The sequence below is a fragment of the Gossypium hirsutum genome, chromosome D05 (assembly GCF_007990345.1).
Source record: "Gossypium hirsutum isolate 1008001.06 chromosome D05, Gossypium_hirsutum_v2.1, whole genome shotgun sequence".
In the NCBI taxonomy this organism is placed as follows: Eukaryota; Viridiplantae; Streptophyta; class Magnoliopsida; order Malvales; family Malvaceae; genus Gossypium; species Gossypium hirsutum.
Window position 1 is genome coordinate 3156791 of NC_053441.1, and position 112989 is coordinate 3269779.

The following is a 112989-nucleotide window of genomic DNA, read 5'->3' on the forward strand; positions in this document are numbered from 1 at the left end:
AGGGACTCCCAGGATTTAACTACTTTTATTTTATGCTATAAAGGGAAAAAAGAACTATTCATTTTTTTAAAATTCATTTATTATTCTTTTCTTTTCTATGATCTTCTTCTATTAAATCCCTAACCAGCATGTAATTGATGAAAACCAATAACATTTTACTCTGATCGAAGGGGTTCTGTTTTCAACAAATGTTAATTTTTTAATTAAGAATTTTTTATACATGTTATAATTTTTACAATTTTTTTTCAAAGTCATAATTATTTGCCCTAATAATAAATCAATATTCGAATCTGAATTCGAGCAAGGTGGCTGTTGCGTTTATTAAATATCAAACATGTGTCCAAAATTAAAGTTCACTCGGTGTATGATCTGCATTAATTTTAGAACTTAATAACATTTCTCAAAATTGTCTCTAAACTTGAATTTCATCAAAGTATATTGGTACAACACTTTAAATTTACGTCACATCTGAATTTAATAACTAATTTTTCATAATTTTATTGCATTTTTTAAATTCTATATGATATTTGAAAATTTATAAGTGATAAATTATTTAATCTTATAATGTCACATCATTATATTTTATAAAATCCAAGTTTAAAGATTAAATTTAAAAAATTATCTAAAATTTAAAATTAATTTAGATAAAACACGATTCAAATGGAAGCTAAAATTTGTTAGCAAAATTAGGGATCAAATGTTTATTATATAACCCATTTAGATGTTAATAAAATGATTTTGTCCCTATGTTTTTTAACTTCTAGTCATGTTTTTGAAGACTTGAATATTTATGAATCGAATGTAAATTAATTTTAAAATTTAAATTAAACCGAACTCTCATATTTAAATTCTAACCATATCACACAAATTCACTTAGAAGTAAAATATTAGTTATCGTAAAACTGTAAATTGAACAAAAAAAATTCATTTATAATTTTTTTATAGTATTATCACCGTATATGTGAAAACAATGGAAAATATAGATGCACATGCACGTAAGTGAAAGCTAAAATGGAAAATAATTAAAAGAAAATGGTCAGAACTTCGACGGCCGAGGGGTTTCTTTGAGTGATGGTTTGGGCTACCGTAGCCCAAAGATAGTCCTGATAGGTCAGGTTGGGTCGGGTCCTATCGTCGAAAGTTTCTTCTGTTTATCACCGAACCGACTAGTTGACCCGGAAGTAAAAAAGTGTAGGACAGAAGCTGGTGCCACGTTCAAACACCAAAATTTACAATTTACAGGGATTGTTGACTTCCCGTGCACAGCAAGAAAAGGTCAAATCTTTTGTTCCGTGCCACAAAAAAGTTAAAAAAAATTGCAGTTTTATTTGAAAAAGGTTAGCTACAAAACTCATTATAATCTTTATTTAATTTTTAAGGTATTTATTGAAATAAATTCAGTAATTAATATATCTCTATTTGTAAATCTATTAAAAATGTAAATATTAACCACGAGTTTTAAAATAACTTTATTCCTAGAACAAAAATTGAACCCTAAATAATTGATTAAGGTAAAAAAAACCATTATCATGTCATAATTTACATCTTTACAATTTTAACAACACTCATATTATTATTATTATTATTTTCAGTTGAAATATTTCAAAAATGTTTACAAAATTAACCGTCAAAACTAAAACGCACTGCAAAATGATGTATTGGACAAATGGCATTTTATAGATTAACTATGATATATTTGTGAAAATTTTACTTTAAAAAATTTATGTAGAAATCAAATTAATTATAAAAGTATAAAATTGAATATTATAATATTTTAAATTTAAGTTTTATCTTGTGTAATTTTTATTTATTTTATATAAAAATTAGAAATTTCTTATACATGTGAAAATTAAGTATTTAGAACATAATAAGATGTTTAAAAATAACACACAATAAATCATAGATGTATGGTTTGAAACTAATTAATAATAGCACATGCAATATGATATTAAAATAAAAAAATTAGATTAAACTATGATTAAAATATATAAATATATTAGATTAACAATATTAATTACGTTATTATGATATTGTCATTAATCTTGAGTTGATATCAAATTAACTTGGGACACTAGTTAAATCAATAATATTATTAATATATACAATTAATTGAGATAATAAAGTATATAATAAAATTAAAATATACAAAAATTTATAGTAAAATATTAATTTAAGGGTAACATTAAAAATAAATTGGTGTTTGATTGGATATTAATTTAATCCAAAATTTTAAGTAATACGTATGAGTCAATTAGTAATGTCACGTGCCATGCGTGGTTGCCTCATGCACTGCAAAGGCAAATTTGTCAATAAATTGTTTTTTAACTTTAAATTTGTCAATATTTGAAGTTGCTAAAGTTTTCGCATTTATCATTTTTATGTAAAGGCCGAAGGAAAAGTATAATTATAAAATAAAATAAAACATCTGAAAATAAATTGCTACAGAAAGAAAAATTATGTTTAGACTCATTATTTAAAAAATTAATGAAAAAAATAATTTAAAATGGCGAACACAAGGCGCCCTTTTAACCAATAACCAAAAAATGGAAAAAAAAGCTTTCTAGAAAAAGAAAAAGGAAAAAGCTTTCACGTTATTTAATATAAAATATTACTCTAAAGTCATAATTTCAAATAATGAGTTGTTAATGTTATATTTATTTATTTATTTTATAGAAAAAATAGTATACAAAATGGTTTAAGTAATATTAACCAATATTCTTTGACGAATAATTAAATATTATTTTTAACATAAATTATATATTTAATAAACTTTAAATATTCAAAGATCAAGAAATAAAAATGTTCTAAACCCAAGATTCACAAATATAATTTATAGAATATATATTTTAATATGTTGATAATTTAATTGTTTTAATTACATAAACAAAATTTTTTTAAAAATCTTCTTCTTTTTTTTTTATAAAAAAGAGATTAAAATAAGAATTATCATCACAAACAAAGATCAAGCGGGTTAACTAAAAAGAAAAGGACCGTTGTTTTTTGCGAAGAAAAGAAAAACAAGAAAGAACAGAAGAGAGAAAAAGCTAACAATCAAAACGAGAAGTCGAGAACGACACAACAAAAAGCACAGACTTCACAGGAAAACCAAATACACAAATAAATAAAGCGAAACGGGAAACCGAGGAAAAAAGAAGAAGAAAATAATAAGGTAGAATTCTTTCTTTTTATAAAAATAGTAGTAAAAAAAATATTGTTCTTCTTTTTTGGAAAATTCAATCGTGTATTTTTCTTTTGGTTTCATCACTGCCGCCAAATTTTCCACGAAGAAGTCTGGAGGTTAACGGCTTTTGATTTTTCTCTGTTTGGCAGTTCCAATTTGATTTTTATTTCTATACAAGTAGAAATTTAACGTGTTAATTTAGTTTTAATCAATTAAAGAGTAATTCAGTTTTCTTGATGAGATTTTCCATTGCTAGTAGATCCAAACGAACTTTTAATCTTATTGTTTTTTTCTTTCTTTTGTTAATCGATCTCTATGAGAATTATCTGATTGATTTAATCTTAGGGTTTCTATGGTATAAGTTATTAATTTTTCAATTTCGTGGTTTTATTGGATGGAGCAGTGAATTGAAGTTACAACTCTAACTGATGAAGAAGATATTGGAATTTGGGGCTTTTGGACAGTGGAACTTGAGGTGCTAGTATTCCAGGTAATTTTGGTTTTTGTATGACTTTCTTTTGAAAATGTTCATGTTATGCTTTTGATGTAATGTTAATTAGTTGCTCAAAGCCTTGAAAAAAAACCATTAGTAGTCAATTCCAATTCAAGTTTTCCCTCCACTTTCAATTAATAGTTTTCTGTTTGGATTCTTAAGATTCAGAGTAGTAGTTTTGTTGGAACTTAATTGTGTATTTATTTATTTGTTGTGGTTTTAATAATGGCTAGGGTACTGGGAGTAGTGGTTTTTGTAGTTGAGGTCGTGAGAGTGGCAAATGAATGAATCATGATGACTGGGATCAATTTGGATAATTGTCAATGGGCACGTCTGACGACAAACAATCTGACCATGTTGACACTAAGTCGTGGATCCCTAGGAGTGAGCTTCTGAATGTGTCAAGGGATTTTTGGATGCCCGATCAGAGTTGTAGGGTATGCTACGAGTGTGACTCCCAATTTACAGTATTTAATCGTAGGCATCATTGTAGACTTTGTGGCCGTGTTTTCTGTGCCAAGTGTACAGAAAACTCAGTTCCTGTCCCACCTGATGAGCCAAGAGCTGGTCGTGAAGATTCAGAAAGGATTAGGGTATGTAATTACTGCTTCAAGCAATGGGAGCAGGGAATAGCAGTTGACAATAATGGGACCAAAACACCTAGTCCTGATCTCAGTCCATCTCCATCAGCAGCAAGCTTGGCCAGTACCAAGTCCAGCTGCACCTATAATAGTGGTAGCAGCTTTGTTGGTTCTACTCCATATGCAACCGGACCTTACTATCGCGTGAATTATAATTCTGGTCTTAGCCATTGTGAATCTTCCCAAATGAATGGTGCTGAGCAAAACAGTGAGACATCTGGGATGAGTACAGATCAAAGTTCGGCCTTAGTAGATTCTTCTTCAAACCGTTTTGACTTTTGTAGTAACAGGTACTTTCCCCCTTGCTAATGTATTTTTGAGTGAGTAGAAAGTGTTTTTACCTGAATTTGGAATTTCACATGCCTTTGCATGCACACACACACGTGTGCGTGCGCACATATGTTTCAATGTTTGCTGAGAGCGGGGACCTATAATGGTTTAGCTATGCTTCCTTCATGACACCAATTGTGTCTGGATGAGCTTTTACTTCTTTGCTCAATGTTTTGTGTTACTCTGTCAATTCATATTTGAATTAGACAGCTTGCCCCGGCTGGAATACATGAGTTTTTGTGCTTTTATTTTATGATTTTGGGCTAGTGATCAATTACTTTCTTAACTGTTGGTTCCAGGAGTGATGACGAAGATGATGATTATGGTGCATATCGTTCAGATTCAGAATCAAAGCATTATGCTCATGCTGAAGAGTATTATGGTGCAATCAATATTGACGAATATGGCCGTGTTTATGGATCAGATAAAGTTCATCCTGATGCAGTAAACATTGATGCGAAATCTTTGAGTGGTTCACCATTAGCTAAGAATTTTGATACAAGTGTGGATGAAATCAAGAAATTTGAAGAAGAAAATGAGCAAGAGAATGCTGATGAGGGTGAAGCTCCTGCTTATGATGTGGATGGTACAGATGCTGAGCCTGTGGATTTTGAGAATAATTGGCTACTGTGGCTCCCTCCAGAGCCTGCGGATGGGGAGGATGAGAGGGAAGCTGCTCTATTTGATGATGATGACGACGATGAGGGTGCTACAGGAGAGTGGGGATATTTACATTCAAATAGTTTTGGCACCGGGGAGCGTAGCAGGGATAAGTCTGTTGAGGAGCACAGGCGAGCCATGAAAAATGTTGTAGAAGGGCATTTTCGAGCTTTGGTCTCTCAGCTTTTGCAGGTTGAAAACCTTCCTGTACGGGATGATGATGGCAGAGAGAATTGGTTGGATATAATCACGTCTTTGTCATGGGAGGCTGCAACACTTCTGAAGCCAGATACAAGCAAGGAGGAGGAATGGATCCTGGAGGATATGTGAAAGTTAAATGCATAGCTTCCGGGCGTCCAAGTGAAAGGTAATCTCACCGAACCCCATTTTGAAAATTTGTTGATTGTTATGTGAAGAGAATGCTACATCAGCTGTTTTTATTGAGCACCTTTTAATATCCTAAAGTTATTTATCCAATCGCATCCCTTCACATATCTCATCGGCTATCATTTGTGAAGATCCCTCATATTTGTATAGAGTATTCAGAATGCTTTTCCGGTGATTTTTTATGTTCATTTGAGGCAATTGGGAGAGAATAATATGGAAAGATAGTTACAATTAATGATAAAATCAAATTTGCTGCAAAAAGAAAGCTTCATAGGTTTTCTAGTTCTTCATTCTATTTACCATTTACTTTTGCTGATGAGATTCTGATTTCGTTTGTTAATATTTTCTCTAGTGCTGTGGTTAAAGGAGTTGTTTGTAAGAAAAATGTAGCTCATCGACGAATGACTTCGAAAATAGAAAAACCTCGTTTTCTAATTCTTGGAGGAGCTTTGGAATACCAGCGTATTTCTAACCACTTGTCCAGTTTTGATACATTGTTGCAGCAGGTTTGTATTTCTACCGTTCCCTTCTATTTTGGTTTGTTAATTAACCTAGGTTCATAATAAGAGTTAAAGCAAGGAACATTCCTTTGATTCCTACCTTCTAGAACATGAAGCAGTTAAGGCTAATAGTTGTTAGCTTACCCTCCTTTCCAGGAAATGGACCATTTGAAGATGGCAGTTGCTAAAATTGGTGCACATCATCCTAATGTTCTTTTGGTGGAGAAATCCGTGTCCCGGTATGCTCAAGATTACCTTCTTGCCAAAGATATTTCACTTGTTCTCAACATTAAGAGGCCACTCTTAGAGCGTATAGCCCGCTGCACTGGTGCCCAAATTGTTCCATCCATTGATCATCTAACATCGCCAAAGTTGGGTTATTGTGATGTGTTCCACGTGGAGAAATTTTTTGAGGAGCATGGAAGTGCCGGGCAAGGTGGAAAAAGATTGACAAAGACTCTAATGTTTTTTGAGGGTTGCCCGAAGCCTCTGGGTTATACAGTAAGTCCTTTCAGTATACATGGTACACATATCGATTTCCTAGTGCTGACATAATCTGTTTATAATTTGGAAAATTTTCCGGTATGCATTGCTGATCTTAATGACATTTCAGTTATTAAAACTTTTGCATGAAAAGTATGGTTATTTTTTGTATGTTTTGTTTAGGTTATCTTTTATCTTGTTTATGTTTTCCACGGTAACTGAAGATGCATTTGTTTCACAAAGATGAGAGTGATATAAACAGTCTTAAAGGCTCCACGCGCTCAGCAATATAAACGCCTAAAGAGAAACTCAGAAAAAGTCTAAAACAAGCTCCTGCTAAACCTGAAAATGGGTTAAACAGGTCAGGCTTTTAAGAAATTAATGAGCAATCATGGAAGCCTACCCAACATTCATTTGTCATCTCTGACCTGAGTCCAGTATTTTAACCCTGTCTCTAAAGCACGTGGTACAACCAGCAATTCTTTTCCTTAACATTTCAGAGCAATCAGTTTGCACTTTGTTTAACACCATTGTTCCTTTCCACCCATATTGTGTGCACAGCTGTAGTCAAAGTAGTTCATACAGTGGGGCTTTAAGATCATATTACTGTAAGATCCACCTATCCTATTAATTATCATCTACCTGGAGTAACCACAATATGGGGAAGGGCTAATTTACTGAGCTTCATCTGGCCATAACTTAATGGAACAATTTGTTTTTACTATAACCATTCTCAGATTCTGCTGATAGAGCAATTTCCTTTATTATCAGGTGACAAATAACTTTGTTAATATGAAAAAGGAAAACACCAGCCATCTAGCATCTTTTGGTTGTCCTATAACTTGCATGTGGAAGAAACCATCTGCCACCTTAACATTCTCCAAATCATCTTCTACACTCACATCTATTAGAGCACCTTGTGGCTGCAAAAACCCACTTAGGTTCTCTTTGTCATGCACAAGTTTTGGAATAAATTTGTAGTATAGTGTAGCAGTAACTATTGTGGCTGTTCACAGTCAAGTTGTTTGCCAACTTTTAGAATGGTGTGGTGCATGGAATGTGGCTGCATAAAAGCTTTTGTGGGTCATTTCATTCCACTTACAAATTACATTGTAATCATTCTAAAATAATTTTCCAAGTAAACATGTTTGGTGCTGAGATGGTCTAACTGTTAACTTTGTTTCAGATTTTACTCAAGGGTGCCAATGGAGATGAACTGAAAAAGGTGAAACATGTTGTCCAATATGGAGTTTTTGCAGCTTATCACTTGGCTCTTGAGACATCATTTCTAGCTGATGAAGGTGCCACGCTTCCAGAGCTCCCTTTAAAGTCTCCTATAACTGTTGCCTTACCCGATAAACCATCAAGTATTGACAGGTCTATTTCCATTGTACCTGGCTTTACCATCCCATCCTCCAGGAAGCCGATGGCTTCTCAATCTATTAATGAATTGCAGAAATCCAACAAAGGCGTTGTCTCAGATGGTCCATCATTTGCCAACAATATACAAGGGGACAAATCTACAGGGGCCAATTTATCTTGCTTGTCCATAGGTCCTCAGACTGTGTCAAACTCCAAGGAATCTGCTGTTGACTCTGTTGAAGATATTTCTTCCTTGAATCCACAGTCTGCTTCAAGGATGGAAACCTCTTCTTGTGACTATGTTCCCTCATCAAATCTTGCATTTTGCAAGGTTGGAGTTGACCCTAAAGAATCTGTACAGAGCAAAACAACTAGCAGTGGAGAAGCTTTAACAGGTAACCAGTTTATTTCTCTTTCTCAAAAATTATCAGGAGCACCACAGCAATGTGGTGGCAGTCATCATGCTGATCGCGCTTTGTTGGCTGCATATCATCTAGATGACCCAGGGATGGCGTCTTCAAAACAAGAGCCTATTAACAATAATGAAGAGGCAGGGTCCTCGAAGGATGAGTTTAGTCCATCACCTTCAGACCACCAGAGCATTTTGGTGTCGTTATCAACACGTTGTGTGTTGAAGGGCACTGTGTGTGAACGGTCTCATCTCTTCCGGATCAAATACTATGGGAGCTTTGATAAGCCTTTGGGGCGATTTTTACAAGATCATCTATTTGATCAGGTATTTTTATTGTTATTATTTCATGTAGAAAACTCATCTTCCTCTTTGCTTCTCATTACTAAAGATTCTTCTTATCAGAGCTCCCGTTGTCGTTCATGTGAGATGCCATCTGAGGCACATGTTCATTGTTATACTCATCGGCAAGGTAGCCTGACAATATCTGTTAAGAAACTACCAGATCCTCCCTTACCGGGAGAACGGGAAGGCAAGATTTGGATGTGGCATAGGTGCTTGCGATGCCCTCGGACCAATGGATTCCCTCCAGCCACAAGAAGAGTTGTAATGTCTGATGCTGCTTGGGGCTTATCCTTCGGGAAATTTTTGGAGCTTAGCTTTTCTAACCATGCAGCTGCTAGCAGAGTTGCAAGCTGTGGTCATTCCCTTCACAGAGATTGTCTTCGATTTTATGGGTAACGCTTTACATAAGAAATATGAAGTATTATGTTTATTAAAAATAAATCTTACAGTCATCCCTTCATAGATTGTATCTGGTGTGTGGTATTGACTTATGAGTTGCCTGGGTCTTCAATGCAAATACTTACACCAGTACATTGGTACAGTTTGTATTTACATATAATTAGTTGAGCAGTAATAAGGGATATACCTGTATAGACATATGTATGAGGTTTCCATGGTTAGGGACCACCTGAAGTTTACCAAATGGCTGTTGCTCCAAGATAAAGTGCCTAATTGCCTTGAATTCCTAGGACTTCCCAAGTCAGCTATTCCCTTCTGGATAAGGAGGGTTATTGGCCTCGAAGGGGATGGAAAGGGCAGGGTTAATTAGTTGTATGAGATATAGATTGTAAAAGAATTCAAAAGGTGTAAGAAATAATCAAATGAAAAATATCAGTTGCATGTTGGCCTCTGATTGTACTGTTTTACCACATGCAGATTCGGGAGAATGGTTGCTTGTTTTCGATATGCTTCCATTGATGTCCATTCTGTTTATCTTCCACCTTCCAAACTGGAATTTAATTATGATAATCAGGAGTGGATACAAAGTGAAGCAAATGAGGTTTGACTATCCAAAATTCTTGTTCCAGTTCAAAAAGCTAATCTTCAGTCAACTAACACCTTGAAGATCATTGACGCTGTTTTGCAGGTGAGTAACAGGGCAGAATTCCTTTTTAGTGAAGTGTACAATGCTCTTCAAAAGTTTTCAGAGAAATTATTAGGTTCAGGGTCCAATAATTGTGGCATAAAGGCACCTGAAAGAAGAAGCTGCATCGAAGAACTGGAAGCAATTTTCCAAAAAGATAGAAAAGAATTTCAGGTAGTTGGTTTGAAACTCGTCATGTGCACCCTCTTCTTGTCCCTTATGAGCAACAACTGCTATCTGGTTGCCATAATTAATGCATGAACCTAGTTGTTCAGAAGTTTTACCCATTCTTAAATTTTTTGTTTTTTTATGCATAAAACCACCCTCACATCCCGTCTTGTTTCTTATCTGTTTATTTTTTTTCTTAGGATTCTTTACAGGAAGTGCTTTGTAAGGAAGTGAAAGTTGGCCAACCTGTTATTGACATTCTTGAGGTCAATAAGTTGCGCAGGAAAATGCTCTTTCTTTCTTATATTTGGGACCAACGTCTGATTCATGCATATAGTCCATTTAACAATAATATCCAGGAAGTTATAAGCAGTCCCACCCCAAAGCTTGGACTGAAGCCTACGAGTTCTGTGGAGAAGCTTGTTGAGATGAATGTTAGTCCCAAGCCAACTAAAGTCATTAGTGGCTGCAGCTCTGCCCTAGTTGAGAACAAGCCTGATATAAACATGAATCAAGGAGGCAATACTGATGAAATTAGCAAGCCAGGTGGCGGTCAGAAGGAAAAAGACATGGACCAGGACTTCAATAACAGGAAGGACGCCGAATCATCTGTTTCTTCTAGTGCAAATAGCAGCCAGAAATCTGATTCTGTGGAGTCTGAAAGAGTTAAAAGAGGGGTCCTGTCAGAAGGGGAATTTCCAAGTATGGAAAATTTATCTGACACCCTTGAGGCAGCATGGACTGGTGAAACTCACCCAGTTAGCGTACTTCCTAAGGAGAATGGTTGCAGTGTTCCTGATTCAGCTGTGGCGGATATGTCAGCTGCAGTAAGTTCAGATCCAGGAAATCGTGCTAGTGGTCGTGGTGAAATGGAAGTGGCACGTTCTCCTCAGTCTGATCTGCCTACTAAAGGACTTGAAAGTATGGAGAAGTCTATGAGCTGGGAAAGCATGCCATTTCCAAATTTTCATGACTCATTTAATAAGAATTCTTCATTCAATGTTCAAAAACTCAATATCAGCGAGTATAATCCAGTCTATGTCTCATCATTTAGGGAGTTGGAAAAGCAAAGTGGTCCCAGGTTGCTACTTCCTATTGGTGTTAATGAGACAGTCGTGCCTGTTTATGATGATGAGCCTGCTAGTATTATAGCCTATGCACTTGTGTCATCAGATTACCATTCACAGATCTCTGAGCTGGAGAGACGAAAAGATGCTGTTGATTCAGCAGTTTCGTCATCACTTTTTGATTCAATAAACCTGCTCTCACTTAATTCTTTTAGTGACATATCTGATACTTACAGAAGCTTTGGTTCTGGTGATGATAATATATTGTCTTTGTCTGGGTCACAAATCTCCCTGGTTTCTGACCCTCTCTTGTACACAAAGGATTTGCATGCCAGAGTTTCTTTTACCGATGATGGTCCCCTTGGGAAGGTGAAGTACTCAGTAACTTGTTATTATGCAAAGCGGTTTGAGAGCTTGAGGAGGACTTGCTGCCCTTCTGAGCTGGATTTTATACGGTCTCTCAGTCGTTGTAAGAAGTGGGACGCCCAAGGTGGCAAGAGCAAAGTCTTCTTTGCAAAAACTTTAGATGACCGATTTATCATCAAACAGGTTACAAAGACAGAACTAGAATCATTCGTCAAGTTTGGACCAGCTTATTTCAAGTATTTGTCTGATTCAATCAATACAAGAAGCCCAACTTGCCTGGCAAAGATTTTGGGCATATACCAGGTATTCATTATAGTAGTTAAATTTCATGAGTGAACTTTTGACAATTATTCCTAGCAAAAAACTTGATTTTTAGTACCACAAAGCATTGGTTATCTATTGCTTTTCCTGTCTTGTCAATTATGCTTTCTGATTCATTTTCAAAACACTCTAGTTAAATCATCTGGCAGTTCTCCCTTTTTTCTCTTTCTGCTAAAAGCACATTTGACAATGTGATATCTTAGGGATATGTGATCTCCTTACTAATCTACTCCGCCTTTGGCATAGATGTGTCCAAATATGCTGTGATAACACTTGATATTCTAATGTTAAAAAGCCTGAGATATGAGCTGCCTAAGTGCATACCACTGAGAAGATTTTTCAAGTTTTATCTGCTTTGTTATGTTGTAGTTTCCCAACCAAAATTAGTTTTTTTCTTATTTTGTTATAATTATACCTCGAGTTTCTGTTTAATTTTCCTTCTGGTGTCATTATCTTGAAGGTTTCATCAAAGCACCTTAAAGGAGGGAAGGAATCAAAAATGGATGTTTTGGTGATGGAAAATCTTCTCTTCAGGCGTAAGGTTACAAGGCTTTATGACCTTAAAGGATCTTCACGATCAAGGTATAATCCTGATACAAGCGGCAGTAACAAAGTTCTTCTTGATCAAAATTTGATTGAAGCAATGCCGACTTCTCCAATTTTTGTTGGAAGCAAAGCAAAGCGGTTGTTGGAGAGGGCTGTCTGGAATGACACTTCCTTTCTTGCTGTAAGTTGGAATTTAACTTCTCATTTAAATGTCTTGGAGCTGCACATACCATTTTCAATATTTTCTTTATATTTTGCGATGGTGCTACGGCATATATTTTGGTAATTATCACTATGACATAAAAGAAACAATGGTGTCTAATGTAGTTGGGTGGGGGCTGTCTGTCATAGTGTAGGATTGGTTTCTTCTCATTAGCATTCTTCATTCTATACTATTAAATACGGATGGTCTTCATATTTCTGTTTTGCATATAAGCTAATTGAATTGATCCAACGGTCCAATTTGCCACTTAGTGTTCTTCTAATAATTATGTATACATTTTGCAACAGTTAGTTGATGTAATGGACTATTCATTACTAGTTGGGGTGGACGAGGAAAAACACGAGCTTGTTCTTGGAATAATTGATTTCATGAGGCAATACACATGGGACAAGCACCTTGAAACTTGGGTGAAGACGTCAGGCATTCTTGGCGGGCAAAACGCACCTCCGACAGTGATCTCTCCCCAACAGTACAAGAAAAGATTCAGAAAAGCTATGACTGCTTATTTTCTCATGGTGCCAGACCAGTGGTCTCCTCCGACAATTGCTCCTAGTGGGTCACAAACAGACCTTTGTGAAGAAAATACTCAAGGTGGTAACTCTGTTGAATGATAATGTGAATCCTTTTACTTGTATATGCCAAAATGTAAGTTCAATACTCCTCTCTCTCTTTATATCTCTTACCTTCTTTTTAACTTCATTTTTGCCCATCTTCTTCTTTTTTCTCTTATCCAATTGTAATTGTTAAATGGCTGCCACAATTTATGTATCATCATCATCATCAATGTATGCATCTGTTATTTATTGATGTCCATTGTAAGCTGCAAAAAAGCTATTTTTACTACCTTGAACTAGTGTATTTTCATACTTGTATAGTATTTGTGTATGATTACTGTTTTTTTTAATGATTTTAAAGCTTTTATATGGAACTGCGGTGGGAATGGTTCCCTTCGCCGGATGCCCTTTTGGCAACGGGACGGGGAACCGAATTTACTTGCGTCATTTGAATAGTTTACCACATCAATTAAACCGTGGTATAATTTTCTTTTCCCTTTTCTTTTCACCAATTAACAACCAAAATAAAAGCCGACAGTCTCACAACCACAACTTTTAGCATGAATTCTGAGATACTTTTATAACAATTAAAGAGAGTAGTAGTAATGGCTAGAAGTATCCATGCATCTGTTGAATTTTAATCAAATAATGTATTTCTAAATTAAAAAGCTCATTTCATTACAATTTTTCAATTTATAAATATAATTTTTAAAAGTAATTGTTTTTTAATGGAGAAATTCATTAATTCATTCCATGAATGGGATTATACAATTTGGTGAAAAAAATTAACACCCATTGTAGGTGGTGAATGATAAGCTTCACCAACATAACAAACATTTCAATTTTAGCCATAACTCAAATACGATATATTTAGAGTGATTGTAAACACTTAATACAATAATAAAATTAGCACTATATGGTCCAAAACGGTGGGTAAAAATCGATAAAAAAAATTGAGTGTCCATCAAATTGGAGATGATGATAACAAAATCATCCCTAAATTCACTTTCCAAGAGAAACCGATGAAATTTTAGTGACGATTGGCGATATCATTTGTCCATCACAACTTGTGGAGACAACAAAAATACCAACAAAATAAACTTGCAACCTGAAATGAGAGAAGACATAAGGAGTGAATGAGGAAGAAAAAAAAAAAGAAAAAGAGAATTGGTGGGAGAGAGAAAGGTAAACACCTTCATTATGCAAAACAAAGGAGAATAAGCAAATCACTTGGAAAAAAAATTGAAAATTTTAAGATATTTTATAATTAATTTTAAATAAACATGATTTTAATTATTTAAATAAGATAGAACTAATAAGCTATTCATATCTAGTGAGCGATAAATCAACATAAATTGATATTTAGTTTCGGTTCAAACTCTAAATTTATTTTATTTTATGTTTAGATAATTAATAATAAATAAATGAAAATAAAAATTGTTTGGTTAAAATGCGGACAATCTGCTTAAATAAATTTCCAATATAACTTTATTTAAATAGAATTTAATACTTAAATTTAAATTAAAAAAGAATTTCCTTAGCAAAACAATAATTAAAATTAGCCAAAAAAATTAGTAATTAATTTGATATAAATTTAAAAATTTATAATTAAAAAAATGTAAAATAATTTATTTTGATAGTTTATTAATAGGATAAATCTTAAAATTATATATAAACTTTGATTTAATGTGTATTTCAATACATGATTTTTCATTTGAAAAAAAAATAAAAAAACAATCCAATTTATTAGTAAGAAAAAGTGCAAAATAAAAAGTTAAATTGAAATAAACAAATGGACTTTTAAAAATATATTATTAAATCTATTTCCGTTACTTAACTTTCTCTTCTTTTATCCCAATCGAAAACCAACTACAATCTCAGGTGGCAGTAAATACTAACAGTTGAATATTTTTTTCATTCAATAGCTGCAAAATAGCGAATGAAGATTGATTTAGCATTTGCGATCTTAACCATAATTCATTTAGCTAGAAAAGAAAATCTTTACTCTGTTTGGGCTTTGTTCGCAAGTCCAGTACTTGCAACCAAGTAAATGGCCCATTTAAATGTCCAGTGGAGCTCCATAAATGCTCCAAATTTGGCGCTCCCTTCTTCACTCCTTTCAAAATCTTTTCCTTCCTCTCCACCACCATCTCCCTTTCTATTCCTTTCATTTTCTTTCCACCTTTGAGCCATCTCTTTTCCCAGGAGGCTTTTATCTTTAAGCAGTTATTTGGGGTGGTATAGTGAGCGACAAATGGAGCAGCTGAGAAACCAGAGGACGGTTCAACAACAACAACAACAAGAAGAGGAGCTTGAGGAGATGCACCATGGCCCGTTCCCTGTGGAACAACTCCAGGTGAAAAAAGAAAAAAAAATATACTTCAATTTTTTGTTTATTTTTTCTATTCTATTTAAAAATAAGATGCTTTCTATGTGGGTTTTTTTCCAAGTTGCCGAAAAGCTGTTTCTTTACTTGATTTGTCCATATTTTTAGAAGGGATAATTGATAATTCTTTTTTTCAAGATTCTGAAAATCGGAATGGGGTTTTGTCCCTTTCATTGCGGTTAATACTTTTCAGCGTGGGTTATTTTTCAATATGGTTTTTTACCCTTCTTTTTACCTAATGCTAGAACAAATGGGTTGTATTACTTCGACCGCCTATTAGGTGCGGTGATTTTCTGTAAAGTGTTTCTTGACAATTTTATATGTAATTGTATCTAAAGAAGGGCGCTATGATTCTATTAATGCTTAGCAGTTGTAAATACAATTCTTATTTATTGTCTTCACCTGAAGGAGTTGGGCATTGCATCCCTTGACGTAAAGAAGCTCAAGGATGCAGGTCTTTGTACGGTTGAATCTATTGCTTACGCCCCAAGGAAAGATCTTCTTCAGATCAAAGGAATCAGTGAAGCTAAAGTTGACAAGATCATGGAAGCTGGTATACTGTTTCCCTTTTTCACACTTTTTTTTTCATTTATCTATTATTTGTAAAAGGTTCTGATATTACTATGTTTGTCGTTGGTTCTTGGCAGCCTCCAAACTGGTCCCATTGGGTTTCACCAGTGCTAGCCAGCTCCATGCTCAGAGGCTGGAGATAATTCAGATAACATCTGGGTCAAGTGAACTTGATAAAATTTTGGAAGGTATATGTGCTTTGATGCCTCTGAAGTTTTGTTTGACTTTTGAAACAAAACTCTCCATGACGTTGACTACTTGTTCGACAAGTCAAGACCTAAGAATTGTAATTAATATTTCTGCTAGTTAAGTGATTTTCTGTATCATTACATGCTCATTTGATTTTTCCACAACAGGTGGAATTGAGACAGGATCCATTACTGAAATATATGGTGAGTTCCGTTCTGGAAAGACTCAGCTTTGTCACACTTTATGTGTCACATGCCAAGTAAGAGCTGTTCCTTTATCATTTTCCTGGCAACTACAGTTGTATTCTGCATTTGAAGTTCACTGCTACTCATGTATATTGCACTTGCACATACTGTGGTTTTACTTCCTAACATCAGCTCATTGCAAAGCAGAGCCCTTAACGGTTTATATTATTGCAAAATTGTTGTAATGTTACGCAGTAAGTCACTTTGGCAAGGCATTCTTCTAATTTTCTTTGATGTTTTAGCTTCCATTAGATCAAGGAGGTGGTGAGGGAAAAGCAATGTACATAGATGCTGAAGGGACATTCAGGCCACAAAGACTTTTGCAGATAGCGGAGAGGTGATACACGGCTACCTTGAAATGGCCATGCTGGTCCACTGGATGCAGAATCGATACTAAAACTGTTGAATGCTGCAGGTTTGGACTGAATGGTGCAGATGTCTTGGAAAACGTGGCCTATGCTAGAGCGTATAACACTGATCATCAGTCAAGGCTTTTGCTTGAAGCAGCTTCAATGATGGTAGAAACAAGGTATTGTCAATACATTTCCTTTGCTTGACATTCTAGTCACCTATCAAGAAGAAGGGTCTACCAGATTGATCATTTGATGGTTTCTTTGCAGGTTTGCTCTTATGATAGTAGATAGCGCTACTGCCCTCTACAGAACAGATTTTACTGGAAGGGGTGAACTCTCTGCCCGACAAATGCACCTTGCGAAATTCCTTAGGAGTCTTCAGAAGTTGGCAGACGAGGTAGGGTGTTTGTATATTTATTTTTGCAAGTATAATTAATGAATTGCTTTCCTGCTTGATTACTAATATCAGTTTATCATGTACTTGAAACTTTTTGTTATGAGCTGCTATAGGTATGGAATTGAGCCCTTTATATCACTTGTAATTATCATGTTTTTTCATTGTCTATGATTGTAGTTTGGTGTGGCTGTTGTAATTACAAACCAGGTAGTTGCTCAAGTGGATGGTTCAGCAATCTTTGCCGGTCCTCAAATCAAGCCTATTGGTGGGAACATCATGGCTCATGCTTCCACAACAAGGTTTGATATCAAAAGACCTAATATCCCACTTTCCTGACTCTTTTCTTTAAAATCCGCTAACTATAAGCTCTTACTGACAATAGATTGGCTCTCCGTAAGGGAAGAGCAGAGGAGCGTATTTGTAAAGTAATAAGTTCACCTTGCTTGGCTGAGGCTGAAGCCCGATTTCAGATTTCTCCAGGAGGTGTTTCTGATGTCAAGGACTAACCCATTTTAGCTCATTGTTTGTTTCCGAAACAAAAGTCAAAGCAAAGCAAACTTCTACTGATCAATATGTTTTTGTAGCATACCACAGCTCTGTAATTCTTGTCTGCTATGAAGCTTGCTGGATTTTGGAAGAAGCCATTTATATAAAACTCGTTGTACATTTCGTTGTATATAACATTGGCATCAGGTACTAAGTTTATTGTGATGGAGAGTCTAAGCCTAGTCAAAACCCGACAGTCTAAGCCTAATTCATGCAAGAGATCAATGGCTCAGTTTCGATCTCTACATTTTCCGATAATCGTAATTTGGTGATTCTTAGCTTAAGGGTTAAATCACATTTTGGGGTTTGAACTTGATAATTTTTTCCATATTGAGGCTTGAATTTTTTATTTAAGTTGGACCTTGAACTTGGCAATTGTTCTTATATTAGGGTTTAAGCTTTTTTTTTTTGTTCAAGTTAGGCTTTGAACTTGGCAAATGTTCCCACATTGGGATTTGATTTTTTTTTCAAGTTGGTTTTTGAAAATCTTAAAGCTCAAGCCTCAATATGAGAATAATTGTCAAGTTTAGGCCTCAATATGAGAACAATTGTCAATTTTTGAGCTTAACTTGGATAAAAAAAAATTCAAATCTCAATGCGGGAAAAATTTTCAAGTCTTAGTCTCAATGTGGGAAAAATTGTCAATGTTTAGGACCTAGTTTGGATAAAAGAAAAGTTCAAACCTCAATGTGAAGAAAGTTGTTAAGTTCAGGCTCAATTAGTGATTTAACCCCTAGTTTAATCATAATTTTGTAGGTGATTTTTAGCTTAGAAATGTCGTCTATGAACTTAAAAGTTAAAATGTAGTATTAACATCCATGAAAATTCAAATAACAAAAAAATAATTCATAAATTTTTTTTTGACATGATTTTATCTTCATCATTCTAAACTTGATTCATACACCATACTATCCTTTGGCAACCACTGGTTTCCCTGAATAAGAGACTCTACGGTAAATCTTCTTGCTTCTTCAGTGGTGACATTCGGCTTAACACCGGGCCAATTTATTCGTTCATTGATCCCTGATCCAGGCCCCAAATTTTCGTACTCCGCATAAAATATAGTATTAGGCGGATCAACACCCTGCGTCCATTGGGTCCAACCAGCTGGGTCCACAATATCTCCAATATGTGATTGCATGAACATTGTAGTTGCAAAATCCTTCCAAGGCCTACCAAGGTAGGTGGTAGCCGTCAGGTTGTCAAAAGGAGTAATGTGGCACCGTTGGATCGAAATACCGGTGTTCTGATTTGGGTCAGTCTTGCTTTGCGCAGTAATGGTGTTGAACTGGTCAGGCCCGGGCTGCCTGGGTTGAATGCTGCAATTTTGTAGAACCACAGCCGCATTCCCAAAGATGAAATCAACGGTTCCTGTGACATGACAATCACGGAAAAACTGGCGATTGGAATGCACGTAAAGAGTATCCTGGTATGCATCAAAATAACAGCGGTAGAACACAGATTGGTCCGAGGACGAACGCATTGCAACAGCTTGCTCTTTTTCTGGGCCTGCTGTGTTTATGAAACCCATGTCTCTTGCTATGAATCGCCTACCAGCAGCAACTGCATCATGTAAAGGGATGAAACCATTATTATTTTTAATCACAAAGAGGAACCCAACAAGCAATAACTAACTATATTTCACTTACTTAAAGTGCCTGACGAAAAGGTAGGGGTTCCATCGACCTTGTTCAAGCTGCCAGAGACGATAGTCTTGTACATTCCATCTCCATAAATCATTACATTCCAATAATCCTTATCGATACTCACGTTCTCTAAATATACCCCTTCTTTTACGTAGATAACGAACCTGGTTTTTTTCTTCTTTGGGATTAATTCAACTGCTTCACTTATTGTTCTAAAATCTCCACTACCATCTTTAGCCACGGTAATATTCGGTATAGGATTTTCCTCCTGAAGCAATCTCCTGTCCCCCCTACGAACCCAGAGAGGAAAACGGGGATCGAATTCAAGACCGTGGTGGTGGCGGTCGAATTTTAGCAACTTCCGATGAATCGGAACTTGGAAACTCTGTAGGATGGTCATTATGTGGGTTGCAATAGCTAAGCTGTTGCTGCTGAATTCAGTGGAGTTCCTCGTAGCATTTTCCATTTCTTGGGGTATAGCCGCATGGTTCGCGGCTTCCATTAGTCCATCTAAACATGTTTCCTGGTTCGTGATTGCGCTGCTGAGCCACGTCTTTATATCGTTAATCTTGGCCGTTGACAACACCATCTCGTCTCCCTGCCCTCCTTGCACGGCTGATATGGAGTCATTGATATACTCAACTGCGTCCTCGAAAAGATTTTCGCAAATTTCCAACTCTTCCCGCACCATGGGATCAATGTTCACATTAGAAGAAATGATCTTTTGGGGCAAAGACGAGAGCCTTATCAGTTCACCGGCCGCAACTTGCATGGACAGTGTGAAGACTTTTGAAGGACCAGGGTTTGGGTCAGTATCATTTGAGGAGCTCCTTATGGCCGCTATGCTTGAACCACAAGAAGCAGGATACCTGGTCACATCACATATTGCTTTGATGCTCTCTGCAGTATAAGTTGGTGGGTTCTCGTTGGATTTTGAGGATTTTACAGGGAAAAGCGTCCCAAAGACTGCACCAATGATGATGGCTATCAAGACGATTGTAGAGAGTCCGATGATGATTAAGCGCTTGCGGGTCCTTCTCCGATAAGCCTGTTCTTCGAGCTCGTCTGCCTTGCAATAACTCTGGAAGGATTTCATTGAATCCATAAGACTATTCTCCTTGTATTACAAATGTTACAAACAAGTGTGTAATGAATATATGAAAATCCATATCCATATGATTTTCACCCATTTTACATGGCTGGTGAGCCAACCATGGGCTTGTTTGAAATGGTCGAATGATACTGACGGTCAGCTAAACCAAGTCAACTTCCACTCGTTTTTGTTTTTCTTTTTAGGTCAATATCTTCAAAAAGTCCTTAAACTATTACACTTGATTTAAGCAAGCCCCTATATTGTTTTTGTATCCTAACTTATGATTTTTTAACCATGAAAGCTTTTGATATTAATATTAAAGTACAATATCTTTTAATTTTTAAACTAATTTAATGAGAATAATTTACTAAATAAATAATAAAATATATTTTTTAAAAAGTACTAAAATAAAATAATATTTTAAAATTTATTTAAAGTGTTTATATCCATAACACAATTACTCTTTTGAAAATTTTGATTACTATGTTAAAGTATATATAATTTCCACTGCATTAATAAAAAAAATTAGATAATACCTGCTTTAATATTAAAATCAAAGACTTTTATGAGTAAAAATCATGATTTAAGGACTTATTTAACTACAAAAATAATTTAAGAGCTCATTTAAATAAAGTCTAGTAATTTAAGGGTTTTTCAGCATATTAGCATTCTTTTTATTTGCATTGAAATTGTAAAGAAATTGTTTTATATGTGAAGAGTGTAGCAAGGAGCAATATCGTAGAAAAACAATATCTAGAGATGAAGTTGGCTGTTTTCACTTGTTGTTTTCAAACAAAACTAGTAGTCTTGAAAGGCAATTTATCTCTAGTTACAAGTAGTTTCCATTTGTCCCTACAACTCGGAAAACTACGTCTTCTTGAATGGGTCTAGACGGCATTGTCTTATTAATTATCTGAAACTAATGGCTGTCAACCACCACGCGGTTTACTGTATTTTTATTTCTTGAGCTATCAAATGTATCTTCATCAACTCTTCTTATCAATTAGGAATCAAACAATTAGGTTGGTCTCAGTTCATCTTGGTTAGAAAAATGTATCTTTTTCTTAGCAGAATCTTGCGTTTCTTAACTTGCTTCCATTGATATCCGATAAATCACGATTCAATTGAAACTATTATCTTCGTATTTTAATTAAAGTAAATTGAGATATTCATTATGTAGAATAGTTTTTTAGGAGAAACACAATGGTAAAGAAAACTGTATATATAATACATTGTATTGTAATTTTTCTATTTCGTTTCTTGGCAGTACTAAGCCTTTTGATATATATATATATCGTAGTATATATGTATTAATTTAGTTGAGGAGTATAAAAAAAATTCAATAAAATATCAATTACGCTCAAACTTTTTTTTGGTTTTTTTCTACTCAAGGAAACACTTGCTAGAGATGAGAGGAATCCAAAAACATCTATATTCATGGCATTAAATATATCTCTGTTTCACTAGTTCCGTTTCTTGAGATATAATCAATATACGAGAAACGAATTCTTAACTCCCCAGTCCCATACGAACAGGAGCGCCTGCTTCCTTTACCCATGTTCCCTTTAAGAATGTTTCTACTGTATATTTCTGGGCTTCTTCTCTGTTAATATCTCTTCGTCCTGCCCATTTCACCCTACCGTCAGTTCTTGCGCCAGGCCCTGTGTTGTTGAACTCTCCATAGAAAAGGGTACTTAGTGCAAAGTCGCCTTCCCATTCAAGCCATCCAGCAGGGTCAATGAAATCCTCGATCAGTGTTTCCATTATGATGGTCCTCGAGTATACCTTCCATGGCCTTCCTAGATAATTCTTGAATTGTTTTGCGAGCGGTTTGAATGGTTCCTCTGGTAATATTTTACTGTTTTGTATAACGATGCCTGTTGTTTCTAACTTGTCTTTCCTCCCTTGGGCGGTGACGATGTTCTTTTGGTTGTCGTTGGGCTTCCTAACATAAATCAAACAGTTCTGGAACACGACTGTCGCGTCGCCGAAGATGAAATCTATGGTGCCGGCGATCACGCAACTTCGGTAGAACTGACGGTGAGTTTGTGTGTATAAGGTGTCTTGGAATCCTTCGAAACGACAGTTGAGGAAAATGGCCCTGTCACCATCGACTCTTGCGGCCACTGCTTGATGTTTATCAGGCCCAGCGGTGTTTCTAAATCCCATGCTTTTTGCGATAAAGCCAGGACCAGAAGCCACTGAAACAAAAATTCCAATTATATGCAAATACATGTAAAAAATGGAATGAAAAAGAAAAAGTTGCTATACCAAATATTAAAGGAAGTCATGGCTTAGCATACCAAAACTTGCCGTCTGGTAAGTGGGGAATCCATCAACAAAATTTTTGGCTCCAGTGATAATGCTCTTTTGTGATCCATCACCAAAAATGGTAAGGTTTACCATTTTCTTTGGAACGATTACAGTCTCGTCGTATATTCCTGCCTTGACATATATTACATACCTGCATGTTGGAAGTGGATAAACAGCAACATTTATGAAAATTATAATGGAAATGATGAGGTCAATTCAATGATGGATTATTATTTATATATAGCATTACGCCATTACCTTCCCTCGTATTTTTGTGGCACAGCAGCAAGTGCTTCATTAATAGTTCTGAAATTTCCGCTACCATCTTGTGCCACTGTTACATTGGGAATTGGCTTCTTGTCATCATCTGCTTCCTTCAACAGCCTGCGTTCTTCATGGTTAAACCAGCTCGGATACCCACCCTTGGCCAACAAAGGAAACTTGGTTTGTAAAAGACGGCGTTTGGCTGGTGGCTTTTCCTTACCTAAAGTCATCAAAGAAGATAATTGTCTGACCATGGCAAGGGAATTGCTAGTGTAAACCTGACTAGAGTTAAGGGTAGTCCTGAAATCATTCTTCAATGGTCCATCAGGGAAACTATCAATGCAGGTTTCTTGGTAAGACATTACAGCACTTAACCAAGTGTTCAAATCACCATTGCTTGGTAACTTCCCTGGTTCTATTGTTCCTACTCTATCAACGGAACTCTGTAATTCTTCCTTGGCATTGGCCATCACTTCTTTACAAACATCAAACGCTTTTCTCTCCACATCGGTTTTCAATTCGAACGTGCTGGCTTTGGTGAAAGCCTTGTCAAGCTCATCAGTTGTTTTGGTGATAAAAGACTTGACAAGTTCTTTGGGTTGAGTCGCGGATTGTGGATTTTCCTCTAGTGTCTTCCCAATAGTGTTGGCGCAGTAGTCCTTGAAAGTAGAAATTTCGCAAAAGGATTTTATGAGTTCACTCGCTCCTTCCCCGAATGAAGGTGATGGAGCTGGTGCAGATTTTGGGGCTGGAAGTGGAGCTGGCGGAGATAATGGAGCTGGAGCTGGTGGAAATGATGCTTTGGGAGCTGGAGCTGGAGCCGCTGCAGCTAGTGGTTTTGGAGCTGGTGGAAATAATGCTTTCGGAGCTGGAGCTGGAGCCGCTGGAGCTGGTGGTTTTGGAGATGGTGGAGATGATGGTTTTGGCGGAGACGGTGGGGTCGACGGAGTTGAGGGTGGGGTTGAAGGAGTTGACGGAGGAGGGTTATCTTTTGGTTTACTGTCGTCGGCTTTACTATTATCATCGCTTTTGTTTTTTTCTGATTTCTTGCTACTATTTTTCATAGAGATAAAAGCAAGCGCTCCGGCCGCCGCTATACCAGCAATAACAAAGATAGCCACCAAGGCAATGGTAAGCCTCTTTTTGAGTTTCCGTTGTCTCTCCTGTCTTCGACGTTCCTGTATTATATCAAAATCTTGAAACACCATTTTTTATTATTTTAAATAATATTTTGGTTCAGGCAGAGAACTCTCTGCCTTAGAATCAAGCTAAGGCAGAGAGGGGAATCAAGAAACCCAACGACAATATATATTCCTATATCTCTTCCTCTATCGTCCTGTTGTTGTTCGGATTTTCAGGTTCAATCTTAATGCCATGAACGTCAGAAATGGAGTCTGGACAGGAGAGCTTTCAGGCATTCTATTTAAAAGTTTGTTATGTTTGCAATTAAACGAATGATACACATTTTCTCTCTCCTAACCGCATTTCCCTCCATTTTAGCTTTTTGGTATTCCACCATTGACCTTGATTTGCTTTCCACCGCATGCTATAAATGGCTGCTCATCTAAATTAGGTCCCATTTTTTTACAAGGTTAACAAATTGCCTCACCTGTATTGCTAAACTTGGCCAAAATCGCTTTGCTTTAATTTCTTTGTGGCTCTTGTCCACCGTTAAAGCTATTGTTAAACTAACAAGAGACTGGTCGGTTCTTGCTAACAACACCGGACCATAGATTCATAAACACCCCTCTCTACCAACAAAGCAAAGGACCAAACCAGAATATATATATATAATGCAAATAGGATGAAAAAAATGTTGATGGGAAAAAAATCTTGATAATATTCAAACTCGATTGCTTGGAATTTAATCCATTTAGTTTTAATCCAAGAAATAACTACACACACTGCCTTCTTTCAGGTACATGCTTACATTTAGCTACCGAATAACTTATTGCTAAACTTATATGCTCAAGGAACAAGTTGATTCAATGTCAACAAGAGCAAACGAAAACTAGGAGATGATACCCTTATTTCGAATCTGAACTTGAGCTTTTATTCAAAGATCAAGAGAGAAAGGAAAGCCCGTGGCGTTTAACCAATTAGCTCCCCCAATAAAATTCCGCGCAGTATAGGTTTGTGCCTCCGATATGTTGGTGATCACGCTATACCCCTTCCATGTAACCCTGCTTGACGTGTTAGCTCCAGGGCCAGTATTCTGATATTCCCGATACGTCAAAGTGTCGAGCGCGAAATCTTTGTCCCATGGGAACCAACCAGCAGGATGAATAATATCACTTATAACAGATTGCATGATAACAGTCCTCGAATGTGTCTTCCATGGTCTCCCTAAATAAGTTGCAAAATCGGACTTAACGGCTTCTAAATCCGAGGTTGCACCGATCCTGCATTTCTGAATCACAATCCCAGTGTTCTCGTTTGGGTCACTACGGCCTTGTGCGGTGACCATGTTCCTTTGGTTTGGATTGGGTCGACGAGCATGAATGTCGCAGTCTTGCAACACTGCTGCTGCATTTCCGAAAATGAAGTCCACGGTGCCTGCTACAAGGCATTGTGAATAGAATTGGCGAAGGCTGTGGACATAGAGAGTCTCCTGGTATGCTAAAATGTCACACCTGTAGAATGCTGATAAATCAGAGCCCACACGCAGTGCCACTGCTTGGTGCTTCGATGGTCCAGCCGTGTTCTGAAATGTTATATCCCTGGCCAAGAACCCGTCCCCTACCGCAGCTGCAATATTGTATAGAAATTTGTAAAATTTTCCAAATCTGAAAGGGCAGTTAGATAGGCATTCCAGACCCCATACGACATGATTCACAATTTAATGTCTGACAGATACAAGTGATGGCACTGCAGCTACATTGTTTGAGATCTAAATTAGGCTCTTCGTGTTATGGGCTTTATTTTATTTCATTTACCATTAAATATAGTTCATTTTTCACCATGCTCAACAATCTATTCCCCTTGTCCTATGGAAATTAACAAATTGCAGTCTTCAATAATATGGCATGGAAACCCCAAAAACTAATTTAAAATTAAATGGCATGTCCGGCTTCATTATCATTCAAATTTTCAAGCAGATTACTCACCAACAGTGGCAGAGTGGAAAGTGGTGCTGCCATCGACAACATTTCTGCTAGCTGTGATGATGGTGTTGACCCTCCCATCTCCCACAAACATGAGATTGGTTTTCTTCCTTGGAACATCCACGTTTTCACTATACACTCCAGCTTTAATCTTAATAATGTACCTCGTGGTGCTTCTCTCCGGTGCAGCCGCCACCGCCTCAGACACCGTGAGGAAGTCTCCACTGCCATCAGCGGCCACTGTTACATTAGGAATCACTGTTGTAGCCTGTAACAGTCTCCTATCTCCCGCCGACAGCCATTTAGGCCATTCTGTTTGGTCTTCCTCCTCAAGTTGCCTCCCTGATGATGGATGATAACCCTGGCTTGCCATGTCTGTGTCCGTCAAGTTCTTGATCATTGCCAGGGCATTACTACACATATGAAAAACATGCATCTGCCCGTCAAGCAACGCTTGCCTCACCTTTAAAACCAACAAGACAATGATTAGTTCAATCAAAACAGTAACATATCAGAAACACAAATGTTAGTATGATTGAGTATTAAAAAGAAAGAAAAAACCTTTTTATCAGCTTTATCGTGAGAAAACCCATCAAGGCAAGTTTCTTGGTTGGTCATTGCAGCACTAATAAGACTCTTAAGGTCATCAGCATGTTGGGAAATTGACTTGTTAAAGCTTGGATGGTCACTGAGATCATGTTCAGCTACCAATAGCTCATCCAAAGTCTCATCCACTAGTTCAAGACAGTCGTTAAGGGCAGCCTTTTCGCGCTCCGTCAGGCTCTTCCTTCGGGTACTAATGAGCTTCTTGATGGACAAATAGTTACTCTGAACAGCAGCCACCGTCAAGTTCAACGACAATTCAATCACATCCTAGGGGTTCTTGACCTTAGTCTCAGCATCTGGTGCTGAAGAGATTGTTGAGTAGCATAACCCTGGGTACAACGTGGAGCTACACGAAGATTTGATGATGGAGTGAGCTGCTGCAGTATTACTGGATTTCTTTTTGGAAACGGAGACGGTGGTGGCAATGGTGACTATGGCAGTTACCAGAAGGATTGACGCAAAGAGAGCCAAGAAAAGCTTTTTCTTGTGCTCACCGGAGATAGCCATTTCAATGGCAGCCAAGCCAACTAGTAGAGGAGAAGGGGATAAAGGCTTATTATTTCAGTACTTAGTAGTAGCTGTAGTGCTATTAAAAATGGCCACAACATTTATAGTAAGAGTAAGATGCCTCGATCCAACAACAGTGGCAGAAGAAGATTAGGGTATTCTATTTTGTTTTATCGACAATTAAATGCCTTTGTCTCTTGTCTTACTATTATAATTTATTATGACTATGTTTAAACATTTGAGAGGTTTTAAAAAGGTTGCACTGAACATGACATTGCTATATTTATATATTAAATACCTTCACGTCAACTTATTTTATTGTTTCGTATCTTTTTGGGTTTATAAACTATATTACTGAAGTTTTCCTAGAAAATATATTAATAATTATATTTTAAACAAAATTTGAACCTACTATTTAGGGTTAGTTTAGTCATTGCCTTTAAGAAGCGGTGGAAAAATTATTTTAAAAATACTTTTAAAAAAATAAAATTTTCAATTTAGACATGGTGTTATAAAATAATAAATATAAATATAAATAATGTTCAGATTAATTATTATGACGATATTTTAATAAAATATAAAATTATAATTTATTATAATTTGTTGTTAATATTTTAATATATAAATTTTAAATTTTAAATATTTTTTAATAATTAATATCATTTATTTATAAAATTTAATTTAAATATAATTTAAATATTAAAATAAATTTTAATTAAAAAATAACTACATACTCAATATAAATATTATATAAAATATTTTAACGTTAAACTAAACCAAAATGTTCTGTTTTATTAGATTTGTTTAGGCTTGGAAATCCTAAAGGGGTGATGGGGATGATGATGATGATGGGCCATGGGATAAGTAAGATACGACCGAAAACAATAGTCTGTCTTTTAAAATTGCAACGGTAACTGACATTAGCAAACACCGACACTGGCTGTTTTCTGAAAAATTGTGTTTTATTTTTTTATCTTTTTCAAATGAGAAGAAAACTTGACTCTGGTTTTCATCATCTTATTTCCTTTCTGCCTTTTCGCACCATGTAGGAAGTTGGGGCGACTTACAGAAGGATTGGGTGGACAGCTCCTCCTCAAGAGTGCATCAAGTTGTTTAACACAGATATGAATTCTTTGCGGAATATACCATCCTAAAGGATATTTTATTATACTTTTACATTATCATAAATTTAATTCTCAACCTATATATTTTTATCAATTTCATCTTTATTTTCTTTTCTTAAATTTGACAATTAATTTCTTTTAAAAAGAATCTAATTATTTTTTTAATTGAAATATGGACTAAAATGTTACATTTTTAAATATAGTAGTCCACATGATAAACTACATGTACTTCATGTTACTTTTTTAAAATTTTTATGAATTTTTTTAATATTTTTTTGAGTTTTGAATATTTTTATAATTTTTAAATTTCTATTGATATGCCATAAAAGGCGAATGATGTTATATTAGTATGAACTATGAAGTACGCATGGACTACATAGATAATCACTTAGCTATAAAAAAAGTTCATTAGGTACCCAAAATAAAAAAGTTTGCAATTTAAGTGTATTATGTAGTTCGGTCATTTTGATCACTCTCGTTAAAATCACAAACGGTAAGTTGATGTGATAGTTAAAAAAAACGATATAATAACAAATTTAGTCTTCAATTTTTACATATTATATTGATTTAGTCATACTTTAAAAAATTAACTCTCAAATTTTACAAATGTTCTCAATTTTATCCTATTTCTAAAAAATTCAAAAAAAAATAAAAATACATAAATATTTTAAAATAATAATAATTTTATATTTATATTAAATAAAAATCATTATATTGATATTAAATATAAAATACTCTCCCACCACTATCCCTCCCTACCCCCTATATGGCTCGTGGGTAAAATGAAATAAAAATGACGGCTGGTGGGCAGGTGGAGAGGGAGAGGGATGGAGTGGGGTAGGATTTTTTTTTATTTAATAATAATAACAATATAAATATAAATTTATTGTTATATTTTTAAAAATATTTTTATAATTTTTATAATTTTTTTTATTTCCTTATAATTAAGATGAAATTGAGAATATTTGTAAATTTTAAGAGTTAATTTTTAAAAATTATGAACAAATCGAAATAATATGTAAAAATTAATGACTAAATTTGTTATTATACCGATTTTTTAACTGTCACATCAACTTATCATTTGTAATTTTAACGAGAGTGACTAAAATGACCGAATTACGTAATGTAAATACTTAAATTACAAACTTTTTATTTTCAATGTTTAAAATGAATTTTCTTTTATTATTAAATTAATATCTATGAAATTTACCTTAATTTATAAGTAAAATCAATCTTTAAAAATTAAAACTCTACATAATATTTATAATATTTCAATAATTACATAAAAAGTTTATAAGTAATCTGAAATTTATAAGTTAAAAATGATAAAAGCTAGATCTTTCACCTATAGAAATTTATTAAATTGTGCAACTTTCACATAAATATTTATTCTATAGTTTTATTTATAGTTGAAGAGACGTGACTATACAAGTAAACCTCTCTTTTGATACTTGTGTCTATATAAAAAGATTGAAATTCATATTTATTAAATTTAGTCATATTGTATTTTATTTCCTCCATTTAAAAAAATGAGTAAATTAGTTATTGTACATTAGATCGAAGAGTAAATTGATTCTTTTGTTAAATATTTCATCAATTTTTATTGTTAAAAAACGATCTCTATAAGTCAGCATGAGGTACACATGATACGTCAAGTGTTAATGTATGATTATTCCATCAATTATGCTAATATTTAATAGTATAAATAGATGAAATTTTTAACATAATATATCAATTTACTCTCTAACCTAACACATAAATACTATTTTATTTTGTTTTTTTAATAAAAACGAAATCTAATTTTCAGTACAAATAATTACCAATGAGGCCAAAAAAATCCATTCAAGTAAATGGATAGGGTTATTTAAGACGAGTGGAGGCCAGGTTAGGGGGTTAGGCACGGAGTGGCCCAGGCCTTAAATTACCAATTGTCAATACTTATAATGTCAATCTCGGGGGCACGTTTTGTTTAGGATAAATTACATTAGTAGTCACTAAATTATGAATAGGTTTTTGTTTTGATTACTAAATTAAAAAAGGTTACAATTTATTCATTAGACTGTTTGAAAGTTTTCATTTAAGTAATTAAACTATTCAAAAAAATTTATTTAAGCCACTGGACTGTTAAATTTTTTTTTTTTAAGTTTCGCCAGCAAGTTCTAAGCGACGATTTGACAATCGGTACGGTAGATCAATTCCTACTATAAGTAGAAAAATATATATTGGATCCAATTTGATTTGACAGCCAGTGTCAGAAATCGAAAAAAAACAGTTATTTAAATTTTGATTCACATATATGTGATGCTCAAAGCTGTTTCATGAAAAAAAAATGAACCGTAGAAAAGAAAGCGAAAGAGAGTTTTTAATGAGTGCAGGTGGTACGAACAAAGAAAATCATATAACATCAATTTTAACAGCCCAATGATTTAAATAAAACTTTTGAATAATTCAGTAACTAAATTGTAAATTTTTTAATTAAATCACCTAAACAAAAACTTACCAATAATTTAATAACTAATGGCTTAGTTTACTTTTTATTTATTTGGTACATGGGATATTGGTGGGTTCTTTTCCTTTTGTTTTAGGTTGAAAATTGAAATTTTATTATATAAAAAACAGATAAATTTCAAAATTATACATAAGATTGGCTTAATATGTAATTTTATACATGAAATTTTGATTTGATCAAATTCTCACAAATTATTAACACAATTATTGATATAGCTTCATTTTATATTTATATACTACATACACAAATAACTATATTTATCCAGGATAAAAATAAATTGATATATATTTATTTATTTAAATGTGTATAATTGAATCAAAATTAAAGTTTCACAATCAAAGTTTCATGTATATAATTACACCATATTAAAGCTCATGTATCAAATTGTACATTGAATCAAAGTTGGGGGAAATCACTAATAAAAGCCCTTTTTTTAAAAAATTTACCGAAATGGGCCGACTTTTTGATTATTTACCGGAATAGGCTATTTTCCGCGAAATCGCTTCCACGTCAGCGCGATGTCAGGGTATGTGTCAGACATCGCGTCCACGTCAGTGCGATTTGCTGACGTGGAAGGAAATCGCGCCCCCTAGGACGCGATTTGCTGATGTGGCATGAACAGTGTGTTTTTAGCTTGGAAAACTTTGAAATGCCATAACTTTTGGCTCGGTTGTCCGATTGAGACAATTTTTTTTTGATTTCGAATAAATTTTCGAGATCTACGCGCTGGAAAACTGCTTAGAGATGAATAGGGACTAATTTGTAAAGTATAATTTGTTAGTTACGAGTATAGGGACTAAAGTGTAATTATTTCAAAATTAGCATGAAATTTTTGTATTTAAGAATATTTGAATGTTATGGAAGGATGAAATTGAATTTTAGTTGAAAAACGAAGCTTAGATTTGAAAATATGACTATTTAGGTTTTAGGGACTAAATTGAATAAAATAGAAAATTTTAGGGAACTTCTCAAAAGTGGAATGAGCAGACTTATACCTATAACAGGATGATATAAGACAATTCTGAAAAAAAATATCCGGTGTTCACTTCAAATAAATGAGGAAAATAACGATTTGAATGTTTCAAAATTCAATTTTAAACTGAAAAAATCAAAATTTAGGGGCAAAAAGAATCTTTTTCGACAAAAAATTCGGCAAACCGCCTTCGGCAGTATGCCAGCGAGTAGATCTTGAAAATTTATTTGAAATAAAAAAAAATCGTCTCAATCGGACAACCGAGCCAAAAGTTATGGCCTTTCAAAGTTTTTCAAGCTAAAAACACACTGTTCATGCCACGTCAGCAAATCGCGTCCTAGGGGGTGCGATTTCCTTCCACATCAGCAAATCGCGCTGACGTGGACGCGATGTCTGACACGTACCCTGACATCGCGCTGACGTGAACGCGATTTCGCGGAAAATGACCTATTTCGGTAAATAATCAAAAAGTCGGCCCATTTCGGTAAAATTTTTAAAAAAAGACTTTTTTGGTCAAATAGCCTCAAAGTTGATTTATAATTTTGAAATTTATCCCTATAAAACGTAACATGAAATTTTGTTTTGGGGGGTTGAAATTGCACAAAGTAAATAGAATTAATGAAAATAATTTGGATGCTCCCTTATGATTGATATTCACCCGAAACAAAAATAATCCCAAAATTTTATCACTAACAAATAAAATTTGATTGACTCATCAAATATATAGATTCCAAAATATCTGAAAATGATAAAAAAAAAATATTTATCCAAGGAAATTCAGATGAAATCCATAAATAAAATAAATCTTATTAATTCCTTTCCAAATTGTTTTAAATCCATATAAAACTCTAAGTTTATTAAAAAGATCCCCCCAAAAATACTTCTGACAACTCATGTCATGTAATGATGCAAGCAACAGCAATCATTTTTAATGTTAAGAAACGACACCGTTTGGGAACTAAAAAGGTTAAAGGAAGGATAAAAAATAAAGCCGTGAAAACAAATAAACAAGTGAAAAGAGGAAAAGGAGCATGTGAGTGTTGTCGGGTTTATGAAACTCCCGCCCGAAAAGCGGAGAAGAGGAGGGGCATATGAATATGATAGATCCCACATTTGCAGCAGCTGTTGAACTGGGGTCGCTTTATTCATGCTTGTTATTGTTAACTCTTAATGTTTAGTATTTTTTACACCCCAAAATCCCATCCCTTAGACCCCACTTTCTCTTTGTAGTTTGTCCCTTTTCTTTGATTCTTGCACTTGAAAACAATTCCTTGTTTTTCCTTTTCTTGAAAAGGCTGGTCTTTTCTTTATGGAGTGGAGGTATTAGATTCCTATGGTGTCAGCATTGCTAGAAGAAGACATGAACCAATAAATTTACTTGCTTTGCTTGCATCTGGGGGGTTTCATTTGATATTTTTTTCCCTTTTCTGGAGTGATGCTTTGTCTAAAGGCTGAAGCTTTGGAAGAAGACCATCGTATTCATCCTCAAAGTCTTGATAGTAATTGCAGTGATGAGAGTGGAGATTGCAATGGTGGTAATAGTGGGGGTTTTGTTTTACCAATCAAGTGGTGGGTCTTCTTCTTTTTCTGTTTGTGTTTTTTTTTTTCCTTCTGTAATGGTAAATATGGTATGGTGGATGCCTGGAATGGTTTTGCAGGGCAAGCTCTATTAATAGGTATTTGCAATGGAAAAGCGGCAAGGTTTGGAGCAGGTCGTTTTTGGCTCCGGACGACTCTTCTTCTGAGTTGGAGGTAATTTGTAAAGCTAATTTCTTGCTCCCAATTTTATTTTTATGTAATTCTCAGAATGCAAATTACCATATGAGGAGTTATTAATTATGGTGTGCCTCTATTTAGACTTATTGAAGATTCTTAGATTCTGAAACACTGTTGTTGCCAGGAGGATGCTAAGCCCCAGGAAATGAGCGGACAAGAGAAAAGTAAGCAGATGTGTCATTATAGACACCAGCTTGAAGAAGAAGTAAGAAGAATTTGTATATGAGCCTGCATATTGCCCTTCTCTTTTGCAAGTTATGAAATTGGTTTCTTTCACTAGATTTTTGTTTAGCCTTCATCTGCAAAAAAAAAAGGGTTGTTGGAGATTGTTTGTTTTGTCTTAAGGTCATGTGGCCTTTTAGTTGTTCAAAGTCGATGCCATGGTTCTTTGATGCATAAAATTAAAATCTCCAGTTGCTGTTGTAAAGTTCATTTTTCGTTGTCATTTATGATTTCTTGAGTTCGTACAAGTCGGGAAAGTTCTAAAGAAGTGTCTTAGGCAAGGTAATTAGATTTGTCAACTGCTAAGTTTTGTAACATGAAACAAGGGATGGACAAATGATCAGTGAATTCCAGACCTGTTGCAAGATGATTGTGCTTTAAGCCACTGAACTCCTTTTTGGTCTATATCACTGTAATCTTCATCTATATAAATCTTAAGCTTATCAAAGGTTGATTTGGATTTATTCAGCGACAAAGCCTTTGCATTGGCAATGCAGTAGAAGCTTTCTTACTAAGACAATGCATGTCTACTCATAGAGAGTAACACTTGTTCTAATGAATGATTATAGAAGCGCCATGACATTCAAGTTTTGGATTTTATTTCTTAGAGGGCTAGTAGTAGTAACAGCCAACCCTGTGTAGGATTGTATCTCATGCTTATGCAACATGCTAACTCTTGGATAATACAGGTTAAAAAGTTGCAGCAGCAGTTGCAGGAAGAGACTGATTTGCACTTAGCTCTAGCAAGTGCGGTCGAACACTCTGGTTCACATTCACCTAATTCTCCCAGCAAGCTTCCGTATAAGGTCAGCCTCCCTGTGCATGGTTTCTCTTCTGTTTTTATGTGCTTTTCTTAATCTCCTAAATTTGGATTTCAGGCCCTGGAGCTTTTAGATAGCATAGCTGTTCTGGAGATCTCAGTGTCAAAGCTTGAGCAGGAAATTCTTTCTTTACAATATCAGCTCAGTCAGGAAAGGAATGAACGACGTCTTGCTGAGTACCATTTAAAGCATTCTCCATGTCCGACAACATTACTTTTCAATTGCTCTCTGGCTCACTTAACAGAACCAGTACTGTCATATATACCATTAAAGTGTTATGCCAGTGATTCTTTTGCCTTTAAATAGTTACAAAATTCATTATCATTTCAATTTTACGCATTGGCTGTTCTTTTTAACAGTATATTTTATGTTTCAGATTACGACGCCTTGCAATGAAGAGGAAGCAGAAGAAAACGTGGATGATGTATGTCTATCAGAGGCTGCTATTGATAACATTTATATTGTGGAGAACCTTTGGCATCATCCCAATCAGCTATCCGAAGAAATGGTCCTGCGTATGAGAGATATTTTCCTCTTCTTAGCAGATTCATCAAAGCTTTATTCTTCAGATCATTTGGTGTCACCAGCTTCACCTCACTGTCCCCTTGCCAATTTTTTGGCATCTTTCTCGGACTCACCTATAGTGACTTCCTTAGTAAAGAGTCCCTCAGTAGGTGGAGCATCTGATCCATATGGAGTCTCTGGCCAAGTCGACTGGAAATGTAATATTGGGACCTACAGCACAGCAGTTGAAGTCTCATGTTTGTCTGTTGGAAAGAAAGAACTCGAATATGCCACAATGGCTCTAAAAAGATTCAGGTTTAATATCCTTGTTTCATTGGCTTCTAAGCACTTGGTCTAAAGTGAGCCTCACAGCTGTTGCTTTTATTGTTCCTCTTTGTTTGCCTGCAGATTGCTTGTTGAGCAGTTGGCTGAAGTGGATCCATCTCAAATGAGTTGCAACGAAAAGCTGGCATTTTGGATTAACCTTTATCATGCTCTGATTATGCATGTAATACACATATTTATTTACAATCTATGCATTCTACTCTCTTGCACATACACAAACGATGCATAGAGACACTCAATAATATATGGGGTGTCTTGATTGAATTAAATATGTCTGATTTTTTCTCTTTTCTCTGCTTCTCAGGCATGTTTAGCATATGGAGTTCCGAGAAACATTAACAAACTATTTTCCTTAATGCAGAAGGTTTGATGGAGTAACTTTTCCCTGTTGTCCCTCCGCTCTTTCCCTCTTGTTCCTTCTCTATGCTGTTTTGAACAAATGCTAACAGCAGGGCATGATGACATGCAGGCTTCCTATATTGTTGGAGGACTATCAGTGAGTGCAGCAGACATTGAATGCACTATTCTAAAAATGAACCCTGCTACTTATCGTCCACAAATTGTATGTATAATAACTCCATTTACTTATATAGGCCCTTGTAATGGAAATTTTCATGATGCAATAGTAGCCTCCTTTATCGAAAATTTGGTGGCTTTCTCCAAAGATGAAATCAAGTTTTACCATGGCTCTTTTCCATTTTTGTGGAGGGTTATTTTCTTCTCTCTTCTGTATCAGAGATTCTTCCTTGATAGTATTCTCTGCCATATGATCATTTTTAGGCTGCAGCTGTTGCACTTCAAAAATTCAACTCTTCTAACGAGCAGAAAAAGTATACAGTTGATCATGCAGAGCCTCTTCTATATTTTGCTTTAAGTTGTGGGCTACATTCTTCGCCGGCGGTAACTTCTCATTTCCCCTTCTAGTCGTTTGAGTGTCTATTTGTTCCAAAAAGCATCAGAGTTGGCTAATATTTTTGAAATTTCAGTAATGACTAATTAGTATTAATGAATTTTCTATTTGATATGATTGGCTTCTAGTTTTACTGAGTTGTCCTTTTGTCCTCATTTCTTGTAATCAGGTGAGGATTTTCAGTCCTCAAAATGTGAATGAGTTGCTGAAAAGGTCAATGAAAGATTACATTCAGGCAACTGTTGGTATAAGTAACAAAGGGAAAGTACTGGTGCCTAAATTGCTGCATTGTTTTGCCAAAGGAGTTATCGAAGACTCGCTTTTACCTGATTGGATTTGTCGATTCTTGACACCGCAGCAAGCTTCCATGGTTAAAGACTGCTTATCTCGTAATAAGTGGAAGCTTCTTGGTGCTAGGAGCTTCTGTGTTCTACCCTTTGATTCTAGGTTTCGATTTCTCTTCCTATTGGATGATGATGGGAACTCCCTTTCCTCTACATCATAAGACCAACTATGTTTCGTTTTTTAACTACAAAAGTAGGCAGGCAATTCTTCAGCACAAGGGCTGTTTCCATGTTATCTACTGCCTTGTAAATTGATCTCATTGTATGGTAGTTATGCATGGGAAAAAATTCAAGCCAAGGTTCCTTTTTTTTTTTTCTGTATCAGACCTAAATTTTCTTCGGAATGCCCATTCAACCAATATAAACGTACTACGTAAAATAAGAACAGAAAAACAAGAGCAAGAGACCAAAATATCAGTTAATCTCATAAATCATCACAGGTTATATACAATACAATCAAGATTTCCAAAATCGAAACAATAGTCAAATTAATCAGGTGATTGATTTGTCAGTTCAACTAGTTTAATTAAATAAATTATTAAACAAATCATAAAAATAAAAATAAAAATATTAAAAATTTGATTCAACTCTCGATTCAATTAATTTTTTTATCTAGTTTAATTGGTCCAATGCCCTTCTCTAGTCTAGTATCCCAATTGATATTCTGCCCAACTGGTCCGATTGGCTGTCAAGTCTGGTCCAAAAAATCCTTGCATACAATGTAAGTTACGGATCTTTTTTTCTCAATAAAAGCAAGTCTTGTTCATTAATATTTCGGAAATATTCCAAAAAAAAATGCAGCAGAGAATGTCCAAAATAAAATCAGCGACCTTCAGTAACTAAAGTAGTTCTTGTAACACTGAAAAATTTGATACAGGAAATAGATATGTGTTGGACAGGGAAAAAAAAGTAATAAATGGATTATTTTTCTAATAGTTAGTAAAAGTAAAGTATTAAATGCGCAATATTTTCTTAAAATGATAATTAAATAATTTTTAAAACTGATACCTATAAGCACCCGGACCTTGCGAAGAAGATAAAATGTCAATTTTCAACCATCTATTTTCCTTGATAAACATTAATTCTTGCCTATGGTCCTAAGGAATGTGCAGCGACGCTGAAAACCATTCCTTAAAAGTTTCTCAACAAAATAATTCGTTATTAAAACTCTTACGGTAGGAGAGCTTTCAACTGCACCCTAAAAAGATCACCTAGTGCTCCACGAATATCCATCTGAAGAAAAAGTAGTTTCAATTAATTATCAACCGATTTAAAGGAGATGTCAATATGTGGATTTTAGAAACATCAATGAACTTGTTTCACATCATTTGTTAAACACTACTCAAAAAGAAAAACACAAAAATGGCCTACAGTAATATCTGCATTCTCGCAAAGTAGGGCACAACATGCTGATTTTTTTTTACCAAATCTACACAAATGTTTAAAAAAAAAATCACCTCCAAATTTAGTTAATATTGCTCTAATAATATAAATTGAAGACTCATAGCAGAGAAATACATTAATCAGTTACACCAAGTCTAAAATATTGTTTTTAGCAAGTGATAATGCCACAGCATCATAGTACTCCTTTCAGTATGAAAGGTTGGCAGCTTAAGCGTTTTACTACTTTTAAGAGCCATAATTGAAGTAAATAAAATGACTAAAATCGTATGAAAATCCAAGTTGCTGCCTATGTTGTTCTTTGTTGTTAGTATTGAGCTACAAATGAGAGTATTATGCAAAGTATAAATTATTGCTAGACTTGGATTGGGAGAAGTTGAATCATTGTGGCTCTGTTTACTGTCAATAGGTTTTATGTCAGATAATTTTAAGAGGTGAGTATGTCGGGACGAAACTAAATGCAGAGTAGTGGTGATTAAGTCATAAAACAGTAAATCTTAACCAGAAACAAAATGCCTCAAAACCAAATACAGTTCATGCATTGCATACAATCTTGTACTGGAAATCTATTAGGATTTGGGAGATCTAAGATACAGGCAAAGAGAAATAAAGATTACCTGGTCACAGCAAATAAGTTTTGTAAGCAATGGATAGAACACCCCGAGGTGATTCCTGAAAATCTTATTGTTCATGAAACACATGCCTTTAAGTACCTGAAAGAGCAAAACGGCAGAGATTCTCTATAATCACTGAGAATAATAGAAGTCGGAAGTGCAAAGAATCAAGTTAACAACTTAACATTCATATCCACTCCAAGAATGAGGTGATCTTAAGGCGAACTATCTGATCAATAAAAGCAACTAAGAGATAATTTGACCAATGAAAGAATGGGAACGAGGAAGAAGTTCACTTCAATGCTAATAGTTCAACAGGTTTCCAACAGAGACAGCAAGAATAAAAAAATGGTCAGGCCGATAGGGAAGTAGGGAAGGAAAAAGTAAAAAAAACAACCAATCCGCACAGCTATTCTCAGTCAACATCAATGTCTGCATATATGCTGCAATTATAAGCATGATCCAGCCATTCATGAATCTGCACTAATATAAGTTTGGCAAAGGCTATATTGTATTACTGTTTCATAGACAAGGCATAGTTCTACCATGATATCTAACTAATGACTAATAAGCAACTAGATGTTATTGCATTAAAAAAATGGTCTAAACCTTATCATGTTTTAATATTTTTTCAAAGAGAAAGTGTGAAAATGAACTTTGTACCTTAACGATAACTGGAGACCGCAAATCCAGAACTCGATGAATATCCACGGAACTTGTTTCCCCTATTGTAGATTGGAGGTCAGATGTGTCCCTGAGTACCTGTGCACAGAAAGAGACCAGCTTCTCTTCTGCTATTCCTTCCAATTTTGTTTCTTCATAAGAATGTTCAGCCAATTCCGAACCATTGTTGTCTGAAGATACATCAGTATCGTGAGAACTTTTAGGTTCTAGAAGTTGCCCATTATTGTCATTAAATCCTGAAGTTGTTTTGTGCAAGACATCCAGATAAATGCAAGTTCCTGCCAGTTCCTGGCGAAGAAGATTTAGAGGGGGCCTGACAAGATACAAAGGTATTAGAAGCAAGGTTCCCCCCAGAAGCAACAAGGAGATGATAAACACTAAAATCAGGAAAACAGATTTTTCTTACCTTTCTGCAGGAATGTGTTGCATACGTGTTCTGAGGTTAGAGTATGAATTATATGATGCAGCAAATTCTACCAAGGATAACAAAATGTCCATTATGGCAATTTTCTGAGGTTCTTTCAAATTCTCCCAATACCTTTTCTGCCAATTAAGACATATTTTAATTGGTAAAAGATTACATAAATTATAACACATGACACAAAGTCCAAAGATGCAAACCTGAATGCCATCAATAGCACCAAGAAGTATTAACTGAGTGATGCACTTGCCCCTAACAGTAGTCATCAGTGGACTTTCCTCTTCATCTTTGGCTTCAGGTTCAACAGCCTCAGGAAGCTAGAAAATCATTAGATGAAATAAAAGAATGGTAAGTAAAAATGAACAAGGGAAAAGGCAAATAACGTCAATAACACGTTACATACATATATGAAGGTGTGGCATACCCTCTCTACCAGTTTGTCATTTGATCCTTAAATAAAAACATTTGCAGGTTTGAAATAATAAAAACAGCTTCTTGTAACCAATAATTTTATAAACATAAAACAAACTGACCGCAATAAATAATTTTCCTTTCTTTTAATATAATGGGTGAAATAACTAATTAAGCAAGCATTTAATGGCTTATGTGCACCTACACCCCAACAAAATAATATTTGAAAGTGGTGGAGAGTGGAGACTGATAATCAAGAACTTCTAAAGTGTCTTCTATAAGGTGAAAAAATTGAAGTGCATAAGTAGAACACCTCTTGTGATTGATCTACCAGAGATATGGGATAAGACTACTTGACACTAACCACAAAACAGCACAACCAAAGATGAATTGCTTACCTTTGGTGGTGAAGAAGGAGCCGGAATATCTGATGTGCCACTCTTTGCTTTTGCGGAACGACTTCTAAGAAATATGTTATCCATCATATTCCCCATAATTCTTTGACCTATTGTCTGGCTTCGTTGGAGGCTTGCAGCTTCAGCAGACTTCTGAGCTTTATCTGATGGTGAGGGAACACCTACATGACAATGATGTATAGATTTGTAAGGTTTGCTAATGGACAAATTTGAAATGTCAGGATTGGGCTGTTTCATGGATAGCATAAGTGTCCATTCACTCATAGTATGAAGGAAAACTGGACATCAGAATAACATAGAGGAGAACTGAACTTAAATAAAAAATTTGGCAGATTTCTACAAACTGATTTCGAATATAATTGGTATTGACTAATGACAAATACAGCTTCCTAGTTGTATAAAGTTTAAGCAATAACAAGGGGAAAATTCTAACAGCTAACCTTCAGATTGTAACCCAGATTCTTGATGGTGATCTTGTGAAAGTGATGCATTAGTATCCCTTGTGCTGCTATTATTACCTGAACTCAGTGATGCAAGTGGTGAAATCTTCCCGTTATCAGTAGAATCAAACTGCCGGACTTCACCACTTGTATAAACCTTTAAATCCCCTAGTGCAATTGAAGGGTTCATGGGATTCTCTAGACCCAACTCATTGAGTAGCTCAAGCAGTTGTGTTGTGTATGATGCATCTCTGGTGATAGAAAAAAGTAGACAGAATACATGAGTAACAAATTCAAATTCAAATTTTCAATGACTTATGAACTAAGTTCAAGCCTGAAGACATACAGACCTTATGCTCTTCAACAACAAATCCCAGTCACTCTCACTGAACTGGTTTCCACCAACCTCTATGAGATGCACCAACGCACTAAGAGAAATTGAAACCACCATTTGGTCTGTCTTTTTAGCACAGTCCAACAGCAAACTCAAGAGTGGTGGCAGCATAAAGCACACCTCCTATAGAAGAAAAAGAGTTCAGGCTAACAATAATTTTCAGGGAAGTTCCAAAGTCCAAACACAAGATTATATGTACCATTTAGATCATATTCAGTTTCCTGTTACAACCTAAACCCCACCCACCCCCTCCATTTTTAAGTCACGCGAATAATACAGTTAAGAGGACTATTAAAACTTGCCCACCTTGTAAAAAGTGTTGAAAAGGTTGCACAGCAACTGAAGTGAGTGAATGCTACTTTCACGAAGCCACTCATCTCCGGCAGAAAATAAGCTTTCCTCCCCAGCATGTCTCACATGATCAAATATGGGAAACAAGACACGATGGAAAATGCTTTCCCAAAATGGAGTTGAGAACTTCCTACCTCTTTCATTCACCAAATCAAACAAAACTTCAAGCGCACAACTCCTAACCTCTGGTCTCAAATCTGATGTTAGATCCGATAAACCAGCCAGCATTGGGAACCAATAATACTCAGCATCAACATTAGTCGGTTTCAGAGCTCCACCAGGTATACGTCCCTGTAATTGAAAGGTATATTGAATCATGTAAGCAAGATGTCCATTACAAAGAAATTAAGCAGACTTTCAAACACTGCTTGAAATAATCACTGAGAGCAAACAGTTAACCTGGACCTCTTTTTTCTCTGAGAAGGAAAAAGAGTTCATATAAACCTTCACAATGCCAAGCAAAAACTAAAGCATACTTATAATAAGAAAGACAGCTGTTAAGGAATGTGTAGATATGTAATCGTAGGTTACTTGATTACTAGGGATTTGATTCGATTTTGATTTTATTCTCCTTTATTTCTTTCCTTATAAAATAGGTTCCAACCTGTATATATGTATTATTTGATGGTGTGCAATATATAGAATTTCATTCTCTCTCTCGTGTTTTGTTATTTCACTTTTACTATTTCGTTCATGGTATCAAAGTCTCTTGGCTCGATTCAGAGGGTTTGTGTTTTGTTGTTTTGAATGCAAACAGTTTGGGTTTTTGTGGGTCACTTTTTCAAAATGATTATTTGGGTTCACCGCCATCTTCACAGGCAGTCTGCAAAGTTTGGCGACCAAAAACCCCACGCATGAAGCTCATGCGCCACCAGAAGGCCAACAACCTATCTTCACACACCGGCACATGGGGCAGTGTCAGGCCACCAACTTCCGTCCCTGACATCTAGTCCTTGGGGCAACCATAGCTCAGGGGTACTTGATTGGTAAAGGTTTGTGAGTCGTTTATTGATTTTTTGAGTCTTTGCACTGTTTTGATACTGTTTAAGCTTGGTTACTGTTTCAAGGCTCTTTTTGTTGCTGTTTGGCGTAGTTTGGGCTGTTCAACTTGGTGTGATTTCAATTTCCTTGTTTTTTTGAGAAGTACAATGGAGGAGACAAAAGTTATGATGAGCAAGATGATTCTTGTAATTCTTGTAATGTCCAAAATTACGGAACATAAGGTCAATGGAACCAATTATTTTGATTGGAGTAAGATGGTCTAGATCTATTTGAGAAGCATGTCACATGGATGATCACTTGACCGATGATCCACCCACTAGTGAGAAAAGGCAAGCATGGCTAAGAGACGATGCCAGATTGCTTTCGCAGATTCACAACTCTATTGGCAGTTAGGTAATTGATTTAACCAATCCTGTGAGTTTGTTAAAGAGTTAATGGTGTATTTGGATTTTTTGTATTCTGGGAAAGGCAATATCTCTCGTATGTATGAAGTATGCCAGGCGTTCTATCGTCCAGAGAAGCAGGATAGATCCCTCACAGCATACTTCATGGATTTTATGAGAGTGTATGAAGAACTCAATGTGTTGTTGTTCAAATGTTAAAGTGCAACAGTCTCAGCAGGAACAAATGGCAGTCATGAGTTTTCTTTCTGGTCTTCCTCCGGAATTTGAGGCTGTCAAATACCAGATTCTTTTGAGTTCTGAAATTTCATGTCTACATGATGCCTTCCCAAGAATACTGCGAACTGAAAACTCATGTTCTACTTAGACTCGTAGTTATGCATTGGTGAGTCATAGAATAAGATACAGGGATCAACTACTCGTGACAAAAGTGGTGATAATCACGAGACAAGGGGAGTGCTGTGTTATTATTGTCATGAGCCTGACCACACTAAGCGGTATTGCCAAAAGCTTCAGAATAAAGCTAGGAGAGCAGTCAACACATGTTGCAGCAACGAGTACTGAGACCATTTCATCATCTCAAAAATCCGCTCCTATCACTGCTATTGCCGAGTCAGGTAACTCCACTAAGTGCCTCCTTTCCTCATCCTCCAACTGGGTCATTGACTATGGTGCTACAGATCATATGACAGGTAATCCAAATCTCTTTTCAACCTTTAAGCCCTATACACATACACCTAAAGTTATTTTAGTGGATCCATCCACTTCTTGTGTTCTTGGATCTGGCACCGTTATCCTACATTATCTAAATTCCTAGTAATCAACTAACCTACAGTTACATATCTACACATTCCTTAACAACAACAAATGGAGTTTTCTTGGTTGAAAGGCTGATGACTATGACCAGTTTTAAATCATAAAGAGAATAGTTCAATTAAATGGCCCTAATTGTTTTCCAAATTTACAAGTATGTTGAAGACTAGAAAGGCTTTGAAGCAATGGCATTTACCACTTGGATATAGAAGACTAGAATCTGCGGCAGTTCATTTGTTCAGATGCTGTTCCACTTTTGGGGGTTGGAGGCGGCTGGCTGTTCTCTTTGATTTTAGGCCAGATTCAGGGATTTTCCTACAGCTGTGAGAAGCAGATGACATTTTGAGCTCTTAAAGCTAATATTTTCTACTGTTTTAGAAAAAAAAATTCTCTGTAAAGCATTCAAATATGTTCTGAAGCAGAATATGTTCTTTCGGCATATTAATTATTAAGCCAGGAAACTACTATTGCTGTTACTTATTGCTCAAAGCGTAGGTCTTATAGTAGGATCTATTTGCATCACCTGGGAGACTCACCAACCCGCTAAGCTAATCGAAAATTTAGGATAAGAGTCTTCAAATAACATGGTTAAATCTAAAGGAATTCCTTTGACCGCATCAAAACTATATATGTAACAACCCAAACATGATTTTCTCTTTGGCTCAACCCTAGATTGGATATCTTCACTTTTATTCTATACTGAAATTAGTGAAAGCAAACTAACACATTTCAATGCAATGTAAGAATAAAAGCAAGCAATGCAAGATGTAAATATATTTTAGAATAACAAACAGAGGCTCAACCCAGACCTGAACCCAATTACTTTCTGCAAGATTTGCCTAAATATGGCAAGAGTTGACCAAATGACAAAAACCTGAGCAACCATACCAACCTGAATTAACTAAAATGTTACAACCCAAAGCCAAAACAGCCCAAAGCTGACTTGTCTGACTCCGGCCAATTGCCGCCGTTATGGAACAAACTTGCTTTAATAATAGTAAGGATATAAATGCAGATCAATTGAAGATGTTGGCCAATGCATTAGTAAAGAAAAAAGTATCTTCTAGAAGAGGGCAAATAAAATGATGAAAGCTATATTTTTTTAAGAGAGAAAGGAGAGAACAAAGCGCTCAATTAAAAAATCAGGCTGAAGGACAGAAAATGAACCTCTGCAAGACGATTTTCACATATACGGAGAAGGGCAACAGCCTTCAAACTAATGTGGTGGGAAGTTTTATTGTTGGCAAACCTAATAAGACAGTTGATGCAGTCCATAAAACAATCTCCAACAATTTGATCAAATCGTTCCAGTAAAACTGCAAGGAACATGATGCTAGATTAATTGGAAAAGAAAAAAAAAAGAAGAGAAACATAATTTTGGTGGAAGAATAATGGGAGTTTCTTACTCTGTTCCACATTCTCAAATGCCTTTTCAATAATTGATTCCAAATCATCATCCGCAGCAGCTGTGAAAATCATAAAAACACTTTGCCATCCAGACTTTATGCCTGCAACCTTTGATTTAATCAGCTGCGATAACATCAATTATCATTCAAGGTGTCACACACGTGTCCAATGGAATAAGGAAAAACTGACCGCTATAAGTTTATGACTGAAAATGTATTAACTTCAAAATATACATAGATAAAAGAGCAGCAAGCGAGAGGGCTAGATGTTTAGGAAATCTGAGCAAGCACACACACATACTTGAACAATGCAGTCCACAATAAGGCTTCTTATGGTTTCACTTCGACTATTCCGCATGAGAACAACAAAAGGTTTAAGGATATCATTTTGGAAAGTAAAACTGGTCAATTCAGCGTGCTCCAAATACTTCATACCAAGCTGCCTCAAAGAATCTATTGCATACACAGCAACCTTCTCATCAGCATGGCTGCCAGCAGAGATAAAATGATTTGCGAGTACAGTCCATATTCTAGCCCAGACCTGGTAGACATTTTGTTAGATAATATTATGAAAATATTCTAGCATAACCTCAGGAATTTTATTACATAAATATTCTAACATAACCTTAGGGATTTTTATATTGATTTTATTTGATTTCTTTCCTTATTTCAACCTATGTAACTTGTATAAATTAGCTTGCCTTTGAGATGTAAACACAAGAAAATTCATTTTTGTAAATCTTCAACTATCTCCTATTTTTGTAATACATATTATTAAAACTTTTAAAATGTAAACCAGTCCAAACTTTGGCAGGAAAAGACAAATGATTTTCAATCTATAAATCAATTCACGAACTACAGTTAGATTCCACTAAATCAAAAAAACAGCTGATGAGTGATCAAATTACAAATCTCAAATTAATTCTTTCTCAAAAATGCTTTTGCTGGTGAAAATAAAAGCTAAATTAATATAAAAGGCTCTGTTCTTGTAAACTAGTGTAACTTTACATGTAATGTTGATTCATTGACAAAACTTAAATTTCTTTCAGAATATTCTCAACATTTTATCAAGAGGCATCAGACAAATACATCATGCAATTCTGAACCATTTTCCTAAAAAACCAAAACTATCAAGAAAGGAATGAGAAGCAATTTGAACTGAGAGTTACTTGAAATTCAAAAATGGTCAGAGCATGCTCTTAAACAGTTTTACATGCTTCTCCTTTACATTCCATATGCCCATTGAAGTGATGCAGATCCTAATCCACATATTAAGGTTCAAAGTATGACTAGCCACTAAATCTTGATAATAATTATAAACATAAACAAGAGGGTATTGTGGAGCTCAGTCAGTTTAAGGAAAGTACCATACGTATACGAGCAATATTGTAGTAACTGATCTCAACAGCCCTTTGCAAGCTGAAAATGCGAGCTGGACTTTGTTTTAGTTCTTCTGCAGATACACCACATAGAGCAGTGAAGAACTCCACAATAGAATTGCTAGGCAACTTTTCACTATTCACAAAAACCTGTTCAGCTGGTTTCCCAGCCTGTTCTTTCAGTGCCTGCAAAACAGCTTCCTTGGAGATCTGATTTAATCCATGCATGACAGTTGCAGCAACAGCAGGAGTTGTCGTAATATGTTCAAGCCGAGAAACACACTCAAGAACAGCATTCCATGTGTCTTGAAGACAGTCTGGCTCTACGTTACATAAATCAAATAGAGTCCGCAATGCTTCCACATTTTTAATACGCATTTCCTTTGGGGAATGCAAGAAAGTAAACCTAACATCCAAAATATACAGAAAGAATTACAGCTAAGTTATTCCCCTATGGTTAAGAGAATTATAATTATTGAGACATGGACTGCCCAGTTAAACAAATGCAATAATAATTGATGCAAGGGCTTTATGATGTAATTAGCTGTACTTCTTTAGAAAATAGAGAAACCGGACAAGGTAAGAAGAACAGAACAATTACAATGACAAAGCACAACAAAGCAATGGTTACAAACGGAGGTGGGGTAATGGAACTAGGTAAATAACAGCAGCAAAAGGAGCTTTTTAAGAACAAGACAGCTGTACCTGATCAGAGATGTTACAAAGGCAAAGCGCATAGTATCCATTCCAAGGGCATAAGTGAGATATATCCCAGCACTAAATCCTTCCATAGAAAGAATAACCATTGGCTTGTCTTCACTTTGCTCCATTGTAACAGAGAAGGTGGCCAACAATGACCATCCTACAGCTTCAACCATCAGTCTTACAAGTTCAATCTCTTGTGCAGTATAAAAAATTCCTCTTTTTGCTCGGTTCTGGATAATAGCCTGTGTCTGCTTAATTATTGCTTCACTTTGGGGCTTAGCATCACTTGAAGACTTTGTTTTAGGGAGAGACAGTTTAAGGATACTAACAAGGTGGCCTCTTTCTTCACCCTCTGGCTTTTGCTTGCTATCTTTCCCAGTGCCAGCAGCTTCATCTCTCATTTTTATCTCCTCTTTAACAATAGAATCATATATCTCCTCCAGAAGTTTGATAGGGGCATGCTCTTCAGGGTTATATGTGTTATTCATACGTATAAAATCTGACTTTGACATTTTAGGCCAGACCATTGGGTCATGAGCATCAGTATTCAGCATTATAACTGCATATGCAAGAACATATGCAATATCTGCATTCATGAAAAGACCTGGATTATCAGCACAATACCTGTCAAAAACAAAATGAGACAACTAATCATCATAAGTGGACAGTAAGAATTGTACTAGAAGAACATTCACCATAGAACATAGTAAAATGGTTCATACAAGAGTAAAGATCATATGCAGAAAGCATTAGACTCTTATTTACATTGGCTGCACAGCCTTGTTGTGGAAGAATCTCTATAGAATTTAAAGAACAGGTTCAGCATGATGTAGCAGAGATTTTGGGATTTGATGATGACAGTTATACCACTTTCAATCTTAGATAATCAAACAAACGAAAAATGGAAATCTGAAGGATGCTTAAGATATGAGAACATTGTTATAAAGACAACAGAATTTGTTCATCGAATGAGGATTTCCATTCAAAAAAGAAAAAAATTTATCAACACTTTTTGGCTTAAAACCTAGCTATAATGGCTGGCAAGAATCCCCAGTAAACTAAAGCATGTTTAAATCTGTCTCCGTAATTAAATTAAGCGTTTGTTTTTATGTTTTAGGCACAAAAGTTATAGAAACCCCCATACCTTTCAGCGAACTTTTCCATGATTCGATCTATCTTATGAGCCTCCCCAGGAAGATAAAATCCTTTGAGAAATTCACGTATTGCAGTATCAAACTTCATTCCTGAAAATGTTACTGAATCTACATAAGCATGCATGACAGCAAGGGGAAACTCCTCCTGTTGACCCAGATAATCACCAATCATTGCCTGCAACAATGCTAAGAATTAGACCACTTCCCAGGAATTGAGCAAAATTTGCCTCAGATAAGAGCTCTACCTTGTCCAGATTGAGAGTATTTCTCAGAAATTGGGCAACTGAGGCAGGAGTATTTTCCACCAATTTATTTGATATCAGATTCTCAATACCCTTCACTGGTTGCCTGTTAAACTACAATATAATTAAAACTATGTTTTAGTGCCTAATTACAGTAAAAGAAACTTGATTCCCACTATCATATCTCACTGCAGAAAACTTCCAGTCTAAAATAATGAATTGTTAGTATAAAACCTGACCAACTACCTCGGAGATGGCGGCAGCCATGGTAGATTCATGACCTTTTGTCTCAACAGATTCTCGTGCCAAATCTTCTTCAGGAGCCCGGTCACCTCTTCTATTCCTTTCTGGTTGTCTTTTAGATTTCTCCCAATCAATCAGTGATTTTAGTATGTTGACAAGGCACTAAAGAGTTTAAAGAAGTAAAGCTTTATCAAACAACTACAATGGACATGGAAGCATACAAATATAAACCAAAGATGGTTCTAATAATTGAAAATCAGATTTTATAGAGTTGTCCGATAGACAAACCTACCTGGAGTGAGGAACTCTTAATAGATGTTGTCTGGTTGGCAGCAACAGGGTTTGAGTCAGCATTTTGAGGCACTTGAGCTATTTTAGACAGAGCTGTCACCTAAAAGGCCAGAAGACAAATGGTATACTTAACTAAAAAAACCTAGATTAAATATATAAATAAATGTTGGGTTAACAGAGTTCATACCATGCGTTGAAATAAGTTAGGTGCCTCATGATCACAATCATAATTCACATAAACATCAACAAGCATCTGGGGATCTTTGCAAATTTTCTCAAGCATTCTAGAAAAATAAAATTAAAAAGGTTAGATAGTATAAAGCAAATAGCAATTTGACATGGTGATGATGACGTGTTGAACAGTGAAAGAAGGCACAGAAATAACTAAACCCAATGCCCCAGTAATTGCAACAGCCACTCAACTAGAAAGGGCACCGTACCTGAGAACACTCATTTTTTGGTTAACGGGGAAGTCTGAACCATCCAATGACCGCAAAATAATCAAGGGAATAAAGACACCAATTTCACCCTAAAAAGGAATAAGATAAAAGTAGTCAAGCATGAAGCACAGATGTTGTCTATCACAGCAATAATGCTTTATTTGAAGGAACTAGCTTTCATAATCTCTAAAGATAATAATCATACTTTAAGACTCTCTCGATATCGCAACAAAAGCACAGAAAATATCCCAGTAGCATACTGCAACATAGAAATGCATAGTCAGAGAAAGATTCTCATAGCAGATTATTCTAAAACAGGATAAAGAAAAGATATTATGTAGACACAGATAACCTGAAATATGACAGCGGATTGTGAAACTGAAGCCTGCAGCAAAGCAGATAGAAGATATGCTTTCACTGAATCAATTAAATGGAAGTTCTTTGTAAATGAATGGCTAACCCCTTCCAACAAACCCTGAAATACCATAAAGGCCAGAAAATATAATTAAGGATATTAGCTAAGCTACCCATTCTTTATTACAGATAAATTTTAGCATTTTAAAACAATGAGTATATTTGAATTTCAGAGTTCCCTATCTATCCAATCTCAAATATGATGACGATCACGAATGCTTTCCCTGCCAATAATAAAGAATAAAAAAAGCAAATATATCCTTTTAACACAGAAAAAAAAAATGAAGCATAAATAAAAATGACCCAACATTGTTGGGACACCGCTGTGTTCTATTATCGGTTAAAATACTTGGGAAGTCCCTGTATTATAGGGACCGTATCAAATTAGCCCTCTATTATTAAATGGATCAATTTAGTCCCTATACGATTAAAAAGAATCAAATAAGTCCAAATTGGTAACAAAGTCTATATAAAAAATGTTTTTAAAATTATATTTTTCAACTGCAATTCAATTCCAAACTAAAGATTTCAGTCACAAAACCATAAAAACTTTAAATATATTAACTCTATTAAACAATAATTGACATATTTTATACAATAAATGTTAACTCTATTCCAGTTTGGCCTTATTTCATTCTTTTTAATAGTATAAGGGCTAAATTGATCCGTTTAATAATAGAGGGACTAATTTGATCAGGTCCCTACAACAGAGGGACCTCTAAGGACATTCACCTTTATTATCCAAAGACACCAAACATTCTTATATAAATTAAATTCATAAAATTAACCTGAAGAAGCTCAAGAGACAGAATCTGTGTCTTGGTGTCATCAGTATCTTCCTTCTTGCTCATCTGGAAGAAAAAACCATTTCATGAAGGGAATCCTAGCAGAGACTTCAAAATGCAAAGAACAATTGGTGACAGTATAATTAGTACCTTGCAAAGGGTGCGGAACACTAGCAATGCATCACGTTTACCAAGACTCATGTTCTCAAGGTCAATCCCTCTGAGATAAGTTTCAAAAGAGTCAAGATAGCGACATCAACAAACAATTGCAACAAAAATGTCAGCCAAAGTAAGATACAAAAACTAGCAAACAGGGTAAAATACTTTGGCACATACCTCGTGATCTTTTTACCATTCTCAACATGCACAACATTGTCAAGAGCAGCCTCTAGACCCTATAAAACAATAAGTTCCATATTAAGAACCACAAAATCAAAAGAAAACTTCACTAAAGAAAACACCTAGCAAATGCTACAAAGGTTAAGGCCCACAAATCAAATGAATCAAAACAAATAACAGCAAACAGAAGAAGGATGCACCTTGAGGTCAGCACCTCCAGCTAGTTTTTGAAGTTCCTCAATAGATGCAAATGTTGTATCCTTGACCCAGTTTAGTACATCGCCTAAAGTCGTTCCATTGTCATTGTGGTCGCTTGAGGAAGCAGCTTCAGTATGATCTGCAGAACCGGATGAAGTAGGGACCTGAATTTCATGTAAGAAGTTATTATCCTTTCCCAGATATAACATGGAGGCAAAAGATAGTTGAAAGCTTAGAGATAAAATTCCATACTACATCAGTCTCCATTCTCCTAAATAAGATGCTAATCATCTGTGTCAACATTGCCTTTGATGTTGCTTGGGTTATAGGGCTCTTGCTACAAATCCAAGCCACAAATTATGAGAATGACTTTAAGTTGGTGAATAACTATCATTAACAAATATAAACACCACCTGTGAAGAGTAATATTGTAGCAGACTCTGATAATTCCAAGCAAAGGTTCCCCATGGACTGCAATTCCAATTAGAAAATTGCAACAAGACTCAGTTCATATACTAGACAAAGAACAAGATAAATAGATCCTGGACAATTTACCTCTGAACTTTGTCGATGCTACAGCAGTAAGAAGTACCTTCAGAACTTGCAGGATTGTACTGCAAATTGTTTTCTGGAATTAAAAAATGCGTAACAAGTGACATATGCTAAAAACAAGGTTAACAGACACGAGAGCTCATACCTGTCAGTAGAAGAATTATCAACACAATTGCAAACCATATTCAGAATGTCTGTAAACAGAGGAACATTTTTACCACCATCTAAACCAGGATCTCCCTCCAGATGATCATAGGCAATTAGTTTCTGTTCTTATGAAATTACAGACCATGTCAGTAACATTATGCAAAAAATGAAGCATTTGAATTTCCAAAATCAAATTGAACAAAAATAGGGAGGTGGAGGTCCTTTCAGAATATAAATAACAAGCTTTCAGATGGATTATGTCTTCCCTTAATGCTATATAAAAAACATACAGAAGACTATTAAGCAGAAAATAAACATTGAAAAATTGTAAATCTAGAAAGAAAGCAACTACATACATGAAGACAATCCAAAGCTGGTTCAAGGATTTTTAAGTTCTTAGTCTCGAATGCAAGTCGAAGAGGATTTAGAACAAGCTCCACCTCAGCCCCTTCCAAGGTGTATCCTGCATTTGCCAAGGCAGTTGTGATGGTTCCACTAAGACCGGTTGGCTTACTAACATGCTGTGTATCCCCAGTGGAGCTACAAGTAAAACAAAAAAACAAAAATTGGAGGTCATCCATGAGGTAGCTATCTAGTTTTAGTTCTGAGGGAACTGCAAGTAAAACAAAAAACAAAAATTGGAGGTCATTGGTAATTGTTATAATATCAGACATGACCACATTACCGCAAATGATATCAATTCCACTTTAATTTTAACAAGGCCATTTAAAGTGTTGGCTGAATCTGACAAAAGCTATAGTGATGGGTAAAAACTTTAGCTCTGAACTATAGGGAGCCTAAATAATTGTAAACAAATTGACCAAAAGACATATAAAAAGGCTATTTCATAGGGTTTATATCTTGGATAAGAAACTAGGGACGAGAAAAAGAGAGTAGCAGATTATAAGATTGTAAACAGAGTAAACCTTCCATCTCCAGGTCTAGGCTCGGTGGATGAAGAATGCTGATTCCTTTGTTTTGGACTATCTGAGGAATGCAAAAATATAACAAAAAGTTAATAGGTGAAAACTGTGACCAACCAGCAACAATTTCAACATGAAATTACAGGAAACCTCATCATTACTCTCCCACCCTCCTCTTCTTAATGACTTCTTATTTCATGTAGCAACCCTATCAGCAAGATTGCCTTTTAGAGAATTAGTCAATCGGGGGAGAAGAAGAAACAACATACTCCTAGACTCGTCCATTTTAACAAGAAAAAGAACAAAGATAACTATCAATTTGTTTTTCATGGTTCTTTTATTATTCCCTTTGGATAAAAACAAGTTTGAAATACACAGATTTCCCCTACACATCCCTTCTAAAATCCATCAGACATGATAGAGAAAATCCTAATCATTTTGCTCATAGAAATGTAGAAGTACTTGATAGAAACATGAAGCTTCTTAATCAAATCTTAGAACAGATCATAACTTGTAAGTTCCACAACTACTCCAAAACCCTACTGTGTGTCCTAAGTACCATTCTAACTGCATTTTAAGTAATTTAATAGTTGAATGCGATTAAAAAGGAAGGCAAAACTCAAATAACTGAACAACAGCTAATGCTGTACAAAATTCAATAAAGCATGTTCCAGAGTCAGGAAATATGACTTTTTAAACCCGCATCGGTGTTTAAATTCACTGAAAATCAAAATTAGACTAACGAATAACAATAAGAAGAAAACGTACTAAATGCAAAGAAATTATAATTAAAGCACAATTACCAGATAAAAGAAGATCAATAAAAATCGCAAGGCAAATTCAGCTTCGAATCCAAAGAAACAATAAAAAGAGTAAGAGACAAAGATCCATGAAATATGAATTTAAAAAGAAACTACAGATCTGACCTAAATAAGTTTGAATAGCCTTTTGAAGATCAGGATTCTTTTTGGAGGAACATTCCTTGAGCATCGACTGGAATGCTCGACTCACAAATCCACCTGCCGCCATTTTATTCTTCTCTTCCCCGACGCTTGAGCGCAATAGTTTCGGAGTTTCTCGCTCTCTCACCTAAAACGCAAAATCCATAGACCAAACAGATAAATTGGGCGCTTCTAGATCGTCAGAGGAAGAGGTAGGATCTGCGAATGTATACACACAAATAGAGAAATATATACATACATGTAAGGAAGAAGAAAGAGGAGACTTACCACGCTTTATAAATTGCTCCGAGAGAGAAGAAATTGTAGCGAAAACCCATGAAGATGTGGAAAAGAAATAAGCAGGTTTAGCGAATTGATTATATTTGCAGGAAAATGTTGAAAAGAGTATGCATTGTATGTGTTTACTGGGCTTTAGTTGCGATGAACCCGGACAATCCCGGATTTTGATTGGGTTTGGCGTTAGGACTAATAACGGTCAGATTTGTCCTTTCGATCTTTGCTAAAATTGTTCTCTTTTTATTTTAATTCTATACAATTATTTTTACAATATCGTACAAGAAATTAAATGTCAATTAATTTTGTTCGGAGCTAACACTTGTTTTGAGAGAATTTTTGAAGTGATGTGTATACTTTATAAGGGGTTTATAGATTTCTCAATGATTGTTGATATTGTAATCGTGGTATTTATACTTGATTTTGTCTTAAAATTTGTCTTTTGATTTCGTAAAAAGTCTTTTAAGATTTCTAGCACCTTACTCGACAAAGAAATATGAGCAGTTATCCTCTATGGGATTTGAATCTATGTCCCTCTATGACATTTGTAGGTAAGATGGGTGCATGCATTTATATACTCTTCTACCGTATAGATCCCATTGTTGAATTGGAAGACAAAAATTTAAATATTAAATTGAATATTTTGTTAACTTCCCCTAAACAAAAAGGTACTTTATATAAAATTTAATGTGTACCAATTTACTTATAAAATGGTAATCTACCAGTAACATTTAAAGGAAAAAACATTTCTCTCCTCCTCCTATAAATTTCAAAATGTATTGATTTACTTTTAATTTCTAACAATATGGTAATGTATGTGTACTGTGTTTATCAATATTTAAAGAAAAAACATAAGGGTCTAAAAATATATATATCATATTTTCTTAAAAATCAGTAAATTCTATATATTAGATTATAAAATTATAAAATTGATAATTTTTTTTTTACTTTTTAATAAACAAAAAGTATTTATGACAGTTTTTTTTAAATTGCCACGTAAGTTATAATCTTTAATGCATAAATTATTAATTAATTGCCAACTATTTAATATACAATCAGATTAGTTGATAAATTTCACATAAGACGTTGCTCTACTCATAAACTTTTACATAATTAAAAATATATATCAAACCATTTACATCAATATAAAAGAAACGAACTCAATTACTCAAAAAAAGAAAAAGAAAAATATAACTCAAATTTTGAACCCAGTTTCAAGCCCAAACCCCCTTGGATGGAATCATGGAATATTGACTTCGAATTCGGGCCAATCAAATGGGCTCAAGAGATGTAAAGAGTACTCGTTTCCAAATTCTATTCGATTGACTCTTTTTATATGTATTTTTAGAAAAAGTAAAAATGAGGAGAGGAATTTCCTATACCGCGGAGGTGGAGGTGGAGGTGGAGATTCTTGATTATCTATCAACCACTTGCTTTTTTGTTTCCTAGCTTTTCCATTTTCACAATATATATATATATAAAAAATACTCTCAACGAACCTAGTGAATTGGTCTAGAAAAAGGAACTATTGTAATTTTATTTATACCTCTTTAGTAAGTTATATATATGTATACCACAGAGAAAAACAAATTCATTTTATTATTTTTTAAAATTTTATTAAATTTATCACATTTTAATTTTTAGTTGTCAAAATTTTTAAGCTCCAACCTCTTATTTTTAAAATTTCACTATAGATAAAAGTTTTTAAAATATATTATAAAAACTTCCATGGAAGTAGTTTTTGAATTACATTGGTATAAAATTTAATCAGTTGAAATATTTATAATAATTGAATTTTAATTTTTATTTTTATTAAAAAAATATCGATATTTTTACCCGGGTAGTTTAAATAGATGATACATATAGCATCTCTTAATTTTATTTGTAAATTATTAAATTTTATTTTTTTTAGTGTGCAAAAGGAAACCCGAAAAAGGAAAAACTTTATATAAAGTGAATTATATATGTGCGGTCCAGAGAAATCCCCTAAAAATTTAATAACACTAATATTATTAAAAAAATTAGCAATCTAAAGCTTCCTTGACCAAAGTCTTTGACTCGTTCATCCACTCATTGCAAAGCTATATTATTAATATATACATATATAATTTTACATAGTTTTTTTTTTAACTCAGAGATAATAGGCAATAGGCATGTTAGGAATACGAGAAAAATAATACAAGAAAAGAATAATATGTATTTCATTATATATACATACATCTATTCAAAGGATCAAGCTTTTAGAGTTTAGACCACTTGACTGTATTTTTTTTTTCTTCTCTTCACTTTAGACTTCCCCAAAGAACAAAATTGACCCTTGTCCCTATACCCAAACCATCAACTGACTACTAAATATACAATAATTATTGCTCCAAGCTCTATCTCCATGATGAATTGAGCAAATAATATGTTAAAAAGAAAAAAAAAACTGTAGAAAATAGATAAAGGACGTAGATCAAGGCAGAAGATCGTCCCCGAAAAGGTAAAGGAGTCGCTCGACGGCCCAACTAGGTTCATTCTTAGGCCACACCGAGCATTGTGAAGAAGTGAGTAAAGGGGCCCTGCACAGGGGGCAAGTCTTGTGATTGTTACTATCATCTTGATCATGATCATAATCATGATGGTCGTGATCTTGATCTTCATCATAGTCAACCCATCTGTCAATGCAATCTTTGTGGAACACGTGACAACAGTTCCTCAATTCTCTGACCTCGTCACCTTCCTTCAGCTGATTCAAGCAGACTGCACAGGTGTCAGAAACCCAAGGCACCCTTTCCTTAGCATCTTCGAAGGTTGTCAACACCAGGCTGTCTCTAATCATTTGTGAAGAAACCAAAGAAGAAGAAGTGTTGTTTTGGGAGTCAGATGAAAAAATGAAACTAAATAAACTCGTGTCTTTAAACCTAAGAGCCCAAGACCAGACCCATCTTAAAACTGCTAAAACAACAGCTGTTTTGTAAAGAAGATGGGTTACAATTAGCCCTGGATCTTCTACAAAGAAACCCATTGAAGCAACGGAAAAAAAAACCAGCAATGAAAGGGAGGGAGAATGGAAAGTAATTGGCAAGAGAAAGGAAAGGAAAAAGAAAGGGGGGGAATTAGAGGAGCATCTGAGGGGGCTTATATAAAAGTCAAGAGCCCAAGTGGGGCAGAGATAGTGGATTTCTTTGTTGGAATTTGTTGGTGTGTGAGTAAGCTTTGGAATAAAGGGAAGATAGAGAGGCAGGGGGAGGTCGAAGGGTCCAAGTGAGTGATTACGGCATTACGCCACCATCGGGTGCAATCGTGTAAGTCACAGCTCACAAGGACGGTGGTCGATTATCTCAAGTATCTTTCAAAAAAAAATTTGTGTTATTTAATTGGAAATATATATAAATTTCCTTTTAGAAAAAATTATAAAAAAAGTTATCAAGACAAGGAGAAGTAAAAATATTAGGAGAGAACGCATTGGTTAAAGTTATAGATTAGATCCAATAATTTATATAATTATACATGGGCGGTTAAACACGTTATATTATATATAAGGTATTTATATTATATAAATTTTTATACATTATTTATTTGTATTTTGTTAGTATATTGATAATATATATTTTTATTCTACAAACAGTCTTAAAAAATGATCATGGCACCATAACTAAATATTATTTCATATTTTCATACGTCCATATTAACTATTTTTAATGTTGTTTAAAGTTTTTGTATTTAAAAGGATTAAAGTGCAGCGTAGTGTATCGTATCATGAGAGATTGTGGATGTACTAAATGAATCTGGTGTTAGCTTTGTAAGGAATTAGGTAATGGAAAGTCTATCAAAAGGTTGTCCAGCACTAACTACATTGTTTGCAACTATCAAATTTTTTCTTAAATGACAAGATAAAATAGAAAATTAATTTTTTTACGTGTCTGTTTTTTTTTAGTTACCAGATTCTTTGATTTTAAAACTATGATTCATTTCACTTTAACGTATTATTTAAATGTTTATTTGTTGAATGAGATAATAGTGATAATTAATTTTTTATTTTTTGAAGAGAAGTTTGTGAGGAGAGTCATCAATTTTTTCAACAAATTTAGTATTGCGCTTTTAGATTCCGCCAAGAATTCAAGTGCCTAAAAAAAAGCTATAAGATGAGATGGCTGGTTCATGGAGTGAGAACGTCTTGTGGTTGGATGTTTACCCATATATAGGGCACAAGTCCAAATCCCACCAACAACAAATGTTGATTTTCTTGGTGGGTGGCCATGTGCGTTCGCATGATCCTGCCTTTTCAAGCACCCAATGAGGTGATCATATGCTTTATGAACCCGCTGCTTCTTTAGACACTTGGGTTTCTAGCAAAGTTGAGATACAAAACCCTCATTGGGAACAATACCAAATGTGTTGAGGGGTTCACCAGCTCTTAACAGGCAAAACTTCGCAAACTTCTACCGACGAAGTTGGTCACCCCACAATAGAATGAAGTTTGTAAAGTGTAGTCCGTTGGTGGACACTTTAATGGGTCTACATTGTCCCCAACAGGGGTTTTGTCTCTCAAATCTGTTAAGACCTTGAGTTCTCAATAAGATATGGCCTCAAAAGGCAACAAGTTCACAAAGCGGGAGTACCACACCAGGTGCTTGAGAATACAGACCATGTGGACGCACATGGTCACTCACTTAGGAAATCTCAACATACTACTCTTGGTGGGATTTGAACTATTGCCAAATATATGACACTTATGAGTAATTATACCTTTTTTGTTGAGAGGAAGTTGATTCTGTCAAGAGAAATCTGTAAACTGTCGTTCGTCAAAAGCTAGAAAACTCCTCAACAAGTTGGTATTGTCCTTGGTGGGAGGGTTTATCTATTAACAGTTTGTGTTTTCGAAGAGACTGCAGGTTCATAGAGGATGATTAATTCGTTTGGATGCCTAATAAGGTGAACCATGCGCTCGGGCTCATAAGTTCACATGACCTACAAATGTATATACCTCTCCAATTAAATGTAAATTTATCAATAAAAAAAATAACACATGGCCTACAAGTGTCTCCGTTAGTACCTCTTTAAACCATGTAATCACCGATGAATGCATTCTCTCTCAACACTATTTCCCCCTCTCCAACTCTCTAGACCCTTTCCTCCTCCACTTAAAACATGAAATACCACTCGTTGCTCTTGGCCCTACGAGTGCATCGTCGATATGAACGGTCTCCAAACTTCTAGTACATGTTTGTATCGACATTTCTAAATTGAAACATGTTTTCATATTACAGGATTTTGATCCAGGAAGAAATCAATAAAAAGATAAAATATTTCTCCATTTCAGCCGTGATTGAAGCTAAAAAAAGATGCAGGACTTATTTTACATGAAACTGTGTGCTTTTACTTTTTCTCCTTTAAAGAAAAAATGAACTCACAAATTCGTTTAAAAAATTAAAAATTGAATATGAATGATGTCTCATAACAATGTCTTAAAGTACAAAAATATATAATGTAATATCGTGTATAAATTTGTTTATTTACCTCTAACACTTTTTTCATACTTAAATATATAAAAATATATCAAAAAGAAAGAAAAAGAGATTAACCAAATCTTATTTATATGTATTCTCTAGCTTTAAGAAATCGTGTCAGTGTCAATTTTTATGTAGTGTTCACTTTCGTAATAAAACGTAAAAACACATATTGTATAACTTATTGTAGTGATAAAATATGAAACAAAAATATACTAGAACCGTTATTAAAAAATCCATGGAGGTTAAGATTATATTTATGCAGGCCGATGGACCCATCTTGTAGGTTAATTGAAATGCTTTTCTCCGGCATGTGCTCTATTGGTTGCCGCCTCTTTATTTTGCCTGAATCTGATGTGTGCCCCAAGGCCTAAAGCATCCCATTCAACTCTAAAGGCACCGACAAGGGAAAAAAAGAAAGGAAGGGCACTGAGGTAATAGTGACTCATTTTCAATCATCACACGAATCATCCGTTAAGTAAAGAGCATAATAATTTTAGATTGTTACGTAGAGGATAGGAAAATCTCATTCCAGCTATGTACGTAAAAACAAAGAAGATAGCTTTTGATTTTTCACTGACACGTTAGAAATGGCCCCCATCGAACGTGGGTTTCCACAATCCAAGTCAGATCCCACCCGGTCAATATAACAATGAGGGAAAAAATACATTAAAGAATGCATTAAAAATTTTAAAAATTTTGGACAATAAAATCTTGGTACTACTGGTAAATACGGAGACTTTGGATAGTGAATATTTAGTATATGTTTATTTTCATGTGTGAATTCTAATCTTGTTAAGTAAAATGGTGTGAATTCTTAATTTATTCGTGTTATAATTATTTGTGTTAAATTTAAAAGGTAAATTACTTCAACAGTCACTCAACTTTGGAGTAGTTTACAAAACAGTCACTCAAGTTTCAATTCAGCCACTCAACTTTCGAAAAATAACAAAACAATCACCACTAACTATTTTGCGTTATAGACGTAAGGAAGTTACTATTTTCCGTTACAGACTTCCATTTTTCATCCCCCTATCCCATCCCTATCCCTCTTCCCATAGTCCATTTGCTAACCCTCTTCCCCTAATTTGATTCTTTCCCTCTCCCCCACCATCCCTCCTCTTACTCCAATTCTCCCACTCTCTTCCTCTCGAAAATCATTAAGTTTGCTGCTTTGGCCATCGGTAAGTGATTGAATTCCTTAATCCAAATTCTCTTTTTAATTCCAGGGCTAGGGTTTCATAGCTCTTTTTGTTGAAAACCCTAGTCTAATTCCACTTTCTAGGAAATTTGGAGTAGTTTCCCAATGAGGAATCATTGTCTCCATGCTTTAAAAGATCCCAGATTTCGTGGAATTTTCAATAGATTATTTGCTTTGATTTTGATTTTCCTACTCTACACCCGGGTTGATTTATTAAGAAACCTTCAATTCGCCAGTTGTCTCAGTTTATTAACCATGTGACTCGAAGACCTGGTTTCACTAATGGGTGTGATCATTTTAGTGTTATTCATACAAAAATTAGTGAACTTGAAGCAAATTCATCAAATTTAGCTGATAAGAATGCTTAAGAAAATGATTTGAGCGTAAGCTTGAGCAACCCTGCTTGTGTTATGGATTGTTTAATCATAAGGGTTTTGTTAATCCATGTGAGTTCTTGAAAGCTCATCCCCAATGTTATTCGGATGGTTCTTTGATTACATTAAGTTTTTCTATTGTGGTTGCGAAGAATTTAGGATAGCAGGGTATGTGGTAAAATGGGGACAAATACAGGCGAAATGGGTCTTAATAGTGTGTTAGGTGGTGCAATTTTTATTAGTTGTGTTTTTGTAGGGACTATCTCCCTTTGTGTAGCAGAGAAGAGGATCCAAATTGATAAACGATGCTTTATTAGAGAATCAGAGTAGGGGGAGGCATGATGGATTAGAGGGATAAAGAATCATAGTGGGGGAAAAGGGTTAGCAAATAGATGATGTGGGGGGAGGGAAAGCATGAGAGGAGGGGAGGGATGGTGGGGAAGAGGGAGAGGGACAAGAGAGGGGGTGGAAAATGGAAGTCTGTAACGGAAAATGGTAGCTTTGTTACAGACGTAACGGAAAATGGTTAGTGGTGACTGTTTTGTTATTTTTCGGAAGTTGAGTGACTGAATTAAAACTTGAGTGACTATTTTGTCAAGTACCCCAAAATTAAGCGACTATTGGTGAAATTTACCCAAATTAAAAAAAAAAAAACAAGAGAGAAAAAACTTAACCATCAATCGCTCTGACTTTTGGAAAACAAAAGAAATTTGTTACCTAAAAGCTATCGAGGAGTTCAGGCAAACACATGTAAGAAAAATGAAAGCCATCATCTGTCATTTCCTAGTGACTAGGCCAAGTTTGATTGTTATCATTGTTTATTATTTCAATGTTGGCAAACTTGTGATTAAGAAGATTTTGTTGAATAAATGCGGAAACTAAAAAAAGTAGAATTCGACCCCCTTAATCCATAACCTTTTTCACCACGCTGCATTCTAGAGGTGCTCATTGGCCGGGGTCGGGCCCATAAAAAATTTTTGGCCCGTATCCTAGTTCCGGGCTTGACCCTGTCCAAAATATGGGCCTAAAATTTTGTCCAGGCTCGGCTCAGGAAAAAATTCCTAAGTTCGGGTCCGACCCGGCCCATTTTTTAATAAACACAAAAAAATAAAAAAAGTATTTTAAAAATATTTTAAAAATAAAAAAGTATTTATTATATTCGGGCAGGCCCGAGTCAAAAAAGTGGTGCCCGAGGCCCGATCCATTTTTAAACGGGCCTCATTTTTTGCCCAAACCTATATTTCGGGCCTATATTTTTATCCAAACCCTCTCATATTTCGGGCGGGCCGCATTATAGAAAGAAAAAAAAAGATTAATTTTAAGTTTTAACATACCATTTAATATTTTTTTGTTATATTTATATTTACAGGATGGAACGAGACAGGCCATGTGACAAGCCCAAAGCATAAAATTGTTTAATTCATCGACCGACGAAGGTGGCCCATATCACATTCTCTCACACATTGTTGTATGTTAAAACAGAACAGTAACTTTATTAACAAGATGGGGCCATCACATTCTCTCACACACGTTACGTGTTGCCAGAACAGTAACAAACCTAACTCGTTAGGTAAATTACACGGGAAACTTTTATCATTGCCTAACAAACAGCAACTTGATTGAGCTTCCATGTCGTGCGACGACCAGTTTGATGGATTGTCTACACATATAATAATAACATACATACACTTGCAGCATTATATTTTGATAAATTTCTTCGAACCATAACAATAAAAATTATTGTTGAAGTTGACGGCATGCAGCAGTATATGAAATGATTTGTTATCGAAATTGACGTGTCGAGTTCATGCATGTCGGTTAACAGAGTGAAATGGTGCACCTTCATTCACATTTGCTTGTCTATTTGATTTCATACCGTGATCACTCTTTTTCATCTTCATTTTAAGTGGTGGGTGGTGGTGCAAAATCCATTTGTGTTTTCGCCGGGAATTTATGTGGTTCCAAAGTGTATTGTCATTTGCATCCAACAATATGGGAATCATATAACTATTCAATCACTTAATTAAAGAAAGCTACCTCTCCATGAAAATCATAATTCATCTGAAATTTATCTACATGAAAATCATAATCCATGATATTACTATAGCATCCAACTTCAGGTTTTCAATTAATTGATCACAAGTCAATAGGCAGAGTACGGTAAAAGAATGGTAGCCAAATTAACATTATATATATAAAGACTTAACGTACCATTTAATATAGTTTTAATATTTAATTTGATATTTAAATTTTTTTATCTTAATTTAGTATTTAAATTTAAATTTAATATTTAATTTAATACTCAAATTAAACAACATCATGCAATCCAATAAATGTTTTATATTTACTCTAGTAAAATAATCAAAATATTAAACTAAGCTTAATATTAATGAGAGTCGAGTTTCAGGTTCAGATCCAAAGCCGAACTCGCATGTTTCTACATTAAGACGGGCACATTTTCTTGCTGAGGGTATGAGCCCGTTGCTTTGTTGTTGGACTTGGCCTGACGACCATTGTTTGGTTGATATGTCCTTCGGACTTTTAGGCCTTTGGTCTTCGAATTAATGATTTTTCCGGTTTAATAAAAAAATGATTTTTCCTGGAAAAAGAGAGAGAGAGAGAGCAAGAATAAAATATTCATTATTTAAATGAAGTGAAAAAAAGGTGGAAAGTAATAGCTTATAAATCAAACAGACAAGTGAGTGACCTGACAAAATGACACGACATGACATATGTCGCTTTGCTTTTGCACCTCGTAGCCTGGTCCCCACTCCACTCAACCTTTGAAAACCACGCAATTTTCCTTGACAATTTTAATATCAATCCATCAGAAATTTGGTTTCTTATCTGATTGACACGTGTTATTACAAACAATAAACACAACCATCACCCTTGGATCGGTTAACTTTTCACTTTCACATTCTTTTTTTGCAGTTTTTAATCACATTTTGGTCTGCCTATAGCAAAACAGATCCAAATTCAGCAACAAAAGCCAAGGTCAAACGAAGGCAAAAATAAGGTTTTCCATGGAAGGGGAAGCTGGTTCATACGAGGACGTTAAGCCAAACGTCGTCGCTAAACAAAGTAATGGCGATGTTGTCGGGGATAATGGTGTTGGAAATCTGGGATCCGTTGAAGCCCCTGATTTTCTTTCCAAGAAAAATTTCCAGAACTGGTAAGGGTTATTTATTTTCTTTCCTGGGGAAGGAAGAGAAAATTTATTTCTGGATATGGGTATATTATTAGACTGCAGTCCGGTTATTGTGGCATTTTGGATTCGAAAATAGAAAGTTTTCACTTTGAGTTGGTTAATTTATCTTAATCATGTGAAAATTAAATGCTTAATTAATTACCCTAATCTAATTTGTTGAGGATAAATTATGCGGCTATGATTTATTCTTTTTTCCTGCTGGGCTATTTTATCGACACTGCATAATTCTAGAATATAGTAGTAGTACTATTAGTTTTTGTTGAGATATTAAATGGCTAGAAGGTGACCCACGGCTTTGCATATTTTGAAAACATAGTACTACTACTGTTAATTGAGATGATGGTTGGAAGGTAACCCACGCTTTTTTCGATTCTTTCATGTAGTCAATCCTTGTAAAAGTGCAGTTTAACAAGTTTCAGTTGAAATTGCAGCACTTGTAAATTTCAATAATTTCTTTATTTCCTAATTACCGTCTTTTTATTTTTATTTTAAAATAAAAGGAATGGGTAGGGGTACAGCAAGCTTTAGATATTAGATTCTAGGTAATTGTTAGGATTTTGTTGAATTCTAAATCTCATAGTTCTTTTGAGGGCTTCTAGTTCTAGTCATGTTTTCCCTTGGTATATAGCTTTTTCCATAGCACTTGAAGATGTTCTATTCTTCTTGTATTCTACAATATTTATAGCGGGACAAACTTAAAAGGAAACGAGGAAAAAAAAAAGAGCAATCAATTTATGGTTGTTGTTACCGCATGACGATGTATCTAACCATTTTGTTGAATTCTAAATCTCATAGTTCTTTTGAGGGCTTCTAGTTCTAGTTATGTTTTCCTTTGGTATATAACTTTTTCCATAGCACTTGAAGATGTTCTATTCTTCTTGTATTCTACAATATTTATAGCGGGACAAACTTAAAAAGAAAAGAGGAAAAAAGAGAGCAATCAATCTATGGTTGTTACGGCATTACGATGTATCTAACCATATAACTAACACCAGAGAACGGTATTAGTTTGTATGAAGTCATAGATATAAGGAGAACAACTTCTTTTTGGATGTGCATGTACCACTTGTATGTTATGTTCCTATGACAAGCTTCTATAATGTTATCAACGCTTTTTCTTTCGTTTGTGAATAAGTTCCGTGGCAACTCCTGCATCTGGACTGAATTCCACTGGCCCTGCTCCATCTCAACTAACCATCTTCTATGATGGACACGTTTGTGTGTTTGATGCAATTCCTGTGGAAAAGGTTGGCCTTTTTACTTACTAAGTTCTAGCAGAATGAGGTCTTATTACAAAATTCAACATCGATTCATGTCTGTCAGGTGCGGGAGATTATGCTTATTGCTGCAACTGGTGCTGCTAACTCTGTTGACATGAAGAAAGTTGCAACTGATTGTGCCACCACCTCACCTGTTCTTACGAGGTCTCCTTCGCTTCAAAGTACTGCTACTGCAACTGCTCTGGCTTCACCACAGGCACAGGTGTATCCTACTAACAGGACCCCTTTCTGCAAACTGAAAGGTCAGTGACTCTCAACTAATTTATCTGGAAGACGGATGAATTTCAAATGTAAATATTTTTATGATTAATCATTTCAACGCATGTTAGCTAATATAGCTTGATGCTTCTGTAAAAATCTATTGGATCAGAACTACCAATTGCAAGGAGACACTCCCTTCAGCGATTTTTTGAGAAGCGGCGGGACAGGTACCTCTTCCACACTGAACTACCAGCCTCCTTGTTTCTTTCTTTCTTCTATCAAGCAGAATAAAGTCTTCCTTTTTCATGTTTAGGTTTATGTTCTAAGCATTCATGATAGACACTTAATATATACAATAAGATGATGTTATATCAATACAAGTGTTAGTTATTGTTGTGATTTACTTTAGATGAAAACTATCAACTATTCACTAAGTGGACAACATTATTATATGATAGTCATACATCTTCCTTTTCCTTCTCCCTTTATATATATAAAAAAAAAACGGTTATAATATAATATTAGCTATTTAGAATTTGTGTCAAGCATAGGGATTGGGGAATATAGTCGAGGTGGTAAGTGTTACCATTTGCTTGTTTCCTTTTGCAGGCTGGTGAACAGGAATCCATATCCTAATCCATCAACACCAAAATCATTCGATGACACCAAAGCTAACCTCAGTGCTGCAACTTCATCAGAATCGGGTTGCTTTGGTAAATCACCTGTTGCTCAAGAAGAATTCCATCCAAAAGCTCCAGCTCATGTTGCATAAGTTAAGCATATACGAATCCCTATATATATTTGATAAAAACTAAACTAGCTGTGTTATTATTGTGAAATGCAAACTGAACTAGGATAATGACTTTGATCTGTCGGTGGAGTTGATGTTGTTTGCAAGTGTACAACTTAAAGTAGGTCTCATGGTAGGTTTGCTATTGTTTGCCATGAGAGTGTTGTCTAAATGTAGAATCAATTCTCTTGTTCTCCTATTGCCTCTAGGTGGCCGTTGTGATGTCTTTTAAACCTGGGCACCATGTCTATATTCTTTCTGCCAATTAACAAACTAAGCTATCTAGGATCTGCTATGTATGTATCTTCACCTTGGTTGTTTCTATCTGTTATTTTCGTAAGTGAAGACTGATGATTTGTGCGATCTTGATGGAACATTTGACGTTCAATTGATTTGCAATTAGCATCATATGCATCTATAGAGCTTAGATTATAGAAGCATATGAACTAGGCCATCATTTATACGCATCGTGCGCAAAAATTTAATTGAAAAAAAAAATGAAGAAAAAGAAAAGATGTATTAAGTGGCAGGTTTTTATCTCTTCTAACACACTAGAGACGTAAATTACTCGTCTTTTGCAACATAAACAGACATTACCGAGGTCCATTAATGAAAAAGGAGGGACTTACCAAGCCCAAGGGATGAGCCTAAAAGTGGTTTTATGGGTAGCTCAGTAAAGACTAAAGACGTAACAACCCTCGTGCAAGAGGCGGCTTTTGGTTGCCGCTCTTCATGTAGCCCCATAACGCCTCGCATCCGGATTTGGTTCGCTACATGTGAGCACACTTAACCACCTGTCAAACTTTGGGACATTGACAAAACAATCTTTTTCATACTACCGCCATCCAAAAACTTCCCTCCTTCAAGTCTAACTGTCACTTCCACCGCTATTATCCCCATCACCACCGCCTCCTCTTCAGTTCGCGTGCCTACTTCGATGTCAATTCCTCCTCCCTTGGCAGAATAAACAAGGAGGTGGTGCTTTAGCCACTTCTTTAAGCTTTCTTTGGCATAGCTTTTGGCTCTAGTGCGTTGAAGTTAAAGGTACTTTTTTTTTCACTGCAATGCACCAGTCAGTTCTGCTGTTTGGCACACCACCAGTCCAGTGAGATTGTCTCACTGGTTGCCAAGAGCTGAAAATATCGGGCAATCATCACTGTCAAAGGGTATAGCCTTTGAAATGATTGAAGCTTTGGGCTTTGGCAAAAGTGGAAGAAGAGACGTACATTAAACACCTATCTGGCTACTATCAGGTATCAATAAATCAAAATCAAATCTGCCAGTCCCTTTTCTTTTTGAACTTGCCTCTATTTTCTTTTCCCATCCTTGGACTTTCCAGAAGAAAAGGAATGGATTCAGTGGATATTAACCAGGCCTGGGCTCTTGTGTCTAGGAAAATGGGCTCAATCCATAAAAACTTGGTATGGGTTAAGAACTGCGGTGCATCGAGATCCGAGTCTTTCTGTTTTGATTCTGAAAACTCAGCAGAGAAAAGAGATCGTAATTAACGGCTTTTTCTTTTGTCTTTAGAGTTTAGATTAATGGTTTAACTGTTTTTTATTTTTGGGGTGAGGTTTGTAGGAACCGGCTTTTGCTTCTTGGGCATTTTGACTTTTAATAAACAACATATACTAATCTGACTGCGGCCAAAGCCAAATGAAAGAAAAAAAAGGAAAAGAGATGAAAAGATTCCTCAACGAGGAAGGCAAACAAAAGAAAGCAAATTATACCCAACCAGAAAAAAACACTGTTTATATCTTTCTTTCGGTTGCTTTTGCTTTAAGGTGTATATATTATTATTAATATTATTATATATTATAAAGGTCAGCAACCCAACAGAGTCTCTTCAGACAAGCCTCAACCCTTCACGGTCTCACTCCTTTGACATAGAAATGCCATTCTTTTTTGTTTCTTCTTTTCTTTTACTCAACCAGGGTTACGTGTGTTTTCACTTTCTTTTTTTGATTAAAGTGCAAATACAACAAACAAAATTCTTGAGCTTTGAAACTTTGTTTTTGTTCACGGGACGGCCCGACCCAGAATCCAATGCACACACCTCTCTCTCTCTCTCTCTCTCTCTCTCTGTGTCTCTGTTACCCTATACTGACCCTGTCTTGTAGACTACCCTTCCTTGCTAGAGTTGTAGAGTTAAAGAGTCAACTCAGTAGATTTCGTTTTGCTTTAGCTGCTTTTTTTTCCTCTTTTCCTCTCCACTCGTGTGTATGTGTGGGAGTAATGTGAGCCTGTGACTCTTAGAGAGGCTTCACCTTCACTTTTGTTTTCGTATGAGTATAAATCTTTGGTTTTGTTCTCTCTCGCTCTTATGCCCTTCTATTGTCAACGCTTGCAAAAAAGAAGTTTACTACCTCCCTTCTTCCTTCCCCTAAAGCCCATTTACTTTCCCTCTCTTTGCTATTGCTTTCCCTTTTGTTTTGTTTTTGGACTGTCTCCATTTCGACTTTGTCGCTTTGTATTATCCCCCCATAGCCCCCACTAAGCTTCACTCTACGCTTCCCTTTCAGCTTCATATCACCAGGTACATTTGTCCCTCCCTTTATCGTCTCATCTTCTTCTATGTCAAGCTCATTTCTGCTTCTTTTTTTATCAAGCTAAATGGGTTTTTTTGTATATATATATAGTTGAAAAATTAAAATAGTCTCCTGAAAAATGCAAATAAATGGTATTTAACACAAAACTTACCTCTTTTATACTATCTTGAGGTTTCCTCTTTAATTTATGGCTTCCCGTGATTGTTGCTCTTTTAGTAACTTTGTTTGAAGAATTTACTCTATGCATTCATTGAAGTGAAATTGAGTGGAGCTATTTCGTGTTCGAATTGGACCCCTTTCGGGAAAAATAAAGGAAATTTCTATGGCCCTTTTGTCATAACTTCTAACCAAGTTGTTATGATGTTGTCATTTCTTTAATAGTAGTACTATTCTTTGCTCTTCTTTACCCTATTTTTTTCCACCAAGAGACTTTTTGGTGAGTGAAGAGCTTAGGAAAAGGAGAGCCTCTTAGTGCTTTCAAGTCATGTGTGGACCTTTGATGCTTATGTTAGTTAGGTTGTCAAATTTTTCCTAATCTTTAATTGATGTGATATATTCAAGCCTTATTTGCCTTGTTTCATATATACCCTACGATGGGAGATATATTTGACAAAGAATTTGGGTTTTTTGGTTCATCTGTTTAATGGTTAAACGATGATTTATAATGGCCTTTTATTAATAGTGTTGCTATCCTCACTTTTATCATTGCAGGTAATTTTCTGAAATAATCTACCAATGGAGAAGGCTAATGGCTGCATTTCAAGGCCATCTAGGAAGAGAAAGTTGCCACAAGAAGGCAACGATGTGTTGAACTTCACCTTGGATGAACTCAGTGACGACCTCCTTGAAAGGGTCCTTTCATGGTTACCAACCTCGACGTTCTTTCGCTTCAATTTGGTGTGCAAGAGATGGAAATCAGTTGCAGCTTCTGAAAGTTTTAAGCTAGCTTGTTCGAGGATTCCGTCACGGGAACCTTGGTTTTTCATGGTGGATCCCAATCTTAATCAATCCGTAGTCTTCGACTCTGCTGAGAGAAGTTGGAAGAAACTCAGTCATCCGCCTCTCCTCTCGCAGAACTGTAACTGCAACTCCATTCCGGTTGCAGCAGTTGGCGGACTCGTGTGTTTCCGCAATATGTCCGGCGATTACTTCGTATGCAATCCGGTAACAGGATCATGTCGTGAACTCCCTCCGGTGAATCCGGATTCTCACCATCGTTCCCTTCATGCTATAGCAATGAATGCATATTCCAATTATCATGGCTCCTACAAACTATTCTTAGTCTCGGGTGATCTTCCGAAGCTTTCATACAAAGTTTATAACTCTAGTGCTGATTGCTGGGAAGAAGAGATTATGCTAAGGAAAAAAACCGATGACTGCACGGGATTCGAATTCGATTTGAACGATGACGATGATGCCGTGTACTTCCTTAGCAAAGCTGGAAACGTAGTGGCAACTAACATGCAGAGAAGCCCCTCCAAGCAGTTTTCATCAGTTATTACTCATAAAGATGGTGAGGAGATTGTTTATTTCCTTAGCTCCTCCGGAACAGTTGTGGCTTGCAATCTGACCCAGAAGCATTTCTCCGAATATCCCAGACTGTTGCCCGTCTTTTTAGAGTACTCCATCGACGTAGTGGAGTGTAAAGGCGAGATGTTGGTCGTCATGTTATCAGAGTTCTTCGAAAGTGCAAGCATTAGAGTGTGGAGATTTGATGAGAAAACCAAGACTTGGAATCAGATTGCAGGCATGCCTCCTTCGATGTCACACGAGTTTTATGGCAAGAAAGTTGACATAAACTGTCTTGGGGCTGGCAACCAGATATTCATCTGCTTAAGCTCTGCTGAGCTTTGCAGTTATGTTAGGTGTGATATTGTGACTAATGAATGGGTTGAAGTTCCCAAATGTTGTCTGAATGGTGAAGTCATGGAGTTCATGTCGGCTTTCTCGTTCGAGCCAAGGATTGAAGCTTCTGTATGAACACATGGTGTGGACTTTTGCTATGTTTTGAAAGATTTGATAATGCCGTCTGTGATTCCTTATTTTTATATTTTTGCTTAATTTATTTTGTACTTGTATTCTTTTAGAGCATTGATTTTTTATTCACTTATTTGAATTGTTTAAGCAAATTCAGCCCCTTTGCTGATGTATTAATTAATGAGATAATGTTACCTATTAGAGTATTGGTTGCCATAGAAAAAACTTAATTGTCTTTTTTACTCAATGCTAATGTCTCAACAAATTTATTTCATTTACAAAACCAACATAAAAAGCTGATGCCAGAAAGATGATCACTATCTCTATATCGCCTTTCCCAAGTTTCTGAAAGAGAGATCCACTGGTTCTTAAAATATGTAATCCAACGCTGTTCCATTAAAACGGCAATGCGTAGATCACGTTTCGTAAGGCACGCAACCGAGGAAGTAGTTTCAATGTTTGATTAATCTTTGGCTTCGTTAGTGTCCCAAATAAATCGAATCCCATGTTAGCAGAGCATAAAAAAAAAATTCTAAAATTCAGCCACATCTGGAGAGCAAGTGAAAGCTACAGAATGGGGATGGTGGACCAGGAAGCATGCTATAAAAGCATAGGCATGTCATATCTGAAGGTCCAGCGTTTTTTTCCAATGACTTATATCATGATGTTCCTCGCATTGTCTCTTCAACCTTCACATTTCTGCATGATTACTACTTGTACCATCCCTCTCTCTTTCCCCACTTGTATATATATACATAATACACACTTTCTTGCATGTTATGGTAAACTGAATAAAGGTCTAAATCATAACAGGCCGTGTTTACTATGATTACAAATTGAACTAAATATCACCGCATTGAAGATCGACGACAAAAAGCTAAATATCACGACATAGTGAAACATAACCCCTTATTTTTAACACTGATTATTATTTGTGTTCCATTTAATTCAGCATAAAAGTCAATAATTTCGTTTTTCGATGCCAATGCATGCAGACAATGCTTATGGTTCAATTGGTTCCACATTATAATGATGGGTAGGTTTAATTTAAACATGTCTGCAGGTTGCAGCAGCTACTGCACTCTACTGAAAGTTTCTGCTAAACTATATATATATATATTTATGATTGTTCTAATGTTTAACAGGCTTTGAATAAATGTGGTGTAAAAGATAATCATGGCATTCCTCTGATCTTCACAACAGTGGCGAGTGAAATATGATACAAAAAAAACCTTTATTTCAAATAAAGTTAACTTTTAAAAATAACTAAATGACCAATTGAATTAAACTATTTATCATGCAATAAGAATGCAACTTATTACCATATGTTATGGTACTTACTATTTGCTTCTTAACTTTTTCTACTTTTATTATTGCTTCTGCAATTAAATAATCTTTTTTCCTGTTCAAACTTTGACTTAGTTTCTGAAGAGCGACTCTTGAAAAAAATATGAAAGTACACTAAATTGTTTTGAATTTATGGGAATGGGCCATTGCCACTATAACCCAATATCTGAAGTTCGTTAATAGCGTGGGCCTAGCTGCAGGGATTGGGCAGGAAGAAAGCAAACCAAAGATTGGACCGCTTACTTCAATTTGCTTTTATGTGTTCAATTTTGGAAAATTCTACTGTGACTTTTAAGCTCACACTCAAATTTCTACCGTTTTTATAAATATTTTAATATATATATATATGTTAGCAATAAATTAATTAATTAATAGTATATAATTATTTTTATTGCTTATTTCTAAAATGAATTTTTTTCCTATTTCAAATAGATGTTATTTTTTATAAGAATTATTACTTATTTTTTTAATTTTAAGTTTAAATTTATATTATTTATTTTTATTTTATATATAATTATTGTAATACATATATAATAAATAATTTTTTTGTTATCACACTAATAACAAAACAGAGGATTTTATGGAACAACTACGAAGGAAATTTTTGTCAAGTTAGTCATCGGTTGATTTACGCTTGCTTTAAGTCTTTTGTTGACATGGACAGATTCCCTTCCCATTACTACTAATCAAAATTAACATTTAAGTTTTCATAAATCTGTTGTTCCAAGTGGCCTCTGTAATGGACCGATAAAAACATTGTCTCAGTCAGCAAGGGCAGGCTTGGTCAGCAAAATGGAAAATTCCTGTGTTAGTCCTCTAAAATTTATAAAATCTTAAGTTAATTTATGGTAAAATAATTGTTTAATCCCAAAAAAAATTAGAATTTCGATTTAATCCTTTTGAAAACTATAAAAATAAAAATCAATACAATGATAAAATTGTATTTTAACTCTTATAAACTCGGTTTCCTTAAAAAAAATTCTACTTTATCCCTTGTCGATAGAGGTACTCATGGGTTGGGTCAGGTTCGGACCAGGCTTAAATATAATATTAAAACACTTTATACTTGTCAAAGTCTGGCCCGATCCAAAATATGGGTCTGAAATTTTGCTCAAGCCCACTCATAGTTGTAAATGGCTAACCCCAAGCCCATTTTAGACCCCATATAATTTTTAAAAAAAATTAAATATATATTTTATATTTATTTTAATTTAATATTTAATGATTTAATATTTTTATTGATTTATTTTAGTTTTATATATAGTCATCTTAATTTTTTTTAATGTTTACATTATAGTATTTAATTTTTATGTGCTACAACTTACATAATATATAAAAATAACATAATATAAAACATCACAAACTTGATAAATGAGTTGGGTCGGGCTCGAGCCTTGAATGTTTAAGCCCGAGCTTGGCTCATATTTTAAACGGGCCTAAATTTTTTGTCAAAACTCATTTTTCGAACCTAATATTTTTACCAAAAATCCTTCCAAATATTAAGTAATCCTTAGACTTGCACAGATAACCCGACCCGTAAACAAATCTACTTATAAATATGGGATAGATGCAATGGTAATTTGAACAATACTCTTCTTTTTGCTTCTTTATACTTGCAAAAGGTAGCAGTATTGGACAATAAATGTTAATTGCATCAACACCCTCAAATTATAACTCTCGATCTAAATTAGTTTATAGACTTTTGACTTTTTAATTATATCTCAAACTATAAAGGTTATATTAATTAGGTAATTTCGTTACTAAAATAGTTCATATATCTATTAAATGGCACATAAAATCTCATATGACATAATTTAAAGTGAATTTTCAAAGAAAATTAATAATGTAAAAATGGATGTTGTAAAAATTTTGGTTTTGAGGTTTTTAAAATTTTTACAAAAGCTTTATGATTCACTCTCACACATTCTCATTATTTCTTTTTTTTTTTCTAATTTAACTTTTAAAGTTTATGTGTTAATATTTTACTTTTCTTTTAAAAAAATATTTTAAATTATCTTTTCATACCTCATTAACGATTAAATGAAATGATTGATATAATTTAGGTACTTTTGAGGATTTTAAGAATGTATAATAGAATTTAACTTGGATAATAATAAATAAGTAAAAGAGATATTATTTAGAAATTGGATAAAATTAAATCGTAAAGATGACTATACAAATGGATTAGGTTAGGCTGAAGAAAGTCCTTTTTTTATGAAGGAAAAGACATGAATGATGCAACAAACTGAAAAGAAAAAGAAGGTTGTAATAAAAACAAATGCAGATTTGTCGACTTTAGGAGATGTACCGTTTCAAGCGAATGAATCAGCACCCACATCAGCAAACTTAATTGGTTTCAACACTCACTGTAACTCTTCAAATCAATTGAAAATTGCTTAGCAATGGTGTTTTTTTGGACGGCTTTCAATGTTCCAAAATTAATCCATCAACATGTTGAGCTAAATGACAGATTTCATCCCAAATTAAAAAAAAAAAAACACAGATATAGAGCATGAAATTGCTGTCTTAAAGCAGCTAAGTCGAGTAGAAAACTTGTTTGTCTCCTTTGAGAGAATTGAATTTGGAATAACCTTTAATCCACTAATAAAATTGGGTTCAATCGTCTTTAACCATTCACATTAAATGGTAAAAAGTTAAAGAAAGGATGATATATATAAATCCAGAAAATTCCACAGTAATGTTAGCTGTTAAAGCAATTTTTTTTTTTGGTTCATTCATGGATAGCCCATTGCTTCTTAATTTGAATGCATGCATGCGGCTGATAAGTCTCTGATATATTTCTTTCTTCCTGCATGCATGTCACCTCTCACCATCAGCTCCTATCATGTGCTTGCATTAAAGTACGAATAAAATTTACATATCTTTCCAATATTACACCTCAAATCAATGAGAATAACAGTGTGTGTGTGTGAAGAGAGAGAGAAAGAGAGAGAGAGAGAGAAGGATTTTAATTATAAATGATAAGATTGAAAGATATCAGGGACTATACTGCACTGCAGTTTTCTCTTTGTGGTCATCCTTTTGCACTTTATATTTCAGAGAAAAAAGACAGTGTTTTGGCATAGAATTGGATTGATAATGCTGGGTTTTTATTGGCTGCAACTTGTCATTCAAAAACCATAACCAAAGCTGTAATGTTAAAAAAAAGGGTCCAAAACATTTGATGCGATCATCTCTCTCATCTTTGGGGTTCTAGAAAGAGAGTTGTGTTTGCAGTAGTAGCAGTATGTTGTTGGTGGCAGATTGAAAAATAAGGAAAAAAATGGTCCCACCGCCACCACCACCCCCACGCCCTCCCACTTATGGCGGAAAGTGACCATACACTTTGGAGGGTAAATGGAGATGAAAAACAGTACGAGGGGGATGCATCGATATCATATGAGAAAACAACTCAACTCGGATTTAAATTTCAATCACGTCGTATTTATGATAATCGTGAAAGTAACGAATGGTATCGCGGTCAATTGAAAAATCGAAACCGTATCACTTAAAATGACACCATGGACCAGAACTTCATTTTACCAAAATAAACACAGCTGCAGTTATTAAATACTAACAGGATATGTTAAACCCTGAAAGTCAAATTCAAATTGGAAATCATTTAAGCCATTCTTGATGGCAATGGCATTGACCACTGTTTTTAATTTTACCAGCTGATAGAATTCAATATGTGGAAGGGAACTTAAATAACTTGAACGGCAAGTAGTTAAAGAGAAAGAGATAAAAGTTCCACAGTGAATAAGAACGTGCGAAGCAGTATATTTCTAGTTCTCCAGTATTACAGATAAAACAAAATAAAGGGTTTTTTCCAGGGATGAGTTGAAGATAGGCATGCAGAGAAAGGTTTTTTCAAACAAAACGGTTTTAGAATTATAGTGGGTCAAGTTGATTGAATATGATATTAATATATCCCAAGTTTTTAATTTTCTTTCATCATGCATAAAATCCAAACAATATAGCTTGTGGTTACAGGTAAGCTTTGCATTGTTAATTATTGGACGTCTTCTTTTTTATTATTATTTTTATCAACAATATGTTAATTTAGGTGGATTAGAAATGAAGATGTTACGGTAGGGAAGCGAAGAGGAAGGGAGGGTGGAAGGAAAGGAAAGGAAAGGCGCAGGCTTTTTCGGCTGTGGGCAGTGACAGCCAAGAAGTTGTCCCTTTCCGTGCAATCCCACGTGGCAAACTGCCTCTGATTGGAGCCACATAGGTATAACCACGTGGCGTGAAAATGTCAGGAAATGCTCCCTCAGTGGAAAATAGCCGTTTGATTATGACCCATCATATCATGTCCGTCTGTCCTTTGCAGGCAGGCGGTCCCACCCCCATTCTTAGGCAATTGGATAATCAATTCCATCCTCTTCAGCCCTCCCTCAAGACACTGTAATATATAAGAGGAAAAAAAAAAAAAAAAGAAGGAAAAACCTCTGCTCAATGCTCCTGCAATCGCGATAACACCTAAAATGACAAACAAGACACTTCCGGTTCTATCCACACATATATACAAAATCACAAAATACATCAAGAATCCATACTAGTAGTCGTGTTTTAAAAGTTTTATCTGATCAGTTGTTACAAATATATCCAGAAACTAAAATAACGATATAGTAAAAAATTGGGCTAAAAATAGGAATTCTTTTTTAATTTAGAAATTAAAAAATTATTATCTAAAATTTTAGTTATATTTTCTCTATTTGAATTGCTGTCTGATTAATAAAACACATCAATTTAAGTATAAATTTAATTAATGTCTATGAGATTAGTGTATGAGAAAATGATCAATTATTGATTTTATTTTACCTTAAAAGATTACATGCAAAAGAAGAAAAGAAAAGAAAAATTGGGTGCCAAATTATTAAAGGTTTGACTATAAAATTCATCTTCTCTGTAACATTCAATAAAACTATAAAATTCGACTTTAAACTATATACAAATTAAAATATTTTGATTAAAATATTTAAACTATTAATTTCAATCTCATTTTACTTTAAAAGTGTGCAATATCCATTAAAAATATGTTACATGCCGCATTCTTATTCATGGTATAGTATTTTAAGAGTAAAGTGTGACCAAATTTAATACTTTAAATATTGTTTTTATAAATAGAAAAAAAAACTTTAGGTATCTAACTAGAAAAAGTGAAAAAAAATTTATGGTCATTTTTACATTTAAGCCAATTATAAAATTATAAGGAATATTTTTTTATACAATATTTACATTTACCTATAATCTCAAATCATTAAGGGTGGGTTTGGATGTGTAATGCGTTTACTTGCGGTTAGTGTAGAAATAGTGGTGACGGTGAGATTAAATACTACAACATAAAATAAAAAGTAAGCTAAATGCACCGCATTCCACCGTCTATTCAAATCTATCCTAAATTAGAGAAAAATTCATAATTAAGCACAATCATTCCATTGAATATTGTAATAATAACCAAACCAAGTCTCTATTTGCGTGAAAAAATAAAAAAAAATTTAAAGAAAACGGTATTCTACATGTCTTAAAACCTTTTAAGTTCTTAAGATTTATTTACAGAGCATCATGTAATTTGCAATTGAAATTACTCAAACAATAGACTCATTTGTAAGCATTCAAATAATTGTTTGGGGAATTATTTTGTATTCCAAGTAAAAAATTTAATTTTATAGGCAGGTTATTGATATTTAAAGATAAATTAAATGAAACATTTTAATTTTAATTTTATGAATTTTTGTTTAATCAACGAATTACATGATGTCAAATTTTAAAATTAAATTAACTTCTGTTTATGATGATGTATCACATCTAATTTATTAACAAAATTATACGCATCAAATATTAACCATAAGCAGGAGGGATCTAATTAAGAGACCCCAAAAAACGCCGTTGCTGCATTAGGAAAAAGAAAAGGTTGGAATTGAATAAATGTGAAGAGAAAATTCTAGTTTTGATGCCCTAAATAAAATGTGCGGATGGTATAGGTAAGGAGAGCTAGCTGTAGCAGTATTGTTGTAAAAGGATAAAAGGGTAGGTAATTTACAGAGGCAGAGAGGGCAGTGGTGTGAATGGAATCCAAAGGCATGCAGCGATGCTAAAGCTAAGGCATGTATGAATGGAAACAAGTAGGGGGGGATGGATGGATGACGATGATGTGCTTGCTTACCTTAGCTTACCTGCTTAAATAATTATTTGGTTCGTTGAAAGCGATCTTTTTCATCTAAGGGCCGGCATGCCATGCAATTTCTAAGCAACCTCAAAAACCCTCTTCAATGTCGGAATGCTAGTTGCATTGCTACTTGCTAGTGCCTAATACCATGCATCTTTATCCATTTCACACCAACACCCCTGCCCCTCCCCCTGCCCCTGTCCCCTCTCTTTCTCTGTATATATGTATACTGTTTTATTTTTATCCTAGCTATAAATATTTCTGTCTGGTGTCACTTGCAGGTATCTCAATGGCCATGGTTAAACATTTCACATTTTTGTTTCTGTTCTGTGTTTACTCTATATTTTCAACCCTCTCTGCTTAATTTCACCGTAATTATCTAACTTATTCACCCTATGTAATTACCGCCCCCCCCTTTTTTTTTTCCATTTTGTTGTGTATGTTAAAATAACATTCTCACTTAACAGGTGAAATTGAGTTGGGCGGCCAAATTTAGTGATTTAGTTTCGTATATTTCCCAACAATCATTAGCAAGCATTATTGTAAGCACATCATCAGGGTTGGGTTCATTGCTTCCATTCTTAGGCCATAATGATGAGGTAAGCAGCGCTTGACTTTACATTGACTTTATTTTCTTCATAAATTTTTAATTCAAACCACAACCGTCTATATATAATATTAATTAATATATAAATTTCTCGTTTTTTTTTTCAGAATTGCGTATGGAAGCAGCTGATTTGTGCAATATTATTACTTACCATCATTGACAGCAGTAATAATATCTCTTCTCTAGGCTTTATTTTCACTGTTTTTGGTGCCTGAAAAAGCTCTGATAAAAGCAGCAGAAAACCATACCTCTGCCTCTGTCACCTCCAATCGGAGTAAGAATTAAAAGAGTTACAGTAAAAAAAAGAAGAGGGTCAAGTGAAAATGGCAGCAAACAGTTTTAGAACGATATACATAAATGATGAAGACGATGGCATGGGACAGATTCAAATCATGTGGAACAATTTGTTTGATGAAACAGAAGTGGCTCAAACATGTGTTTCAACTTGCCGTAGAAAGGGTTCACAAAAGGTCCAAGTTCTCTGTTTCAAAAACAGATGAGACTCAAATCATCATGTCCAACAATTTTGTTTTTTAAAACAGAAATATTGGAACCCTGTTTTTTTCTTCCCTTCATATATATAAAGGAAAGTTACAACAGTAATGGAGATTCTTCTGTCAGTCTCTTGTGTTTAGGGTGTTGCCGACGTTGCTCATATAGCCTGGTCCCATCGTACTTGCAGACAAAGATACCACATAATAGCCCATCTATCTTTTCCTTTGCCCTAAATTTTACTCTGCAACAAATTACAAACTAAACATTAAAACCCTTTTCATGACAATAATTCACTCTGGTTAATGAGATTACAAACCAAACATCAAACCAATTATTTGAGGAAACAATAATTCCAGACAAATTTTCATGATTAGATTTTCAAAGTGTGGTTAGATTTATTACTCTTTATTAAACTATTCGAGGTTTTATTTAAGGTATTGAATTATTCGAAGTTTTTATTTTAATCACTAAATTATTAAGTTTTTTAAAATATTTGGATAGTAAGTTTCAAGCGATGATTTTATAATCAATATCGTGAATCATTACTCATTATTGAGTATAAGAAATAATTTATATCCAATTCGATTTGACGATCCGTGTCAAAAATCGAAAAAAAAACTATTTAAATTTTAGTTTATAAATTCTTAAAATTAATTTTATAAAAAAGGCAATAATAAAAGAGATGGGGAATGAGAATTTTTTATTGGTACAACAATAAAAAACAATAATAATTAATTTATAATTTTTTAAAATTAAATTATTAAAACATAAATTTACTAATAATTTAATAAATTTGATTCCAGATTATATTTGATTTCATCAAAATCAAATAGAAAGAGACCTTATTTAGGTTGAGTTTGGATGGGCGATTGGGTGCGGTGCGGTGCGGTGCGTTTAGCTTACTTTTTGTCTCACGTTACAGTGTTGCTACAGTATCTAATCTCACCGCCACCGCTATTTTTACACTAACAGTAGGTAAACGCACCGTCATCCAAACTCACCCTTAGTTATTCTCCATTTACCACTTAACCTCATTTTCACCGTCCAAAATCCCCAGCCTAGGAGTCAGAAGCCGTCCCCTTCGACATAATGAGGACCAACAACCAAATCCTCCATTGTTTGTATATATAATTTATTTTTTCATTTTAAAAACAATGCAGGGTAACACAGGCATAAGAAAAACAAATATATTGTTCATAGTGAGATTTATATTTTTATCATGCAAGCATGAAAATATTTGCAAGTTTTGCTTCAATGATTGAGCTAACTTGTCTCCTATATTTGTCTCAATTCAAGCCACACAATTTTATTAGGATAAATTCAATAATTTAAGTTACTGTTCAACTATTAATTTAAACTTTGTTTTAAAAAAATATAATCATAATTTTAGTCTTTAATATTTACATCTTTTATTAATTTAGCTACCAGTAAATTTGGCCCTCGAACTTTTTTAAAATAGTCAATTGGACTATCAATTTTTCAGAAAGAGTTGAATTATTATTTATTAAACATAAATACTGAATAAAACGTTGAATTTTTAAACATGATAGCTTGCATGGTAATCCATGTATAATTCATGATTTTCTTTTGAATTTTTACAAACTTTTTATGTTTTTAAATTATTCGATGTAATATATAAGATAAATGATGTCATGTTAACACGAAGTATCTGTGTCACGCTAGTTGTCATGCTAATATCGTTAAAAAATAATATTTTAATCAACATTTTTGTTAAAAAACGATTTGACTTTTTAAAAAAAATTAATGACCAAATTTAACTTAAAAAAGAAAGAATAAAGACCAATTTAATAAAAAATAAAAACTAAATCTATCTGTCAATTTTTTTATTTTAAAAGCTCATGATTTAAATTATTTTATTTATATTATATAAAAATTAAAAAAACAAAACTATACTACAAATATTTCTTAATTGAATTAGTGCTCCAGCGCAAAAAATTATTAGTAAAAAATAAAAATTCTAGAACTTATTTAATTACCCTGAGTCAGCAAGGGGGTTTGTTTTCAATTTTGGGTTGCTTGAAGGAAGGGAAAGCATCGAAGTTACAATGTCCAAATGGCAAAGGGAAGGCAAGCTTGTTGTAAATGTAGTTGAAAGCCGAGGGCATTTTAGTAAAGGAGGAATCTGAAATCTTAACTGCCCATTTAAAGCATGTAATAAAATGGTAACAAATGTTGATTACCAAAACCAGGAAAAATCCAAAACAATTGAAAAGCCCTAGGCTAGGTGGAGACTTTAGTCCCCACTGCCCCCAAAACCAACCCATGGCTTTTACTAGTATTTATATTACCCCTCGCCTCCGCCCTTAACCATTATCACCCTCTGCAGCCTGTACTCCCTTTTTTTTTTTTTCCCTCTAAGAATATTTGAGAGAAAATCAATGATTTTTTTTTCTCTACCGAGCTCTAAATTGAAAAAACAAAAAAAGTGAGATATGAAGGGTCGATCTTCCAAGCATGAAACAAAAGAAGGAATGGAAATTGATCAAATTGGTAAACTCAAAGAAGAGCCTCATCTGTCTGGTGCTTATATCCGTAGTCTTGTTAAACAACTCACCTCTACTAGAACCAAAACCCAACCCATGAACCTTCCCAAAGAACCTGACGACGGTTTCAATGGCCAAAACTCGGCCAAATTCAGTGATGGTTTTAGTGAAACACCGCCACAAACGACCCACCACAAACCCCAACCTCCTCAACAGCATAAGAAGCAAGTGAGGAGGAGACTTCACACTAGCAGGCCTTACCAAGAAAGGTTGCTTAACATGGCTGAGGCTAGGAGAGAAATTGTCACTGCACTCAAGTTCCATAGAGCTTCCATGAAACATGCAAATGAACAACAACAACAAACCCAACAACAAGAACAGCAATTATCACATGCCTCTCATCTTTTATCACCACCACCTTTTGAACAAGAATCAAAGACAAAGTCTAGGAGAAATCCTAGGATATACCCAGCAAGCACAAACAACTTGTCTCCTTATAATCTAGACAGTTTTTCATGTTCATCTTTCTCACAACATTACCCTCCTCCTCCTCCTCCTCCTCCTACAAATCCGTATTCATGGCCTGCTTCTCTTCAATCTCCTCTTCCATCTCCCACAGATGCTATCAACTTCACTCTGCCAAACCAACCATTAGGCCTAAACCTCAACTTTCATGATTTCAACACCATAGACACCAACCTTTACTATAACACCAACAACCCATCAATTTATTCATCATCATCTCCAACATCTTCATCTTCTCCAACTCTATCCGTTGTAACCGAAGAAGTTCCTTCAGTTGCACTATCGCATGAAGTGGGGCGGGCCGCCGATCTAACTGAGGCCTACGGTGGGGGAGGAGGCCTGCATCATGCTATGGACGATGAGGAGATGGCGGAGATCAGATCATTAGGAGAGCAGCATGAAATGGAGTGGAATGACACCATGAATTTGGTAACATCAGCATGGTGGTTCAAGTTCTTGAAGACTATGGACCTGGGGGCACCTGAACTGAAAACTGAGGATGATGGTGGGTATCAACCGTTTGATCAAGTGATGGAATTCCCTGCCTGGTTGAATGCAAATGATACTTGCTTGCAACACCATTTCACTGATCTTTGTCCTGATGACTACTTCCGGGATCCTGCCTTACCTTGGTAAGAGTCCAAATTTTTTTTATACAAAAATAAAAGTATATCTATTATGGAATATTTCTTAGGTCATGTCCATTCGTACATTGAATATTTACTATGATTTTGATTCTCAATATAACTACTATAAAAGAAAAAACAAAATATTTCGATAAATCCATCAGACGGCATTTGGATTGAATTCCACTCAATCCAATTCAATTGAACTTTGTTTCTCAATTTTTCATAGATAGTTTACAATTTTGATCAAGAAAAGAGTGAATTTACCCTAAGTTTCTTCCACAGACACTTCCAATAAATACAACCTTTTTTTTCTTTTTTGTTATCGTAATAATCCAGAAAATACCAATTATATCCTTATCAAACCCAATGCTGAAATAGCCCATTTAAGTCAAGGATATGGGCTTTCCTTATAGAAGCTTCTCTTCTTCTTTTTTACTCTCTTAGCAATTATTAAAAGGTTTATAAATTCCATTGCCATAATTCAATATGTCTATACAAGAGAAGTGTATTCTTTTTATTATAGAAATTTGAGATTTTATAAGTAGAGGAACTTATTTAATTTTTTGTTGTGATGCACACAGCATGGACATTGGAGAGATTGAAGGAATAGATGGCGAATGGCTGACTTAACAAGGATTGATTGTGTTTTAGTTTAATCAAACCTTTTTTTGGCATTTTATCTCCCTTTGTTTTTCTTTTTTAAGTTCTTATTCTCCCTACTGCTATTCTAGAAATCTAAATAATAAAGGCTTGCGAGTATGTGAAAGGTTGGCATGCATCGCAGCCGATTGAGAAAAATACTATTACATATATATATGTATAAGCAAGAGGAGTTTGTTTTTTTCCTCTACCAATTTTCCAATATCGAACAATTTTATATTTATTTTCTCAACCTTTACTCGGGCTTAATTTGATTCCCCTTTTATATCAATATTTTGAATATATCGTAAATTTTAGATAGAAACACAAATAATTTCAATACACGTAGAGAGTTTATGAAAAAATAAAGGAGAGAAGTGGAAGAAAATCCAAGAGGGAAAAATACTGAGAGAAAGGCAGCTATAAGCTAAGCTTTCAAGCAGAAGCGGTCCAAGTCCAAGTGTACAAAAGCAGCCATGCAAAGGGGCAAGCGTCAAAGCCTGGTTATAAAACACACACATATATATACTGTTAAGCATGGTATTGCCATGCAAATTGCCAGATCAGTTCATGCATCTCTTACTGTAATTAACAGGAAAAAAAAAGACTCTTAGCCAACTTGATTCGAGTAAATAAATGAGGGATACTCTTAAACTGGTAAGTAAAAGTTGAAGTCTGCGTGATGAGAATCTCAACGTTTGTAACCTTTAGTCAAATATATTTTCAAACTATGGAAAAATAAATAAATAAACTCAAAAAACCAGACCAGAGACCCAGTTGAAGTTGAGCTTTCATATTGAAAAGTCAAGCTATATGTTATGATATGTTGCAAATTTCAATTCTCATCTTCCCTAATGAAGCAGTTTGATGAATTTGCTGAAAAAGCAATGTGAAGGCAAAGAAAAACGTGAAAACAATGAAGAGCTTCATGCTTAAAGTTTTGACAATTACCGCTCGTTCTAAAAAGAAAAGGTTTTTATATTACCTGATACAACCAAGTAAACAAAGTTACATTCGTATAAATGAAACTCGAAAGTCGTGAGAGCTTAAAGAACATTTTAAGGGGCCCACTTGAACTATGAATGCTTTCACATTTATCACGTCCAGTGTATGTTTAGCTCGTTATCGACATGCAATTTATATTAAAAACAAATGATACCTTGTAAAACACAGCGTAAAACATGTACAAAAGGAAACGGCAAAGAATGTGAACCCAATGATGTCTTTTCCAACTCTGCAATTGCCCAAGCAGGATTTCCATCTATAACCTCCAAAATCTCAACCCCTTTCTTTAGATTTTACCACCCTAAAATGCTCATGAGGATATGTTTCCATCTATAACCTCCAAAATCTCAACCCCTTTCTTTAGATTTTACCACCCTAAAATGCTGAGGATATGTTTACACTGAATCACCCATTTGGCCCTATACTCAACCCACAAAACCAAAGTCTCCCCTAGCTGAATCCATTTATCAATCTACATCATTAGAATCCCAGAACATCTTTAAGTGATTGTTACTCGATCAACCGTTCCTCTTCTTCTTCCAAATAATCTTATCTTCATGGTCACAAGCCATTTCCCTTTAATTAGGAATGGCAATGGGATAGGACAGGATAAATGTTGCTAAATCCACCATCATTTCACAGTTGGTACATTTTGTTCCACCATCTCTGTTGTGGATGTATAATCTTAAAATCTACTAACACTTTTATGGACATTGGATGCATCTAATCCCACTCCGCTTCAATTTAATTTTTGCTACTTATTTTTAATATTTTTAAAGTTAAGTAAATATTTAAACATAATATATATTTATAATATATCATTACATTTTTATTCTTTTAATAGTTATATATATACAAGAACAAAATGATAATTTTATATAATAGAGTAAGGCAGAACAATCAATTATTTCTATACTCATTGTCTAAAAACAATTCAGTCTACTTCACCCTTCCCTATATCTATTTTTCAAATGAAGTGGATTGATTTAAAATCTATGAAACAGTTTGAATTTTGTCATCCTTAAATGTTTCGTGATCAAATCAGTTAGCTTGTGAGGTTTGGGTAAATTAATTTGCTTCTTCAAAACATCAAAAGCAATATCTTCGGATGATATTTTCTGTTCTCTTTTTCGATTTGAAAGTTCATGTGTTCTTGCTTCGTCTACCGGATGACGTCAATGATCGGCTTTGAAACCACCCAAACAATAGTTGTTTGGAAACTCTAGCAAAATATTTCACCTAGGATTTAAAGTTACATTTTCTAGTGTTGATTTCTTGGAATATGTTGCTTCCAGGTTTAGGTAGGAGTGAGTAAAGTCCGATTTGATTCAATAAATTCAATAAAAAATTTAAATTTTAAATTAAATAGTTCAAGTTATTTGAGTTAATCGAGTTATTCAAATAAACTGGAATAAAAAAATTAAAATTTTCGATTTAACTTGAATATGAATTACATGATTTCAGTTATCCGAAAATCCATATAATAAAAAGTAAAATTACATCGTTGTGATAAATGTTTATCTTTTCTAAAGTTAAAAATCAAAATCATTAAGTAAAAGGCAAAACTACGACATTTTAATAAATGTTTACCCATCAACCTTACTTATGTAGTTAAATAATCTTGTACTTCGTCTACTAGTTAAATAATCAGTCGATGTAAACGCAACATTAAGTATAAATAATATGTTTCGTTAACTCAACTCGTTTTGAAAAAAAATTCAAATTGAATTCAGTTGCTAAAATAAGATTCTCAACTAGACTAACTCAAAATTTTCTAACTCAATTCGACTTGATTAAATACTCAACTCTAAATTTAGGCATTCAACAATGCAAATATCTTATAATTAATGGTTATTATTATTACTCAAATCTAAACAGGCCTGAAGAGCCTGTTAACATAAAATGCTCAAATGCAAACAGGCTTGAAGAGGTTATTTTCCTAAAATGTAAACAGGCGTGAAGAGTCTCACAAGGGATCATTATCCCCGCAAGCCCAGCATGGCTGCACAACACTCTGCGCACTCCTTTATGAAGCAGCAAGAATCTTTTATAAACTTACACCAGCTCAAATCATTTGGTAAAATGAAGCATTACCCGAGTAGCTTTGGGCAAACATTAGAAAATCTATAAATATTTGCATCGTGACATTCATCAGGTATGAACTCTCCAAATTCTACACCATTTTAACTCATTTCTTCAAATTTTATTAAGTATCGAAGGGTGCTCTGAAAGATGAATTCGACACCCTTTATCATGTTTCTTGTCTTGTAAATCACTTGAAGCGTTAATCTGACCATTCCGAGTCATCTCGTCAAAAACTGAACTCAACAATTATATTTATACATTATGTTTACATAAGTGGGGTTCCAGCTTTTGTTTCAATGGTTTTTAGAAGTCAACTGGAACTTTTATAGGTTCAACTTCAACGGGTTCAACGGCATGTAAGACTCAGACTTAATCCAAGGATTTAATTTCGTGGATTGATATTATTCTATGTAACATTATGTCATTATCTCAATTTTCTTTATTTTTATTAGCAAGTTTAATGAAGAAAAATAACTTGAACAGAAAGTATTTGAAAATCAATGCAGATTTTTAAAAAGAGACGTCAAGATTTTATGTGCATGAACCCAATTATTTTATCTTACCTTTCCTCGTGAATAATTAACATTAGCATATAAAAAGGGATTAGAGGAATATGTTTTCTTTTAATCCCTTTTATTTTTTGTCAAGATTTGGTTGGTTGAAAATTTTCAGAATTTGTAGTGTACAAAACTTAAGAGACAGAGCGCAGCTCTGAAATCTTAGCTAGCCCACAGTTCGATTTGCAGGCATGGGTTTGCCTTTTTCTAAACCCGATTAACTAGCCAACCCAAGTCCATCCTATTAACCCAGTCTACTAAGAAAGAAAAACACTACAAACAATAATAAACTAAATCCAAGCAATGAGTGTGAGGTACGATTATATGGTTATTGAAGTTGCCAAAAATAAAATTTATTTAAAGAAAAATAATTAGTAGAAATGATAAATAGGATGGAATCTATACAGATTGGTACCTCTGATTAAAATAAATAAAATAAGGAAGGTGGTTTTGTTTAAAGAAAATTAAAAATTAAAATCAGGAATTTAGAAAAAATAAAAATAGCAATAATAAATGTTTTGAGAAAACTAAAGTTTCAGTTTGATTCAAATGTGCAACGATAAATTCTAATGTTCTTTAATTAATTGGTTATAGTTGCTGACAATCGTCATGTAACCTAATCTCTTATTCCTTTCTCTATAATTAAGACAATTGTCTTGACAAACAACTCTATAACAATCACTTAGGAATTTAATTTATCAATAGCATGAAAGAGACCCAATTCTAACCAACAAACGCACAATCAAGATTTATTTAAGTTAGATCGCATGCCCACACTACACAAATTATCATGCGGTCGACACAATTATTAGAAAAAAATCGATAGACTAATTACCTAATTGACAAATCAATTATTCTAACAGAAAAAATTAAGAGTACTTAGATCTCACAAAATTGTGGAATTAAACTTCGAATATCATTTCAACTAAAAAAAGAAGTGTTTAGCGATCCATAAGAAAATAAAACGCAAATTAAATTAAAACTAAAACACCGCAGCAGAGGCTCGAGGTGCTGGATGTTGGGTTGGCACCGCGGCACTGGGTTGTGAGGCCGCGGCCTATTTGTCCTTGTTTAGACTCGCCTTCTAAACTCATATTTACTTAATTTAAGTTACGAAAATACTCAAAATAATTACTTATAACCAACAAACATAAAAACAGACTTAAAAAAAACATGGATAAACAATAATACTAAATGCACAAATAAAACTAAAACATGGAACAAAAAAATATAAAGTAGAAAGATATGAAATATGAATGCTTTTATTTGTTTAATGGAAAAAGAAAAGAAGAAAAAAAAGGTAGTTCCATTGACCCCCGCTCTTGTCTTTTGAATATATACTTTACTAAACTCGATGATTTTGATAACACAACTAAAAAGAAAAGTTTCATCTGTTTCTGCGTTGACAGAATCTTTAACTGCAACCCCTACCTTACTGCTTAACTTTGGCCCCGTGCCTCTACTTCTTTGACCTCCATTCTCCCCAAACATCAATCAATATATTTATGTATGAATGTTGAATATGACAGATATATAATTTTTAATTAAATGAAAAATTAAGCAATATAGATTTTCTATGGTTGGAGCCACAAGCTCTTTGAATTTTACGACTTGTTTGATAATATAGGAATAGGCCATACCCTAAAGCTAGATTAATTCTAAAGACCTTTTAGCTTTCTTCTTCTTTTTTTTTTTTTTTTTGTGCGTGTAGATTTTTCCTACAGGTTTTGATATATTACAGCAACAATGACATAAAAAAGACAGTGGCCAGTTAAATAGGATCTTGTAGGCACTAGATGGTTGAAGAAAAAGAGTTGATGATATATACATGACATGACTCATGTCCATTGTCCCACATATTTGTATCTAGATTTATATAACTGAACACTTCTGCTTCTAAACAGAACTTACATATACATACATGAAAAAATTGGATGGTTTATTAATCATTTCATGGTGGACTCAATCCCCTTCCCTTTGTCATGATGTGCAAGCCAGATGAAGTTTGGCCAATCAATGTGATATCCATATTTCCCATGCGCGTGCACTGCCCTCTCTGATTTATTCATATCTTCATTGGATAACACCTTACATACATACCTCCGTACATGTATATATCATGATCCAACAAAACAAAAACAAAAAAGTACTTGTTGGCAATTTGAGACTAGTTGAGAGTTAGGACAACATTAAATTATTTGAATAGATACATTTGCATGTCGTCCTGTTACTGCTACTCTTGTTTCAAATAATTTGTTTCTTCTACAAGATGAATCATGTTTCTTGATTCAAATTAGTTACTGCTTTTAGTATATATATATATATTAGATTATAGACAATAGTGTTATTTTTCTCATATCATAGAAACTCTATTTAATAAAATGTCAAGAGTCAACGGGACATCAAGCTCAACCAAATTTGAATGAGACTCCTAGTAAATATTTTAAAGGATGCACATTTTTGTACCTATGGTGTCGTTCCCCTGTTTTGGAGGAAATTTGAATCATATTTGGTTTATAGCTGCCTTCATAAATGCAGGGAAATTTGATTTCTAAAACTAATGGAGGTAGATTTAATTTGTGTCCCAAATCGTCATAGTTATGAAGTGGATAAAAATATGGGTCACTTTCAATAAAATATATAATAGGAATATTTGCATATGTTATCTCGTTCTGTTTCTCCTCCACAAATCAAAAATATCTTTCTACTACCACATATCAAATCAATTATTAAATGTTCGTTTGAAATATATTACTTAATTTAATTTTATTTTTATATAAATTTAGCTTATTTGATATTTTTTAAGTGGGTTGGCATCAAGTTACAATATGATACTAAATTACTTTGGTATTTTACTTGCGCAACCGTATATTAATTTTGTCACTTAAATCAAGGCTTAAGACATCATTTAATACTTGAGTTTGACTCTTTTGTCAAATGTAGTATGTGTCTTTTTAGTATTTTTATTTGTCAAAAGTTACATATTTCGGTACTCAAATAACGTGTTTAATTCCAGTTTTATATTAATTTGATGAAAATTAATTGTTAATATTATCATATTTAAATTTTTATGACTTTGTTTAAATTTTTGTTTTTATTTTATTAAATGCAACTTGATTGTTGCGATTACATCAAGTTTTAGAGTAGAATTAATAAAATTTAATTATAATTTTTCATCGAAATAATTCTAATCCCTAATTTTAATGCTTAAAATGTATATTTTTTTAATTTAAGCATTAAAAATGTTAAACTCAAATACAAATAATAAATTAAACCTAAAAATTATATTTATTTTAAATTTAATGATAATTTTTTAGAGGTGGTTTAGATAAAAAGTTGTTAAAGTTATCTTATTTTAATATATTATTTAAGAACTTCAAAGGAAAGTATTTTAAAAATATTAATTAATTTTAATATTGAATTTTATAATTATGAAAATACTAAATACAGTATCCAAAATTACAGCAATTGATACTAAACTAGTTAATTTTCAAGTCCAAAAGTAGCTGCTGCAGTTTCTATATTTCAAGGGGTTTCTGTTTCAATCACAGATACTTTATTTGTCGCAAATGACGGTAATTTTGGTAAAGGCGAAAAAGGTCACATCAATATCATTCATGGACCATTCCTATTTGCTAGGGTTCAATTCAAAATTCCGACCTTCATATTCCGTTTGACTTTGGTCAAATATTTATTTTTGTGTTGAAGTTGGGTTCAAGATATAATTTTATTATTCGAGCTCCATTAATAAATTTTTTCTTTAAAGATAAAATTAGAGTTTAAACTCTGTTAAATAATACAATTTAAGATTAATAATATATATTAAAGATAATTACATAATTTAATAATATAAAAAATATAATTTTTTATAAGATTCGGGAGTCATTCAAATCAAGTATTATTAAATTTAAATTTAACTCTATTAATAGTTTGAACTCGATTCTATAATTGTTGAATCAAATTTTTTCTATCAAACTCTAATAATTTATCAATACTTATATCTTATTTATTCCTTAAATATAGAGTCTAAGAAGGCAAAAAAATATTTTTAATGAATAATTGTATATATTATTAATAAATAAAAATGTCCGAATATTATAAAAATATATTATTTTATTTTAATAATAAATTGATAATATATAAAATTATATACTCAAAAATTAAATATTAAAGTAAATTACAACCAAGATCACTGAATTATTAGTAAATTTATATTTCGGCCACCTAAATTTCAAAAAATTACAAAATATTTATTAAACTATTCAAAAGTTTTTTATTTAAGTCAATGGCCTATAAAAATCATTGTTGCATGACATTTTCTATTCGCATCGTCTGCACTAATCGAAAGCTCTCATTCCCCTTTCCTTTAACAGTTAAGTTTTTTTTAATGAAATAGTTTTAAATATCACGAAGCTGTCAATCAAATTTCAAACAGCTTTCTTCCTCGATCTCCAACACTCATCGTTAGATCGACTTAGATTTAAAGCATATTCTTTTACTCGTCAACGTATACTAATATACCGTACCAATCGTTGGATCGTTACTTGAAACTCATTAGCTAGACTTCTCTTAAAATAATTTAACAAGCCAATAACTTAAATAAAATATTTTAAATAATTTAATTACTTAAATAAAAATTTATAAACAAATTAATAATTTTTTTAAATAATTAAAAATAAATTTATTAATAATTTAATGATATTAGGTATAATTTACCTAAATATCAACACTAAAGAAAAACCAGGCAAGATGCATTTAAAAAAAACAGCTCGGCTTCATTGAAGTCACCACCAGCATTTGGTTTAATGATTAATGAGTAATTCTGTACCTCAAAGAGCGGCGTTGGAATCCTCTTTTATTTTTGAATATTATATATATATAACAGGCTAAAAACTAAAACCATTGCCGCCATTTAAGGTAGGGGGCCTCTACAATGGTGGAGCCCCTGCAAGTCTGCGAACTTGGCTAGGTGCTCGTGAATTCAATAAAATCATAAACCCATTTTAGAGGAAAAAGGAAAAGGACCAAACTTTTGAAAGCACGAGAAATTTACAGTAAAAAAGAGCCAAAAAAAAAACCCCTGTCCCGTGCTCTGGATATAGTTGGCTAAGCTGGCTTTTTTTTCTTCTGCAAACTTTGAACGGTTACCACTTTGTATTCAAAAGATCACTCAATACAGAAAAAAAAAAAACACACACCCAAAGTTGATCTCTGTATTCAATCTATGACTGTGTATGGCAGAGCTCCAAAAACAAATCACTTCCTTCAAAAAGAATTCACCTTTTCTTTTTTACCATAGCCTTTTTGTATATAATAAGTTAACCTACTGATGAAAATATAAACTAAAAATCCTCGTTTGTCTCCAATCTCTGATTCCCATTTGCCTCCTCTCTCTCTTACTTTTATTTTTTTCCCTTATTTGATTCCTCTTTTTTCACATTCAGGATTCCTTCTTTTGACTCGCTTATTTCAAGTTTTCTTTCCTTGGGTTCATTTAAATTCGTTTGTTTTGAAAATTTTGAAGTGAATGAAAGAAAAAAAAAAACATGGGTGGTGTTAACAAGGTGGAAGTGATAAACAGCAAAGGTTGTTCAAAGTTGTTTGTTGGGTTCTCATCTTCGGTGCCATCATTTAGAAGTTTCCAATCGTTTGAACCAATGTCCCCTGCTTCTACTTCTCTTGGTTCTGAACCGGTTCGATCCACTGGTCCATTTTCCGGTTTTGTTATATGCGTTACTGGCTTGTCCAAAGGTTGGCAAATTTGCATCTAAATGAAATCCTCCCCAGAATGTTGTGCTTTGTATTCATGTTAGATGATGTGTTGGTTGCAGAAGCAAGGAAACAAGTAATGGAGGCTACAGAGAGATTAGGTGGTCAATACAGTACCAGTTTACATCCTCAATGCACCCATTTGGTGGTCCAGATATCCTTTTCTCATTGTTATTGTTTTCTTTATATTGGCTGATTGGAATAAAGAGAAAAAGAATGACCAATATGATTGTAATTTTTCTAACATTATTGTAACTGGCAGATGGATAATAATAAGGTTTCCTATTGTCTGTCTTTTATATTGTCTCTGCTGCTGCAAGTGCAGTTGTTGTGTCCATCCTTAATATTAGTCACAGTGTTACTGGACGTAAGTTCGATCACGCTGTAAAACATGGATCGAGAAATGGTCTATTCCTTGTTAAACTTGGATGGTTTGTGGATAGTGTCAAGAGGAATGGTAAGATTAGGATATGCCTCTCATTTCATACTTCCCTGTTGTGTAATGTTCTGTTGCAATATGAAGGATTTGCTGCAATGCTTGTTTAATACGAAAATTCGAACTCAGTTATTCTACTACTTGTTAAGATTAGGATACCTTATGTTACCTGTTGTTGCTTGCCTTGTTAACGGAAGCAGAAATGTTAGTTTATAATTTTTGTGGGGTAATTTGATTTCTGTTAGTTTATAATTTTTGTTTTCTCCATTCATGCAGTAAGGTTAAGTGAATCACTCTACACTGTGAAGGGTGCAGAAGAACATGCCGCATGTGTAGATGAGTTGAATCGGCTTGCTGGGTCTACTGCTTCCGAAAGCTCATGTCTTCCTGCCGGTTTTCATGAAGCAAAGAAACTAGACATGATAGGAAAGCCAAATGTACGGTATTCTGGAAGAGTCCTCAATAGAAGTATGGACTCAGTGTTATCTGGTCATACAATATACATCGATTCTGATATTTCAGTTGAACTACGTAATAAGGTAACATTCTGAAATTCATGTTTCCTTTTTGTAATGCTAGTTTAGAATATGTTGCATCTGCTGCATGGTATAAGTCATAAACTAAGGTCATAGATTTGGTGTATCAGTCTATATATCACTGAAAGACTAGTAAATGATTCACTATTTTAGTTACTGTCGGTTTCTACGTTGCTTTTAGCAATTCTTTGAGACATTTAGTATGTTGATAGGTTCTCGAGGCAGCATCAGAAGAAGGGGCCATGGCAGTAGATGGTTGGTTTGCTGGTTGCAGTGCAAGTCATGTAGTGTGTGAAGGAAACTCTGTACATCGATATATTGGCCACTCGAACAACATAGTTACAGTGAGTGCTTCTGTATTGCGTTATGGAAATAGGGTTCTTTTATGCATAATCATCAAAAGATATACGAAGCACTTATAGGAACAATCAATGTTTGTTATGCTTGAACTGAATTTGATATTAATGTCTCAGCCATTATGGGTCCTGAAAACAGCCGAGGATAGAAATTTGCAAAGGCTTGTTCACATGTCTGCTGATTTGGCCAGGCAAATTGGGATACTGCTTGAAAAATCTCAGAATTACAGATAGTACTATATTATGCCTTCCTTGTGATGCTAGAAAGACCGAGAATGATGCTAATGTTAAGTTTTCACCTTTTCTTTAATAGGAAAATAATGTGGCTAGTTCAACAATATCTACTCGGAGCGTTAGAGGGAATGCAAGTCATGAAGAGAGGCAACAAATTGTACATTTGGCTAAAACGGGGGTTAGAAATCATCGCAGTCTCCGTATGCAGGCAAGTGGTTTAATCATGTTTGGTATGTGCTAGAGCTTCTTACTAATGTGAATTCTTGCATTTCTTTGAACATCTGTTTTTCTTTCAGACTTGTCAAAACCCTTTCCGTCCAATAAGCCCAACCATTCTTCTGGAGACAGTTTGCTGGTCGATATCGGAGCCAACTTCGACTGCCTCTATTTTCACAGACACTGTTAGCCGCGAAGATGCTAGTGAGCATCAATCTGTGTTCTTTGATGCAAATGGTGATGGCAAGGATTCTGAGACCTCATTTACTAACATAACCCGGTCACTTACAGAAAGGTGATGGATCACTCTCTTGATATTCTATTGATTAGCCCTGTAATTTTCGGTTCCTTCTCATGTTTTGATTCAATTCTCCTGCAGTGAGAAAAATGAGTTGATATTCAAGAACCATTTTCTTACCATACTATTTCCAGCTGATCGATTTTCTGAAATGGGGCCTTCTTCACGGACATATTTCAGCAATAATGGCTTTACACGTCTGCAGATTTTGGATTATATATATGCTTTTTATCAGGTATGACTTGTATACGCCTCTAGCTTATTGTGTTAATGGAACCTGTTCAACTATTGCAGTTGTCCTGAAAGCAATCAATCTTTACCCGGATTCTCTTTGCTGTTGCTCATCTTTTGTAGGAGAACATGTCAGTCCATGAAATAGAGGCCGCTATTCACACAGACTCAAGGCATGCTGACAGGCTTCGATCAGCATACTGTAGCAAAGAGACAATAGAACATGGATATACGGTTTTCAAACGAATAGATTTCCTAGGAAGTCGTAAAAGCTTTGAAATGCTGAAGCGTGTTAGCGGAGATAATGACAGTAATGTATATGAACTCTTGATTAGAGCTTAAACATGCCATTTGCATTAGATGCCTTCATATACCACTACCGAAGATGGCTTCGAATCTTCAGTTAGCAGCATCAACATTTCAACGAAAAAAAATAGTTACACATCGTATTATGACATGATCCTTGTTTAGTTATAGTGTGTCCGGTGTGAAAGGAAGAGTGAATGAGCGAACTTAAAACTTTGTTTGTCATAGCTCTATATTTAACATGATGAAGATCAGCTTCGTCCTAAAATACTGTGAAGAAATATGAAGGAAAATGGCCGACTGCCGGATAATACAACATTCTCTATTGATATATTGAAACAAAAAGATGGTAGGACCCAAACATGAGATTCCCCTCCCTTAAAAGTTGATAAAGCTTAAAGGGTGTTGCAGTGTCCCAACAACTTTTGTTTTTGGCAGCCCTTGCTTGCATTCCATCATGCAGAAATCTGGGTGCATTGAAGGTGATCTTTTTTTTATGCAAAGCTGATAAGAAAACTCCCTTTTTTCTAGTCTATCTCAGGCTCAGCACAATGGCCAAATTTCCGAAGGACTACCATCAAGAAAAAAGTGAGAACGATAAGAAACTAGCAGTGATCATAAAGTTGAAAAAACAAAAGATTGGTCAGGTAAGGTTACTCAGTTGGGTTAATATCCTTTCAACAATATCACTCGGCTTTGACTTGAATCTTCATAGTTACACCCCCGTTTTGTTCTCTTCCACAAGATTCCTGTCCTCTGTTATTGCAGACATACAACATGACTTGGACCAAGTATATCTTACAGTGGCCGCTATTATGGACTATATGATACAAAAATGTTGGGAGCCCCCATCCACAGTCATCCCGTTGTTTGCTATTGTTCTTTTGCATTTGGTATGAAATGCTTTTCGTGTATTATTGGATTCCATCATCTTTGTTTTCTATATTCAGAACGTCATTGTTTTGATCATGTCGGCAAATGTGTGCTGTTCAAGGGGTGTTTCCTTCCATTTAACGACAAACTCTTGCACTCAACCACTCTCCATAAGGCCTAAAGGAATGTCAATACAATTTCTTTTTACCAACAAAACCAGACCTAAAACTAAAATGATTATATTCCAAAATTCCTACCCTAATCTAAATCCATCCCCTAATAATGAACCAAAAAAGAGAATCTACCCCCTAATAAAATCTCCATACTAGAGAGCACAGACAAGCAGAGTAGAAACATCAAAGTTCCAGCATGAGTTACATTTCATGAATTGTAATATCATGTAATTCAAATCTATCAGTTACATCTGAGAATTAAACCCAAAATTTAACATAGTAAGATTTAAGATACAAAATTAACAAACCGGAGAAAAGATGTTGCTTGCTTGCAGGCAGTGTCCGCCCCAGTGCAACCCCCCCAACCCCTGATGCTACCAAAATGCAATTCCTGAGGTCATCTGGCTAAAACTTTAATGATACACTTCTGCTTCTTTTTGTTTTTTAAACTTTTTTCTTCCCCTAACTTTCTGTTTTTTGATTTCCTTTTCCAGACTTCAACTACATCCCCCTTTCCATTTCCTCCCATGTACAGATACAAGAATGACTATGGTGACTATGACTTGATGGTTTCTTTTTTCTGTAGTGTCAAAAACTCCTATACCTCAACGCTGTCAAGTCCATGGCTTCAATATATGACAACTCGAAGTAGCCCTGGCTGTGGTTCTGTATAGTCAAGGCCCTCTTCTTCAAGCAGATACCGTTGCACAGCAACTGGAAGTCTCGCTGGAGTACGAGAACCCCTAGTATGGTGGCCAGTTCCAACACATATGTATACCTGCAGACGCTGATCTGCTGCCCGTGCTGTGCTCCGCAGCACTGATAGTTCATGTTTCAGCATATGAAGGGCCTCACTTACATGCAATCCATGCAGGTCTATCATCCGCTCCTGCCCTCTGAAATTCTCTAGAGGAACTGGGTTCCTATATTATCATAGTTCATAAGCAGTCAAACAAGAAAAAACTAGTATTAAGCGACCTAACAATAAAACATGAATTTGGATTATTGGAAATAACAAACGACCAGGCTTCAAAACTGACAAACTCAGTTATATTATGCATCAGACCTGTGAGTATGAAAGATGAACAGATGGATGGATAGTGAAAGAAGAAACGGGGGTCAGGCTGGTAGAAGTGAGGTATACCAACTAATTATACTTAAATGTCGAAACAGCACAGATAATTAATACCACCCCCTCATAGATCTCAGGAACCAATGTTTTTACTCTTCAGTCTCCACACAAAAATATCCATTGATCAAACAGATAATAAAAGCAATAATAATTCATAGCAAGAGAAGAACGGCTAGAAGCCTTGAAACCACCCTGTCAAGGGACCAAGTACAACAGGAAAGAAATGACAAACCTCTGGTGATATATAGATTCCTGAGCTTTTCCATGAGCTGCCTTCATATGCATATTGTGCATTTGTCCTTTCACACTAAGCTCCTTTGCTAGAGCCTTGTTGCCAATGAGAAATGCTTGACGTGCCTATGTTAAATATGCAAGAAGTAATATCACTTAAATATATAAGTAAGATGAGTGGGCCTAGTTCAGTGGGGCAGAAAGAAAGAACGAGAGAGATACAATCGATTAAGAGCAGCCAAACTTTAGAAATTTTCCTTCTACCAGTTAATAGTTGATGCACTCTGTACATGTATAATTCAATCAACTCTCAAAAGCAAGGGCTACTACTCATCAAACACATGCTCATTCAGGATATTAAACAGACTTTGTTTACTTCCTAACGTGAGAAAGCCCAATGATGATGCATTAGTCAACATGAAACGCGTTGAAGCTTACCTCAAGATTTTTATTTTCTTTTTTGAGTGGGGGGAGGGGGTAATACTGGAGTCCAAGTTCTATTAATTTTTCCTATATCTAGCTAAGCCGATTGAAGATTGATATAACTTAGTGGAAAACTATAAAGTTAACAAAGAGATAGCAGTAAAAGCAGAAGCAAAACTCGAAGTGCTATACATGAAAGGAATAAAAAAGAAAACTTATTTTCTAGGGTTGCAAAATGGGGCACAAAAAAATTGAAAGAAAAAAGAAGCAGTTTAGCAATTAGGCTGAACATGTGAAGGAACTTGATTTCATAGCTTGCAAACAAAAATGAAAAACCTACAAAATATAGCAGCTTAAATCAAATTTCCAATAAAACACCTGTTCAAAATAAGCATTACGTAAACGCGCATGGTCTCGAGCTTCTTCCCGTAGTTCAGAGTATAAATTTCCTGCCAGATCAATAATGTTAAAGCATATGAATATGCAGAGAGGATAGAATACTCCTATTAAAAGCTTTATAAATGCATGAATTTTATCAAGTGCAGAATATTACCAACTGCATCTCCAGTTTCAAGCCAAACAGGAGCTGAGCGAGCTGAACCACGAGTCTGCAACCTATTAGCATAAACCCCTCTTCCAGGTGCAGCACTGCAGGAATTAGCTGACCCGTTAGAACTTCTACTTGACCCCACAGTTGAATCAGCAGAACCATTTCTATCATACTTCCACATTCCGGAATCTTGAGATGCCATTTTCCTGACAGCTGATGCAAAATCTATGGCACCTCTAGATGGAAGGGAAGAACTGGTTTTGAACATAAGCAGATTGTCCTTGTCAGAAGATCGATAGGTACTGGCACTATGTTGAAGATCATCTCCTGTATATTTTGGAGGACCACTCTGACCATCTGACACAGTAAGTGCAGGAAAGTCCATTGTACTCAGATTGGGAGCTGACAAGGTCTTTGAATTCAGGTTCTGGTTGAAACCACCATCAACTTGAAGCTGCAATAAGAATCAAAACGACCCATGAAATGCTAAAAGTTTTAGTACAATTAAAAGGAACAAAACATACAACAAAACTCCAAAACCCTTTTGAGCATGCTAGATATTGTGAGCCGAAAACAAAAACCTAAGAAGATATAACTTCAAAAAGGAATAACAAAAAGTGAAGAAAATCACATAAGGAAATCTACCCCTCTACCAGGCCACAGGATATCATGAACTAGAGTCAACATACAAGACTATGGTCGAATTGAGTCACCTCAAAACATCCACGAAATCCATGGTGTCCACAGCAGATTCCCAACATCCCATAAGTACCACATGAGAAGAAAAATGATAAGCAATTGCAGTGTAAAAATAAAGGAATGTGGAAAACTTCTAAAAGAGTTCCACATACAGACTTTAAATATAAACCATTCCTTTAGTGTTCAGCAACTTTCTAGCAAATGATAATCATAAAATAATATATTAAGCAAAAAAATAAGATAACCATAAAATAATATATATCCACATATAATTTGAAGATATAATAACTCTGCATCACTACATAAACAAAGGACAGATGCAAGCACTTGAAAATTGACCAACTAAAAACAGTTGAGCACCACTCACCTCAAGTTGTGTGAGCATCTCTATAGTTAGATTTAAGTCACAACCATTGGCGAAATAAACTTCAGCAAGGCTTTCAGCAGCAAATCCAGGGAATTGGGAAGCCAAAAAATCCACATGATTCATTTCAGTATCATTGATATTTGTGTGCTCACCCAAAATATCACTGGCAAATGCATGCCTAGAATTTCCATCATACAGTTGTCCTTCCCTCCCATTGCCAATCAACCGATCACTGTTAACAAGTTGCTCATCCCAAGGTTTGAGTGGTAAGTTCAAAAAACTAGCTGAAATAGGCTCCTCTCCATAGGATGAAGAAGGATATCTAAATTTTTCATCCAAGTTATTACCATTACCATACTGATGCAGTAGTTCCTGCTGATCACCAAATACATATCCACCAGCAGCAGAAGCAGGAAACCTTGAAGCTTCGCTACCATCATGCAAGGACAAACCTGCTAAGGAGAGGCTCCCAGGCTCCATACTTTGAGAATCATCCTCATTAATAACCTTAAAGTCTGGGGTAATGTCATCAGGGAGCTGGTGTCGCCAGAACTGATGAGCCTCATCATCAGAATTATTTGAAACAGAAGACCCTGACCGATCAAGCACTGCTTTTCCTACAGTACCAGAAGTAGAAAACGTTGCTGTAGCAGCTGCTCTAGTGCTTCCTGATGAAGATGGCGACCTAAGAGAGAAGGGAACGAACTCAGCTGCATTAGGATTCAAAGTTGTTGCCTTGCTAGGGACATTTGATTTTGCGTCACTAATTTGGGTCCCTTTCTTGGACAAGCTCATTCTTTACTTAAAAGGAAAAAGTAGATTCTATGTATATAAAGGAAACTGATGCAGAGGATATACACTTGAGTTCCACTAAATTCTAACCAAAACCTGCAAAACCGTCCATCCGTGTCACAATATTAATTAGTGAAACTTACAAAAGAATCTTAAATTGAAGACAAACACACATGTATAAAATCAACCCTGAGCCGAATATAACTCAATAACAAATCTAGAACGAGATTAATACCAAAAACAGCACATCGCTCTTTATATAAACTGTCACACTAATCATCTCCAATAAAATAATGATTACGAAAAGCCATGACAATCGGAATGACTAAGATAAAGGAAATATTAAACCGTATTTGACTCTTACGCATGCAAAATCCATTGCTTTAAATGAAACAAACATAGTGCTGTGTTTAATTAACAACTGAATGGAGCTCACAGCCAAACGTTTCCTATATAAGTAACATTAAAATTAAGCCTTGAGACTACGAATTAATAGCGAGATTTTCATTAAATAAACCAAAATTATACCAATATACAGTTCAAAGCCTTGAAATTCACTTATCAACAAGACTTTAACCTGAAGAGAAAAGGAAATCACAAAATCCTCAAGTAAGAATTAAATAGCAAGCTCCTTTAATTAAAAACCCTAATTAAAAATAAAAATAAGAATAAGAAAAAAGCTTTCTAGGTATCTAGCTAAACGAATAATTAAAACGAAAAGGCAGCATAAGTCAAATCTATAATCTCCCATTATCTAGTCCCAAAGTATCCGAGATCTCAAGTCAATCCAACACAAAAAAGCACAAAAATAAAAATAAAAATTATAAAAAAAGGTAAATTTTGTAATAAACGGAACGGAGAAAGACAGATGAAAAAAAAGAGAGAGATCTAAGAAGAAAATTATACCTTTGCGAAACAAATCGAAAGGATCCATAGCTAAAGCTTTCAGATGAAAAAGGGAAAAAAACGAAAAGAAGATCAAAGAGGAGAATCGATGAACAAAGTCTGTATTCCCGATGATTTTTGGCTTAATTAAACTGATTGGGATTTGAGCTTTTTGGTTTTTGTTTTTCTCTGGCTGCAGTGTATTATCTCAGCTTTTTGTTTCACAGCACAGGTTTCCCTGTTTCTCTTTTCTTTCTATCTCTTTCTCTTCGAGTTTTCTTCTCTTTTTTTTTTTTTGGTTTGAAAACGGTTAAAGCCCAACACCACAAATATATATATATAATAAAACTACACATCTAATTCCAATCCAACCCCCTTCGCCACTTCATTTGAAGATTTGACCTTTTTTTCCAAATTCAATTTTATCTTTTATTTTCAAAAATAACTCTTTTTTCTTTTTTCTAATCTGACGACCTTACACGTTATTTGTCAATAAATTAAAATCATAAACTAAAGAGTTTGATTATAAAATTAATTTTACATCAATTTATAATACGATAGATTTTGAATCCATTTTAAATCTTAAAATTACAAATAAGGTTATATCATGTTTCAGCAATTATACTTATTATGATATGAATATAAAGCATGATCGTATCGAAATTTCGAAATCGTAAATGATTTTAAACACTCATAACAATCTTAACTTTAATAACAGTTGGGATGTATTGTAAGATTTTTAAGATTTAAGATGTAATTTAGTTTTACAATAATGCTAAAAGTTAGATGTATTTATATTATCATTTATTATGAAAAAGAAGATTAAGGGGTAAAAAGTTCTCAACTTTTTCAAAAAAAGTTTTGCACTCAATTAGTTACTTCAATTGTCAAAATACATTAAAAAAATCTTTTAACCGTTGATTGTTAAAATTAATTATCCCTAATTTATTTCAATTAAAACAACCACGTGTTACAACCACGATGTAGCAAAAAATGTATAAAAAATAAATTTATTAAATTTAAATAAAAATATTTGAAATTTATTAAAAATTAGAAAAAAATTATAAAATATATAGAAAATTATAAAAAATGTAAAGAAACATAAAATTCTTAAAAAATTATTATACCAAAAGAAGCATTTTTTAATTTCCTTATAACTTTTATTTTTTTTATTTTTCGTCACATGTCACGTTGTGTTGCGACACGTGATGGCTTTAACTAGAAAAAAACTTGAGAATGTTAACTTTAATGACCAACGATTAAAGTTAATGAGTAAATAGTCTTTTTGGTATATTTTGTAATTTTTATAAAAATTTACAATTTTTATAAAAATTTACAATTTTTATGTTTTTTATTAAAATTTAAAATTTTTTATTTTTTATATTTTTTTATCACATGTCACGTCGTGATTGTGACACGAAGTGACTTTAACCAAAAAAAATTAGGAGCAGATAACTTCAACGGTTAAAGGGCCTTTTTAATGCATCTTGACAGTCCGAGTACTTAATTGAGTGTGAAAAATAAAGCAGGGGCTTAATTGCTTTATTTGAAAAAAATTGAAGGCATTTTTAATGCATTTTAAAAGTTCAAATACCCAATTGAGTGGAAAAAAAAAACAGAAACTTACTTACTTTTTAAAAAAAAAAATTGAAGAATTTTTATACCTGAAATATAAAAAAAGAAAATCAGATAATAAATTACCCATCAAAATGCAAAACCAACATTAATTTGATATAGAGATCTAACTCTTTAAATCTATCCATTTTAGGTAATCATAAATAATTGTTCACAATACAGTATTTCTAGCAATCATTTAATTATTAATCTAATGTTATTGTATTTTTGAGTTGCGATTTCGGGAAATGAAAGGGCAAAGGTCTAATTTCGCTTTCAGTCCATGTACTCTCTACTTTTAAATCCTGAAAGTTTATCCTTTTTATTAATTTAATTTAATAATTAAAGTCAAACTAATAACACTATCAAAAGAGTTTCATTAAATTAAATTAGATGTAATCAATTTTAAAACATGTAGAAGTTGTGTAAGTAAAAATATGTATACATATATTAACTTTCACTCTCCGTATCTAAATTAGTGCTAAAGAGTTGTACAGCCTCATATTCATAATAAAAATCCTCCCAACCCCATATTTATAACAATAACAAAACTTTCCAGTCTCATTCAATACTTTTATTTGCTTATTTGATCCTTTATGCGTGTAATATTAATCACATGAATAATTTTTTTAAGTTAAAAAAAAAGTCAGTAGTGTCAATTGGATTGCAATTATTAAATTGAAAGAGTAATGGGACTAAATCCATAAACCAAATAATAAACATATTCTTGTTTATTTTTTAATTCTAGAGTAATTTGTAATATTAAAACATGGTTAATTGCTGGACTTATGACCAAAATTTTCCCATTACATCACTAAAATATGTTAATTAAATCCAACATTTGTCATTTGTAGCTATCATTGATTAGTTTGGATAGAAGAATGATAATGTAATAATTATTTATAATTAAATGTTGTGTGTAACAATAATAATATATGCAACAACTTTTTATCTAATAATAAAAATAGTTGTTTCCCTCCTTCAATTATAAAATAAACAATAACAATATATATTTTTATAAAATGGATTGATTAAAAAATATTTTTTATAATATATAACAGAAGTAATTATTAACCACTAATTATATTATAAATTGGTACACTCTATTTGGGAGTAAAAAAGTGTTTAAAGATAATAAAAATACGAGAAAGGAACAAATAATAATATTTTATTAAAGATAAAAGGTGCAAAATAAAATAAAATAAACACCGAAACAAAATATGAATGATTGAGAAACCGGAGATGAAGAAGAAAAATGTTATGCCCACCTGTGATTGGATTCATTGGTCCGGGTATCGCTTTCAAAAAATGTATTAAAGAGGTTGATTCGAAAATTGATATAAATTGATTAAAAGGTTTAAAATTCAATTGAATAAGCGGTTATGTAATATCCATTACTCGATTCAATGGCACGAATTTAAGTGAAGGATGTTACATTTAAGCACACAACTCATCAATTGAAATTACATTCACACACTTGTTTTGTAGTATTTTTATACCTTCGTAGTTCATATTTACACTACCAAACTCAATTATTATGAATCAAAATTTTTATTTTTTATATATTTTGTTTTTATGAATTTTTAATATTTTTTATTGAACCAAACAAATCGATCGGACCGATAAATCAATAACCTAATTAATTTGACCATCTATTTATTTTTGAAAATTTTAGATAAAAATGAAGAAAAAAAGTGTAATGTGAGAGGCGGATGGTTTCATAGATTAAATAGCTTTTAAATTTCAATTTTTATCCTATTTATTGAACCCGTTGACTGAATTGATGTCACCCTCAATCGAATTACCAATTCGGTCAATAAATTACGCAAATATCTTTCTCTAATATAAAAAAATTATATTATTCCAATATATTTTAGTCTTTTCATTTTAACAAAAACCAATTAAAATATGTATGCTGTGGAATTGGAACCTCCATTAATTGAATTACTAAAACATTAAATTTACTACTCAACCAAAGCTTCATTTTAATTTATTGTATACAATTTTGTTTTAATATACACAATTTATTATTTTCACCAATTGTATATATTGATAATATTGTTCATTGAGTTTATATCACAAGTCAACTTTATACTAAATCATAGTCGATGACAACACATGATAAACAATTATAGTGCATTTAATATTATTAATTTGATTTATTCATGAGTTTTAATTTTATTTTACTCATAATTTATTTTTTATTTTAATATTATACATATTTCATGTGATATTATGATTAATTAAATTTCAAATAATATATTTATTTATTATATGTTATTTTTATATACGCGTACTAAATTTATGAAGAATTCCTATTTATTAATAAAATAATTGAAAAATTTATGTCATGATATCTTTAATTTGTTATGATTCTCAAAATTAAAGAAACCCTTTCTTTTTCCAACTAAACTGAGTTCGTTACATCAAATCCAGCCAACCTTTTTTTTTTTACAAAGAGGAAATAGATTATGAAATTCTAAGCCTGAGAAGCCCTCTCACATGCTGTCCCTCTACCATCCTGTGAAGTCAACCATTTTTTAATTAATGAATATGGAATTTTATTTTTTTCAAGTAGACTAATATTAAATTATCTGTAAACTCAATAAAAATTTATAATATTAGAGGATAAAAAGATAGTACATATGTACACATTCCATCCGTAATCTATACTGCATTTAAGATTTAGATTAAATTGATGTAAAATTTAGATTAAATTTCTTATAAATTACTTAAAATATCTTACTTTTATAAAATAATAACTTTAAACCCAGAACATTATAATTTTTAACATCTCAATTTTACTATTTCAATTAAAATTATATTTAATTATTATATAAAATTTATATTTACACGGTAAATGTTTCATAATCTAATACCATACACCTCTCCCCTCGTAAATCACATCCAAACTTCAACTTTGGTCTAAAAAAACTTTATCAACTTTGAGTATTGATGTTTTAATTTATTCTATACATTTTATTTAAGTCCGGAAAAATTTGGAAGGATGAAAGATTAAAAGGGTAAGAAACATAAAATTTTTTTATTAATTACTTGGTAGAATTGAAAAATGATAAGAAAAAATAAAATAATTAAAAAAATGCATAATATACACATCTCTCTCCTCTTATTTTTAATATTTATATATTAGAATGGAAAATGACTATCCCTCCTATTTTATTTCCTCTCAATCAACCATACTCAGGATTTATTTCTTTTCACTACCTCTTATTATTCTTTCACATTTTCACCAAACCAAATACACCATTAATGTCAAAATTTATTTGAAACAATTATTATAATTTCGCTAGGCATTTAAATAATATGCGTTTAATCCTTTAATTACACTTCCTTTTACTTAAAAATAATATTTTTGTTCGTAGACATTGAAAGAGAGAATGTATTTAAAAAAATATCAGTTTTCTTAAATTGCTCTACTGATTTAAATTATTTAATAAATGAATTAATATTAAATAATAATTAAACCAATAAGTATAACATGGTCCCCATCGACCCTAGTCTTGAAATGTACACCAGACAAGCCTTGTTTGGGTGATGGGGAACAAAAACCAAATATGGTTGAGGTTATAATGAAAGTTTTCTATCATAGGCAATTAACATTTACAGGTCAAATTTGCATTTGCTGATTGAATTGCGTATTTTCTTTTTCAATTTCTTTTGTGTAAGCATAAATATATATTATTAATATTTCGAATGAAAATATGATATGTATATTAAGTATTAATGGTATTTAATTTTAGAGTTTAATTATAATATTAATTCTTATAGATTTGTTTAATATTATTTAATCTTTATAATATAAAATTATATATTTGTTTTAGATGTTCTAAATAAATTTGAAACCATTTTTCGTAACAGAGCCTCCCAACCTCCGCTTTAAGTAAATTGTGACATAGAGTTTGCTATCAGGTCACCATGGCTCCCACATCAAAGAAAAACCAATCTAATCAAAGTACCAAACCAAATCGATGTTTTATTTTATTTTTAGAGATAATGGTTATTTAATTTTCAATGTTTATATTTTTTATTAAATTTATTTATTCGTAGTTAAATTTAATTTTAATATTTTGAAAAGAGTTAAACTTAATTATTAATTTTTTAAAAATAGTCAAATTGTTATTTTTAACGAAAATCTTACATAGCCATTCATGTATAATTAATGTTTTTCTTAAAATTTGTATGAAATTTTTATATATATTTAAAATTAAAATTAAAATTATTTTATATATTTTAATTGTTTATTGATATGACATATAAGATAAATATTATTAATAAATTAATATTATAGTTATCATTTACATTAAAAATAAATTATCTATTTTTAGAAAATTATTGATCAAATTAACTAAATAGCAATAACAATCAAATTAAGAAAAAAAATTGAGCTTATTTAAAAAAATCCATAAAAAAAGCTGAATTACTATGAAAACATTTTGTTTCTACATTATTTCCGGATAAATTTATAGGCGGCCTTCCAAAAAAGTCAAATACTAAATCCAAACCAATTTCTACCTCCACCAATGCTTTGCCACCTCTGGCCTTACGTCACATACGCGTTGACACTGACAACGAGACCACCATACACTTATGTATGGCCTCCAAAGCTTGACCAAGCAGCCCAATGACAAAAACCCAGCACTGGTTTTCGTTCCCGACTTGCTCATTTTCGGGCTGTCATTTCGATCGGAAAGTCGATGAATGATGAAGAGGCTTCAAGTTGAGAAAAATCAGATAACACATTACAACTGAAGAGAGCTAGCAAAGTGGGAGAACATTGAGGAAATTAAGACGGAAAACTTTGATGAAGGTGGTGAAGAAAGAAGGGCAAAGGAGACCTCCTCCTATCAATCATGGATAGTTGAATCTAATAGATCGTAGAAGTGAACCAAGAGCTTAATCACAGTATGACACACATATCGCAAAGCTCCGACATCATATTCTAGCTAGTAACTCCGGATATACAGAACCAGTACATGTATTCAAGATTAACTATTATCTAATGAAACCACTTTCATATTTTACCCATTGTGGTTTTACACTTAATGAATTATGAATGGGTGGTTTTTGAAGTGCGTGTCTTACTTTTTATAATAACTATTGCAATTAAAATGTTAAAAGAAAAGAATCAATGACTACGTTTCCCTAACATTGTAATTGGGGTAAACATAATATGATTAAAACAATCTATGAGATGAGAATAGGAATGCATATTTTGAAGTAAAATGCAAGCATATATTAATGTTTTATTAGTTAGCATTGTCGTGCAGCTAAAGCAAATCAACCCACCATCATCACTCTTGCATGATACTAAGAAACGTGCATGTTTTCAGTCGTTTATCAACACTCTGCTTTCCCATTTAAACACAAGCTGCAATATACATATATATAAAATCTAGTATCCATATTCAAGCTCTTTAACTTTTTTTTTTCCTTTTCTGGGTGAATCAAGTTCTTTAACCATTAGTGACCGTAGCAGCATACTAAAATATGGGTCGTGGTCTGGGATCCAACACCATGTCTCCGGTAATGGCACGATTGCTGTTGTTGAGTATCTGCATAGGAATATTGGCGAAGGCGGCATCAGCCCAAGTGAATCCCCCAAATGCGTTGGCCTCAAAACTGGGGGGCTATTGCGGCAAGAGTACCATGTCCTGCTCCATGAAATGCGGTTATCTCGGCTGCCTTGCAGGCTGTGTGACATCTCCCTCGATAGGATGCGGCTATAAGTGCTTTTTCGAAAACACCAGTTGCCAATTTGGCTGCACCCCCTTTGATATTCGAGGCCAATCAGCCCGTGTTAAGACCTAGAGGGATATATATATATGTGAGCGCGCGCGTTGTTTGTTTATTATTAAGTGTTTGTTATTATTATTACAAAACAAAAAACATGATGATACACAATGAATAATGTCTTCGAAATAAATAAACAAGTAAACTTATACAATGCCACTGGATTAGTGTTATGTTGTTTTATGATTAACAAGTAAGAAGAGCATTCAACCATTTAAGTTGATTTGATTTAAAATTATAAAAATAAAATAAGTTGATTGTATATGAATGTAACCAACTGAATCCACCTATTATTCATGATGCATCACAAATAATTAACCTTAAATAGGTGGCCAATTCTGTAGTCTTTGTTTGAGTACGAAATTTGTAATGTTAAAGGATATTCCATCTTTATGCACATATTTTGTCCGCTTTGGTTTTTCAATTATTGTTGATTTATTTGATTTTTTAATAACTAAATCCTAATTTCAATAAATGATCAGATTAAGTACTTAATTTTTTTAAAACCCCTAAATCTATCATAAACCTATAAAATTGGTTTCAATTATAATCCACTGTTGCTTTTCTTAGTAACATGAAGAGCACATTAATCTTAAACTGGAGTATGCTCTTCGTTATGCTTTAGAAAATTAAATTAAAGTGCTAAAAATTATTTCTAAACTATTTATATCAATGTTTGACAGATATAATGATCAAATTTTTATTAAGAAAATGAATTTAAAATTATAATTATAATCAATAAATGATTAGTTTATACACGGCCATTAAAGCATGACAAGAAGAATAAGATGAAAACGCAAAATTATAAAAATAAAAATTAATGCATGAAATAAATATTGATAATACTTTAAACATACAAAAACCTTACAATGTAGTTTCTATATGTTATTAACTACAATGAATGCAATAACTTTGTATTTGGTCATAATTACAATAAACACTGCATGATCCGTTAAATAACAAATATGATAATTACACACGAGAAATTCGTATTTGGGAGTAAAATGCAATTAGGTAGGGGGTTAAAGGGTATGCCATGAAGCAAGCAAGCATGCAATTTATATTAACAACTGGAGTTAGAATTGTCGTGCAGCTAAAGCAAATTAATCCACCATTTATCATCATTCCTCTCGCATGATTTGATATATACTTAGAAACGTGTTTCCATTCGTTTAATCAACTCTCTGCCTTCCCATATAACACACAAGCTGCTATATATACACAAAAATATTCAAGCTCTTTGATTATTATTAATTCGTAATAAAAATGGGTAGTGTTGGATTGAGATCATCTAGGTCCGTGAGCGTGGTACTGGCACGACTGCTGTTGCTGAATATCTGCATGGGGGTAGTAGGGATAGGGGCGGTGGCGATGACCCAAAATGCGTTGGCCACGGAACGGCAGGACAGTTGCCCGGACAAAGTTAGTGGGAGTATAAGCTGCTTCTTAAATTGCGAAATTTTCAGTTGTCTTGCAGGTTGCTTCACGAATCCAAGCATGGGATGCGGCCTAATGTGTTTTGCCCGAAACGTCGGTTGCACCACTACCTGCTCCATTATTGAATTTCCAGACCCATGAACATCACCTGGCAAAAGCCGTATATGGACGCTGTTTCTCACTTTATGTTATTACCGTCTTTGTAATTATTACAAAAGCAAAAATATGATGATAGACAATTAATAAAGTAATTGAAACAAATAAATAAGTAATCTTTCCTTATGTTATTTATGCTAATAAAGAAAAAGAAAAAGGAAGAAGAAGGGATCGGCTCAATCTAAAAGATTATATAAAACGAATAAAATAATTTATGAGTAATTAATCCAACCAAAGGTAGGTAATTGAGTTAATCGATTTGTTTGGTTTTAGTACAGAGTTCAAAGGTATGCATATTTTTTGTTCTTACAAATTCTGTATTATCGAGTTTGGTTTTTAATGATGGTTGTTTTGTTTGATTGATTTAAAACCGAATGACCATTAATTCAAACACTTTTAATTTTAAACAATAATAATAATTAAACAACTTAAAAGATCTAATTAATTATTTTTTTTAAGTTAGAACAGTAACATATTTAATTAATTATGCTTTGTAATTGGAATATCTCCATTATTAAATTAAAATTATTTTAGACCAAACTTGTAGGTGCTGTAATTTAAAAAAGTAACTAATGATTTACGTAGGACGTTAAATCAAAATAATTTTAATTATACTAATATGTTAAAAGAATTTATCTAAAACATTTTAAAATAAGATATTTTATATCTTAAAATTATTTTTAATTTCTATGATCGTAAAATGAGTGTATTAATATTACATAATACACAATGTTGGGGTCTACGATGAATGGTAAGTGGACTGCAAGGAAAGAAATATTGAAGTGAATAAAAGGACAGATGATACATTGGTTAATCTCCTGACTTCAGTATTTATAAGTCATTGTGAAATGTTGCTTAGAGTTCCATTCCCCGACTTGCATAAATCTAATTCGCTGATTTATTTATTTTCACATTTTGCCTAATTTCTTCCATCGATATTATTGAAGTTGAAAAATCGTCTAAGAATTACTTTGAAAAGTTTCACAATCTTTTATCATTTTGTCCAAAAAGTATTTTTTTTAGAAGTTAAAAATGTTTATTTTAGATTTCATATTATAAAATAAAAGATAAGTTGAATTAAGGTAAACAAGTAATTTCATTGTAAATGCCAAAAAGGAAATTTTTTATTTGGCATAAAAATTTAATTCAAGAGTAT

The 112989-nt window shown here is 33.9% G+C and overlaps 13 protein-coding genes and 1 long non-coding RNA gene across 24 annotated transcripts; 7 read left to right on the forward strand and 7 right to left on the reverse strand.

The window, feature by feature from the left end:
* The first annotated feature begins 2967 nt into the window (after positions 1-2967).
* Positions 2968-13371, forward strand: LOC107907070 (1-phosphatidylinositol-3-phosphate 5-kinase FAB1A). The gene is given in 15 exon segments (XM_016834278.2): positions 2968-3169; positions 3585-3671; positions 3908-4605; positions 4945-5603; positions 5606-5672; positions 6045-6198; positions 6349-6693; positions 7862-8432; positions 8535-8773; positions 8852-9183; positions 9668-9791; positions 9879-10049; positions 10244-11779; positions 12258-12524; positions 12854-13371. Coding segments are annotated over 13 exon segments (5397 nt in total). The 5' UTR covers positions 2968-3169; positions 3585-3671; positions 3908-3997; the 3' UTR covers positions 13178-13371.
* Positions 13372-15227: 1856 nt separating this feature from the next.
* LOC107907069 (DNA repair protein RAD51 homolog) lies at positions 15228-17965 on the forward strand. Of its 3 annotated transcripts, none has more exons than XM_016834272.2 (9): positions 15228-15476; positions 15915-16059; positions 16154-16264; positions 16433-16524; positions 16753-16847; positions 16926-17039; positions 17131-17260; positions 17438-17559; positions 17643-17965. In XM_016834272.2, the coding sequence occupies exons 1-9, from the start codon at positions 15375-15377 to the stop codon at positions 17764-17766; spliced, it is 1035 nt and encodes a 344-aa protein (XP_016689761.2). In that variant the 5' UTR covers positions 15228-15374; the 3' UTR covers positions 17767-17965. The 3 variants fall into 3 exon arrangements, with proteins under 3 accessions (XP_016689761.2, XP_016689763.2, XP_016689764.2); XM_016834274.2 differs by having other exon boundaries at positions 17468-17559; XM_016834275.2 differs by having other exon boundaries at positions 16433-16468; positions 16763-16847.
* Positions 17966-18590: 625 nt separating this feature from the next.
* Positions 18591-20647, reverse strand: LOC107907068 (pectinesterase 3-like). The gene is made up of 2 exons (XM_016834271.1): positions 19456-20647; positions 18591-19369 (listed from the first exon to the last, which is right to left on the reverse strand). The coding sequence occupies exons 1-2, from the start codon at positions 20555-20557 to the stop codon at positions 18687-18689; spliced, it is 1785 nt and encodes a 594-aa protein (XP_016689760.1). The 5' UTR covers positions 20558-20647; the 3' UTR covers positions 18591-18686.
* Positions 20648-21752: 1105 nt separating this feature from the next.
* On the reverse strand, positions 21753-24526 carry LOC107907067 (putative pectinesterase/pectinesterase inhibitor 45). The gene is made up of 3 exons (XM_016834270.2): positions 23117-24526; positions 22849-23009; positions 21753-22746 (listed from the first exon to the last, which is right to left on the reverse strand). Exons 1-3 carry the CDS (start codon positions 24328-24330, stop codon positions 22055-22057), a joined length of 2067 nt encoding a protein of 688 aa, XP_016689759.2. The 5' UTR covers positions 24331-24526; the 3' UTR covers positions 21753-22054.
* Positions 24527-24938: 412 nt separating this feature from the next.
* On the reverse strand, positions 24939-27541 carry LOC107907065 (pectinesterase-like). Its single transcript, XM_041093134.1, has 3 exons — positions 26788-27541; positions 26230-26689; positions 24939-25870 (listed from the first exon to the last, which is right to left on the reverse strand). The coding sequence occupies exons 1-3, from the start codon at positions 26842-26844 to the stop codon at positions 25179-25181; spliced, it is 1209 nt and encodes a 402-aa protein (XP_040949068.1). The 5' UTR covers positions 26845-27541; the 3' UTR covers positions 24939-25178.
* Positions 27542-32959: 5418 nt separating this feature from the next.
* On the forward strand, positions 32960-37165 carry LOC107907064 (uncharacterized). Its single transcript, XM_016834269.2, has 11 exons — positions 32960-33514; positions 33604-33697; positions 33846-33926; positions 34633-34749; positions 34822-35013; positions 35141-35583; positions 35677-35776; positions 35918-35977; positions 36083-36175; positions 36394-36513; positions 36693-37165. Exons 1-11 carry the CDS (start codon positions 33381-33383, stop codon positions 37026-37028), a joined length of 1770 nt encoding a protein of 589 aa, XP_016689758.1. The 5' UTR covers positions 32960-33380; the 3' UTR covers positions 37029-37165.
* A 612-nt stretch (positions 37166-37777) lies between these two features.
* On the reverse strand, positions 37778-54828 carry LOC107907063 (brefeldin A-inhibited guanine nucleotide-exchange protein 5). 3 transcript variants are annotated; one of them, XM_041093135.1, is made up of 34 exons: positions 54663-54828; positions 54360-54522; positions 53437-53497; positions 52867-53050; positions 52509-52630; positions 52367-52425; positions 52225-52282; positions 52064-52148; positions 51814-51975; positions 51611-51669; positions 51425-51494; positions 51278-51340; positions 50428-50550; positions 50281-50334; positions 50076-50164; positions 49823-49919; positions 49637-49735; positions 49348-49506; positions 49105-49215; positions 48850-49034; positions 47706-48329; positions 46989-47406; positions 45923-46162; positions 45622-45745; positions 45383-45531; positions 41955-42290; positions 41605-41771; positions 41255-41505; positions 40797-40975; positions 40188-40304; positions 39973-40109; positions 39546-39879; positions 38886-38981; positions 37778-38100 (listed from the first exon to the last, which is right to left on the reverse strand). In XM_041093135.1, the coding sequence occupies exons 2-34, from the start codon at positions 54460-54462 to the stop codon at positions 38038-38040; spliced, it is 5178 nt and encodes a 1725-aa protein (XP_040949069.1). In that variant the 5' UTR covers positions 54463-54522; positions 54663-54828; the 3' UTR covers positions 37778-38037. The 3 variants fall into 3 exon arrangements, with proteins under 3 accessions (XP_040949069.1, XP_040949070.1, XP_040949071.1); XM_041093136.1 differs by having other exon boundaries at positions 54360-54593; positions 54663-54779; XM_041093137.1 differs by lacking the exons at positions 53437-53497; positions 54360-54522; positions 54663-54828 and having other exon boundaries at positions 52509-52635; positions 52867-53007.
* A 2017-nt stretch (positions 54829-56845) lies between these two features.
* On the reverse strand, positions 56846-58055 carry LOC107907062 (brassinosteroid-responsive RING protein 1). The gene has a single exon (XM_016834268.2). The coding sequence runs from the start codon at positions 57673-57675 to the stop codon at positions 57124-57126; it is 552 nt and encodes a 183-aa protein (XP_016689757.1). The 5' UTR covers positions 57676-58055; the 3' UTR covers positions 56846-57123.
* A 6005-nt stretch (positions 58056-64060) lies between these two features.
* LOC121217528 (uncharacterized) lies at positions 64061-64581 on the reverse strand. Its single transcript, XR_005913622.1, has 2 exons — positions 64443-64581; positions 64061-64334 (listed from the first exon to the last, which is right to left on the reverse strand). It is a non-coding gene; the product is annotated as an uncharacterized lncRNA (long non-coding RNA).
* Positions 64556-67580, forward strand: LOC107907061 (protein TIFY 3B). Its single transcript, XM_016834267.2, has 5 exons — positions 64556-64910; positions 66082-66193; positions 66270-66468; positions 66597-66654; positions 67037-67580. Exons 1-5 carry the CDS (start codon positions 64762-64764, stop codon positions 67197-67199), a joined length of 681 nt encoding a protein of 226 aa, XP_016689756.1. The 5' UTR covers positions 64556-64761; the 3' UTR covers positions 67200-67580.
* Positions 67581-68831: 1251 nt separating this feature from the next.
* On the forward strand, positions 68832-71944 carry LOC107907060 (F-box only protein 13). Of its 2 annotated transcripts, none has more exons than XM_016834266.2 (2): positions 68832-69753; positions 70478-71944. In XM_016834266.2, the coding sequence occupies exon 2, from the start codon at positions 70502-70504 to the stop codon at positions 71744-71746; it is 1245 nt and encodes a 414-aa protein (XP_016689755.2). In that variant the 5' UTR covers positions 68832-69753; positions 70478-70501; the 3' UTR covers positions 71747-71944. The 2 variants fall into 2 exon arrangements, with proteins under 2 accessions (XP_016689755.2, XP_040949072.1); XM_041093138.1 differs by lacking the exon at positions 68832-69753 and adding an exon at positions 69782-70282.
* A 10747-nt stretch (positions 71945-82691) lies between these two features.
* On the forward strand, positions 82692-84872 carry LOC107907059 (delphilin). The gene is made up of 2 exons (XM_016834265.2): positions 82692-84025; positions 84604-84872. Exons 1-2 carry the CDS (start codon positions 82818-82820, stop codon positions 84650-84652), a joined length of 1257 nt encoding a protein of 418 aa, XP_016689754.1. The 5' UTR covers positions 82692-82817; the 3' UTR covers positions 84653-84872.
* Positions 84873-93320: 8448 nt separating this feature from the next.
* On the forward strand, positions 93321-97658 carry LOC107907056 (uncharacterized). 6 transcript variants are annotated; one of them, XM_016834260.2, is made up of 11 exons: positions 93324-94059; positions 94140-94231; positions 94432-94534; positions 94790-95052; positions 95262-95393; positions 95719-95847; positions 95936-96150; positions 96235-96388; positions 96508-96694; positions 97222-97337; positions 97436-97658. In XM_016834260.2, the coding sequence occupies exons 1-11, from the start codon at positions 93855-93857 to the stop codon at positions 97469-97471; spliced, it is 1632 nt and encodes a 543-aa protein (XP_016689749.2). In that variant the 5' UTR covers positions 93324-93854; the 3' UTR covers positions 97472-97658. The 6 variants fall into 6 exon arrangements, with proteins under 6 accessions (XP_016689747.2, XP_016689749.2, XP_016689748.2 ...); XM_016834259.2 differs by having other exon boundaries at positions 97459-97658; XM_016834262.2 differs by having other exon boundaries at positions 93325-94059; positions 96508-96699.
* A 253-nt stretch (positions 97659-97911) lies between these two features.
* LOC107907058 (polyadenylate-binding protein-interacting protein 7) lies at positions 97912-103166 on the reverse strand. Its single transcript, XM_016834263.2, has 6 exons — positions 102837-103166; positions 101139-102026; positions 100076-100526; positions 99901-99971; positions 99101-99225; positions 97912-98659 (listed from the first exon to the last, which is right to left on the reverse strand). The coding sequence occupies exons 2-6, from the start codon at positions 101931-101933 to the stop codon at positions 98365-98367; spliced, it is 1737 nt and encodes a 578-aa protein (XP_016689752.2). The 5' UTR covers positions 101934-102026; positions 102837-103166; the 3' UTR covers positions 97912-98364.
* Between the last annotated feature and the right edge of the window lie 9823 nt (positions 103167-112989).

What these genes read in the sequence shown, in the direction of transcription:
- LOC107907058 (XM_016834263.2), bottom strand. Translation starts at nt 101,933, where the DNA reads ATGAGCTTGTCCAAGAAAGGGACCCAAATTAGTGACGCAAAATCAAAT. An exon ending in GTAATGCTTATTTTGAACAG is followed by an intron (nt 99,226 to 99,900) that starts GTGTTTTATTGG and finishes TATTTAACATAG; the next exon opens with GCACGTCAAGCATTTCTCAT. An exon ending in GAATCTATATATCACCAGAG is followed by an intron (nt 98,660 to 99,100) that starts GTTTGTCATTTC and finishes ATGATAATATAG; the next exon opens with GAACCCAGTTCCTCTAGAGA.
- LOC107907064 (XM_016834269.2), top strand. Translation starts at nt 33,381, where the DNA reads ATGCTTTGTCTAAAGGCTGAAGCTTTGGAAGAAGACCATCGTATTCAT. An exon ending in TTTGTTTTACCAATCAAGTG is followed by an intron (nt 33,515 to 33,603) that starts GTGGGTCTTCTT and finishes ATGGTTTTGCAG; the next exon opens with GGCAAGCTCTATTAATAGGT. An exon ending in TGGCTCACTTAACAGAACCA is followed by an intron (nt 35,014 to 35,140) that starts GTACTGTCATAT and finishes TTTATGTTTCAG; the next exon opens with ATTACGACGCCTTGCAATGA.
- LOC107907061 (XM_016834267.2), top strand. Translation starts at nt 64,762, where the DNA reads ATGGAAGGGGAAGCTGGTTCATACGAGGACGTTAAGCCAAACGTCGTC. An exon ending in CCCTTTCTGCAAACTGAAAG is followed by an intron (nt 66,469 to 66,596) that starts GTCAGTGACTCT and finishes CTATTGGATCAG; the next exon opens with AACTACCAATTGCAAGGAGA. An exon ending in TTTGAGAAGCGGCGGGACAG is followed by an intron (nt 66,655 to 67,036) that starts GTACCTCTTCCA and finishes TTCCTTTTGCAG; the next exon opens with GCTGGTGAACAGGAATCCAT.
- LOC107907067 (XM_016834270.2), bottom strand. Translation starts at nt 24,330, where the DNA reads ATGGTGTTTCAAGATTTTGATATAATACAGGAACGTCGAAGACAGGAG. An exon ending in CCACAAAAATACGAGGGAAG is followed by an intron (nt 23,010 to 23,116) that starts GTAATGGCGTAA and finishes TCCAACATGCAG; the next exon opens with GTATGTAATATATGTCAAGG. An exon ending in TTACCAGACGGCAAGTTTTG is followed by an intron (nt 22,747 to 22,848) that starts GTATGCTAAGCC and finishes TTTTTGTTTCAG; the next exon opens with TGGCTTCTGGTCCTGGCTTT.
- LOC107907059 (XM_016834265.2), top strand. Translation starts at nt 82,818, where the DNA reads ATGAAGGGTCGATCTTCCAAGCATGAAACAAAAGAAGGAATGGAAATT. An exon ending in CGGGATCCTGCCTTACCTTG is followed by an intron (nt 84,026 to 84,603) that starts GTAAGAGTCCAA and finishes TGATGCACACAG; the next exon opens with CATGGACATTGGAGAGATTG.
- LOC107907056 (XM_016834258.2), top strand. Translation starts at nt 93,855, where the DNA reads ATGGGTGGTGTTAACAAGGTGGAAGTGATAAACAGCAAAGGTTGTTCA. An exon ending in ATATATATGCTTTTTATCAG is followed by an intron (nt 96,389 to 96,507) that starts GTATGACTTGTA and finishes CATCTTTTGTAG; the next exon opens with GAGAACATGTCAGTCCATGA. An exon ending in TGTTAGCGGAGATAATGACA is followed by an intron (nt 96,695 to 97,221) that starts GTAATGTATATG and finishes CCTTTTTTCTAG; the next exon opens with TCTATCTCAGGCTCAGCACA.
- LOC107907065 (XM_041093134.1), bottom strand. Translation starts at nt 26,844, where the DNA reads ATGACCAACCAAGAAACTTGCCTTGATGGGTTTTCTCACGATAAAGCT. An exon ending in ACGATAAAGCTGATAAAAAG is followed by an intron (nt 26,690 to 26,787) that starts GTTTTTTCTTTC and finishes TTGGTTTTAAAG; the next exon opens with GTGAGGCAAGCGTTGCTTGA. An exon ending in TTTCCACTCTGCCACTGTTG is followed by an intron (nt 25,871 to 26,229) that starts GTGAGTAATCTG and finishes ACAATATTGCAG; the next exon opens with CTGCGGTAGGGGACGGGTTC.
- LOC107907069 (XM_016834272.2), top strand. Translation starts at nt 15,375, where the DNA reads ATGGAGCAGCTGAGAAACCAGAGGACGGTTCAACAACAACAACAACAA. An exon ending in TCCCTGTGGAACAACTCCAG is followed by an intron (nt 15,477 to 15,914) that starts GTGAAAAAAGAA and finishes CTTCACCTGAAG; the next exon opens with GAGTTGGGCATTGCATCCCT. An exon ending in TCAATGATGGTAGAAACAAG is followed by an intron (nt 17,040 to 17,130) that starts GTATTGTCAATA and finishes GTTTCTTTGCAG; the next exon opens with GTTTGCTCTTATGATAGTAG.
- LOC107907063 (XM_041093135.1), bottom strand. Translation starts at nt 54,462, where the DNA reads ATGGCGGCAGGTGGATTTGTGAGTCGAGCATTCCAGTCGATGCTCAAG. An exon ending in GATATCGAGAGAGTCTTAAA is followed by an intron (nt 50,165 to 50,280) that starts GTATGATTATTA and finishes ATTCCTTTTTAG; the next exon opens with GGTGAAATTGGTGTCTTTAT. An exon ending in ATACTCTCAATCTGGACAAG is followed by an intron (nt 49,035 to 49,104) that starts GTAGAGCTCTTA and finishes GCATTGTTGCAG; the next exon opens with GCAATGATTGGTGATTATCT.
- LOC107907060 (XM_016834266.2), top strand. Translation starts at nt 70,502, where the DNA reads ATGGAGAAGGCTAATGGCTGCATTTCAAGGCCATCTAGGAAGAGAAAG.
- LOC107907068 (XM_016834271.1), bottom strand. Translation starts at nt 20,557, where the DNA reads ATGGATTCAATGAAATCCTTCCAGAGTTATTGCAAGGCAGACGAGCTC. An exon ending in CTTTTCGTCAGGCACTTTAA is followed by an intron (nt 19,370 to 19,455) that starts GTAAGTGAAATA and finishes TACATGATGCAG; the next exon opens with TTGCTGCTGGTAGGCGATTC.
- LOC107907062 (XM_016834268.2), bottom strand. Translation starts at nt 57,675, where the DNA reads ATGGGTTTCTTTGTAGAAGATCCAGGGCTAATTGTAACCCATCTTCTT.